This window comes from Malaclemys terrapin, chromosome 6, assembly GCF_027887155.1.
Source record: "Malaclemys terrapin pileata isolate rMalTer1 chromosome 6, rMalTer1.hap1, whole genome shotgun sequence".
Taxonomy (NCBI): domain Eukaryota; kingdom Metazoa; phylum Chordata; order Testudines; family Emydidae; genus Malaclemys; species Malaclemys terrapin.
The window spans coordinates 4,874,166-5,017,466 of record NC_071510.1 but is presented as its reverse complement, the minus strand read 5'-3'; the positions used below and the strand labels follow the sequence as shown (position 1 = coordinate 5,017,466).

General features: G+C 47.7%; 3 protein-coding genes and 1 long non-coding RNA gene across 4 annotated transcripts; 1 reads left to right on the top strand and 3 right to left on the bottom strand.

Moving 5' to 3' along the window:
- Window positions 1-44,437: 44,437 nt before the first annotated feature.
- On the top strand, window positions 44,438-103,754 carry LOC128839457 (uncharacterized). Its single transcript, XM_054032486.1, has 8 exons — window positions 44,438-44,509; window positions 46,029-46,154; window positions 63,236-63,351; window positions 76,417-76,522; window positions 96,032-96,175; window positions 98,556-98,689; window positions 101,504-101,674; window positions 102,054-103,754. Exons 2-8 carry the CDS (start codon window positions 46,046-46,048, stop codon window positions 102,177-102,179), a joined length of 906 nt encoding a protein of 301 aa, XP_053888461.1. The 5' UTR covers window positions 44,438-44,509; window positions 46,029-46,045; the 3' UTR covers window positions 102,180-103,754.
- LOC128839458 (uncharacterized) lies at window positions 72,532-76,581 on the bottom strand. Its single transcript, XR_008445434.1, has 2 exons — window positions 76,380-76,581; window positions 72,532-72,711 (listed from the first exon to the last, which is right to left on the bottom strand). It is a non-coding gene; the product is annotated as an uncharacterized LOC128839458 (long non-coding RNA).
- A 1,530-nt stretch (window positions 103,755-105,284) lies between the features above and the next one.
- ENAM (enamelin) lies at window positions 105,285-113,157 on the bottom strand. The gene is given in 8 exon segments (XM_054032148.1): window positions 105,285-105,692; window positions 105,921-105,950; window positions 105,952-106,586; window positions 106,589-106,648; window positions 107,189-107,282; window positions 107,284-107,439; window positions 107,441-107,482; window positions 113,068-113,157. Coding segments are annotated over 8 exon segments (1,515 nt in total).
- A 299-nt stretch (window positions 113,158-113,456) lies between these two features.
- AMBN (ameloblastin) lies at window positions 113,457-120,788 on the bottom strand. The gene is given in 3 exon segments (XM_054032147.1): window positions 113,457-113,748; window positions 113,996-114,191; window positions 120,666-120,788. Coding segments are annotated over 3 exon segments (384 nt in total). The 5' UTR covers window positions 120,742-120,788; the 3' UTR covers window positions 113,457-113,636.
- Window positions 120,789-143,301: the final 22,513 nt, after the last annotated feature.

The window sequence follows — 143,301 nt, the reverse complement described above, 5'->3', positions numbered from 1 at the left end:
CATCTTTCCAGTCCCCTCCTGACCATGGCCCTTCAGTGCATCCCCAGGACACAAGGCCCTGTCTAATTGGCCTTCCTGACAGAGCCTGCGTGGAGAGCGTGCGTAGGGGGGAGTTTGAGGGGCAGGTTTGGAAAGAGGGGTGTTTTCAGAGGGAGGGAAGCTGGGAGCCGCTGAGGTGCAGCTGGAAGGTTTCCTCCTCCCTCCTCAGCATCTGGGGTGCAGACAGGGGGAGGGGGTTGCTATTTTGCAGTTGGGAGTATCAGGGACCCCGCCCCCCTGTGCACTAAGCTGTCCCCTCCATCTCGGTTGCTGCTGGTGAGGTGGGGGTGTGCTGTTTTGCAGTGGGGGAGCGGGGGATCCCCCTGCCCAGGGCACTGACCTCTCCCCTTCCCGCCTCCCATCTCCACTGTCCGTGCTGGGAGCCACCCCCACCCTCCACTCTGCCCATTGCAGGCTGCGCTTGGTGTCCTCCCCAGCCACCTATCCCTCGCCAGGCTGGAGCATGACGCTGCAAGCGGGGACATCCTCAGCCTGTCCCAGGCAACCAGCTCGCTCAGCCGTTTTGCTGCCTGGGGGCTCCCTGCCAAACCCAGGGTTCCCCTGCACCATTCCCCCCAACTTGGGGTCCCACCCACACCCCAACTCCCCCCGGAACATGGTAACCCCTCCCCTTCCAAAACAACCTGAACTCTTCATACACCACAGCCCACCCCCGCCCCTCCCCATAAGCCACCTGGCAGCAGTGCCCTCCATCGGACCAAACTGCTCTCCATGTCGCCCTCCCACCCCCACCCCCACCCCTCATGGCCAGGCTGGCGCTCTCTGGGGCTGGACCCCGGCTGGGACTGGGGTTTCAGCACTCCTGCTTCACAGATGTATACAGAGCTCTGTATAACCAGAGTTGTCATAACTAGAAAGGGAAGGGTAACAGCTGTCCTGTGTACAGTACTATAAAATCCCTCCTGGCCAGAGACTCCAAAATCCTTTTCCCTGTAAAGGGTTAAGAAGCTCGGATAACCTGGCTGACACCTGACCCAAAGGACCAATAAGGGGACAAGATACTTTCAAATCTTGGTGGGGGGAAGGCTTTTGTTTGTGCTCTTTGTTTGGGAGTCATTTGCTCTTGGGACTGAGAGGGACCAGACATCAATCCAGGTTCTCCACATCTTTCTGAACAAGTCTCTCAGATTTCAAACTTGTAAGTAAACAGCCAGGCAAGGCATGTTAGTTTTTACTTTGTTTTCTCAACATGTAAATGTACCTTTTACTAGAGTGTTTACCTCTGTTTGCTGTACTTTGAATCTGATTTCTAACGCAGCGTTTTGCTCTGGCCTATTGCTCTTTAAGTTTGATTACCCTGTAAAGTTATTTTCCATCCTGATTTTACAGAGATGTTTTTTACCTTTTTTCTTTAATTAAAAGAGTTCTTTTTAAGAACCTGATTGATTTTCTCCTTGTTTTAAGATCCAAGAGGTTTGGAACTTGATCCACCAGGAGTTGGTGGGAGGAAGGAGGGGGATGGTTAATTTCTCCTTGTTTTTAGATCCAAGGGGGTTGGATCTGTATTCACCAGGGAATTGGTGAAAGGTTTCTCAAGGCTTCCCAGGGAAGGGAATCCACTTGGGAATGGTGGCAGCAGACCAGATCTAAGCTGGTACTTAAGCTTAGTAGTTTTCATGGAGGCCTCCACATTTGTACTCTAAAGTTCAGAGTGGGGAAGCAGCCTTGACAAGAGTCTAGTGACTCTCTCACCCTGGGCTCTCCCCAGTATAGACTCTTGTTCACACTAGTCAAATGATGTTCAAATGCTGAGAAGGAGCAGGGAAGAGGCACAGAAATGACTTGTGGCCTGGCCAGCACACCTTCGAGCAGGCAACCCGAGGGGCTGCAGCTAGTCAGCTTGACTAAGCAGTTCCGAGCTCTGTCATTAAGGTCTATAGTCACCCAGCAGGAGGAGGTAGCTGCATTTCAGGTTTTTGCTCTAGCAGACAAAGGTGTAAGGAGAGCTGGCAAAGCTGATGTTAGAAACATTGACATTGGAAATCCATGTAAGTGTAGAAGAGTGATGGAACCAATCGTGCGGGGACGTGGGAATTCACTCTCACCTGGCCTCTGGGGCTGGAGGCAGCACGTGGCTGGCACTTCTCGCTCCTGCCGTACGAGGGGCAGGTGCTGCTACCGACTGCTCCCCCTAACCCCCGCCCTGCTGCACTCTGGGGATGCTGCCCTGCTGTGGAGCTCTCAGGTGTCTTGAACTGGAATTTGTTTGGAGAGAAACTGCTAAGGAGCCTTATCAGCCCCGAGCAGAGAGTACCTGGGAACCTGCCTGGGTCGGGCGGGTCTGGTACAGCCTCCCCCAGATAAGGATCTTCCCTGGACCTGCCACCCATTGGAATCTGGAACGATTCCCTCCGAGGTAACACCCGGGGCAGCCAGGGCAGGGCAGGGCACGGCCTGCTCCCCTGGAGCGTTAGGGCTTTCAGGAGTGAGAGGTGTCAGCAGAGCAGGTTGTACATTAAAGCAGCGAAAGCAGTTGGGGGGCGGAGGAATTGGGAGCTTTGCCATTGCACTTGATCAGCTGTGACGATGCGGTTCTGGCGGAACCCAACTGAGAGTGCCAACGCAGGACAGATTGCTCGAATAGGGCAGTTACAGCCCCAGGCTGGGGTTTTTTCCACCTCTAAGGCAAACCAAACCAGCCAGACTAGGAGGACTTCGGTCTCACCCCCTGGCTAACCGCAAGTCTCACAAGCAATCTCCTTAGACACTCCAGTTTCCCAGTATTACCACCAGTGCCACTCGTTATGGGGACAAATGGTTATGAAAACCAATACCCCAGTAAAAGAAAAAGGTTCTCCTGATCCCAAAGGACCAAGCCCCAGACCCAGGTCAACATACAAATCAGATCTTACCCACAAATCACGCTGTTGCCAATCCTTTAGAATCTAAAATCTAAAGGTTTATTCATAAAAGGAAAAAGAGATGAGAGTTAGAATTGGTTAAATGGAATCAATTACATACAGTAATGGCAAAGTTCTTGGTTCAGGCTTGCAGCAGCGATGGAATAAACTCCAGGTTCAAATCAAGTCTCTGGAACATCCCCCGCTGGGATGGGTCCTCAGTCCTTTGTTCAAAGCTTCAGCTTGTAGCAAAGTTCCTCCAGAGGTATGAAGCAGGATTGAAGACCAGATGGAGATGAGGCATCAGCCTTATATAGTCTTTTCCAGGTAAAAACCTTTTCCAGAGGTAAAAACACCTCTTTGTTCTTACTGTGGAAAATTACAGCAACATGGAGCCTGGAGTCACATGGGCCAGTCCCTGCATACTTTGCTGAGTTACAAGGTGTATCTGCCTTCTCTCAATGGGTCAATTGTATAGCTGATGGTCCTTAATGGCCCATCAAGCAGGCTAGGCCCAGCTAGCACGATCTGGCTCATTTGGCCAGCTGGATCCATTCAAAGAAAACAAGTTTGAGCTGAGCCCAATGCAAAGTCCTATGCGTGGCAACAAGGCACGCCGGCCACACCTCCAGAATGGGGACGTGTATCCAGGAAAGCAGTGACTCTGAAAAGGATTTAGGGGCCAAAGTGGAGAAGCCACTCAACATGAGCTCCCAGTGTGATGCTGTGGTGAACAGGGCTAAAGCCATCATTAGACGTAGGAGCAGAGCCGTGAGTAGGATAGGGAGGTGACACAGCAGCAGTGAGACTGCTATTGGAATACTGCCTCCAGTGTTGGTGTCCTCCTTTGAAAAAGATGTTCCTAGAAATTGGAGCTGGGGCAGCAAAGAGCCACCAAATGTTCTGAGGGCTGGAGAAAAATGCCTTCTAGTGAGCTACTGAAAGAGCTCAACCTGTTTAGCTTATCAAAAGAAGATTGAAGGGGACTTCATTGAAGTGTTGAAGTGCCTTAATGGAGAGAAAATACTGGGTATTAAAGGGCTCTCTAGTCTAGCAGAGAAAGGCAGAACAAGACCCAATGGCTGGAAGGTGAAAAGAGACAAATTCCAATGACACATAAGGCACAAATATTGAACAGCGAGGATGATTGACCACAGGAAGAAGCTACCAAGGAAAGTGGTGGATTCTCCATCTCTTGATGTCATTAATAAAGACTAGATGCCTTTCCGGAATGTGTTTGCCCCAAAAGTAGCTATTGTGGTAGACAGGAGGCCTGTGATATGCAGGGGGTCAGATTAGATGCTCTAACTCTCTCTTCTGGCCATAAAGTCTACTCATTTCTGAGAAACTGATTGTAGCATTGGGAGCAGTTTGTGATGTTTTACTGTCTAGCCGGCTTGCTTCCTAGAATGAACACTCATTGAGTGGGGTGATCCACAGAGAGTAGCTCAAACCTCCAAAGGCTCTGCCTTGTGGCAGGACATTAGCACTGCAGGGGAGGGGTGGGTGTGGCAGTGACATCACAAAGGCATTTTGCGGGACCTCAGCCTATTGGCCAAAGGTGCAGGGGAGGTGGTGACCTCACAGAGAGATGCTGATATCAGCCAGGCAGGACAGGGGCGCAGGGCCAGGGAAACCTCAGAGACCCCTGTGGCTTTGCTTCAGCAAGTCTCCTTCTCAAGATCTCCCTTTGAGGTCTGAGAGAGTATGTGGGTTCATGTATGTGACCACCAGGAGGAACCTCTTTTGAGTTTTCTCCTTTCTTTTTCCTGATTTCACTAGAAAACAGACGTCCCTGTTTAGAAGGTAAGAGCCTCTGAGAGGTTTGGAACCTGTTCAGTCTGCTGCATCTGGCGCCAGCTGAATTTTAGGCATGGAAAACACTAGTTTAAGGTGGTCGAATTTTAATCCCCACCTGGGATTTTGTCCCTTAGAATCTCTGGGGACATTAAGGTTTGTCCTTTTTCTTTTACCTTTTCCTCCATCCCTCCCTCCTTTCTCTTCATCTCTTACTTCTTTTGTCCTTTCCCTGTTCCCCTTCCACCACCGGGAGAGGTGTGTGTGTGTCGTGGGGGGTGCTCTACAACTCCCATTGTGGGAGGTCCACCGAAAAATGTGGGGCTGAAATAGTGCTCAGACAGTGATCGCCAGCGGTGACCTGGGCCATCCTTTGGGCTCTCTGGTGAGAACCCTCATCCTCCCGCCCCTCAGTCTCTACCCTGATTGGCTGAGCAGGGGGTTATTGACAAGGAGGAGACTCAGGTCCCTGTTGTTTTCTTTTAAGACCAAGTAAATAGTCATAACCAGTCATATGTTTGACAAATTTTGCTGCGTCTCTGCAGTTCATTATTTTCTCTAACATTCCAGTTCTCCTAAAATACTTGCTGAATAATTACTATGAACTCTTGCTGGTCTGGAACTCACTTGAGAGCACTTTATTCAGGTCATTCAATGTCTGAAATTCAAGATCCGATGGTTAGTTTGAAAATCAGGGCTCTTGGGTCCTATTCCCAACTCTGCCACGGACTGGCTGTGTGACCTAAGACAAGTCAATTCTCCTTTCTCAGCCTCAGCTTCTCCCTCTTTCAAGTAGCGATAACAATCCGCCCCTACCTACCTCCCGGCAGGTGGAGGATGGGGATCTATTGGAGAGTGTCACTAGGAGCAGTGCATAAGATGAGGTGTCCTATCATGTTTACGCAGATCAGATTAGGACATAATAGAATGGCTGAAATAGTCTATTTTATTTGTATTTTATTATGTTGCAATTGTTAAAAGCAGCAACTATTTAGCTCAGACTGAAACATCTTATCTCATTTTTGAGATCTAAGTGTCTCCTCTTTGTGTAGCTCAAACCTCCAAAGTGTCTGCCCTGTGGCAGGACATTAACACTGCAGGGGAGGAGTGGGTGTGGCAGTGACATCACAAAGGCCTTTTGCAGGACCTCCGCCTATTGGTCAAAGGTGCTGGGGAGGTGGTGACCTCACAGAGAGATGCTGACATCAGCCAGGCAGGACAGGGGCGCAGGGCCAGGGAAACCTCAGAGTCCCCTGTAGCTTTGTCTCCTTCTCGAGGTCTCTCTTTGAGGACTGAGAGAGTATTTAGGTTCATGTACATGAGCGCAAGGAGGAACCTCTTTTGAGTTTTCTCCTTTCTTTTTCCTGATTTTACTAGAAAACAGACGTCCCTGTTTAGAAGGTAAGAGCCTCTGAGAGGTTTGGAACCTGTTCAGTCTGATGCATCTGGGGCCAGCTGAATTCCAGGCATGGAAAACACTAGCTTAAGGTGGTCGAATTTTATTCCCCACCTGGGATTTTGTCCCTTAGAATCACTGGGGACATTAGGGTTTGTCCTTTTTGTTTTACCTTTTCCTCCATCCCTCCCTCCTTTCTCTTCATCTCTTTCGTCTTCTGTCCTTTCCTCTGTTCCCCTCCCACCACCAGGAGGACTCTGTGTGTGTGGCGTGGGGGGTGCTCTGCAGTGGGAACAGGGACAATTCTCCAACTTTGGGCAGTCGAGAGCCTGGGTGAGATAAGGGGCGTTAAAGCCCTTTGTGAAGGAGAAAGGGGAGTTTCACGGTGTCGAGCACCAAGGAATTGTAAACTTTGCTAAAACATCTAGTCTGCAGAAACCAGAAATGGTCGGGGCCACATTGTAACCATTGTCTTTTTTAAGCCCATTGAGGGATGTGAATCCCACCCTTTTAGGTATCTGGGGTGCTGGGAGAAGAGAAGAGGTGCCTGTCTCCATTTTATGGCCTCAACAAACTAAGTGCTGTGCCCCAGTTCTCGTCAGAGATCCCTGAAAAAGAACGTCTTCCCATCCGTTAACATACCTGGAAAGATACTGGAACTCCTTATTAAACAATCAGTTTGTCAACCCCCACAGGACAATTTGGTTCTTAGGACTAGTGAGCATGGACTTGTCAAGAACAAATCATTCCAAACCAATCCTAGCTCCTTCTTTGGCAGGGTTACGGGCCTAGTGGAGGTGGGTAAACAGTAGATGTGATCCATCTTGGTGTTAATAAGGACATTCTCACAAACAAACTAGGGAGATGTGGTCTAGATGCAATTAATATAATATGTGTGCACAGATGGTTGCAAGCCCGTACTCCAACAGCCCAGAACCAAACACTCCTTCTCCTGGGCAGTGCGCTCCGACCTCTAATGGTCAGATGCTGCTTAGCACTGTCAGAGCAGCTTTTGCTGGGGGATTCTCCCAGCACTTTCCAATAGTGGGAAAGTATGAAATCCCCATTTGACTGCTGGGGACAGAGCCTAGAGCGGGGAGCAACTTACCCAAAGTCCCACAGGTCAATAGGAAACCAGCAATGGAACCCAGGAGTCCTGACTCCCAGTTCCCTGCTCCAATCACTCCAGCGGAGCACACTCCCTCTCAAAGCAGGGGGACCGGACCTGAGGGCCTGGTTGTAATTGCCAGCTGTGGGAGGGAGTGTGCAGCAGTGGTTAGTGAAGGGGCCTGGAAATAAGGACTGCTGGGTCCCATCCCTGGTTCTGACACTTGGTGTGACCCTGAGCCAGTAGCTTCCCCGCCCCAGGCCTGGTTCTCATCAGTGGGGTTGGGGTCGCACCCCTACAGCCCAGGGGGGTTGGGAGGCTCCAGGAAGGTGTGTAAAGTACCGGGATTTCAGGATCCCGGAGGCGCTGTCACCCCCGCACTAGGCCAGTGTTCTGCACCCCCGGCTGCTGGCCGAGTTTCTCTGTCCCTTGGCAATAAGACAGACTCTTGTTTTCACAGCCAGTCGATCGCCCAGTGCTATCACATTGCCTGCTGGCTGGGCAGGGTAACTCCTCAGGTCACCACCACCCTCTCCAGCCTGCCTTGGCTTTGGGGAGTGAGGAGAAGGGCGAGGGATGACACTGAACATCCTCCATCCATCGCTCCATCAGCAGAGCAAGTGAGTGGCATTAGGGTTCCCTGTTGGCGTCCCCTGTCTGTCTGGGGAGAGGCAGAAAGAGGGGGAAAGAATCTCTCCCAAAGGAGATTGGATTTGCAAACCACCCCCAGAAGCCCCTCGCTCTCAGACCGGGGAGGGGCTTCTCCAGAGCCGTCTCCAGTGTGTTCTGAAAGGTCCCAGCAATGGGGCTCCCAACCCTTCCCTTGTGGGAGACCGTTCCCCAGGCTGAGCGTCTCTGAGCTGGGCCAGACCCTGTGAGCTGCTGAGCATGGAAATCAATGGGAAAGGCAGGGGTCCTGGCCTTGCTCTGCCTCGGGACTTTGACGTGGGGAATGGTTTCCCAGAAGTCCAGACTCCTGGGTTCTGTTCCTTCTCTAGCCTGGGGGGGAGTGTGGCCTGGGACGGCAGGAGGGAGCTGCTTGTCCAAAGTGACTGAGCCCAGTGATGGAAAAGGAGGAGACTCCCCGGGCATTGCAGCCCCAGGGGTGACGAGGGGGAACGCTGGGAGCAGATCATGCAATGAACTCCTGCCAGTGCATGTAGATTGCATTATGTGCACCCCTGTGCGGGGAGGAGGAGCTGCTCTGGCTGGGGCAGGGATGGGGAGGGACCAAACAGGCTGGTTAGTGAGAGGCTGCCTTGACCCCAGACTCACGCCCGCTCCCCGCTCGGTTCCAGGATGGCCAGGCTCCTGAGGATGTTCAGGAAGAAGGCTCTGCAGGTGGCCCCAGAGCCTGAGGGAAGGAGCTGCCATCTTCCCCCGGAGCAGAGTGGCTCCTCCGTCCCCACTGGCGGGGAAGGAGCTCCCGGCCAGGCCAGGAGGTGGAAGTACCCAGCCTTCTGGCGGAGAAAACCCGCTCCCAGCGCAGGCGCCGAGGTGGGAGAGGCCAGGTCGAAATGGAGCTGGGCCAGGCTGCGGCTGGGCAGGCAGGACCCAGCGCAGGAGGGGAGCTGGACTGGGTGACTCTGGGGTTTGTTGTGTGGGAAACACAGGCCCCAGGAGCCCAGCCCTGATTCCCAGCAGGAGGCATCGCCCTGCCCGGTCACTGAGGACCTTCCAGCCTCCCCAGGGCAGGAGGTGGAGGATCCCTGTGCCACCACCAGCAGCTCGGCCCGCTCCCCATGGGACAGCAGCAGTGCCTGGGACTCGGGCAGCAGCGAGGCCGATGGGCGCCTCTGCTGTGTTCCAGGTGAGAAGTCAGGCTGGGCTCAGGGAGAGGTGAGGGTGGGGCCCGATCTGCCCTGGGTCCCTGTGGTGGGAAGGGGACACATTGCCCCACCGTGGCCCTGTCCTTCCCCCGAGTGGCAGCTGGCGTCACCCTGTCCCCTTCTCTCCCTGGTGCAGGGACTGCCAGGGACTCAGGGGACGAGGAGGAGGAATGGGTGGACGTGGCCACAGAGGAGGCTGCTCTCAATAACAGCCGAGAGCAGCTCCAAGGCGGAGAAAAGGTACAAACGTACCCCAGCTGTGCTGGAACCGAGACTGTCCTGCCCCTTCCCAGCACCTGACCCCCTGCAGAGGGTCTTGTCCATGATGATCCACCAGCCCTAATGGGGACCTTTCTCCTCCATGATCTGGGACCCCAGAGGTGGGGGTGTCTGTCACACCCCAGCCGGGTCTCCTCCCCCCACAGGCACTGTCCCAGTTCCTGACCCTGCTTGTGGTGGAGTGGTGGGTGATTTGGACAATGGGCGGGTCCCCACTATCCCCCATTCAGGCCTGAGTCCTGCAGCTGCTTTGTGGTGCAGGGAGGTCCCTGGCTAACTGGCTCTCTCTCCCCTAACCCCACTCCTGGTGGGTGCAGGAGGAGGCCCAGCAGCTCGTGTTCCTGCTCGCCATCCACCCCGCGTCTCGCTGCACAGCAGAGAGGGCAGGACACACTGGAGCCGCACTGCTGCAAGGCGGCTGTGCCGGAGAGGATTGTGGTGAGCGAGACACGGTGCCCAGCTGCTGGAGGAAAGACAGAGACATGGGAGGGGCAGGGGTCTCCCCAGGCCAATGGATGGGGGATTGTTGGTGCTGGAGGGGCAGCAGAGGGCAGGGATTGCTGGGGCTGAAGACTGGGGAGAAGAGACGGGAGAAATTCGGAGAGTGGTCACTATTGGGCAGGAATCGGAGGAGCGGGGGGCAGGTGGGGGGATCCTGCTGGCTGAGTGGGGCCCTGGCTGTGTAATCTCCTCACTGGGAAGTGTCAGTGAGGCCCGAATCTCACACGCTCCTTTGTCTCCTTTGGGTCTCACAGGAGCTCATTGAGGAGCTGCCTGATAACTCTCCACCCGGCGCCGTCCTCGCTAACTCCCTGATTGCTGTGGGCAACCTCAGGTACCGAGACCCTCCGGCCGGGTTCCCCTAACCCCAGTGCTGCTCAGGCCCAGGGCTGGGAGTCACTGCCCCTCCCACTCCCAGGTCACCGCCCAAGGGTGGCTCCTCTGGCAGAGGTGGGGGGAAGGTTCACTCTCTCCTGGCTGGGCTGTTCTTTTCACTCCAGTAACATTGCAACGGCTTTGGGGAGAGGCTCACACCCAGGATCAGATACAGGAGGGGCAGCAGGGTCCAGGGAACAGGGGCTATTCCTGCCCTGCCACTGTCTGTCTGAGAAACCTTGGCCTTGTCATTCCCTGGCTCGGTGCCTCAGTTTCCCTTCTTGCCAGCCTGTGCCTATTTCGCTGCAGTTTCACCTGCGTGTTGGTGCCAGTCCCATCCCCGCACTGCACAGTCTAATACCAGCTCCTCTCTCTTGCCAGCACCGTGACACCTGCCGTGGAGCCAGAGCTGGAGACCCACCTCCTCCGAGCTGCCCTGCATGCCATCTTCACCCTGGGCATGGAGAAGGACACCACCCAAGTGCAGGTAGATCAGCTAAAGTCATGGATAGAAGAGCCAGCTGTCATCCTGCCATGAATCCTGGCTAATTGCCTGCAGTGGGATGTGAATGAGAGAGGCCAGGATATGTGTTTGGGGGTCTCATCAGTACTTCCCAGAGACCCCACTTCCCATCCTGTGGCAGGTGTAGCCCCAGTTTCCCTAACTCTGACCCATAGCTCTCCCTTGCTTTCAGGATCTGCCTAGGGTCTTGCCAGACCTCCTGGACGCCATGCTGGGGAACCTGCTGGCAGAGTCCTCAGACACCGACAGGCTCCAGTACATCTTGGAGGTGAGCCCGATGAGAGAGGTGGGGACAATTTTACCTTCACTCTTAGATCCATTTTCCAGTCTGTCCTCCTAGCCGGGCCCCAAGTGGGCATCCTTGGTCAGGGCAGTCAGTGCAATGCCTCCTTTCCCCACAGCACATTAACTACTGGATCGTGTCCACGGTGCCGCGAGAGAGAGCCAGGGCCGTTAAGAGCAGCACGGCCCTGCTCAGATTCACCATCACCCTCCCTGAGTTTGACGTAAGTGACCTCTGACCCCAGCTTCCTGACTCCAGGCGTAGGTGATCTGGCTCCGACGGGCTGTAGGATCTGCTGCTGCAGGGGCTGTGGGCTAGGAGTGTTCCTCTTGGGGAGGCAGAGTCAGAGCAGAGAGTGAGCCTGGCTTGAGTCAAGTTCTTCTTGTCCTAGTTAAGTGGTGACTCTGGGCTTTTAAGGGGACTGTGCTCCAGGTTCATGCCTCCCTGTCATCCTGGAGCAGCTGGGGAAGCAAGTCCTCATGGAGGGCCCTGCCCACAGCCCTGTGCTCCAGGCTTCCTTGGGGGCAGAGGAAATTAAGGGTCTGGCTCTAGCTCCTATCCTCTAGCATCTCCTGCAGAGGGGCTGAGGGGAAGGAGAGTCCTGGCCCGGGGGGGACTGGGAGCTGACAGGAAAATGCTGATGGAGTCCCCTCTCCCTCTCCCGTCCATTAGAACTCAGCGGAATTCCCCAGGATGGGTCACCACATGGCACAGCTGGCTCTGTCCGTCAGTGACCCAGCCAAGGACATCAGCCGGCAGGCCAGGGAGGGGGTTTACCGGCTCTACCAGCTGCTGCTGCACCAGAGGGGTAAGGAACCCAGCTGGGAAATGGCACCCGCTAGAAGAGTGAGACTGGGACCCCAACCAATTTCTCTCAGACTGACCCCGGCTGGAGGATGAGTCTCTCTATGGGATTGGAAGGACACAAGCCCTGCAACCAGAAGGACAAATGTGTGTGTGTCTCTCTCCCTGTCACCTACTCCCTCCTGGGGGAATCCAGCAGCTGATGGGGGACAAGGTGAGCAGCTGCATTAGACTCAGGAGATTGGGGCGGGGCCCAGGCCTCATTCCCATCCTGTGGCCATTCGCTGGCCTGGCACAAGGAGCCTGGTGGGGAATGAAAGGGAGAGCAGGTGCTCCTGGGAAGGGAGATGAATTCACCTCCATGAGCAGGAGCGAACCAGCTTGTCCCCGGAGCAGCTCCACCCAGCTCTTTAGCCAGGCTAATTAATGACAAGCTTTGCCTCATCCCAGACTTATGTTCTTAGGACAGGGTGTTATCGCTCTTGGGAAGGGCAGGAGAGTCCCCCAAGTGCCCTCTGCGAGACTCTCCTGTCCCACAGGGCCGCACCCAATTCCTAGTGGTCTGGTGTCTGTGTCACCCGAGCCACCACCCAGAGTTGCTCCCATCACTGGCAGCCTGGGAGGCCAAAGACTGACGGGTGATGGCGTCTGACCAGGCAGGGCTGAGGCACATGGGCAGGGGACGCTTGTCCTGCTGCTGGCAAGGCTGGACCCGTTCTGGAGAGAACAGGAGGATTCAGTCAGCAGTAGGGTTACCATGTCTAATAAATAAAAGAAGAGGACCCTCCACGGGCCCTGGCCCCGCCCATTTCCCCACCCCTAGCCCCGCCCCAACTCCGCTCCTTCCCCGCCCTAACTCCGCCGCCTCCTCCCTCCCACTCCCAGCCATGGGGAAAGGGCTGCCCCAGTGCTACCGGCTTCACGATTTGCCGGGCAGCCCCCAGACCCTGCACCCCCGGCCGGCGCTTCCCCAGCGCAGCTGGAGCCCGGGAGGGGAAGCACCCAGCCGGGGGCGCAGGGTCTGGAGGCTGCCCGGCAAACCGTGAAGCCGGTAGCACTCTGGCTTTGGGCAGCCCCTATGCCTCCGGACCCTGTGCCCCCAGCCGGGCACTTCCCCTCCCGGGCTCCGGCAGTGCAGGGTCCGGAGGCACGGGGGCTGCCCGTAGCCGGTAGCGCTGGTTCGGGCAGCTCGGCTCTTAAAGTCTGAGAGGGGAGGAGCGGAACAGAGCAGCCGCGGGAGGGGAAGTGCCCGGCCGGCATTTTCCCGGACATGTTTGGCTTTTCGGCAATTCCCCCCGGATGGGGGTTTGATTGCCGAAAAGCAGGACATGTCCAGGAAAAAACGGACGTATGGTAACCCTAGTCAGCAGGGGCTGCCGATCCGTCCCATTCACCAGGGCTGCCATCCTGCGGCTTCAGCATTAGTGGCTGGGGTGACTTGGGGAGAGGTCTCAACCTCCCCACATCCCACTTCACTGCTGCCAGAATCCCTCCTGCCCCCCCGCTACAGTCCCCTCCCTACCCAACCTGGGTGGGGCTGGAGGAGAGGGGTCTGAGAACTTGAGCTGTGGATTGGAGGTGGAACAGCTGTCAGGGGCACTGAGAGGGAGGTGGCAGGAGCTCCCCGTACAAGGAAGGGGGTTGCCACTGGAGGTCACTAGGAAGGACAACAAGACTCCATCCTGGGGGTCAGGAGGGGAAATCCATCCCTCAGAGGTGGGCAGGGGCTGGGTGGAAATGCTGCTGGTTCCAGGGGCCATTAATCCCCCCTGATTCCTCAGAGGTGTCTGAGTCTCAGACAGGTTCTCGTTCCCTTGCAGCAGGAGGTCGTCACGGCCAATGTGATGCGCCAGCTCCGTATCATGCGGCACTTGCACCAGGTGCCCGAGGCGCTGCAGGGCTTGTGCCTCTGAGGCCACCAGCAACTCCCGCTCCGTGCTGCAGGTACTGCTCTGGCTCTCTGTAAATGGGGAGCTAGTGGAAGGGGAAATGGAGCCCCCTGGCACTCACAGAAACTCTCTCCCCTCTCTGTGGAGCAGGGTCCTTTCCTCTGCCCCCAAATTCCTTCATCTGGGACAGGAGCTCTTTCCCTCACACCCATTCCCCTCCCCTCTTTCCTTGATTTACCCCCATCCCATTCCCCCTGCGCCCAGGCAGAGCTCTGCCTGCCCCATATGGTGCAGAAAGGCCTGTGATATGCAGGGGGTCAGATTAGATGCTCTAACTGTCTCTTCTGCCCATAAAGTCTACTCATTTCTGAGAAACCGAGTGTAGCATTGGGAGCAGCCTCTGCTGTTTTACTGTCTAGCCGGCTTGCTTCCTAGAATGAACACTCATTGAGCGGGGTGATCCACAGGGAGTAGCTCAAACCTCCAAAGGGTCTGGCCTGCGGCAGGACATTAGCACTGCAGGGTAGGGGTGGGTGTGACAGTGACATCACAAAGGCCTTTTGCAGGACCTCAGCCTATTGGTCAAAGGTGCTGGGGAGGTGGTGACCTCACAGAGAGATGCTGACATCAGCCAGGCAGGACAGGGGCTCAGGGCCAGGGAAACCTCTGAGTCCCCTGTAGCTTTCTTTCAGCAAGTCTCATTCTCGAGGTCTCTCTTTGAGGACTGAGAGAGTATTAGGGGTCACGTACGTGAGCGCCAGGAGGAACCTCTTTTGAGTTTTCTCCTTTCTTTTTCCTGATTTTACTAGAAAACTGACGTCCCTGTTTAGAAGATAAGAGCCTCCGAGAGGTTTGGAACCTGTTCAGTCTGATCCATCTGTTCCACAAGTCCTTCAGTCCAATCCACTTCCCTAACTAATTTCCTTAATTTTTTAAAGTTAGCCCTTTTGAAAAAAAACCCTAGTCACAGATCTATTTTTTGTTTACCCTTCCATTTAGTTTAAACTGAATTAGCTCACGATCGCTCAAACCAAGGCTGTCCCCTACAACCATTTCTTCTAAGAGATCCTCACTACTCACCAAAACCAAATCTAAAATGGCATCCCCTCTTGTTGGTTCAGCAACTACTTGGTGAAGGAATCCATCAGCTATCACATCTAGGAAAATCTGAGCCCTATTATATTACTAGCACTTGTCCTCCAGTCTATATCTGGGAAGTTAAAGTCTCCCATGATCACACAATTCCCATTAGTATTTACTTCATTAAAAACATTGAAGAGGTCTCTATCCCTATCCAAATCAGACTCCTGTTCTAACAGACAGCAACCCCCCCACCCCCACCCCCAAAAGGCAGAGATAGAGCCCAGGAATCGAGATGGTATGGAAATTTCATTGAAACCGTTTCTGACCGAAAATCCTATTCAAACTAAACCAGTTTGTTTCTTGAAATCATAACAAGTGGCAATGAAAATTCTTTGTCAAAATGTGTTAAATTGTCTCGTCGCACTCAAAGAGGAGACACTTAGATCTCAAAAATTAGATAAGATGCTTCAGTCTGAGCTAAGTAGATGCTGATCTTAACAATTGCAAAATAATACAATACAAATAAAATAGACTATTTCAGCCATTCTATGATGTCCTAATCTGATCTGAGTAAACATGATAGGACACCTCATCTTATGCACTGCTCCTAGTGACACTCTCCAATAGACCCAGCAGTCCTTATTTCCAGGCCCCTTCACTAACCACTGCTGCACACTCCCTCCCACAGCTGGCAATTACAACCAGGCCCTCATGTCCGGTCCCCCTGCTTTGAGAGGGAGTGTGCTCCGCTGGAGTGATTGGAGCGGGGAACTGGGAGTCAGGACTCCTGGGTTCCATTGCTGGTTTCCTATTGACCTGTGGGACTTGGGGTAAGTTGCTGCCCCCTCTAGACTCTGTCCCCAGCAGTCAAATGGGGATTTCATACTTTCCCACTATTGGAAAGTGCTGGGAGAATCCCCCAGCAAAAGCTGCTCTGACAGTGCTAAGCAGCATCTGTTTGCTTGTGAGAATGTCCTATGGGACTGTGTCAAAAGCCTTATTAACACCAAGATAGATCACATCTACTGTTTACCCACCTCCACTAGGCCCCTAACCCTGCCAAAGAAGGAGCTAGGATTGGTCTGGAATGATTAGTTCTTGACAAGTCCATGCTCACTAGTCCTAAAAACCAAATTGTCCTGCAGGTGCTGACAAACTGATTGTTTAACAAGTAGAAGCTGCTCCCAATGCTACACTCGGTTTCTCAGAAATGAGTAGACTTTATGGGCAGCAGAGACCGTTAGAGCATCTAATCTGACCCCCTGCATATCACAGGCCTCCTGTCTACCACAATAGCTACTTTTGGGGCAAACACATTCCGGAAAGGCATCTAGTCTTTATTAAATGACATCAAGAAATGGAGAATCCACCACTTTCCATGGTAGCTTCTTCCTGAGGTCAATCATCCTCGCTGTTGAATATTTGTGCCTTATTTGTCATAGGAATTTGTCTCTTTTCACCTTCCAGCCATTGGGTCTTGCTCTGCCTTTCTCTGCTCGATTAAAGAGCCCTTTAATACCCAATATTTTCTCTCCATTAAGGCATTTCAACACTTCAGTGAAGTCACCTTTCAATCTTCTTTTGATAAGCTAAACAGGTTGAGCTCTTTCAATAGCTCACTAGAAGGCATTTTTCTACAGCCCTCAGAACATATGGTGGCTCTTTGCTACCCCAGCTCCAATTTCTAGGACCATCTTTTTCAAAGGAGGACACCAACACTGGAGGCAGTATTCCAATAGCAGTCTCACTGCTGCTGTGTCACCTCCCTATCCTACTCACGGCTCTGCTCCTACGTCACCACAGCATCACACTGGGAGCTCATGTTGAGTGGCTTCTCCACTCTGCACCCTAAATCCTTTTCAGAGTCACTGCTTTCCTGGATACATGTCCCCATTCTGGAGGTGTGGCCGGCGTGCCTTGTGGCTATGTATAGGACCTTGCATTGGGCTCTGCTCAAACTTGTTTTCTTTGAATGGGTCCAGCTGGCCGAATGAGCCAGATCGCTTTATATCACTCTCCCCATCAGGAATTACCACTCTGCCTGTATTTTGTCATCCCCCAATCTTATCCGCAGTGATTGTATGTTTTCTCCCAATTCATTGATAACAATTATTTTAAAAAATTAGTCCTTGAGAGCTTCTTCAGACCCTTAGTACTCAGGACCTGCTCCCCGCAGCACAGTGAGAAAGGCCGTCCAGCCCTGCTGGTACATATGGGATAAGCACAGAACAAACACACTTTAGGAGCTGTGTTGTCCATAGGTTCTGAACAACATGTGGGGGTCAGCAGATTACAAACGCACGACAGACCTGTAGTGTAGACAGGTCCCAACTGTGTCTCGGTTTCCCACCCTGCTCTAAGTTTAGTCACAGCCGCCATGTCTTTTCCGCCATGTCCCTTAACCCCACGTCACTGCAGAAGAGAGATTTTCTGGTAGCCAGCTGGCTCTCCTGAATGTGGATCTCGTTCCAAAAGACGTACTCTGGCTCAGTCCCATGCTATGGTTGGCTGAAGGAACCACTTGGTCACATTCTAGGCCCTGAGTTATACAGGAGGGGCGACTAGATGCATATAATGGTCCTTTCTGACCTGAATCTCTAGCAATCGCTACATTTTCAGCTGCTAGGAAGAGAACTCTGAACCTATTTTCTTTCATTCACTTTCAGTCAGAATAATTTCAATCCAGGCCAAAGGATTTCCTCTTCCTTTGTGTCTTCAGCACCTTTGGGAGCAACCAGTTACTGTTACCCACAGGTTTCCAGTTTCAACCTGTCCTCGGGTGAGACGGCCAGGAAAGGGGTTGGAGCTCAACTGCACCTGGCCCAGGTGATGCAGCTCCCAACGGCGAAGGGAATAAGGGTGGGGGTCACGTGACAAGACAGCCTGTGACTAGGACCCAGGCCTGCTGAGAGATAAAAGGGCAGCCTGTGCTCAGCCAGGAGAGAGACCCCAAGGGAAGCAGGCATGGGAGGGGCTTGGAGAGTCCTTTAAAGGTCAGGGACAAGCTAGGAAGGGGCCAGGCTGAGCACTAAGGACCAGGCCCTAGGAGGGAAAGACAAGGCAGTTTAGGAGATGGGGCAGATAGTCCAGTTGGTTTCGGCTCCCAGGACCAGACACCCAGAGGTGAAGGTGATTGTCGGGGCTTCTGTCCTTCTTCCCCAGTGTAGATTTGATAGTGGAGAAGACTGATGCCGTAAGGGGGAAGTGAGTTACCCCAAGGTCACCCAGTGAGTTTATATCACAAATGCATACTCGGAAGGATCCAATAGAAACATGGATTTTCCAGTCTCTTCTTTCTAGGAGGCCCCAGGGCTAAGGTAAAACCCCTGCGGCCCCTCCCCATTCTGCTCACCTCCAAGATGTGCTGGAGTTTGTCTGTGCTGGGGGGTGCTGTCAGCAGGATCGAGAGCTCGTCATCCATGTTCTCTGGGCAGGCCTTGCTCAGAGCCTGCCAGCGGAGGGAGACCAGGGGTCGGGATTATGGAACCTGGGGTGACACCTTCCAGGATGACAGCAGGCTCTGTAGTCCTTGCGCAGAGCAGCTCTCTGCAGAGTGCCTGGTGCACAACAGTGTAGGGAACAGCCAAGCTGCTAGGGATGGGAGCTGGGCTTCCTGGCAGAGTCCAGCACCCAAAGCCCAGCATCTGCAAGGAAGGGATTCCCCACAGAGGGGTAACATCATCTCCCACACACGGGGAGTCTCCCCCTGACACTTGATTCATCCTATGGCCTGTTCCCATCTCTGCCCACCACATTCCCAACTCAGTAGCTCCAGCTACCGAAGGGAGCACGAACCAGAGGCCTTCCTGCTCCTGGGACAGAGGAGTAGGTTGATGATCTACCAGGCTTGTAACAGAGTTCACTCACCGATAGGTGCCCCTTCCTTCAAGGCCTGGGGTCACAGATTTCTTGGGCTAGCACGCCCGCCAGCAGGTTTTTGGCTGGGAACTCAGCCCTTCGGCCAGGGGACCATCTTTTAGTCCACTCCTTCCTGGGACGCGCTCATCCCAAACGAAAAGTCAAAAAATGTCTTTAACTGAAACAAGATCCTCTGTCCCTTGGGGGCTTTTCCTCAGCCTGACTTTGGCTCGGCCTGCCCTTGCTGGCCTTGGTAGCCCTTTCTATGGCCCTGTACATCCCCTTCCTTAGAGACCGTGGGAGAACCAGTCCTACCCTGGATTCTAGGTTCTGCCCCAAGGCCCTGTACCGAACAGCTAGGCCTGCTCCGGTACCTTTGTTGCGGTTTCCCCTGGTTTCCCCTCAGCTGGAGCTCACTCTGTAATCCATTTGGCCTAGCTCCAGGCTTTATAGCCCACAGGCCAAGCCCCCCGTTATATACCCTCCTCCTTAGAACCTGGCCCACATGGGGGCAAGTTCTATTCTTCTCCAAGCTTCATCCCTCCTCATCTCATCGCTGTCACCGGCTGCGCGCTTGTACAGCCTGTGCGCAGTGTCTGCAGCTCCACTGCCAGCTCGCTCGGGGCAAACCTTCTCTTCTGCAGTATCCCGACGCTCTTCCTGCAGCCACTCAGTCTCATGAACAGCTGCTTGCAGAGCCTCTTCTGAAGCCTTTAGCGTCTTCTGTTGCCTTTTTGCTACTGCCGCTGCATATGTCAAAACCTTTTCGGTCAGGGTCTGAGAACCCACCATGGACTGCTCCACCCTTGTGTTTGTCCCTCCTCCAGTCTGCTTCATCTCTGGGCCGTGTCTTTTGATATGGCCTGCTTCTCTGCCCCCAAAACAAAGAACTCTTGCTCCTATCTTGGCATTAGGCCACGCTTGTACACTTTCTCATGCCCTTCTCCCTGGACTAACCTTCTCAGCACAGCCCAGGCATGCTCTCCTTCTCTGCTCTTTTTGTCCATGGGCGTAGCAGACCCTGGGTTGATTTCCCTTTGCAGGATCTCTCACAGGTATTGCTGCTGCTGCATCTGTAGCTCCACCTGCACTTCCTTCTGTGTCTGTTGGTTTTCTAGGAGCTGCTGGAGAAACCCCTAGATCTGCTTTGGCTGCTTAGCCAGTCCCTGGAACTGAAGTGGGAAATCCAGCGACCAGCTTGGTCCCTTGATACACCTGCTTGGGGAAGGGATAGCTCAGTGGTTTGAGCATTGGCCTGCTAAACCCGGGGTTGTGAGCTCAATCCTTGAGGGGGCCATTTAGGGATCAGGGCAAAAAACTGTCTGGGGATTGGTCCTGCTTTGAGCAGGGGTTGGACTAGATGACCTCCGGAGGTCCCTTCCAACCCTGATATTCTATGATTCCTTCAGCAATCAAGACTTCCCTCACGGATCACAGGGGGAACGCAACCCTGCCAACTATGCCAATCATAAATGAATCTACTCATCGTTAGGTGCCCCCCGGCGGCCAGGCATGGCATCACAGCCCTCTCGCTGGGCTAGCGTCCCCCATCCATGGTCGCTCCAGCACCACGGCAGTTTCTCTGCCTGGTAACTCCGGCCAGGTCACCACCTTTAGTCCACCCTTCTGGGGCCCGGCTTGCCTCACACTAAAAGTCCAAAGAGGTCTTTCCACAGACAGAAGTCCTTCTGCCATCGCTGGGGCACTTGCTCAGCCTGTAGCCCCCTTGTTGGGCTTGGGAACCCTCTCCAGGTGCGTGTACGCCGCCTCCTCTGGGGCCGGTAGGGGAACCCAGTCCCACCCTGACATTGATAGCAGCTCAGGGCCCTGGACCCAACAGCTAGGTCTGCACCTTTCTCTTTGCTGCCCTTTTCCAACCTCTCTTCTCAAGTTCCCCTCCAGGCTTTCCTTGCTGCTCTGAACTTCCTACCTCGTTCTCAATCCTGTTGCTACCCCAGCTGGGCTGTATCACCACTGAAGTCTGGCTCTTTAGGGGGGCGGATATGGTGCCTCTCAGTTCAGGCTCATTCTGTAATCAGCTTTCTGTGAGTGCCAGGGGGCTCCATTTCCCCTTCCACTAGCTCCCCATTTACAGAGAGCCAGAGCAGTACCTGCAGTACGGAGCGGGAGTTGCTGGTGGCCTCAGAGGCACAGGCCCTGCAGCGCCTCGGGCACCTGGTGCAAGTGCCGCATGATATGGAGCTGGCGCATCACATTGGCCGTACGTCCTCCTGCTGCAAGGGAATGAGAACCTGTCTGAGACTCAGACGCCTCCGAGGAATCGGGGGGGGGGGGGGGGGGTTAACGGTCCCTGGAACCAGCAGCATTTCCACCCAGCCCCTGCCCACCTCTGAGGGATGGATTTCCCCTCCTGACCCCCAGGATGGAGTCTTGTTGTCCTTCCTAGTGACCTCCAGTGGCAACCCCCCTCCTTGTACGGGGAGCTCCTGCCACCTCCCCCTCAGTGCCCCTGACAGCTGTTCCACCTCCAATCCACAGCTCAAGTTCTCAGACCCCTCTCCTCCAGCCCCACCCAGGTTGGGTAGGGAGGGGACTGTAGCGGGGGGGCAGGAGGGATTCTGGCAGCAGTGAAGTGGGATGTGGGGAGGTTGAGACCTTTCCCCAAGTCACCCCAGCCACTAATGCTGAAGCCGCAGGATGGCAGCCCTGGTGAATGGGACAGATCGGCAGCCCCTGTTGACTGAATCCTCCTGTTCTCTCCAGCAGGGCCGGCTTTAGGAAGGGTGGGGCCCAATTCGAACATTTTTGGCAGGGCCCCGGCAGGGATGACTAACAAAAAAAAAAATGTAAAAAAAAGCCTTTCATTTCGTCCATGTATTATTTACTTTCCATAACTATATAAATAATAAAATTATATATTATGTACATTGCATCATATATGCTGTTGATCGGTTATTAATGAGCTCCGTTTCACGTGTGTGGGTCCCCGCCACTCCCTGGGGGTGTGCTAGGGTGACCAGATGTCCTGATTTTATAGGGACAGTCCCGATTTTAGGGTCTTTTTCTTATAGGATCCTATTATCCCCCACCCCCTGTCCCGATTTTTCACACTTGCTGTCTGGTCACGCTAGTGGTGTGCACATGTGTGGGTCCCAGCTGCTCCCTGCCCCCCTCATTGAAGCAGGTGTGCAGGGTTACTGCCCTGGGAACTGCAGGGCACCAGTGGACATGGGGCTGGCTGGAGGCAGGGCAGGGGCTCACTGGAAGTAGGGTCTGGCTGCAGGCAGGGCAAGGGGTGTGGGGCTGGCTGGAGACGGGTGTGTGGGGCTGGCTGGCTTTGGGCACGGCCGCAGGGGGGTGCAGCGGGGCTTGCCTGGAGACAGGGCAGGGGGTGCGGCAGAGGCTGTCTGGGGGCAGGGGGTGCAGGGCTGGCTGCAGGCAGAACAGGGGGGGCGGGCTGGAAGTAGGGCAGGGGTGCAGCAGGGGCTGGTTGCGGACGGGGGGGGCAGGGCTGGCTGGAGACGGGGCTGGCTGCGGGCAGGGCAGGGGTGCGGGGCTGGTGCGGGGACGGGGTGCAGCAGAGGCAGCTTTAAACAGCCCCCGAGTCCCCCGCTATCCCAGGGCTCTGGGGGCTATTTAAAGAGCCCAGAGTTCCCCTGCTTCTACCGCCCCGGCCCTTTAAATAGCCGCGGGAGCCCTGGGGAAGCAGCGGGGCTCCAGTTGCCATTTAAAGGGCCGGGGCGGTAGAGGCAGCGGGAGGCCCAGACTTTTTAAATAGCCCCCAGAACCCAGCAGCCCTACCCCAGGGCTCCAGCAGTGGGGGTCTGGTAGCAATTTAAAGGGCCTGGGGCTCCGGCCCCTGCTGGGAGCCCTAGGTCCTTTAAATTGCCCCCTGGGGAAGCCGGGCCACCCTGGTACTGCACACCGGCTCTTGTCGGTACACCGTACCGGGGCTTGGGCACGGGGCCCGATTCAGGGGAATTGGTTGAATTGGCCTAAAGCCGGCCCTGGTGCGGGTATGGCCACAGAGCCGCAGGGAGGGGAACCCTGAGGTGTGGGGGCTGGGTGGGTACTGGGAGTTCCTACTGAAGGGACGGGGGTTGGCCAAGGTCACTCAGCCCCAGGGTCTGGGAGGGGGACTGGCTGAGGGCACTCAGAGCCCCAGGAAGTGGTGGGGGGCTGAGGGGAGGGACTGGCCAGGGGCACTCAGAGCTCGGGGGGGGCTTTCCGGGGGGGCACTCACAGCCCCAGGAGGTGAGTGGGGGAGGGGCACACAGGATTTCAGGAATTCCCTGGCAGTGAAGAGCTGCTGGCGGCAGGGAGGAGCCAGCCGTGACAATCCCCACTTGGGATCCCTGGCTGGGCTAGTGGCTATGGGGGCCCGTGGCCAAGCTGCAGCAGAAGGTGACCTGAAGGAAATGCCTCGGCCTCAGCTAGGAAGGGCCTGGGCCAGACAATGACCCACCGCGCAGTGTCCCAGCTCCTTGCCCCACACCTGCGGGGCACGGCCCCTCCTCTGTAGGGAGGTTGGCATGTACCTTAGTGCTGCTTCCTCCATCCCCAAAGGCTTCTCCCAGCCAGTCTCTGGCAACCCCTGCTGTTCAATACGCACATTACCCTGCTGTGACATACTCAGGTTGGGGGGGGAACCCCTCGGGGATGGGGGGGCTGTCACACAGCTGGGCAATTTAACCCGGCTGGGCCGGGGTGACTGTCTCCCTGGAGCTGGGGTCTCAGCCCAGGTGTCTCTCTGCCCTTCCCCCCAGTCGCCCCCGGGCGAGGTGGGAGTGCCCCACGTTGCGTTCCAGCCCCACATTCGCACCCACAAGTGCTGGTGGGTTCCAATCCCAGCTGAACACGCCCACCCGGCCCTAGTGCGGAGCAGAAGGGCCCAGCGCTGCCCCACAGACCCTCTGGCTCTCCGAGCCCGCTCTTACCCATCATCGCAGCACGTCTGGCTCAGGCTGAACGCTGCTGCTCTGTGCAGAGGGGCTGGCACTTCTCGCTCCTAACGTACGAGGGGCAGGTGCTGCTACCGACTGCTCCCCCTAACCCCCGCCCTGCTGCGCTCTGGGGATGCTGCCCTGCTGTGGAGCTCTCAGGTGTCTTGAACTGGAATTTGTTTGGAGAGAAACTGCTAAGGAGCCTTATCAGCCCCGAGCAGAGAGTACCTGGGAGCCTGCCTGGGTCGGGCGGGTCTGGTACAGCCTCCCCCAGATAAGGCTCTTCCCTGGACCTGCCACCCATTGGAATCTGGAACGATTCCCTCCGAGGTAACACCCGGGGCAGCCAGGGCAGGGCAGGGCACGGCCTGCTCTCCTGGAGCGTTAGGGCTTTCAGGAGTCAGAGGTGTCAGTGGAGCAGGTTGTGATTGTACGTTAAAGCAGCGAAGAAAGTTGGGGGGACAGAGGAATTGGGTGCTGTGGCCACCCCATGCCTGGGGCCTATTTGAAAGGCAGCTGTCACACTGTCCCCTTTATCGGGAGTGCCCACTACACCCATCTCATGTAGTCCTCGGCACGGGGAGGGGGAGCATGTTCCCAGCTGAACGGTGTTCGTCCAGGACTCACCGACCCCTATTCCAGGATGGGGGAGTGACCTGAGAGAGAGGTCACCATGTAGCCTGCAATTATCAGTGGCTTCTCGATTCCTCTGGGAAAGGGTTAACCAGGGGCTTAGTTTAGTCCACACTTGGCTTTCTCGGCAGTGCTGGACTCTGGTGGCAGGGAGGGGTCCAGCTCGCACCCTTTCACCTGGCAGGGAAAGTGCCCTAAAGGTTAGGATGTTCTCACAGGCTATCGTAGTTACTGGGACCTTGGCAGGGAGGATTGGTGGCTTGTGGGGCATCAGATACCTCCCCTCCTCCTAGAGCTGTGCAGTAACCAGAACATTACCCCCGCGAGGAGAGGGTTTCGGGGACCCTGGGATCTTGGGAGCCAGGGCTTCTCTCGGCAGCCTGGAAGCCCAGGCCCCCCATCAGCCTGTCAAGCAGGTGGGCAGGCGGGCGAGCTGGCAGGGAGCCAAGCAGCTTTCCGTGCGAAACCTGCCTGCTTTCTGTCTGAAGGTTTGTCCAAATCGACGTGTTCCCACGAAACGTTTGGATTTTGACAAGCTGGCAATTTCTGATGGAAAAACGGTTCCACTGGCAAATTCTGACCAGCGCCTCTCCTGACCGCACAGCTCCCTGCATCTTTGCTGAGCGTGGAATCCAAATGGACTTGACACAGGTGTTTGTGCCCTGGGATGCCATCTCAGCCCAGCTCCCCCAGTGCTCCGGCGCTCACATTCTCCTAGTGGTGATGTCTGACCCTGGGGAGATGAAAGGCCTCTGCAGGTTGTTTCCTGCAGTGTGAGCTTTGGCTGCAGGCTTCTGTCCCCAGCCATGGCACGAAGGAATCTGTCTAGCCAGGCTGGGCGTCCTCCCTCATCTGTGGTCAGAGGTCACACGGGCCCTTCCAGTGACAAGGTGGCAGCATCTGGCCCTGGGAAAACAGACATCTGCTGTGTGCTCACCCCAGAGATTTCTTTCTTTCTGCAAACTGAAGAGGCCTCTCTCCTGTAGCCTCAGCAGAGGCTGTGAGGAGGCCAGCAGGCCCGGTGGCCCCCCGCAGACTGGGGGAGGCCCTAACCAGTAGCTCTAAAGGCCAGAAGACCCCACAGGACAGGTGGGGAATGGGACTGTGACGTTACGTTGCTGTTCCATGGTTCCTTTCTCCTAAGGTTACCATATTTAAAAAATAAAAAAAGAGAACACTCCACGGGCCCTGGCCCCGCCCCTTTCCCACCCCCGGCCCCGCCCAACTCCACCCCTACTCCGCCCATTCCCCCAAAGTCCCCGCCCTAACTCCCCCTCCTCCCTCCCAGCCACGCGAAAAAGGCTGCCCAAGCACTACCGGCTTCACGGTTTGCCGGGCAGCCGCCAGACCCTGCGCCGCCGGCCGGCGCTTCCCCAGCACAGCTGGAGCCCGGGAGGGGAAGAGCCCAGCCGGGGGCGCAGGGTCTGGAGGCTGCCCGGCAAACCCGTGAAGCCGGTAGCGCTCGGGCTTTGGGCAGCCCCTATGCCTCCGGACCCTGCGCCCCCAGCCGGGCACTTCCCCTCCCGGGCTCCAGCTGCTCATCTCCTCCCCTGACTCTTTGGCTCTGTTTAAGAGCCAAGCTGCCCGAGCCAGCGCTACCGGCTTCGGGCAGCCCCTTGCCTCCAGACCCTGCGCCACCGGAGCAGAGCAGCTGGAGCCCGGGAAGGGAAGTGCCCGGCCTGCGGCTCGGGGTCCGGAGACACGGGGGCTCCCCGAAGCCCGTAGCGCTGGCTCGGGCAGCTTGGCTCTTAAACAGAGCCGAAGTCTGAGTCAGGGGAGGAGCAGAGGAGCTGCGGGAGAGGAAGTGCCCGTCCGGTATTTTTCCCGGACATGTTCGGCTTTTTGGCAATTCCCCCCGGACGGGGGTTTGATTGCGGAAAAACCGGACGTATCGGTAACTCTACGTGACTGGTGCCCGGGGCCGGGGGCGCAGCTCCAGCCCCAGGGGGACGCAAATCCAGACAGTGCCGGCTCCCTGCAACGTACTGGCGTCCACAACCCCCGGAGGGCGCCCCCCAGCCCTGCGATGGCTGCCGAGCGGTGCCCAGAGACACCCCCCACCCAAAGGACAGGGGCTCGCGCCCCCCTCCCCCGACGGCTTGCTGCCTCGCGGGGCAGGTTGGTCGCGTGGCAGGGGCCGCTGGGAGTTGTAGTTCTCGGCCGCTCCCCTCTCCCGGCTCTCCCTGGAGCGTGAGGCCCGGCCGGACTACAGCCCCCAGCATGCCCTGGGCAGGAGCCGAGTGTTGCACCGAGATGATGCCACAGCGGGCGACCCACACACACAGATTCGGAGACCCTAGCCTCCCTATTTCCCCGGACACGTCCGGCTTTTTGGCAATTCCCCCCGGACGGGGATTTGGGGACCAAAAAGCCAGACATGTCCGGGGAAATCCGGACGTATGGTAACCCTATAGTAAAGAGCTACAACAAGGTATATGCAGTTTGGGCAGTTGGATCGATAGAAAGTTCCAGAGTGGTATCGTTTTTGTTATTTGACTAAGGTCCTACAGAAAACTACATTCCAAGGGTTTCTTTGCAATGGGTTTCTTGCACCTAGGATATTCCTGCTCAAATTTAACTTTGCTTCATGGGTGTGCCCTACATTGGAGGAAGTGCTTGCTGCCTCCAAGGGTGTCGGAGCCTTCCCAAAAGTGGGGGGCGGCTAGGGGCCCCTGTGCCTCGTCTTCCCCCTGAGGCCCTGCCCCCAGCCAAGCCAGAGCAGGGCCGGAGACCCCTCCCCCCCCGACCCCTGCATGTGTCCCCACCCTGTGGCCCTCCTGCCCAGGACAGGTGGAGGGACCAAGGCTCACCACAGCTACCCGTGTGGCTCTCCCTGACCCAGCTCTAGGTGGGGTGGGGAGCGGGGGCTCAGAGCCACAGCCTGGCCATGATAAGAGCCATGCAGGCAGCTGTGGGGAGCCGCAGTGGACCCTCCACCAGGGGCGGCTCCAGGTACCAGCACAGCAAGCATGTGCCTGGGGCGGCAAGCCGTGGGGGGCGGTGTGTCGGTCGCTGTGAGGGCGGCAGTCAGGTGGCCTTTGGTGGCGTGCCTAAGGGAGGTCCGCCGGTCCCGTAGTTTCAACAGCAATTTGGCGGCAGGGACACTGAAGGCGCAGGACCAGCAGACCACCTGCAGAAACGCCGCCGAATCCGCGTGACCACAGACCGCCCGCAGGCATGCCGCCGAAGCCCTCCTGACTGCTATGTCAAAAAACATAGAGCCGCCCCTGCCCTCCACCTGCCTGCAGAGCAGGGGGCCAGCTGAGAAGAGCCCCCGGCTCATGTCCCCGCCCCTCAGGCCCCCCGCCAAGGGCAGGTAGAGGGTCCACGGCTCCCCACAGCTGCTTGTGGCCCCAGACCATCCATCCCCACCTGCCCTGGGCTGGGCTGGGCAGGGAGCCTGGGGGTGGGGACACAGGCCAGGGGCTGCTCTCAGCTTCCCCCCCCCCGCCCGCCCAATGAGCAGGTGGAGCGCCTCCTTTGGATAGATAGTCACAAATCTCTGAGAGCACTGCTCACCTAGTCTGCAGTATGATTGCCCTTCGGTTGCTGGCTGGGTTTGTTTAATGTTAACAGTGTGATATGTCAGATGTCTTGTTGCTGCTCTGTGATTTGTGAGGCCAAAAATTCTCATTGTCAGCACATCACAGAAGTAGCTAAACTTGAATGCATCAAGATGAGGAAGAAACTCTCTGGTCAGAGTCATTTGTATTCATAACAGGTAGAAAGAACATACTCTATTACTTCTTCTTAGTTCATCACATTAAGTCCCTGACTTAAAAAAAATGGGTTAGTTGCCACTTCACAGGATACAATTTCGAGGGGTGAAAGTAAGGCGGTACGGGCCGCGGCAGCATTTTAACATTGCTGCCTCTTTTGCACCTCCCATCGGCAGCCCTGCCAGATCCCCACCAGCAGGGCCGCCAATGGGGGCGGGCAGGGAGGGGAAAGGAGCAGCGGCCCTGTGGCCAGTGATTTTAAAGGCCCTGGGACTCTGGCCACTGGCACCGCTGCTGCTACCGCTTAGGGTTTAAATTGCCGCTGGAGCCCCGGGCAGCATGGGCCAGCCAGCGCGGATGGGCTGGCTGGGGGATGCTGACCTGCAGCCCCGCCCCTTCCCCCGAGGCCTCGCCCCTTTCAGGGGGGCCAGAGCCGGCCCCCGTATTGGTAAGAGTTCAATTTTACTTTCACCCCTATTTCACAAGCAAAGTATAAACAAATCAATTTTAAAATGTACAGTAGGGTGAACTTGCAGCTTTATATATTTACCAAAGTTAAGATCCCTTCTATTTAATATAACTGCTCCCAACTCCCAGCTTTGCTAGAGGGATCCGAACTTTGATCTCCCTATTATAAGGCCCCGATCCTGAAATCGGATCCATAATGTTTAGATGCCTGTTCAGCTTTGAAAGTGCTAGTCTTAGCTTATGCCCGATCATACATACATGCTGATTTTTCTATCTATAATTGGGTGTGTTTATTTAACAAGTGAGGCTCAACACTCTGTCCCCTTTGAGAGGAGGGGACAAGATGTCTTAAATACACAACTAAGTTCCTTATAAGCGGGGCGGCTCTATGTTTTTTGCCGCCCCAAGCCCGGCAGTCAGGCGGGCTTCGGCGGCATGCCTGCAGGCGGTCCGTGGTCCCGCAGATTCGGCAGTGTTTCTGCGGGTGGTCTGCCGGTCCCGCAGCTTTGGCGTACCCGCCGCCGAAACCGCGGGACCAGCAGACCTCCCGCAGGCACGCCGCCGAAGGTCGCCTGACTGCCGCCCTCACAGTGACCGACACGTCGTCCCCCACGGCTTGCCGCCCCAGGCACGCGCTTACTGCACTGGTGCCTGGAGCCGCCCCTGCTTATAAGGCACAAGCAAGTAAGCTGAGCGGAAGCGAAACTGCTACTGCCTAGTTTTAGTCCCAAAGACAGTTGCAGAAGATGAGATCAGCAGCGAGACACTGCCTGGTACAAGAGTGATTAGAACTCCAGGAGACTGCGCTGGAAACTCATAGAGGAAGGACTAGCCTATGCAGCAAACACTTAAATACATGCTTCAATCAGTGCTTTGCTGGATTTGGGCCTAAATTTTGAAGAGATTGTCATCCCTCTGCTGAAGCATGCTCTGATTTGTGATATTGGCTCAGTAACCTCTTGCTTTGCAAATCTTCCTGACACATTTAACTGTCCACCTAGCAATACTGGATTTAGACGGCAGGCCTACAGCGCCACTGTACAGCCTGATGCTGAATGATGCAAATGCAAGGAACAGCTTTAGAGCAGGTGTGTAGCGGAAAATTTCATTGACCTTCACCACCAGTTCCACCTCTTGTGAACTAATGTTCACCTTGCCCTTGTTGGCGTGCGAAAACCTGAGCTGCCTGATAGCAGAAGAGCCCAAACCAATGTTTCCATTTGCCTCAGGAGCAATAAAGCCTGGCATTGTGGACAGAGTGCAACCAGAGTCATCAGCTTGACAGTGTATAAGAGAAAAGAAGAGCAGGCATAGGCCATGAAAGGCAAGACAAGTAGTCATCCCCACCTCCCCCATCGCCAGGAAATGACTATCGTGGCAATGAGGGAGCTAATGTAGAGATGCCAAGAGGTGGGAGGGATGGCTGAAGCATCAAGGTTTTTTCCTCCCAAAGTCCCTGGGTTTTTACAAATTGGGTTTTACCAGTTTTTCACTCAAATTTTGCTTTCTTGAGATGGAGGAATTTTTTTGCAGAGGAAGCAGACAGGGCTGCGCTGAAGGGCTTATGGGGTGAGGAGGGGGCTCTGTCAGTCAGGGAGTCAGTGCACATGGGGTGCAGCCTTCCACTTCCCTCCTGACCCCGGCCGTGTTTCCCTGCACATTGGGGAAGCGAAAATGGCAGAGAGTTGGGTCCTGGGAGCCAAGACCACCTGAAGACTGCAAGGAGTGGAAGGCTTCCTCAATGCCATGCGGCGGATACCCGTCCGTCCCCAGGGGTACCAGAGAGCCCTCTCTGCTGGCCTGCTGCCCTTTGTTTTTGTTTTTTACCATGTGATCCCATTTTAAATTTTTTAAAGTAAAACCCAATACATTCCCAGGAAATAAAAAATAAAAGCTGAAAAGGAAGGGCTTTAGTGACTAAGAAAGGAGGGAGGGGAAAAGATCAAGAGCTCCATTTTGGCCATGTATGAAGTTAACTGGAACATTTCTTCCTAGAAATCCAGCCATCAAAGAGAGCCTGAGCTTCTGGTCCGGATGGAAGGAGACACAGCTGGAGCAGAGTCAGACTTGTGAGTCACCAGCATAGCGATGATGGTTAAAGCCATGTTTTTAATGAAGTAAAGACCACTCTGTATCTTGATCTTTGTGTAAACCTCCCCTTTGACAGCAGTAGTAGTTCTGCTGTGGATTGAGGGAAAGGAGTAGTGCTAACTGAAATGCGGCCGTCTTTAGATCTTGACACTCCTGAGCTACCACGTTCAACTCAGATGAGACATCAGATTTTCAGTGAGGGTCTGGATTCCTGAAGTTTTCCAAAGGGATTAATAGGATTAAAAGGGAGCATTGATTTAGCTGTGATAGAAATCAGGAACCTCCTTTGCACTAACCAAGTTATCACACAGCTTCATTTATCCAGGACTGTTATGCAGAGAAAAGGAACTCTCTTCACCGATCCATTTTTGCAAGTCTCGTTCAAACCCAACTTCTTCTTTATACCTTTTGAAATGCTGTCCTGTCCTTCCAGTCCCAGAGAAGACCTAAATTATAGGTCTATACAAGTCAAATTCTGATAAATAGGCCCACCCTTAATGTCTAATCCAACAGGTGCTGTGATCGTAAAGCTACATAGAAAAGTGAGTGGAACTATCCAGAAGAGGACAAATGGGCTGGTTTAAAACTTAAGAGTGTATTTCAAAATAAGTAATAGAGGGAGATTTTCCAAAGGCACAGCTGAGCATTAAATGCCCAACTCCCATTGAAAGCCAATGGGAACTACCCTCTGTGCCTTTAAAAGTCTCCTTCTAAAATATCTTCTGTAGAGTGCAGGAAAATGTGTTTTTGAAGAGCACAGTCTGATATTTTTCACATGATTCCCTAGCTAAACGCAGCAGGGGATATGTTTTAGAACAGCTTTTATTCTTTTCTTTCCTACCTTTCAGCACTGAGTCACCAGGAGGTAACAGCTTCACATCAACTAGGGGATAAATAAATGGCATCTGTAGCCCCAGCATAACAAAGAAAAGGTTAGAACAGCAGACGCCCTATGATATCCTTTCTGCAGCTCTATAAATAGTGTGGCTCTCTAGAAAGGCCAGCAGGACTCTAAGAGGTGCAAAAATACTGCCAGGTCCCGCTCAAGGCACCCAGAGCTCTAAGCCACTGTTTGAGAGCTTGCTGTTTGCTGAGCTCTGTGTCAGTTCCCTGATGCACCAGCCTGTCTGCCTTGCCAGCAAGCTCCTTGAGACTCTGTTACCTGCAAGGCAAGGTTTAGACTGGCAATCAGTGAACCCAAGTTCCTGAGTTCCCCAGAGACTTCTCTCTGCAGCGTCCACTCCCTCTCACCGGACGCTCACAGAAATTAGGTTCGCTGCCTCCAAAGAGATGGAGCCCACAGCAGCCTGTTAGGTTAGCTGAAGACTCACACGTCACTTTAATACATGGCACTGAGATGGTTTGGTAATAAAACAAGAATAAATTTATTAACCAAGAACAGAGATTTAAGTGATATTAAATAAGAAAGAAAGAGGCAGGTATGGATACAGACAAAACAAAACGTGCTTTCTAGTGACCCAAACTTAATCTTAGCAAGTTGCAATCTGACTAAGCAGTTTTCTTACTCACATCATATTACCGGCATCTCCAGCCCTCCACGCCAGTATCCAAGGGTCACAGAATCCAAGGCTGTTGTCCCCTTTGTTCCCTAAGAGATGGATAACTAAAATGGCTTTTTGCTCCCATTATATGACCCAAAGTCCATTCTGTTTGCCTCAGGAACCAGGAAGGATTCCTAGGGTGCAGACTCTGTCCCCCGGTGTGCTCACTAAGCTTGTTAGCTTGATGGCTTTGTTTACCATATATGTACATCTACTTTCATTATCCACTGCTAGGAATCAAGCCAGTCAGACAGGTAAATCCACATTCCTTTCTCTAGGGCAGGCTGGGTTCATGCACTGCCCCCCAAACACAGTCTCCGAACATATTTGTAGCACCCATCTATAATTTTTGTGCACGATCCCTCCATACATCATGCACTGATTTTCAGGATCAGCGTTCACCAGTTTACATCTGATACCTTACAATACACCTTTCAGATACATATTATGACATCAGTGTGTTGGGGGTAATGAGTGTGGCAGGTCTGATATGTGTTAGAGTATGGTGGCCCCTCTGCTAGTTGGCATTGAGGGACTCCTTGGCTTAACAGCCTTGCTTTTGTTTGACGAAGTCAGTGCCTCTTTCCCCAAGTAACATAAACTTTGAAGTGCTAATGGCAAAATAAAATGTTCAAAAATAAATGTTAGCCACGTCCACCAGGAAGTTCTCCTTGCTTTGCACTGTTCTGGAGACCCCAGACAACTATAAATGAGGCTTAGCTAGCTGGCTAAGTGCGGCTTGCAGCTGCTTTGCATTACTAGAGTGGTACGGCGTATAGCAGTGGATCTGGGCCTTTATTTTTAAGATGTGTATATGACATGTAACGACCAAGAGCAGACTGGAGATGGCTCACAACAGAGAAGATACTGAGCAATCTCAGTGCTGCTGACTGCATTATATATGTACATTTCTCTTATAAGTGTGAGAATTGAGTACACATGGTAATACAGGCACTCGTTAAGATGCTTTAAATTAACTAATTTCCTATATCAAATAAGGCTGTCCTCCCTAGAAATCTTCAGCAGAGGATTGCAGAGTACCCACATGGAAGTTTCATTGAGCTCTTTCCAGAGGTTTCATGAGACATCCCTGTGCACATAAGCAAACTGCCCTCTATTGCCACCCTGCTGTCCCTCTTGGTTGCACCACCACCTCGTCTAGCACGAGTCAATTAATGATAAGTCAAAAGATGTGTCCTACTACTTCGGGTGTGCCATCCCTGTAATTGAAAATTATACTGCACACTTACCCGCGGTCCTTCCCCTGCACTGGGTTCAGCCATGCTCAACTGGCGGGACTGTCAGGAGTGCAGTGGAGTCAAAAACTGGTCCTGGTTCACTGCAGCTGGATCCCCTGGTCACCTGTACCCTATACTCCTCCCCCTCACTATTCACGGCAGAGGCCAGTGACTCCGGCTCCTCAGAGGTATCCATGGTGCTGCTGGGGATGGTGGTGGGGTCTCTGCTGAGGATGGTATGCAGTTTTTTGTAAAAGTGGCAGGTCTGTGGTTCTGTACCAGATCGATTGTTGGCCTCCCTGGCCTTCTGGTATGCCTGCCACAGCTCTTTTTCTTTCACGTGGCACTGCCACTCGTCCCTCTCGGAGCGCTTCTCCTGCAACCCCCGAGCAATCTGCTTGTAGATGTTCAAGTTTCTGTGACTGTTTGGAGCTGTGCCTGCAAACCCTCTTTTCCACACAGGCTCAGGAGAGCCAACACCTCCTGTCTACTCCAGGCAGAAGTGCGTCTGTAGCATGTATCAGGCTGGTCAGCTACACTCAACAGTGGAGAGCTGCTAGGTACTCTGGCCAAGCCGGGCAATCAGGAAAAGGAATTTCAAAAATTCATGCGGCTTTATAAGGGAGAGGGGGGTTTCGGTCTAGGTGAGACCTGGGCAGCAGAGTTCACAATGGTGAGCAGAGTGGTCAGTGTGGGCCATTGTGGGACAGCTGCTGGAGGCCAGTAACAGTCGACATAAGTAACACAGTGTCTACACTCACACTGTGTCTACCTAAACACACCAACCTCGGCTCTACCCTGCTCGGGGAAGTGGTATTAGTAATTTGGCATAATGGGGCACTTATGTCTGCGGTAGCCCAGTTGAAGTGAAGAGACATGCATAACATGGTTGACGTAAGCTGCCTTGTGTCAACCTAACTTTGTGGTAGATATCAGGCCTTAGAATGTTCCTTGACACTGAGATCAGCTGCCTTCTTACTCAGACTTCCCATTGACTTCCACGGGAGCAGAGTTAGTCTAGTTTCAATATTCACTTCGCCCCATGGCAAACAATGCATCATCTAATTAACCATTATGTGGTGCTAATAACTGGTGACATCTGAAATATACAGGGAGCTATTGATAAAACATTAATTTGTCAATGTCCTTGCCAATGTCCATTAATCAATGTCCTTGTACAAATCTTTCCAGTTCTGCAGGTTTTTCAGTGCAATGATTTAAAATAAATAATTGGCTTGAAATAGATCTTTACTGTTTGTTAGAAAAGACCTTTACTGTCACAAGGGAAGAGAGGATGACCTGGTAAGAGTCTTTCCAGCATTAATTTTACTTTTCTGTGAAAAATTGTGTGCATGCGCACACGCACACAGATCTTGAGTTTTTCCTGCCTCTTCCCTAAGCAATATTTGTCTTTTGCATTCAAAAAAAAAAAAAAAAAAAAAAAAAAAAGGAAGTCCTGTACATGTACTTATTGTTAATTGTGGGTGGATTTGAAATGTTTTAGGGCAGTTTACCACTCCCTCTTCTTGCTTAGAAACCCTCCCCGACTGGCAGCAATCCTGAGCCACAATGTCCTAGTAGAGGCTGAGATTTTTAGAGTGACTGATAGCCATATAACTTCCAATGATTCCAAAGGGAGTCGTGTGGCCTTGGAATTTGGAAATATCCACAGGAGTGAATAAATAAATACTTTCTGTAGCTGTGGGGAGAAAGAGTATTGTGTCGCTGTACACAGAAACCCAATGCCAAAATGTTGGGAGTTGGGGCCCTAAAGTTAAGCACCTAAATCCAAGTTAGATACCTAACTAAAAGCAACCTGATCCTTAGAACTGCTGAGTACTTGCAGCTCCCCTTGACTTAATCGGGAACAGCAGGTGCTCGGCACTTCTAAAGATCAGGCCACTTGCATTTTGCTGTCTAACTTTAGGCCTCCAAGTCTATCTATTTTAGCCCAGGTTTCCACAGGAAGGGTGGGATTTTCCTGAGTGCTCCATGTTGGTCTGACTCAGTTTCCACGACAGTCCATGGTAAAACTCCCACTGACTTCCATAAGAGCAGGGTTAGGTAATGCTGAGCACTTTTTTGAAAATGCCACTCAAAATTTCTAGATTAAATTTAAAGAACATAATTACCTCAAAAATGTGTCAGGATTAATTGCCTCTCTGTTTACAGCTGTTGCCTTTCTAATCTCACTGATCAATGAAACCAAGATGTTCTTATGCATTTTAAACTGGAAAAGTTACTTTACTTTTGTGTCTCTGTCTCAGTGCTTGTTATCAAAGTTATCAAAACCACATGGTTAAAACTCTTTTCAGAGAGAGAGGCAGTGTGGTGCAATGGATGATGCACTGGGTTGGGAGTCGGGAGAACTTGGTTCTGCTCCCAGCTCTTTCGTTAACCTGTTGTGTGATCTTTGGCAAGTCACTTCCCCTCTCTGAACCTGTTCTCCTGTCCCGTCTGTATAGATTGTTAGCCCCTTGGGGCAGGGAATGTCACTTGCTGTGGCCTTGTCTACATGAGGACAGTTTGCCAGCACAGATAAACTGGAAAAGCACTCTGGTGTGAATGCAGATATAGTAGTGTAGGAGTGCTTATATCAGTACAGCCTTGTCTAGATTACAAAGGATTTACTGATCCAGTGATACTGGTATAACTGTACTGGTACACCCACCTTGTGGAGATACAGTTTATGCTGGCAGACATGTCCTTTTGCTGGTATAGCTTTTAGGGTTCCCTGAATAAAAGCACTCTTTTGCCGGGATCACTGTATCTAGCTGGCAGAACTATGTCAGTGAGGGTGTTGTGATTCTTTTATACTCCTAACGGACATAGCTCTGCCAGCAAAACTTTTAAGTGTAAACCGGGACTATAGTTTATGCTAATTCCCCCCAACTGGCATAAACTATACCTGTAGAAGCACAGTTATACTGGTATAACTGCATCTATACTAGGGCTCTTATTGGGGAAAATAAATCACACCCATAACCAGCATAGCTACTTCAGGAAAACTTTTAAGTGTAGACCAGATGTGTTTGTTCAGTGCCCAGCCCAGCCGGGGCTTGAGAGATGTCTGAGTGCTACTGTAATATACAGATTAATCAGAGAAAGTTTTACTAGAGTGCTTCAAATAAAGTGTCTTTAAGAGCAGACTGTGGATAGATGTAATCAATGGACAATGATGTAGATTGTTTTATTAAACTTTGAACATAAGGTCAGAAAATGTTACACATTGGATAGCCCCTCACCCGCTCAGTACCTGCAGCAAAATGAAGGCTGGAAAATATTCCAGGGAATCAGCCGGTCTTCAGTGCATGATGTCAGCCGGAGGAATCCTGCTGAGTGTATCTGCACACAGCAGGCAGCGGCACAAGCCTATTTGCTACCTGGAAATCATATTTTTGTGACCCAATATTCCTTTAAAGCAGCAGCAGTGACAGCAGGGTTCCTCCCTGACTCCGGTTAGAACATAATCACAAGCTTAGCTCAGCAACTTCTCCGTCAGCAGTGGGGGCAGCACAACGAAAAAACAGATTTGCTCCAACATCATCTAAAAAGACTTTTGCTTACCAATGTCATTGATTGGAGGAAAAATGGACTTGTATTAAAGGATTTACAAGCGAGTCCTAATCCTGCATGCTGCTCTTTAAATACTCAGGTTTCATTATTTCCCTCTTTGTCTAACAAGATGTTTAATCTCAAGAGACTTTAAAACAATAGTTCAGGAAAATAATCAGTTTGGCTGTTTTGTTTTCTGATACAGCCCAGCATTCCAAATTTTAATGGGATTCTAAAAACATTACTTCCCTTCCAAACACACAAATTGGGAGCAACATCTCTCTCATTGAAAGTGGGCAAATTGACTGAATGCTCTGCAGAATAGACAGAGATAGAATTTGTGATTGAAATAAGTAAAGACAGAGGAGCTACAAGGAGAAAACAAATGAGTGGGGAATGTGGGGAATCAAGTGACTGAAGTATTGCAGTGCTGAATGTTTCCAAGGCAGCTACTTGACATGCTCCAATGCTAGTAATTGTTCCTGAAAAGCAGTTACCTGATTAATAAAACCCCAAAGAATCCATTTGAAAAGGAAAAACATGAACAGTTGAAGTATGCGTCATCACTCAGTTATGTGAAGTCATTACAGATAGACATAGCAAGATCATTGTAAGCCCTGTTAATGTCTTGAAAATGAAATAATCAAGAGAAATTCACTTATGAGTAAAGAGTACTTCAGTGCCTCAAAGATTGGGTGACCATATTTTCCCAAAGGAAAAATGGGACACCCCAGAAGTGTAAGCAGAGTCAGGATGAGCTCTACCCTGACATCTGGTGGTGAATTATGGCGAGGGTGGAAAAGAACTCCAGGGGCTGATCTTGTTTGCATAGGCACACCCACTCGCCTGGCATGAAACCACAGCAACTCAAAGTGGTTACTTTGGCTGGTGTGGGATCCCCAGTTTCTCTGTTATTGGGGCAGGAAGAATAAAGTTTTGTTACCCTGATTCTGTGAATCAAGGCCAGTGGAACTGTTGTATGACAGAAGGACTGAGTGAGTCATTCACCATTACCTAAGTAGCATTTGCTTGTCAAGGGGCATGGGTTACAAAACCCAGTGAATTGAGAGAGGATGGGGACAGGTATTTGTACCTGATGGTGTGGCCCCCTCCCCGAGGGGGTTGAAACACCAATTGCACTATCTCCTCTCTCCACTGTTGAATGTCAGAGCTAACTTTGATTCCCTTAGGAGTCTAGTTACAGACTGCTGAGCTGAGTTCACTTTGGGCCAATAGTGCACCAGCACTGGGGCTCCCCTACTACTAGCTGAAATCGCTAAGAGCTGAAATCACAAAAGAGCTAAAGCTATTTAAGAGCTGAGATCACTGAGGCTGTGTTAACTAGTGGGGGAGCCTGAAGCTATATTGCTAAGCTAACTTAGCTGAGCGGAGCGGAGCGGCTGGAGGGGCAGTGAGCAGAGCAGAGCAGAGCCTTGTGGGAGCGGCCCAAGGGACAGGCAGAGCGGAGCGGTGCGGTGCAGCTCACAGGTCGGGGAGCGGAGCGGAGCGGCTCACAGGTCGGTGAGCGGAGCGGAGCGGAGTAGCTGCCAGAGCAGTTTGTGGGACTGCAGGTGGAGTGGAGCAGTTCGTGGTGAAGGCTGCAGTGGAACCCCATGGAGAAGCAGCCGGTTGGCCTCGGATCACGTAAGGTGCCCCTTAACACCCTGCTCACCCCCCCTTTGAACTCTGGGGCTGCACTGATCATGGACAGAGACTTTGGGGGGTTGTCGGACTTTTGGGACTTTTGTGATTCTTGGGTTGCTGGACCCAAGAGACTTTGGGATTGGTGGACTTTTGGGACTTTGGTGATTCTTGGGTCGCTGGACGGGAGAGGACACGGCCCAATTTGCTGGGGTGGGTCTTCGCTCATGGTTTGGTCTAAAAACTCTAGTTGTGGTGTTTTTTCCATTTAATGCTGATGTTGTTTACCTCATGTTATTAAACATTTTCTGTTACACTCAGACTCCGTGCTTGCGAGAGGGGAAGTATTGCCTCTTGGAGGTGCCCAGGGGGTGGTATGTAATTGTCCCAGGTCACTGGGTGGGGGCTCGAGCCAGTTTTGCATTGCGTTATTGAAACAGAACCCCTAGATACAGAACCCGGCCCTTGTTGCTGCCAACTTAGATGGGCAGAAGGGTTACAGAAGTCAGTCCAAGACGCCCCCCCAGCCCTCCCTGCTCCCCGCTAGGGTGACCCCCAGACCCCCTGAATCCTCTGGGCGGCCCTGGAACTTGACATTGCTCACAGCATTGACTTGGAGGAACTTGTTTCTAAATTTGCTAAACTTAAAGCGCGGAAACATACATTCTAAATTATAAAATGTTACTCTGTGATCGTGTATTGTGTATAATGTACATGATTTATTTGGGGAGGGGCGGAAGGTGGAAGTTTTGCCTAGGGTGCAAAATATCCTTGCACCGGCCCTGAGTTCTGCCAATATAAATGGGCCATTAGGCTGACTTAAACTGCCAGGAGAGGATTGCCTGGTGTTGGGATGCTCTAAGTTGCTCTGGGGGCCAAATTGCCCCCTCCTGACTGCCATGCTTGGGGGTGGCAAAAAACATAGAACCGCCCCTGCCCGTAGCCCAGACCTGGGTGGGGCCACAACAAGAGTAGTTGGCTTGTTTTTTGACATGAGCCAAACAGGGCACAGCTGGGAAAGCTTGGAACACACCAAAGCCTCTTGCTTGATATCAGGGCAGGGCAAATGGAGGAAATGCCAGGACATCAGAGGCCTGTTACTTCACATCAGCCCTCGTGGCAGAGCTGGGTAAACCTGGGACTTGACATAAGCCCTGTGGAACACATCCAGGAAAACCAGTGCATCAGAGGCCTGTTACTTAACAGCAGCCTGAAGGACAGAGGTCGGGAAGCCTGGGGAATTTTAAAGCCCAATGCCTTGACATCAGTCCTGCAGAGCAGAGGCAGGTAAGGCTAGAACATGACTGAGGCCTGTGGCTTGACATCCATTTCAGGGCAGAGCTAAGGAAGGCCAGGACCTCACAAAAAGCCTGTCTTGCTTGAATAAGCCCTGCAGGGCAGGACTGCTTAAGTCTGGGAGATCACAAAGGCCTGTGGCTTGATGTCAGGGGTTCAGGGAAAGCTGGATAAGGCCAGAACATCACAGAGACCTTTGGTTTGACATCAGCCATGCAGAATAGACCTGGTAAGTCCAGGACAACAGAAATGCCTGTGGTCTGAGATCAGCCTTACAGAGCACAGTGGGAAAGGCAGGGACATCACAAAGGCCTGTGGCTGGACATCCATCCTGCGGGCCACACATGGGGAAGGCCAGAGAATCAAAGCCCTGTTGCTTGACATGTGGCATGCAGACCAGTAGTGGGTAACCACAGGACATTCAAGGCTTGTTGCCTTATATCAGCCCCGTGGGGCAGAGCAGGAATCCCAAAGGCCTGGTTCCTGACATCAGCCATTGCATTAAAATACCTGTGGTTTGACATCCTTCCTGGAAGGCAGAGGAGGGTCAGGCCAGGACATCACGAATGCCTGTGTCTGATACTGGCCCTGCAAGGAAGAGGTGGGTAAGGACTAGGGCTATTGTTTGACATCAACTGTTCAGGGTGGATCTGGGTAAGACTGGGATATCAAAAGGCAGAGGGGTCTGAAGCCAGGACTACACTGTTGCTTTACTTTAGTCTTGTAGGGGAGAGTTGACTAAGGCTGGGACATAACAAAGGCCTGTGGTTTGACATCAGCTCTGAAGATCAAAAGTGGATAAAGTCAGGATATCGCAGAGGTCTGAGCCACCTCTCTGGCCGGTTCGCTGAAGCCCCTGCAGTCAGGTTCCCTGGGCCCTGGTGCACAATGCAGCCTTAGGGCTTAACCCCTTCCTGCCCATGCTGTAGCCGGGGGACAGGAGGTGGCTGGGTTATGTCGATGGCCAGCAGCAGACTGGAGATGTTAGCTGCCTTTCGACACTGTCCAGGCAGGACTGCTTCCAGCCACAGGGGAGCGGGGGGGGGGGGGGGAGGGGGGTTGAAAGGGGAGGGGGAGAGAGATGAGCTCCGCAAAGACATGGGCCAGGTCATCCCCCCCCCCCCCCCATCTCCCCTGCAGCCGGAAACAGCTCCCGTCCCTTCCCACCCGCACAGTGCCGAAAGGCTGCTGCTGGCCACATTCTGATGTGAAACCTGGCAGAAATCTGGGGGGCGTGGGGGGATATGACCCCATGCGCCCCTCCCACGTGTTGCCTCGGGAAGGTACCAGGAGAGGCAGGACTGTCCCAGGGGCCCAGCCAGTCATGGATATTGGACAGCTCCAGGCAGGGAGGGTCCGGTCAGTCGGTCACCCCCCATGTGTGAGAGAGGTGTATGGGAGTGTGTGTGTGTCATCCCGCCCCGTGTGAGCCCTAAAGCCTTAAAGATAAGAAGGTAAATAAAAAGAATCCAACTAGGCAGTATTTCTGTGTAACGGGGGCTCAGTCCACTTGATGTTAATGTTAACAGTTGTATTGCATAGTACTGACTGAGTGCCGTTGAACTCTCTTGAATACGAGTCATTTTACCAAGTGTCCCGTATTCAGCAGAGGGAAATATGGTCACCCTACATCAGGTATTCAGTAAGGGATATTTCTGGACAAGGTTAGCTCTAGGATCCCGGGCAGTTCTTGCAAAGCTTGTAATTTAGTTGGGTTTGTTATTCTATTGCAAACAATGGAGGCATTGGCACCAACCGCTGTCATAAAAGAAGAAACACTAATACCCTTGAGAGATTATTGGGACAGTGCAACCATGCCAAGATTCAAAAGGCTTTCCTATTACTGATGCCTCATCACATTCTGGCTGTGCTTATCATTGTAACACACAATGACTTCTTCCCTTAAGAGGAGTCACTAGGACAGAAATTCTTGCTAGAATTCTCTGGAACGCACAACAAAATAATGTCTTGGAGCGAGAGCCTAAGCAACGTCTGCACCCTTTGCAGGAGCATTACTATTTGTGTTGTGCATTACAACTGTTGGAATTGGGAGGTCGTTAAGAGACAGCCCCTCATCTGCCCTCAGCCTACAATCTGTCACTTGCTTGTTGGTGCGGGGAGCAGAAAGGAAATGAACAGTTATCCAAGTGCCCATTGACTTTACAGGGTTTGTGATACTGTCATGGTTGAAAAGGTCCAGTGGAAACAATATAAAGGAAAAAATAATGAAGGACAATAAAGCCAGGACCCAGAGCTGTGGCTAGTGTATTAACACAGCGATGTGCCGCAATGAAAGTTGAGCGAAATTTTTCAAATTAAAATTTTTTTCGCGGAAAAATGCAGATTTGGATTAATGGAACCATTTCCATGATTTTGTATGGAATTCACTGAATTGTTTCAATCAAAAACAATCCAATTATTTCATTTTGAAAAGAAACATTTTGAATTTATGATTCAGAACCATTTCAAAATTGACTTCAGTGTTATAAAAATTTAAAAAAAAATGTCAAAAAACAACCCACTCTAAAATAAAAACAGTCCATTTGGGGTCAAACGAACATTTTGTTTGATCTAAAACGAATGCTTTTTTTTTTTACTTTTGTCATTCATCGAAAAACTCATAAAATGTTCATTTGGTGTTGACCCGAAAATAGTTTTATTTCCCGCTTGTATGGCCAGAAAACAAAATCAGTTAATTTGCACAGCTTTAGCTTCAGTCAAAGACATACCAGGTACATTAAAAGAGCAGTCAAGAGATTAAGGGCCCAATTTTTCTCCCACTGAAGTTGAGTCAGTTGAGGTTGGCTTCAGTGGGAGTAAAATCGCGTTCTAAAGCAGATCTGCCGCTGGTACGAACTGGCAGAGTTCCACTGACTTCCACTGAGTTGTGCTCATTCACACCGGCTAAGGGGCTGGTCGAGAGGATTTAAGGCTGGGATTTTCAAAGGAGCCTATGGGATTTAAGTGCCCAAATTATATTGAAAAATCAATGGAATTTGGGCACCTAACCTCCTTAGGCTCCTTTGAATCCCAGCCAGAGTGTTTTCACTAATACATTGCAAGGACATGCTGCTCACACACTCTTTATATTATACACTTAAACAAATGAAAAGATAGCTTGCGACTCAGAGCTCTTTGCAATGGCTTGTAGCACAACGTGCTTGTCTGTTCTATGAATCACAGAACAATAAAAGGAAGACATCATCTGGTCAAGAGTGGAACTGCATACAGTTTGAAGCTGCTCTGTGTTGGTTAATTAACATCATTGATTAATGTAAATGATCGTTGACTTTGAGGCAGTGTATTATCCATCTATTGCCCAAATCCAATTGAAATCCATTACACAACCCTGTGTGGCATTAGAAAACCATTGAGATCAGTGGCAGCTGTGCTTTTAAAATGCTACCCAAGGATTGCTATGAGTGACTCTTCTTAGCAAAAATGGTGGGGATTGGCAGGGTCAGGCACCAGACAGCGTTCCCCTGGAGTACTTACTCTTCAGCTTGCTGTTGTGAGAAGCTTCCTGAACATTTGCCTTTCTTTAACATTCTTTTCATTTACTTTGCAGCAAACGTCTTCATGTTAATGTTGCCTCTCTAGTTGTTTTGCATCTTTTTCCCCGCCCAGGTCCCTTCCTGAGCGAGGTGGACTAGCAAGGTACCTGTATGGCCCTCTGTCAGCAGTCAATCTCACTCAGGTTAATTACTGCATCCTCACAACGCCCTATCGGTAGGAAAACGCTGATATCCCCATTTTAAAGAAGAGGGACTCAGGCACAGATTGATTAAGAGACTTGCCCATGGTCACGCAGGAAGTGCATGGCAGAATCAGAATTTCCAGCAAACTGAAAAAAATACATCACTTGGCCAGTTCTGGGCCAGTGGCTTCATCACAAGTCCCTCCTTCCTCTCCCATAGATTTCGGTGCCTGGGATCTCCCGAGTTCTGGTTCTGTCTCTTCAAGTTCGGGTCATTTATTTCGGCATCTAAGAGGTAGCTGAGCCTTTTTGCCAGTTTAGCGCCAACTGTGAGCGCTGAGCATTTATTTTTTGAGCAGATCTGGCCCCTAGATGACAAGCAGTTTGGGGCAGGACGACGTGCTGTTTCTCTGCTGTGTGAGGCGCCCAGCGTGCCTTTGCCTGTTGTGTACATACAAGAGAGCCTAGGCACTTACTCCGTGGGTGCTCCAGGGCACCAGCCACCTGCTGATCAGCTGTTCGGCGTCCCCCGCCCATCAGCTGTTTGGTAACGGGCGGGAGGTGCTGGGTGAGGGGGTGGACTGGGGGGGTGAAGAGGTGGAGAAAGGATGGGGCCTTGGGGAAAGGGGTGGAGAGGGGGTGTGGCCTCAGGGTGGAGCACCCACCCAGAAAAATGAAAGTCGGCGCCTGTGCAAGAGAGACACGGTGTGTGAGGTAATATCTTGTATTGGACCCACTTCTGTTGGTGAAAGAGACAAGCTTTCGGGGTGACCTGAAGAGCTCTGTGTCTGTGTCCCTCTAATGTCCTGGGACCAACATGGCTACAACAACACTGTATAGCATATGCAGTACAGTTCCTATTCAACCTCCCCCACCAGTGCTGGTGGCTGTGGGAGGAAAAAGGGAGAGCTCAGACAGCTTCTATTGGCCTGCTGATTTCTCTTTCCCTCCCACAGCCCTGTCCTAGACAGAGTAGAGTCTTGGCAACTTCAGTCCAATGGAGAAGCAGAGAGCTGTTTTTCCTGGATACCACACTCCAGGCCTGTCGCACAGACTCAAGACAGACACAGTGAGAGGAAGGTAAGAGCCTTATTGCCTTTCCTTCATCTTCTCATTTCCCTCGTTCACCAGTTTCGATTTCAGAGCCCGTGGCCTTTCTAAGCAAGGCTAGTTCTTTTCTTCCTGGGTGTTTTTTCAGCACTTGCTTAGTCCATTAACAGCAGGAGACATTTTCTAGAAGCCAAAGTGAGATGACTGTATTCTGGCTCCATGTCGTACCTTAGGGCTTGTGTCCACACACAAATTGCTAAATCAGTTTCTTAATTGGTTTAGTTAAATCCGTGTGCCCCCTTGTGTAACCTCATAAATCAGTGTCAGAGTGAGTGATCTTGATTTAGTTTAACTTGGTAACAAACTGAACTAAAGATTCTATATCCACACTAGGGGCTTGAAGGGACTTAACTAATCAGTTTAGAAATTGATTTACTTCAGTTGGTGCAATTTCAGCATGTAAACCGGGCCTCTGTCGCAAATCCAGACTAATTGCATCAACTTCACTGGTAGTTGCTCAGTGTTCAGCATTTCTGAAAATCAAGTCATTTATTTAGTCTCCCAAAGCCATATTTAGGTCTAACTTTGGGCAGCCATTTTTGAAAATCTTGGAGATACAATTTTTGTTAATTTGAAGAAGCTTTTTTCTTGTGCTTCTTCACTTTTCAGCCCCTGTAGTTAGAGCTATAAAGGTTAAAAAAAATCCAGTAAATTTTCTCTGACCAGTTTAAAATGCAATGGGAAAACTCCCCATGCAGTAGTAAATGAGCCCATGTATCATCATTACAGAATTAGCAACCGTAGTTCTGAAAAAGGTCAAACAAGGAAAACGACTTTAATCATCTCCTACAGTTAATTTGTGTTCCAAATAATGTTATTTCATCACTATCACCTGAATAATGTTTGAAATCAAAATAATTTCAACAGATTTTACAGGAAGAAAGATTCCTTTGATACTTTGCCTTCCTTTTGTTTTCCCCAGTTATAAATTCTTTCATCGGACCTGTATATAAAAAATGTTATATGTGATTTACACTGTATCTTTAAAGTTTCCTCTAATCTTTTTACCATTATGCAAGGCATTAATGATATAAGCAGGTGTTCCCTGTGCTAAGAATGGAAATATCACTCATTTTATTATTATTATTTAACATTTATACTAAATCAACATCTATCGGCCTTACACAGCTCAGGGCCACGTTTTGCTGGCTGCTATACACACACAGAATAAATTACAGTTCCTGCCCCAAAGATATTCCAGTTTAAAAGACTAGACTTAGTGGGTGATTGAAACAAAGCAGTGGATCAATTTTTCTTTGAAGCTATAAAAAACAAAATCAAACATTGCCATTTATTTTAGTATCTTCCCAACTCTATCTGGATGTGATTTCATTTCCAGAATTATTTTTGTAAAATCACTATATTTAAAGACAGGAAATCTTTAAATAAAGATTCAGTTTAAATCTTTTAAATCAATTTAAAGCAATTTTTCTTTTCAATAATCATGTCCCAGAATGAAACAGTCTTTTGTCTTCAAATGGTGTTTCAGGTCGCGAGGTTTGGACTATGGGTGTCTATGCAAGTTATTTCCACAAGAGCGAAGGACAAATGCTTATAGACCTGACAGATCCTTCTCAGGCAAACTGGATTACAACACACGCGGAGGCCTGCAAAAGTAAGCTGATTTTTTTTTAAGCTTGATTCTAAGGGCCTCCTGTGAGGTGCTGACCTTCCAGTGTCTTCTGCTCACAGTCCAAGTTTCACCCCCCCCAACATGACAGGTGTGACGGAGTAGGGAGTATTAACCTGGGAATGTGCATGGGAGTTTTACTAGTTTACTGGCATCTGCTAACACAGGGTGTGCCTTCGTTTCCCTGGGGTGCTGCACCAATACTAGATGGGGATGGGAAATAAGGGGGTGACTTCACTAAGAGATGATACCTGACGGCCAGCATTTAAGCGATGGCAGCTGCTCTTCGTAACCTGAGCCCAGGAGGGGGCTGGTGCCAGGTGATACCTTCTGCCCAGGAAACTGGACAAAGCCTGGAGGAGGGGCTAGGGATGTGGCTGGGGCAGGCAGCAGGAAGGGGTTTCAGTTTGGAGCTATGCTGGGGAAATGGGGAGAGGCCCAGAACCTGGGTCTGGGCTCCCCACCTCCAAGAGGGACCTGACTGAGGGGTCCTGTTTTCTGTTCCTACAAGCTCTGTTTTAGCCTGTGTTCCTGTCGTCTAATAAACCTTCTGTTTTACTGGCTGGCTGAGAGTCATGGTGAATTGCAGGAAGTGGGGGGTGCAGGGCCCTGACTCCCCCACACTCCATGACAACTGGTGGGTGAGGTGGGATGTACTGCACCCCGTGGATGGCGCTTCCTGCAGTAAGTGACTGGGGAGCAGTAAAATGAAGGAGGATTGACAAAGACCAGGAGTGCTGAAGGCTCAGAGAGGAGCAGTTTCAGGAGGCAGAGGAGCTACACTTAACCCCTGGGAGTGTGTGACCAGCGCGAAGGACTGTTGCAATAATGGGGTCCCCCTGGGGACTGCGGGGAGCGATTTCAGGGGTGGAGGAGCCTGCGGCTTGACCCTGGGAGAGAGGTGGTGACCTGGAGAAGGGCTGGCACAGTCGGGGCTCTTCCTGGAAACCATGGGGAGCTGACAACTTGGGAACAGCAACTTGGGAACAGCGGAAAAATGTATAACCATCTCCTTAAGAGGGGCCTTGTAGAGCTGTGCAAGGAGAGGGGGCTTCACAGAGAGAAGGGCACCAAAGCACAGTTGATTGCCCAGCTGGAGGAGGAGGATCACTCGGAGGAGCTGATCCCTGTCCCTGAGGGAAGCAGCCCGGCAGATGCAGCGCCGGCACCGGTGTCTGTCCCGGCTGGGAGGGGTCAGACTGCTGCCAAGGGCACTCCATGGCCCCTCCTGCGTATGGCTAGGGGAGGGCCTGAAAGCAGCCAGGTGAACCCCAGGGACACCATGACCCCCGCAGATAGCAGGGGATCCTCACGGCCAAGCTCCCCGTCACTGGAGCTGAGGCAGCTGGAATGGGAGAGGGAGATAAAACTGAAAGAGCTGGAGGGTCGGGAGAAACAGCGGCAGCATGAGCTGGAGTTGGCAAAGCTGAGGCTCAGAGAGCCCCCGGCTGCGGTGAGTGACGGGGGGACCCAGGACTACATGGAACTTCGATAAGTGCATCCTGTCCCAGCGTAAGGAAGGGGAGGACGTAGATGAATTCTTGATGGCCTTTGAGAAGGCCTGCGGGCTGCACAGAGTTGATCCTGCAGACAGGCTCCAGTTTCTCACCCCCTTACTGGACCCCAAAGCCGTAGGGATGTACAGCTGAATGGAACTGGTGGAGGCAGGGGACTATGAACTGTGCAAAAAGGCCCTGTTACGCAAGTTTGGGATGACTCCCGAGGCGTACCGGAAAAAGTTCCGGAGTCAGCGTAAAACCCCTGAGGACACATATCTGGAACTGATCCTCTGAATGGAGGGAAATGTCCACAAGTGGGCAGATGGGGCCCAGACTAAGGAGGACATGGTTAAACTGATTGTACTGGAGCACCTGTATGAACATTGCCCATCCAACCTGAGGATATGGTTGGTGGACAAAAAGCCAGAGGACCTGCCAGTCAGGGGATAGAACGGAGGAGTCCCAGAAGAATAAGCCCACCCTGGTGCAGAGAGAGAGTCACCCTGGGACCCCCGAAAGCAGGAATGTGGAGAATCCCCTCTCCAGGGGAACAACCGGCATCAGGACCAATCGACCCGCTCAAGGAGACCAAAGAGATATGAGCTGCTATTACTGTGGCCAGAGAGGCCACATACGGACCCAGTGCTCCAAGCTCAAGGACAGACTGAGACGACCAAACCCACCCAGGGTTAACTGGGTAGGGACCCAGCCGGAGGAGGGGCCGGCTTCCCAGGCAGGAGGGGCTGGCAGCTTTCCAACTGCTCAGGAGGGAGGAGTTTCCCAGACCAGCTCCTCTGGGGGGGGCTGGATGCTCCGGACTCAAGGTTCTCCGTTTACAGGGTGGGCATGGGACTGTCCCTGCAGAGCAAGTGCCTTGTTCCCCTGGAGGTGGATGGGAGGAAGGTCAATGGATACTGGGACATGGGCACGGAGGTGACGCTGGCCCGGCCCAAGGTGGTGGCCCCAGATCGGGTGGTGCCCGATACCTACCTGACCCCGACGGATGTGGGTGGGACCCCATTCAAGGTGCCCGTGGTGAGGGTACATCTGAAATGGGGGGCCAAGGAGGGCCCCAAGGACATGGGGGTGCACCATTTGCCCACTAAGTGTTAATGGGGGGGGCTGACCTAGAGGATTGGCCAAGCAATCCCCAGAATGCCCTGGTCATGACCTGTAGCCAGAGCCAGCGAGGGGCCCTACGCCCTGACATCAGGGAGGGTACCTCATCAGAGGCGCAGGACCCTACCCTGGTGAGGAGGGAATGCCCAGGGACAAGGCTCAGAGGGGCGGTGGCTTCAGACCCAGCCGGTGACAGGGAGCAGGTCCTCATCCCTTCCCCAGCCTCTGAGTTCCAGGACGAGTTGCAGAAAGATCCCTCCTTGCAGAAGCTAAGGGATCTGGCTGACCTCAGTGCGGCACAGACCATGGGGAGAGATTGCCAGGAGAGGTTCCTGTGGGAGAAGGGATTCCTGTACCGAGAATGGGCTCCTCCAGGGGAAGTGGAGTCGTGGGGGATCTGGAGGCAGCTGGTGGTCCCCCAGAAGTACCATCACAAGCTACTGTACTGGCCCATGACATCCCTCTCTCAGGACACCAGGGAATCCGGCGTACCAGACAGAGGCTGCTACAAAACTTTTACTGCCTGGAGTCTTTAGTACTGTCCAACAGTATTGCTGAACCTATGACCCCTGTCAAAGGGGGTTAGGGTTAGGCTACTAGCTCTACTTCTGAGAAATCAATTTTTGTTTGATTTGCTTTGTACATTGCCACGTTCATGTAAAACATGAGTATTATGGTCTCTTTCAATATTCTATGGGAATGTCATTATTTTAGTCACCACAGAGTTTCAGAACCATTGTGTCAGCATTTTACACTTTCTGCTCTTACAATATAAAGGCCATGCCTTTTCAGAAAGGTCAATATGTACTTCACTTCCATCAAACTAGCTCTTAAGGAAAGGTCAAGCCCTCCATGAAGAATATCTCAGAGTACTTTGTTATACAAATATCCCCATGCATATTTGTGTGGGACACCTTCATTAACAGGCAGGCTGTGCATTTGATTTAGCAGAAAATCCAATAAACCTGAGTAACTGTATTTTTAATTGTATTTACATTTTTCACAGGCTTGTATAAAGCCATTTTATGGGGCCAGAATGACCCACAGTCTGTTCTTCTAGTATTTTATATTATCCAGGGTTTACAGTACAGGGATATCTTCTTTGCCAGGCCCAGGAGGCAACTGTAGTGATGACACTCCCATGATGAACCATGTGGCTTGATTAGACAGAAGACTCTGTTGCATCCTGGAGACATAGTCTGGCCAGGGAGCCAGGCCTGCCCATAGGCAACAATGAGGGCATGAAGCACCCTGAAGCAACGCAACACCACAAGGAGATGCAATTTAACATCAAATTGATACAAAATGAAATATTTCATTTCAACTTTCCCAAAAGAAAATTGGACATTTTTAATTTTTGTGGAAACTGCATTTTCTGTTGAAAAATCATTTTTGATGGAAAATTATTGACCCGCTTTTCCTGGTATGGGATACCATTTCATAGAATCATAGAATATCAGGGTTGGAAGGGACCTCAGGAGGTCACCTAGTCCAACCCCCTGCTCAAAGCAGGACCAATCCCCAACTAAATCATCCCAGCCAGGGCTTTGTCAAGCCTGACCTTAAAAACTTCCAAGGAAGGAGATTCCACCACCTCCCTAGGTAACCCATTCCAGTGCTTCACCACCATCCTAATGAAAAATTTTTCCCTAATATCCAACCAAACCCTCCCCCACTGCAACTTGAGACCATTACGCCTTGTTCTGTCATCTGGTACCACTGAGAACAGTCTAGATCCATCTTCTTTGGAACCCCCTTTCAGGTAGTTGAAAGCAGCTATCAAATTCCCGCCTCATTCTTCTCTTCTGCAGACTAAACAAACCCAGTTCCCTCAGCCTCTCCTCATAAGTCATGTGCTCGAGGCCCCTAATCATTTTTGTTGCCCTCCACTGGACTCTTTCCAATTTTTCTACATCCTTCTTGTACTGTAGAACCCAAACTGGACACAGTACTCCAGATGAGGCCTCACCAATGTCGAATAGAGGGGAATGATCACGTCCCTCGATCTGCTGGCAATGCCCCTACTTATACTGTCCAAAATGCCATTAACCTTCTTAGCAACAAGGGCACACCATCGACTCATATCCAGCATCTCGTCCACTGTAACCCCTAGTTCCTTTTCTGCAGAACTGCTGCCTAGCCATTCGGTCCCTAGTCTGTAACAGTGAATGGGATTCTTCTGTCCTAAGTGCAGGACTCTGCACTTGTCCTTGTTGAACCTCATCAGATTTCTTTTGGACCAATCCTCTAATTTGTCTAGGTCCCTCTGTATGCTACCCCTACCCTCCAGCGTATCTACCACTCCTCCCAGTTTAGTGTCATCTGCAAACTTGCTGAGGATGCAGTCCACGTCATCCTCCAGATCATTAATGAAGATATTGAACAAAACCGGCCCCAGGATCAACCCTTGGGGCACTCCGCTTGATACCAGCTGCCAACTAGACATGGAGCCGTTGATCACTACCCATTGAGCCCGACGATCTAGCCAGCTTTCTATCCACCTTACAGTCCATCTATCCAGCCCATACTTCTTTAACTTTCTGGCAAGAATACTGCGGGAGACCGTATCAAAAGCTTTGCTAAAGTCAAGGAATAACACATCCACTGCTTTCCCCTCATCCACAGAGCCAGTTATCTCATCATAGAAGGCAATTAGGTTAGTCAGGTATGACTTCCCCTTGGTGAATCCATGCTGAATGTTCCTGATCACTTCCCTCTCCTCTAAGTGCTTCAGAATTGATTCCGTGAGGACCTGCTTCATGATTTTTTCAGGGACTGAGGTGAGGCTGACTGGCCTGTACTTCCCCGGATCCTCCTTCTTCCCCTTTTTAAAGATGGGCACTACATTAGCCTTTTTCCAGTCATCTGGAACCTCCCCCGATCGCCGTGAGTTTTCAAAGATAATGGCCAATGGCTCTGGAATCACATCCGCCAACTCCTTTAGCACCCTCGGATGCAGCGCATCCGGCCTCATGGACTTGTGCTCATCCAGCTTTTCTAAATAGTCCCAAACCACTTCTTTCTCCACAGAGGGCTGGTCACCTCCTCCCCATGCTGTGCTGCCCAGTGCAGTAGTCTGGGAGCTGACCTTGTTCGTGAAGACAGGCAAAAAAATCATTGAGTACATGAGCTTTTTCACATCCTCTGTGACTAGGTTGCGTCCCTCATTCAGTAAGGGGCCCACACTTTCCTTGATTTTCTTCTTGTTGCTAACATACCTGAAGAAACCCTTCTTGTTACTCTTAACATCTCTTGTTAGCTGCAACTCCAAGTGTGATTTGGCCTTCCTGATTTCACTCCTGCATGCCTGAGCAATATTTTTATACTCCTCCCTGGTCATTTGTCCAATCTTCCACTTCTTGTAAGCATCTTTTTTGTGTTTAAGATCAGCAAGGATTTCACTATTAAGCCAAGCTGGTCACCTCCCATATTTACTATTCTTTCTACATATCGGTATGGTTTGTTCCTGCAACCTCAATAAGGATTCTTTAAAATTCAGCCAGCTCTCCTGGACTCCTTTCCCCCACATGTTATTCTCCCATCAGTTCCCTGAGGGAGTCAAAGTCTGCTTTTCTGAAGTCCAGGGTCCATATTCTGCTACTCTCCTTTCTTCCTTGGGTCAGGATCCTGAACTCAACCATCTCATGGTCACTGCTGCCCAGGTTCCCATCCACTTTTGCTTCCCCTACTAATTTTTCCTGGTTTGTGAGCAGCAGGTCAAGAAGAGCTCTGCCCCTAGTTGGTTCCTCCAGCACTTGCACCAGGAAATTGTCCCCTGCACTTTCCAAAAACTTCCTGGATTGTCTGTGCACCGCTGTATTGCTCTCCCAGCAGATATCAGGGTGATTGAAGTCCCCCATGAGAACCAGGGCCTGTGATCTAATCACTTCTGTTAGTTGCCAGAAGAAAGCCTTGTCCACCTCATTTATCTCCTAACAGTGGATGTCCCAGTGAAATTGAACAGCATCTGTAAAGTTGAAGCTTTAGTTAAAAACCAAATATGCCTCTGGAAGAAGTCCATCCAAATGTGATCCAAGTGCCATTACATGGTATGTTAAGTCTATTGCAGCCAGACAGCTGGAAATGAAAGATATAGGAGGGGTGCATTTTACTCATGCATCTCAATGGGAGGCTTCTGAAATAGATGCGTAGCCTAGTGGTTCTCAATGTGAATTTAGCTTCATAGTGCCCCTGTGACGTAGCGTTGTTGTAGCTGGGTTGGTCCCAGGATATTAGAGAGACAAGATGGGTGAGGTGACATCATCTTCAGGTAAGAGAAGCTCTGCGTAGCTTGAAAGCTTGTCCCTTTTACCAGCAGAAGTTGGTCCAATAAAAGAGATTGCCTCACCCACCTTGTCTCTGTGAGGTAGGGAAGTATTGTTTCCATTTTACAGAAGGTGTCTGAGGCACAGCAAGATAATGTGATATACTCAAGGTGCCGCAAAACGTCTAAACTTCCTGAGAAGTGAACCCACTGATGGGCTCCTAAGTGACGTAGGTGTGTTTGAAAATCCCACCCCAGATCCCCAGAGTCTCTGTCCTGTGCTTTTAACAAGGCTAGACCTCCCCTCAAATGTTACTTGGTTAAATAAATTAATCTTTCTTGCAGTTTGCTGTGGAAGCCAGCATCTCAGTCTCAGGGTACGTCTATACTTACCTCCGGGTCCGGTGGTGTCGTGGTCAAAGACATCCACGCAGTGATTTTAGTTCAAAGACTTAAGCCTGAGGCCAGTTTATTGACATACATACCAGTGCACTGGGGTGCAGTCCGAAGACTGACACACCGAGGACCGCTCGCAGGCGGGTTTTTATTTCATTAAACCGCAAGCAAACTACAAACAATACGTCATGAGTTAAGAAATTGGGGTTGGGGTCAGCCCCCCTCCTCCACCCGGTACCCTCCTCATTATTTCCCAAGAGCTGGGTGTTTATTTGGGTAGGGGGCACTTGGTGGTTTTCCCCAGGGGTGGTACTTGGCACCAGTTTGGGTACAATTCTTGGCAAGGCACATGTTATTTTCTGGGGGGGTTCGGTTAAGGGTTAAGGGGGGTTACCATGGGACGCCTAAAGACGATCTATGATTTGATAATACTGCAGATAGCTGGAATTGGAAAGTTTGCAGATAGCTACAACTGCAAGAGTGATCAGCTCTTTGCAAAAGCAATTTCTTAATGTATTTCATAAACTTACGGTTATTATATTGCTAAAGCAGTTTGCATTGTTCCTTCCCCCTCCCTCCTCTGGCCATTACCCTTGACCGAGTTTGGCAGAAAACTGTGTTGTTCAGTCTTGCTCAGGCTTAGGCCTGTACTGCTTTGTGTAAGGGCAGTCAGCATAACAGATCTTTGTTGGAGGGTTTATTTCGGGGCCTTCAGATTCACAGCTCTGGCTATTAAAGAAAAGGCCCCCCTGTTCTATTTCCCCACAGCGGTAAGCAATCGATCTTCTGGGATCGATTTATCGCGTCTTGTCTAGATCCCGGATCGATCCCGGAAGTGCTCGCCGTCGACGCCAGTACTCCTGCTCGGCGAGAGGAGTACGCGGAGTCGACGGGGGAGCCTGCCTGCCGCGTGTGGACCCGCGGTAAGTTCAAACTAAGATACTTCGACTTCAGCTACGTTATTCACATAGCTGAAAAGTTGCGTATCTTAGTTCGAAGTGGGGGGTTAGTGTGGACCAGCCCTCAGGGTGGAGGGACTACATTGTATCTGTCTCCTGTGACGACTTTAGCTGTCTTAGGATCAGCAAAGATGGGCTCTAGCTGTTGCTGGTTCTAGGCCTGGTCATAGGGAGAAGTGGCCTTTGGGAAGGGAGGCCCTTAAGAGGGATAAGAGCAAATGGAAAGATAGGTTGTGTTGGGTGTGGATTATCACGGGTCCTAGAAGAGACTGCAGTGGTTTCCATGGAGACGAATAACTCCATGCCCGTGCACTCAGTTCAGGATGTGTTTTCCGTAATTAAGGAACTAACATTTTGTTTTGATGTGCATTTGTATTTATTTAGTAATCTTTATTCCTTAATAATACCCTTAATTTGCTTTCATTAGCAAAGCAATTTGCTACCCATTACTCAAATGGTGCTTGTCTGTTTCAGTTCCAAATGCACTTCCGCACCAAAGAACAGGCTGCCGTGCAAATCCCCAAAATGCCAAATGCTGGTGTGAACAGTGTGGCTTTGGAGAAAGGCTGACACATATGCCACTCCACAGTCCTGCTGCAGCTAGTTTCCTGGGGTGGGCTGAAACAGCGAGACACTTGATGTCCTTGGCAGGCAGTGAATTTGTCACTTCAGCAAAGCAATAAAAAAGAAACCTCCATGAAGAAAAGAATTTCAAAACAATATGCCTTGCGCAGCAGGGGCAAAATGTGCCACTGTCCTTTTCAATCATTCAGATGAGAGACTTACTTCAATTTACATAAGCCTCCTTCTCTTTGTCACTCAGAATCGCCTAGGGGAGAAACTGGCAAGCAGATCTACTGAGGGTTTTTTTTGTCCCAGAGGGACCTATGGTCCATCCCTAGAGCTTGAGAAGTTTCCCTGACTGACAGCACAGAGCATGCTCTCCTCTAGTCAGTGTCAGGCAGTTTCGTAACTGACAGCAGGGGAAATGGGAAAATGTAGCCTGCCTGGGTGGAGCAGCGGTCGCTGGGTAAGGAGGTGGGGGTGCGTTTGCAGAGGGCATTGTGGGAGGCAGGGCTCTGGGTGCAGAATGCAGATCTGAGAGCGGCAGGTTGCAGCTTACAGCACACTCTGGTTTCTGGGTGGTATGACGCTTGAATACAAATAATAGAATTGTTCAGTGCAAGCTCTCATTGCTTTAATGTGAAGAACTGCACACTAACTAAGCATACGTAGGAACTGGGATAGTGTGAGCATGTGGTGACTCCTGCAATGGGGTATAGTGCCCCTTTAAGAGTGGAGGGAGCTAGAGGGCCCCATTCCCGGGAGTCGGATTGAACACAGACTTAGGAAATGGCCAGGCAGTGGAAGAGAAGGAGCAGTCTCAGGGTAAAAGGAGAGGGATGAGGTGCACGTGGGAACCTTAGGACATTGTTCCTTTAAGGGCCCAGGATCAAGAACCCTGTAGGGTGGGGCGGGGCTCCTTTTCTTCCAGCCAATAAGGAGGAGCTCTGTGGAGGAGGGCAATATACAAACAGCCTTCTCCCTCAAGTCAGAAGCAGGGAGACACTGACAGGAGAAGGAAGCCAAGGGCAGTGGGCTGAGTCCCAACCAGAAAGGGCAGGGACTGGTGGCTTCAGGGGGAACTGAAAGGAAGAGTACTGCACGTGTGATGGGGCACTCTACTAACCACAGGTTGCCCTCCCTCTTGGCTGTTCTGGGGATTAGCTGTGTACAGCCAATGCCCCTTCCTGGGGTTGCATTCTACCACGCTCTGTCTCTTTCACCCTGTGGACCCCTCTCACTTCGGGAGCTGCAGCCTCCTCTTCGTGACTTGGCCCTCTGGAGAGGTCACTCCCCCTTCTGGGGTACCAGAGCCCTTCTGCAGGACCTGTCTCAGCCTGCTTTTCCAGCACTGCCCTGATGGTGCCACTTCCCCAGTGGCTGGTAGGGGAACCCAGGCCTGCGTCTACTCCAGGTTCCAGTCCAGGGATCCTGTATCTGGCAATTGTGGTCCACTTCTGCTCAGACCCTGTTGCTTCTTCTCTGGGCTTCATCTACAGCTGTTGGTCGCCCCCCACCCCATCCCCTCCCGGGGTGTCCCAACTCAAACTCCCTACTCCCAGCCTACTTCCATGCCGTCCCGCTCTACTGCCAGCTTCCTGGCTGTATAAGTCCAGACAGCTGCACCCGAAGCTGGACTGCATCAGTAAATAAGGCCTTAGCACACCCTGGCTTTCCTCCAGGTTCAGCCTATAAGTTAACTAGCCAAATTCACCCCTTCAGGCCTTTTGTGGGGTCGGCACCCCATCACAGTGTGGCCGGAGAACGAGGGCTGAGTGTGAACTTCAGTGTTCTCTTTACGGACTTATCTGGGGGACTCCCTGAGGCTTGTTTGAACCATTTTGTTATTACGGACTCTGAACCTTTTCTGTTATTAAACCCAGATGCCCGGCGAGGGTGCTGTTAGCCACAAGAGAGACCAGCCAAGAGGGGGCTAACAGGGGCAGCGTGCCTGCAAACAACCCCTGTCCAGGACGGGATGCTCTGTAAATGACCACCGCTGTACGCCATGTACGTAATGTGGAATTCCACTGATTTTCTTCCTAGAGTGAAATAAATAGCAAATCCGCCCAAGAGCATTCTCTAACAGCAGCTCGAATGTGAATTTCCGGCTCAGGAGAAACTACTGCAGATTAAAACACAAGTTCTCAGTAGCCTTATGACCACATAAAAGCCCGTTCTCTCTGAACGTGCAGGCTTAACTCTCGCTGCACCTGGGACGGGAGGGAAAACCAGGCCACATTCTTCTCCCACCTTTCTTTTAGGCCTGCCGCTCATGAAAACATACAGTGACGCTGGAATGTTCATAACTGGTGATGGAATCAGAGGTAATATCCCCACATCAACAAGGAAATGACTAAATGACTTTTTTCTCTAAAAAGCTTGCCATGAAGGCTTGAGATCTCAGGTTAATCTGGTTTTCTTGATTAAACGGTTTGGGGCAAATTCTTTTGAATTGACTGACAGGGAAGTAGGTACAGTAACCTGTCAGGGTCTGCTCCAGACTCACAGGCATAAAGTTAGGCATGTCCTTAAGTACCTCACTGAATGACGAGGGCCTCACAACTTGAGTTTTACAGAATCATGCTTCAGTTTAGAGCTTTACTCTGAAGTTCCCATTCCAGATTGATGAGTTTGGGGAATAACTTGCACGCCATAGACCATGGTGTTATAAGCATTAAATCCACCACAATATTGTTCTGCACAACACAGACATACATATGCACACATTTCAAACCACCAGTGAACAAAATAGCAAAGACGAAGCTCCAAAGAGGCAGAGAGGGGAAATCCTGAGCTGCTATTTTGCAAATAATGAAGATCACTTGTCTGAGTATTTTCTCCTTTCACCTCCCACTACCTTGCAATGAATGCTGTCAGGTAGTGATGAAACTGTGCGTGCAGCTTTAGACTTCGATGATTTATTAGATCAGGGGGACGAGCAATCCAGGTCTTGTCTATGTTATCCCCCGTTATACACAACTATGACATTAGGTAGACAAAATTATCTCTCTCCGTGAAATATTATAAAGATTTCCCATGTAACAAATACATTGTGAGCTTGTATTCAGGGGGTTTGTGTGTGTGTGTTTTGGGTTTTTTTTTTTTTTTCCTTTCTTTATCATATTTTTGCTTCTGATGGTGCAAGAAGTGAAAACACTTTTTATCTAAAAAGGACTTAACGATTGGAAGAAAAATTAGGCTTCTCAGCTACCTAATGGCATAAGTAGATGCATGACATCATCAAAGTCTGTTTCTGTTGCACCTCAGATATCAACCCACAAGCTACTTTCCCCCTCTTCCCCCTTCCCCCCCCCGCCCCGGTAATTCAAAGGGAAATTCCAGGGAGTCGCTCATGTCAAATAAAATCAAAGAAAGGTTCTAGATGGAATTCTGCAAACTGAACCTGCTCATTTTCCAACAGCTCTCTCAATGGAAACCCCAAACAAATGGAATCCTAGTCTGTGGGATCCTGAAATCAAATATTTCAGATGCTAGCATTCCTCGGTTTTGAGTGGAATGAGGAAGAATGTGATTCTGGTTCTAGGCCTGCTCATGGGGAGAAGTGGCCCTTGGGAAGGGGCACCCTTAAGAGGCATGAGAGCAAATGGAAGGATAGATTGTGCTGGATGCAGATTATCAGGGGTCCTAGAAGAGACTGCAGTGGTCTCCATGGAGACAGATAACACCACACCTGTGCACTCATTTCAGGATGTGTTTTCAGTAATTAAGGAACTAACATTTTGTTTTGATGTGCATTTGTATTTATTTAGCAATGTTTATCCCTTAATACCCTTAATTTGCTTTAGTTAGCAAAGCAATTTGCTACCCATTAGTCAAAGTCTGTTTCAGTTCCAAATACACTTCTGCACCAAAGAACAGGCTGCCGTGCAAATCCCCAAAATACCAAATGCTGCTGTGAACAGGTTGAAAATGTTTAAAAAGAACAGGAGTACTAGTGGCACCTTAGAGACTAACAACTAAGGTGCCACAAGTACTCCTGTTCTTTTTGAGGATACAGACTAACACGGCTGCTACCCTGAAACTTGAAAATGTTTGAAATTCAACCAAATTTTTCATAGACATTTCACAAATGTTGACAAAAGAAAGGATTAACATTTTAACAAGTTTTGACCAAGTTCTTAACTGTTTGGAATGTTTTAGCTGTTTGGAAAATGTGTTTTGTCCTTGTAAAAATGTTTACTAAACAAATATGTTTTTGTGTTCATTAACATTTTCCTTCAAACATTTTGGGTTTGTTTGTTTTTTTTTAAGATTTTTTTTCAGTTTTTGGCTAAAATTTTCTGATTTATAGTTGCCAAAAAACCAGAGGGCGGGAGTCAACTTTTGGATTCAATTATTCAATTTTTTCATGAAAACCTGAAAACAAATAAAAATGGACATTTTCTAATTTCTGAAATTCTTTTTCATCAAAAATGTCTGGAACAAAAAATTTCAACTTGCTGTACCCAGTGCATAAACACTAAGTAACCCACCCCTTCTTAAATCGATCTGCTCTGGAAAATTCTGTTTTTCTTGAAGGAAACAAGTTCCTTTTTAAAAGGAATGGAAGGTGATCCAGTGGAACTTACACAGCACAAAATCCCTGTAAGTATATGAGGCATTTTAGGGCATAAAGACAGCAGATGGTGTTCTCACACAATCCTGCTCATGAGAGGAGAGGAGAGGGATAGAGAAAGCAATCGCAGTTCATGTGGCTTGATGTAAATCAATGGTTTTATGTCTATGCCTCTGCTTTCTAGTGATGCACTTCACTGGAATCAAATTATAAGTATCTTGAACCAGTAAGCAGTGAAGGTTATAAAAGGTCTTGTATATGTCTGACCATAATGAAATGGCAAAGCCATGTCAGAGAGAAAGCCACCTCTGCAACAGATTTGTTTAATAAAAATATCATCAACAGTTCTTCAAGTGGCAAGAAATTTATCTTAATCGGTGCATCAAAAAATCTGCTCCTCTGCAGAATGTGAGTTGCGCTGCTAACAAGAGATGTGCCAGTGAAGCTGCTAATCAAACAGAATTGTATTTCTAGAACTCGTCACTGAAAAGGGCTCCAGTTTGGTTAAGAGTGACATTCCTGCCAACATGGCCCTAGAAAGCAAGCAAATACCAGGTTATATGAGGACTCATAACTTTGCCCTATAACACCCATGCAGCCCGTTTCCATGGCCAGTGATAGCCGCCACAATGTCATGAGGAAGTTACTGCTGCCATCCAGCAGACAGGAAAACATACTGCATGCATTGTCTTCACATACCTGGATGGATGAGCTATTGGTTTGGGTGTTAACCTATGATTTGACTTCCCTGCTTTGCCACTGACTCTCTGTGTGGTCTTGGGCAAGTCACTTAGCCTCTGTGTGCCTCAGTTCCCCACCTGTACGAGGGGATAATAGCACTTCCCTACTTCAGCAGGGGTGTTGTGAGGATAAATACATTAGAGATTGGGAGGTACTCAGAATCTGTGGTGATGGGGCCTGTACAATAGGGTTGCCAACTCTGACAGAAGCTATTTCGGGAGATTTTTTCCCCCCAATGTGATGTAATGTCATTTTCTTAAAATAGCCTATTAAAATCTCCTATTAAAATTAATTAATTAAAATTAATCCTATTAAAATTAAAATACTTTCAATAGTCACCGGGAGATTGATGCTGATTCCAGGAGACTCCAGGCCAATCCTGGAGGATTGGCAACCCTACTGTACAAGTTCCTAAGATAAGGTACACATATAATGCAAAACCGCAACTACAGCCCCAGCTGTGCAGGGTTGACCTGAGCACAGGTTCAGAGTGTGGTGTGTCAATGGGGGAAGCATCAGCTCACCATTCATGTTCTGTATTATGCTGTGAGTTCAGAAATGGGCCTGGACAGATCCCAACAATCTGAATTCTGGGGAGGTTTGGATCTGGTGCTGAATTTTGTTGCTAGAACCTTTTTCTACATTGGGCCCAAACAAGGACCCCCCCCTCCCAGTCTGACCTTCTGTCCCCAAATGCCATGGTTTAAATCCACTGCTAATGAATACAAGGTTGGAGTACACACAGGCCAGTGTGTAGAATACAGCAGTAATTGGTGTCACTGAATTATTAATTCCCAGTGCATGCAGGAAGGAATTATATGTGGCAAGGAGCCCGCTGAAGGTCCCACCCTGAAGGGATACCTATAGATCTTCCATGAAAAATCTGCTTTTAATATGGTCACAGATAGGGTTGTAACTGGAATTTGTTTCCCTTCTGTGAGCTGATGACAAAAAGTCTGTCTCCCTGTGTTCATAGGCTCTGTTTGAGCACTGCCAGCCCAATAAGGTAGCTCTCCAGATTCTAGGAGGTTCTTTTAGGGTGTCTCTCCTACAATGTTTGTGAAGATTTCAGCTTATGGGGAAATACTTGACCATTTTTATTATTGCTACTGTGGCTGCTACTGTTCTAGTGGTCATCAAAACAAGCAGCAATCCAATGTGCCACCAACATTTTAACAAAAGGGTCCCAAAAATTCCTCCCTTGAGCCTGTCATTCTAAGTGTATGCGCTACATGCCTGAGCTTGAAGAGAGGAGGGGTGAGCAACTGAGGACTTTCTCCATTCGTTTTCTCATTACAACCACAGTACTTTCTCATACCCCTGGACAAAGAGGAGGAACCATCATGTACTGAAAATCACATCAGGTGGACGTGGCTGGAAAGATTTATGCTTTGATCCTGGAGATATGTCCTGACTATGTAACATGGTGCTCAGCGTGTGCAATAAGAAATGCGGTTGAGATAAAGAGGTTGCGAGAGATCCTGGGATTGCCCTCCGCTGGGAGAATTCCCAAGATTCGGTTCAACCTGGAGCTCTTGGGAAGTATATTTATGAGCTGAAGGATGAATACTTGCTGCCACGGATGATTTAGCAGCATCTTCAGGGCAGGTGAACATCGTTAGCAAAGAAATCACCCCAGATCTTCTTCCATTTAGAGACATTTTAACAAGGTGTTAAAGCGTCATGGCTTTTGCACTGTGGGATGTTCCAGAAATGAAGGCCAAGGTTTTCAAAAGTGACTAGCCATTTAGTTTTTAGCTGCTCATCTTAAGACATCTTAGCAGAGGCTGATTTTCCCCAAGTGTTGACAACTTGCCCTCTGAAAGTCAGGCCTTATAATGTGTCTCAAGTCAGGCACCTCAACACTGAGGCACCTTGCTTTTGAAAATCTTGGCTTTGTCTTTTGGGGGAATCATGGTCGCTACAGGAAAGCGTGGTGTCCTGTCTAGGCTTTGGAGCCAGTTCAGGCAACACCTTCAACTCACTCATTTTTCTTTCCAAATGTTCGGAGACTCTGGAAGGTAAAGCTAGCTAGAAGGCAGCCTCGTCCTGGTGAGTGATTACCACATTGTGTTTTTTGCTTTCCAAGTATATTCAGTTTCACAGAGGAAGATTTTTAAGAGGCCTCCCAGGGTTGGAATTTCTGTCAGCACTTTTGACATACTGTTTTAGATGGGCAGCCTTCAGCAATAAAACTGGCAGTACGAATCCTGCGGGTGGCAGAGAAGTCAGCATCTGTCTTTCCTAGCTCGCTCTTTTCAATGCGGTTCTTCACAGGAGGTTTTTTTTCTTGGTTGGACTAGAAGGCTCTCAAGCAAATAATAGGTAAAGCTTCAGTGACTCAGAACTGCCTCTTTAAGCTGATTCTTGAACAAGTCATTTTCTTCTTACAGCTGAGTTGGAATTTTTCTGGCTTCGATAGTCTGACCAAAATGTCCATGGTGCTGACTTGTTAGAATTGTTGTTAAAAAAAAACTTTTACCATCCAAGCAGTTGCCGTGGAAACACTAATGTTGTCCTTTGACATTTATTAGTTTTCTTGTTGTGGGCTTTGCTCTTCTCCACAGCAGAGGTGGCGTGGTGGCAAATTGGATGGCGTCTTGTCATCCAGTCCTACCTCTAGGAGTCAGTATGTGGAATGGGGAGATTCTCCCAGAGCACTGAACATTGGCTTAACTCTGCACCCATCAAAATCACACTGACTCATCATACCAATTTCCCTGTTTTTATTAGTGTATGCACAAACAATCATGTTCCTCTTTGCCCAATCCTTATATGGTGTCTTGTTCCTCAGCAACTATTCTCTTCCCTCATTCTCTCAAAAGTCCTCCAATAAAAACATCAACACTGAAAGATGATGGCTTTGAGCTCCCAATGTAGCACCCCTCCTTTGGTTGCAGACCATTCTGAAACCTTGTATGTTCTCCTTCCTTCCTTCTGCCCAGTGACGGTCCCAGAGGTGCAGAGATGCTGGAGCCGATTCCTCATGCTGCGGCCGGATCAGAAGGGAAACGTGTCTCGAGCTCAGCTTGCCAGTGTGACAGATACATTTGGCCACAAGGTAAAATAACAACTGAGAACAAGCACCAAGTCCATCCCTCGCTCTTTGTGAAGCTGTCTCTGGTATGAGGCTGCCCAAACTCTAGTGTGAACTTTGGGACTTCACCCTACTCACTTAGCTGGCAAAGGATGTGCACAGTAGGGAGAAGACAAGAAAGCAGACCTTACATTAGTGTAGTTTCCATTCACCATGGGTTGTAGTACCAGCTGCCTTGCACTTTGCCCTTGAGCCAAATGGAGGAGGGTTCTATTCCTTATGCAAAGCCTTTGTACTTAGGTTTTGTACAGGGGACCAAGATTGGACTCTTAGGCCCCTGTTGTGCTTGAGGATCTGCTTAGCAGGACGCCTGTGTGGAGTCCTATTGACCTCCATACAAACTAGAGAGCCACATGACAGGATCCTGGGGTCGGTCTGGGGCCTTGGGCCCTGATTCAGCAAGGCACATAAGTACGGGTTTAACTTTAAGCACATATTGAAGTGCTTTGCTGAATCGAGGACTTAATGAATAACAGCAAGAAGAAGCAGACGTTGCTATTATTTGAACTACTGCTGCTCCAGCAGGATTCTTCTCTGCATGACCTTCTGAGGAGGACTTGTCCCATCTACTCACAGACAAGAAAGGAAGAGGCTTTAGGGTGGGATTTTCAAAAGTGTTAAAAAAATCATGTTTTGTCATTGACCAAGGGCTGGATGTTCTCAACCGTCGCTGCTCTAGAGAACGACAGGAGCTTCTGGGTACTGAGCCCTTCTGGAAATCTGGCCGTTTAATTGGGGAGTTGGGGGCTGGGCTTTTTTGAAAAATCAAGCCCCGGAAATCCAGTTAAACGGACCCAAACAAAAGCGGTGTGCAAAATTTGCTAGCTGGTTGGGAAGATAACATCTCCTGCTGGTTTGCATTGCTCCTTAGTGCTGATTCCTTTCAGCTAGATAGATTACAAGTGAAACAAAGCCTGAATCGCAACCACCATTTTGGAGTTTGCGGGTACTTTAATTTTACATTGTTAAAGAGAAAGATTTGCCTCTGTAACACTTACTCCTCATTGTTCTGCTGCTAATAAGGAGCAAGCTTTATATTTCACAACAATAAATTGAAATCCTTATCCCCCAGTGTGCCCTTAATAGTGTTTTGGAAACCAATCCAGTTTTTTATTGGAGTCTCAGGAATTCATAATTGCTTCCTTGTCAGTGGAGCCAAGCAGTTGTCTCTTTCTAGAGAGAAAGACCCATGATAGTGAGTGGCCTAGGGCTGCTGTGCAAAGAAGAAAATGGGTGGAGTTTCGCAGGCGCCACTTCCGATGAAGCAGTGAGATACTGCTCAGCTTCTGGGTCATCGCCAAGAGCAGCATTGCAGAGAAATGAATTGAATTTCTCGGGGATGAGCTCTTTGGAAAGGGTCAGATCTGTATTTTCATGGGATTTGTAACATGATGGCTGCCATCCAAGCATCCCCCTGTGGCCTGGGCTGCCTTTGCATTGTCCTACCCTTGCTCTCCCCTTCTTCCGGGTTCTTGAGACAATGCTCCACACTGTCTTGCTCACCACTTGCAAGCTGGTTTCTTTATTAACAGAAAGTTCCAAAAACGCAAACACAGAAAGAAATCTTCCACCCAGCCTGAAGCTTGGCACAGCCCTTCCTGCTATCCAGAGCCGGTGCTACCATTTAGGCAAACTAGGCGGTTGCCTAGGGCGCCAAGATTTGAGGGCGCCAAAAAGCGGTGACCCCAATTTTTTTTAAAGCATTCCTACGCCCCCTCCCCGAGCGCGGTCACTGCTCCACTTCTCCTGCCTCCCAGGCTTGCAGTGCCAATCAGCTGTTTGGCACCACAAGCCTGGGAGAGGAGGAGAATTAGAGCGGGGGCGGTGTGCTCGGGGAGGAGGTGGAGCAGAGGTGAGCTGGGGTGGGGAGCTGCCGCACGGCTCCCTGGGCCGGGGGGAGCTGCTGCGGGCGGGGGTGCCTCAGGGCGGGGGGGCGGGGAGCTGCCACAGGGCTTGGGAGGGGGAGCGCAAGGTGGAAGTTTCGCCTATCTGAGCAGTCATCTCTCCCTGCAGCTTCACTCTGAAGTTTCCCTTCCAGCTCTGCCCTGTGACCCTTTATAGCTCAGGAACAACCCTGCCCCCTTAACTGGCTCAACTGGGAACACCTGTTCTGGCACAGAGGCACTGCTGGGTCAGACCAAAGGTCCATCTAGCCCAGTGTCCTGTCTTCAGACAGTGGCCAATGCCAGGTGCCCCAGAGGGAATGAATAGAACAGGTGATCATCCAGTGATCCATCCCCTGTCGCCCATTCCCAGCTTCTGGCCAACAGAGGCTAAGGACACCATCCCTGCCCATCCTGGCTAATAGCCATTGATGGACCTATCTCCATGAATGTATCTAGTTCTTTTTTGAACCCTGTTATAGCCTTGGCCTTCACAACAGCCTCTGGCAGAGTTCCACAGGTTGACTGTGCGTTGTGTGTAGAAATACTTCCTTTTGTTTATTTTAAACCTGCTGTTATTAATTTCATTTGATGACTCCTAGTTCTTGTGTTATGAGAAGGACTAAATAACACTTCCTTATTTACTTTCTCCACACCTGTCATGATTTTATAGATCTCTATCATAACCCCACTTTAGTCGTCTCTTTTCCAAGCTGAAAAGTCCCAGTCTCATACAGAAGCCCTTCCATACCCCTAATCATTTTTGTTGCCCTTTTCAGAACCTTTTCCAATTCCAATATAACTTTTTTGAGATGGGGCAACCACATCTGCACACAGTATTCAAGATGTGGGCGTACCATGGATTTATATAGCGGCAATATGATATTTTCTGTCCTATTATCTATCCCTTTCTTAATGATTCCCAACGGTCTGTTCGCTTTTTTGACTGCCGCTGCACATTGAGTGGATGTTTTCAGAGAACTATCCACAATGACTCCAAGATCTTTCTTAAGTGGAAACAGCTAATTTAGATCCCAATGTTTTCCAGTGTGCATTACTTTGCATTTATCAACATTGAATTTCATCTGCCATTTTGTTGCCCAGTTTTGTGAGAACCTTTTGTAGCTCTTTGCAGTCTGTTTGGAATTTAACTATCTTGAGTAGTTTTGTATCATCTGCCATATTTGCCAACTATATTTGCCATATGTTGTTACAGTCAAGGCAGTGTTGCCTACTTCTCCTGAGCACTCCTTGGACTCAGGAGACCTCGGTTCTATTCTTGGCTCTGTCAAAGCCTGCTGGGTGACCTGAGGCAGTCTCCGCGTTGTGCCTCAGTTTCCCCATCTGTGAAATGGGGATGGTGATACTGCTCTCCTTTGTAAAGCACCTCCCCCCTCCTGCCCTAATCACATCCTCCATCCCCCTGGGCTTTTTCTGCACAGAGCACTAGAAATGCTCTCGGCCACCATTGCCAGGTGCAGTTAAGGTGCATGACTACAATCCTGAAAGTTGTGGGTGTGGCTTGATCTCACACTGAAAGGCCACTTCCAGTTCACCCAGCTGCAAACTGGGTACCTGACCCAGCAGCTTAGGGCAGTCAAAGGTGGTCAGGTGAGATGCTAGCCACTGCCCTGTGTGCCGTCGGCAATAAACGGCATCAGCCCAGTGAGCCATTGGCTCAGGGGGACTTTGACTATTACCAGGGGACAATCTCTGGTTGTAGCATCTTTGGAAGTGCTACTGCGGACCAGATGCCGTCATTTTAACTGCTGCCACTTGGCAAGAATGGGAAAGGGAATTTCTAGTATAGCCAAGACCTTAGCCACTGGTGGGGTAGTTTTCTCATCAGCCTAAACAGGGTGAATGCTGAGCCAGGAAAGGTGATGGTCAAATTGTTTGCTGAAATGCCTCTATCCCTAGGTGTCATAGCATGTCGTTTATTATCATTTATATGGCTACCCCAACAAAGATTGGCCTGTGTTGTACGTGTCAGTGTATAAACGTCTAGCGAAATAGTCTCTCTCCCAAAGAGCTTGAAACCTAAATGGACAAGATAAAGGATAGAAAGGGAAAAAGAAGTGGAGTAACTTGCACCAGCAAAGCAAGGAACAAGAATCCAGGTTTCCTGACTTCCAGTCTTGTGCCCTACCTAATACGCCACACTGCCTCCCTTAGCTTTTCTGTTAGGCTACACTAAATGAATGTAATTCACAAGTTGGGAACAAACCCTTCTTGCTGCCAGTGCCTAGGAAACAGAATTTGTTGGCTTATTTCAGTGCTAAAGTTGTGTTGAAATGTTGCTGTGCTCAATGCTGCCCTTGGAAGCAGGATGCAGGGGCATGAGTTAAATTTGGGTCTAAAAAAAGTGACCTCCTTATTAGGGAAGAAAAGGTCACACCAACATTTTTTAAAAAAATGGAGGCCTGAAGTTAGCTTATTTATGCACCTGTATAAAGTGCCTTGATTGTCATATCTGCTGAGCACCCAGCATCTAGCACTCATGTAAACGGGAGCAGGGGGGTCTGAGCACTTTGGAAAATCACTCCACTTATTTAGGTGCCCAAATGTGAACTTAGGGAAATCTTGGCCTCGTTACTCATATAGCACCGGGCGGGTACATATTGTTTCACAAACATGTAGGAAGACAACGTCCCTGATCCAAGGAACTAGAATGACTCAGAGACATTTGTATTTAACTTAATGGACTGCCTTTTATGAGTGCATTGCATTAGCCAAGTTGGAACATGGTACTGATTGAAATAGAACAAAATCCTCATTTAAAAAAAAAAAAGGAATAGCGTGTGTACCAGAATATGAACTGTGAGCAATCAAGCTAGACGCTTTGTTATAATTTAATACCCACTTCTTGGTGCTTCCCAGCGTTAGTTCACACATTTAACATGCTGCTTCTAAATTAGCTGCATGTTCACTCAGGAAGAGAGCAGTTGGTTTAAATTTGGTTCTAGTACCCCCTCCTGTGGCCAAAGGGACACGTGCATGTAAATATATAACATAACTATGACAACAACTGAAAACACTACTTCAAAGTTATTGTAACCAAGAGGATGTGTCAGTTATTGGTACTACTCACTGTAAATTTCAGTTTGTTAGGGAAAATCAAACAAGAGCTGGCTTCTGCCCAAATGGCTGTGGTGTTCTTACAAGAAAAATAAAGAGATTACTCTTATTCCATGCCTAAAGCTCCAGCCAAGTTACATTAAATACCTATGTTTGCCTCCCATAACTTTATATCTTCTCTTCTCGAGTCCAACTCTTGCTTTGTATCTCTGTAGTTTAATCACAACTTGTTGTGACCTCTTCCAACTTTCCATATAAGTACATCTGACTGGAAATGCAAGCTTTAAAGAAAATCTGTTGTAATTCAGCAGAATTGTTAGTTATTTTGCATATGTCGTTGGGTCCACATCCTCTCGTAGAAAGGAGGTAAGAACGAACAGAGATCTGCCTTATTATTGTTTGTACTGTGGGAGTGCCGGCAGGCCAGGCCAGGCCCCGTTGTGTGCTGAGTCACCCACTTACTTCTCAGCTTGCTTATGCCTGATGAGTCATCCCCGAGCCGGAGATTGTGATGAGCAGGGAGCCTAGTTTTCCATGATAAAAAAACACAAATTCTCAGATGAAAAAACACAACAAATCCATGTTTTTACACAATTAAAATGAAACACTGACCTTTAGTTTCTCTAACCGCACTACAGATAGCTATCAACTGAACACAATGTTTTAGTGAGATAGTTACAATTTTTATGCGGACACAGCCCGAGCCCTGCCCATTCTTCTGATTATCCAATCTGGCCCCGGTCCCAATGAGCTCGGATAATCGGGGTTCCACTGTGAATGTTTTTATTTTTTTGAAAAGTGTAAAAACTAAAGTGTCTCTGCAAAAAAGCAAATTCCATGTTTTTCCCTGGCAAATGCATTTCTAGGAGTCCTCAGAGGCAATTACCTGCTGGTCTTGTGATAGGCCCCATGTCATTCAGTTGGAGTTTTGTCAAGCCATAGGCAAGGACTCATCCAGGTGATCAAAAGGCAAATATTTAGGCTCCTAAGGGAGCAGCAGTCTCTCCAGGTGCTGGCTGGGTGGCCTGGCCTGCTTGGTCTGGCCTGGCCCGCCTGGCTGGCTGGCTAGACTTCGGGGGAGATGGACGGTATAATGGAGAATACTGAAAGTGGACGGAGATAGCAGAGGAGAAGCCTGGTCCACACGTTAGGAAAAAGGAAGAGGTGGATGTGCCAGAGCTGGAAGAAGAAACAATAGGCCAAAAGACAGAAAAGAGTAAAGAAAAAAAATCTAAAGGCAATCGTAAGAAAATCACTAGTTAAGGATGTGAAGATAGGGGATATAAACCCTCTGAAAGTGGCCAAGTGGATTAAAAAAGTGCTGGAGACCTAGAAAGAGCTAGAAAACTACAAGGAGGAGATCTATGAATTGAGTGTAACATTAAGGAACAAGTGGGGAAATGATAAAGATTTAATTGTTAGGAAAACTGAAAGTAAGCTGCCAACTGCCGAAGTATCCAACGGAGACAAAAGAAGTTGTATAGGGTGGTGACAATCCACATGACTAAAGATAAAGGCATAGGGGATGATGTGCTACTACTATGTGCCAAGCATAGGGGGGGAAACTATCAACAACTGTGCTAATTGCATTTAAGGGAGAAACCCTTCCAGATAGCGTAACAATAGTATACCACATCTTGTGAACAAAACCATATGTCCCATCCCCAGTGAGTTGCTAAGGATGCCAAAGGTTTAGACGTGTGGTGAATATAGGAAAAGGGAAAATCAGATGCTGTAAATGTAGAGGGGAGCACTCCTATGACCGTTGTTTGGCTGGGACACAACTGAAGTGTAGCAAGTGTGGAGGAACGCACAGTGCGCATATGGAGGTGGTAGAGCCGCAAAGCAAACACAGGAGAAACAAAAAACCAGTTAAAGCAGCTGATTATTACTGCTAACAGCCGAGATTCTTTTGCCTTTGCTTGGGGAAGGGGCACCAGACGAAGATGCCCTCCGTCCCCTTACCATTCAGCCTGGCACTTGAATTCTTTGCCACAAAGTCCCTCTTGAAAAGGGGTCAAGGCACCAATGTCTAGGCCATGGGGCATTTTGGTGAGGGCTGCAAGAGGAGTTTTACAAGGCCCTGGTGTTTCCTTTTATTTTTGAACTGTAACCTCAGCCCGTTCAAAGGTAGATGATGAAGATAGTCTCTGGGGCCAGGTTTTTTCTTCCATCAGCTCAATTGACAGACAATCTTCTCTAGTTTCCAGATAAGGCCAATGTTTTAAACTCCTGCACCTTGAAGAGCGCCCCTTGTTGGAGCCATTGTCAAAACCTCCCTGAGTTTCAAAGGTGGTGTCACAATATCATTTTGTTGGGAAGAAAGAGGGAGACGAAGGAACTTTAGGCACTTAGACCTTGTCTATGCTAGAAAATTAAGAGTTGCCTGTGCCTGCGGGGATCAGATCCCTGAAACCACCAGCCTCTGGCTGCACAAGCCCGCTGCAGGCCTCCCTTCCTCTGTACAGTAGCGACGGGCATACATCAACCCCCTAGTCCTCACCAGGGCTGCATGAAGGCATGGGCGTTAGGGGCTGCAGCAAAAATAAACCAGAGGCAGTGATCCCCGGGCTGCTAAAAGGGGTGCTCAGGCTACCTACCTGCCCTGGCCTCACGCCACTCCTGGAAGCGGCTGGCTGCTGGCACGTCCTGGCGGGGTGGGGAGGTGGTTCCGCACACTGCCCCCGCCCCCAGTACCGTCCCCGCAGCCCGGCCAATGGGAGCTGCAGGGGTGGCGCTTGCAGGTGCAGGCAGTGCACAGAGATATGCTGTCCCCACCCCTAGGGGCACGGAGAGACGTGCCAGCAGCCAGCTGCTTCCGGGAGCTGCGTGGGGCCACGGCATGCAGGCAGCCTGAGCCCGGCTGTGCTGCCGGCCGGGAGCCACCTGTGGTAAGCGCCTCCTGACCAGAGTCTGCACCTCGCACTCCCTCCTGCATCCCAACCCCCTGCCCCAGGTCAGAATCCCCTCCTGTACCCAAACTCTCTCCCAGACCCCACAGCCCTCCTGCACCCCAACCCCCTGCCCCAGGTCAGAATCCCTCCTGCACCCAAACTCTCTCCCAGACCCCACACTCCCTCCTGCACCCCAACCCCCTGCCCCAGGTCAGAATCCCCCTCCTGCACCCAAACTCCCTCCCAGACCCTGCACCCCTTCCTGCACCCCAACCCCTGTCATCCATTCATCGTTAATTTGTCCCTTGTTGATAGATTATGAGAAGGGGTGAATAGATGGTCCCTGTACCATACTGTTTATTATTTGTACCCTTGTAGCATGAGGCACATGGAGATGGTGCCCCCCCCTTTTTTTAAATAAACATTGTACTGTTCAAAAATTAAAGAGCTCACATTACAATTAGCCATAAATCAAACTAAGTCCCCAAATGTCATAGCTTTCAAAAATAATTCATGAAAGAGTTAAGAACATACGCCCAGCCATACAGGATCAGACCAAAGGTCCATCTAGCCCAGTATCCTGTCTTCTGACAGCGGCCAATGCTGGGTGCTTCAGAGGAAATGAACAGAACAGGTGATCCATCCCCTGTCGCCCATTCCCAGGTTACTGGCGTTGCTGAATGTCCCTGGGTATCCCTGATTCAGCAAGGTGCGTAAGCATGTACCTAACTCTAAGAACGTGAGTCATCCCTGATCTTGCTCCCACTGAAGTCAACGGGAGCATAATCAAAGACATATACTGTAGGCATTGCAAATGAGAAGACAACTTATGTCTCTGGCCCTTGTTCTCTGCTGTCCAGCTGTGTCTGTATCTGTCAGCACCACTTAGTTTGCCTGCCAGGTTACCATCTCCACTTTCCTGCTGCTCTGTGTGAGCTTGTAAATAACTATAGGTCTGGATTTTACATAGCCAGGTAGCCTGTGCTCATTTGGGGTAGCTCAGAGGATCACATTAATTATACTTGGGGAAAAAAACTATTTTCTGCATATGATTAGATCACTTCTAATAGAGTCTGTATTAGTTTGAAAATGAGGGAAATACCATGTTTGTGATTTATTAATGCTAGCAGATCAAGTGCGGCGGGAAAAGCAGACGAGTTTGTGGGCTAGGATCGTGATAAAGGTAAGAGCCTGATTCAGCGAGGTGCTTTACATTGGAAAGGTGCATTACCCTTTCAATGCAATGCAAAGGAGTCAAGTCTGGAAATGATTTAAATAACGTAAACCAATCACTCTTAGCACATATTATTATATTTATTCTATATAGCACCCGTGGTGTATTGACAATTTGTTCCACCTCCTTTAATGAGATTCTTTCTGAGGTGCTCTTTCTATACGGCATAGAATATGAAGCAAACATAGACTAGCAGCATGTCTTCATCGTGGTCACTGATAGATGTTGCATTTTACTGCAAAAAAAAAAAAAAGTGATTTTCAAACTTTAAAAACGTCCAATGCTTGTATGTTTAGAAAGCAAATAAATATAAAACCTAAAGTGAGACTCTTTCCTCTGCTGACAGTACAGCTTTGCTAGAACATTACAGAGAGAAAAAGTAAACATACAGTTACATTAGCGTTGGTCCTGCATCAGCATCATATATGGAACCCCTGCTTTCCTGGTGTGGCTCGTTGTCTGCCACACAAGGAATCCAGTTATCTAGAACTGGGTCTATGAGCTCACGCAATGGTGCTGTGCCTTTTGATGTAGAGATACGTGGTTCAACCCACACAGCAGCATCACATTACACACGGGACGTACTCTGCCTCTTCCACTGTGCAGATAGAAAGGTACTAAAGTCTCATTAAACATTCTGCCTGGTGATCAGAATCATATGGGGTGACAGAATATTATAAGCCTTTCTACACTAAAAACAGCTTATAAAACAAAGCTTTTTACCAATCCCTGAAAGCAATGGTTTTAGGAGAAAAGCACAATGTACAGTCACAATTTCACATTTTCACTACTCGGTGTTATTAATGGGTGTCATACAGCATCAGAGGAGTACTGTCCATATTAACACCCATGAAAACAAATTGCCAGATAATAGAAATCAATCCATTGACTTAATAGAGCTCTAGTGAATTACATCAGAATCTGGCCCTAGATTTTTTCTGAGGGGGCTTGGTTCTCTTTTCTTTGTAGCTATTGCAGCCACTTATTTCCTGTCTCCCACCCATCGGGTCGAAATCTTCCACACTCTGCTTGTGGGCTGCATAACCAGGGTTCTTCACTCTGCTCTTCCTCCTCACTTCATCATAATGACATAGCAAAGGCAAGAGGTGAAAAGCTGAAACTGTTTTCTTCGTCAGCAGGAAGCTCTGTTAAAGCAGCATGGAGCAGATCTGGTGAAGTGTCTGTCTTAGAGTCTGCACTTCGATGAAATACCATTGATGCTCAGAAAAATATGGAAGAAATAGGCAGACAAATTAGTGATCATAATTTAAGATTTTATTATTTGAATTGCTGTCATGCCTACAAGCTCCAGCCAAGACAAATAAAAATATTTCTGATCCCAGCTCTCAGGAAAGCTAATGAAAACAACACACAACACTCCAAGCTCCCTCTAAGCTGCGTAGCCGCGCAGCAGGCTATCAAGGGCCACGCAGCTGGGAAGAGGCACCTCTCCCCCAGCTCCAGCCTCGGAGCTGCTGCGGCCAGGGAGAGGTGCCTCTGCCCCAGCCCTGGGCTGCTGCAGTGAGAGAGGGCTGGGAGGAAGTCCTCTCTCCCTGCTGCAGCCCCAGGGCAGCCTATACCCCAAACCCCTCATCCCCAGCCCCACCCTAGAGCCTACAACTCCAGCCAGAGCCCTCTCCCCCCCGCACCCCACCCTCTGCCCCTGCCTTGAGCCCCCTCCCGCACCCCAATCCTCTCATCCGTGGCCCCACCCCAGAGCCTGCATCTCCAGCCAGAGCCCACCCCCTCACCCTCTGCACCCCAATCCTCTGCCCCAGCCCTGAGCCCCTTCCCACATGCTGAACCCCTCGGCCCCATCCCCACCACACAACTCCTCCATATTGGTCCACATAACAAAATTTCATTCCTCACCTGGATGTAAAAACTTAGAGGGAACATAGACTGTAATGCCCTGTGATGGGGTATATAGACGCTATGTTGCAACAGCCACCAAGGGGTTAATGGACAGAGCTGCTGCTTCCCCAGCTGTGGCTTGTTATTTGACCAGCAACAATTAGGGCATCTTGCTGGGATCCCTGAGGAGGACTTTTCATTGGCTGCAAACTGGGAGGAAGTGGTGTAAGGAGCTAGAAATGCCAAGCACTGGAAGGAGCTGGGGCCTGGAGGTAGATGAAGGTAGGAAGCGGCCTGGTGAAGTAGCAGGAAGTTGACCTTAGCTGCTTGATACAGGGTCCCCGGGGGAGGAGGATGGATGGGTCTGGGTTCCCTTACCTGCCTCCAAGGAAGGGAATGTAAAGCCCTCCTGATGCAAGAGGGTAGGGACAATTGAGCCCACCATGGGACTGAAGATGGGACATTGTTGGCCTCTATCACCCTGGGAGGGGTGGGACCATAGGCACCTGGCTGGAGGGCTGAGTGATGAGAAGGTGCAAACCACTGCAGGTTTGGAGTGGCTTCTGGGATGCCAGAGTCGCAAAGGCGGCTATATCATGCCTGGCTTTGAGGGGGTGCACTGGTTGGTGGGTGACCCCTCCCTGTGTCCTCTGTATAGCCCAACCCTTAAGAGTAACTTAGGATTGTAAAAATAAAGAGGGATAAAACTGGGCAGGACTTTCAGGGGTGCTGAGTACCCACAGCCCCCACTGACTTCTGTGCCCCTCTGAGGACCAGGCCTGGCTGTGATTCTCCATCTCAAACAAGATTTATGGCCCTATAGCCCTTGGAGATAATGGGTTTATTTTGGAAAATTGCAATAACTCTATAGTGCACCCATCAGCCACGGTTTATTCATGTGACCTGTAAGTGCTGCAGGCATTTAGCAGCAAGCAGTAGAGTTAAAAAGCACATTGTCTCCTTCACCTAGAGGTGATTGTAAGCTGGGGTACTTGCAGGCAGTTAGACTAAGCAGAGGCAACAAAGTTAGCAGAGGTAGTTTTGAAGCTCACCTGACACCTAAAATCAGGGGCAATCCCTTGTGCACAAAGCACAGGTGTACCCCTGTCACCTAGGAAGAGAGGCTTTGTTTTTGATTGTCCCTGACTTACTTCTAGGGAATGAGCATATGAACCAATTCAACCACTACTGACATTGACCCGTGTAGCTCTCCAAGAGCCTAGAGCAGCAGTTCTAGTCAACAGCTAAGGATGGGATTTTAAAAGTACCACGTTCATTTGGAAAGGTGGGCAATTTAGGTAGGCAGAATGTAGCTAGCCCTCCTTTTCTGGAGCAATGTCAGCTTGGCTAACATTCAGACTAGTGCTCCAATTACCACAGTATCGTTAATGACAAGTCCGGAGCGTTAGGGGTGCATGTAAAGAGCTGTTTGCAGTGCCCAGCAACTCTTATTGGTCCTACAAAACCTCTGAATAATGTTGCATATCCTTGAATGCCATCTACTGGCAAATCTTCTATTGGCATGCATACAGACATCTCTTTTGTACCGCAGTCTTGCCACAAGCAGCACCTCTATTTTATGCCTTACCTAAAATATGTCCCCTTCCACACAACAGTGCCCTGGTAGGGCACTGCTTTGCGGGAGCTTCTTAATTAACTACCACATTCTGGGTTTTTCTTACAGGTTTCCTAGCCAAGAGCTATCTGGACTCATGGCTGCTTTGTTTATAAAATCTGATAGAGGAGATGGCACTTTGGCTCCAGGTGCAGAGTGAAGTAAACACACAGAAATGCAGCCTTCTTTCCTGGCCCCCCTCCTGCCGGCTCCCCCCTAATGATATGTTTTTAAAGATTCAGGCAGTGAGTCTGACAGTTTAAGAGACCATCAGAAAATGCAGGCAAGCACTAGTCCCAGAAAAGCCTCTTGCAAATGGGAAGGATCCGTGAGGCCTAAGGAGAGAGATGAAAGGAAGAGGGGAAGGTTGGATTAGATTGGAAAAGGCAAGTTAGATTTGAGAGGGAAGCCTTGCCTCTCCTCAGTGTTCCTACCTGCAGCAAATTGGCTGGTGCTACTTCTTTATTTCAGTTGCTGGATCAAGTTCCTCTTACAGATGAAGACCGGATAACATTCCAAACCTATTGTAATGCTGTGTGCTGGCTGTCGAAGAGCCCTCTGGAAACCAGACTTAAAGGTAACACAAAGATGTTTTGGTTTCCTTCAATAACACATCTGCACCTAGTGTTATCTGACTTCACAGCACTGTAACTCCAATACCCTTGATAGAAACCTATGTTTCCTACCCACAGGTAGGAGCAATTTCGTATTCACGTCACATTATTATACTCGCTCGGCAGGTTTTCTGAAAAATTGGGCTGCACCCAATTCTCAGAATCCTCCTCCCCACCTCTGTTTTGGGTCAGATCCGCAACTGGTACAGATCAGCATAGCTCCATTGACGTTAACGGAGCTCTAGCAGTTGACATCAGCTGTGGGTCTGGCCCTATTCCTTTGTTTATAATTGATCTGGTCCCTGCTGCTTTATTCCTAACCCTATATCACACTCCGACGTGCATGACCTCATGGTTAGTTTAATAGCCACCAAGTATTTTTAAAGGGATTTTTTGTAGTTAAAAAAATATAAAGGGTGGATTGTTAGGTCAGATCCTCATGGGGGCGAGGGGGGATCCGCTTCAGTGACTTGACTCAGCTCCTTTGCTGGGGTAGGTTATTGTAACTCCAGACACTTATTTCAAAGAAGGATGGCTTTCTAAGACATTCCAGACAAAATGTCCAAAAACATGTTCCATCAGAAAAGTAACTTTTGTTCACAGTGGAGCGTCTTCCTGGTTGACTTTTACTGTTGCTTCAAGTGGGGCCTTGCAAAGTTTTGTTATGCTGCAGATCTGGCCCAACTGGCTCGCAGCAAGGGATCAGCACCTATTTAGGCACCCAGATGACATGGCAGACTTTCAAGAGTGCTGAGAAGCCAGCACTTCCCTTTGTTCTCAGTGGGGCTGAGGGAGTGGGGGGAGGATATTCTGCATTGTTCTAGATGGGAAGTGCGGGTGGCTGAGCACTCTGGAAAATCTGACCCCCCCGCTGCAGAGTCCTTTCTGCCGAGGGTGAGTCCCAGCATGCACTCTGCTCTGAAGGCCAGTTTACCAATTTGCCCTGCTATTGTCTCGGTGCAATTTGAATTCTGTCGGGGATGTCAGAACAGAGACTGGCATAATATGAATCCTGGGAAGGCCTGTCCCTGCCCTGTCCACTGCTGAAGGTGAAGCGTCTGGTGGGATAGGAGCTAGCACTGAGGGAGCACTAGCATGGCGGGGGTTACGTTGATGCCAGGCATGAGCAGTAGAAGACCCCAAGAGTTAAATTCTGGTAGCTAAGAGCTGGATGGAAACTTGCTCACAGGCTGAGGCTGTTATCCTTTCTGAGGGACTGCAATGCTGCTTCCCCCACCCACTGCTGCCAGCGAAGCACTAAAGAATCCTGCTGGGTGCACTTGCTGTTTAATGAGTCATGTGCTGAATTTACCGGTGGGGGTTGGGAGCCTGACATTTTTTTAAGAACAGCTTGAATTCCTTTTATGCTATGCATAATTTTATAATTATATAAGTGACGCAGCAAGGAAAGCAGTATGGCTTCCTGCCTGGTCCCCTCCAGTCCTGGGACAGGTAAGACTTTTCTGCACTGTGGGCCAAGTTTCGGCCATGTCTGTTTTTTATGGCTATCCTGGTGAGAATGGGTTTTTATTGCAATAAGGCCTAGCACTGCAGATCAAGTCAGTGAGGCCATAGGCACATTTAGCAAAGGTGAGGGCATGTTGCCTCAGCTGGGACTACAGCTTCCTGGTCCAGTGATAAGCATTGTGACAACCTGGAAAGGGGAATGGCAGGGTGACCCAAGTAAATCACTCCTCACACAGCTACTGTTGGGGATCAGTTCCTTTCCCATTAACTACTAAACAAAGGCCTTTGCCAGATGAGGTGTGCTGAGGATAAATCATGCCCTCCAGCATTACTGGGGACAGTGGAAGATAGACAGAAAATTCTGACTTTGTGTCTGTCCAGTTTCTGCCGCAGCGTCCCGTCAGAGCAGTGGTTCTCAACCCATGACCCAATCAGCACACAGCTGCGGCCCATGTCACATCCTCAGGTCCATACAGGTAGAATAAATATTGTGTGGCTGTGGCCCACATAACACATAGAGGGCTGCGTCTGCAACCCACAATGATAAATAGGTAGAGAATCACTGAGTCCGAGTTACAACCCTTGCAGAGGGTGCTGGCAAGGTGGATTAAAATAGGCCCCAGAGGGCGGAGGCCTACAGCATTCTTGGAAAGATCCAGTCAAAGACGGCAGACTTTGCCTCTGGACGTGAGTGGGGCGGCTAAGCTGGCATCAGAGCTATCCGGCAGTCGCACATGAGCAGGGCCCTGCAATACTGGAGCAGCAAGGGAGTCGGAGCCACCAGCAGCAGGGCTTGAGGCTCCACGCAAGATCATGCTGAGGTTCAACATCCCTTTGTACAGTGTCGCCCCCCTCTGGCTTAGCACGACAACACACTCGGTGGGTTATCTGCAACAAGGATTGAACCTGGAACTTTTACATGAGCTTCTGGCTAAGCAAAAATGACCCCGCGCCATTAGCCAAAGCTAAAGCTGGCCCAGGCACTGATAGAGGGGGACACAGCACCACATGGAGTCGGTTACAATGCCACAGACTCTGGTCCATGTCCACCTCCACCCTCCCTTATTTTTGGGTGGGAAGGGGAGATTCCCTTCAGGCTCATCAGCCCCACCCCTTCCATGGCCTGTGACAGCTTGTATGAGGCCTGTTTTCCTCCCCTGCTCCTGTACAGTTGTGGCCCTTAGTAAGAGGGTTAGAAGGACAGTGCCACCTTAGCCAAATAGTTGGTCTCGTTTGTCAAACAGGCCAACCTGGCGTTGAAGTTGACTAGGGGGTTGCCCCACCCTTAGGAGCTTAAAACCCCAGAAGGGAAATTTGCATTGTGAGTGGGGAACCTTCTTTCTAGCTGAGCTGTGGATGGAGATCCAATGATGGCCATGGGGCTGTGTGAGTCCTACAGCACTGATGTCATCTAAGAAGGAAGATATTCTCCAGAAACCTACATCATTATTTGAAGGGTATTGGAATCAGAAAAATAAAATATCAGCTATCATGGAGTCGAGGTGCGTACTGCATTGTGGATATTGCGAGACAGCTGGGTCATCAGGGATGTTAGCAAAATGCCATAAAGGAAACCAATCATAAAAGCTGCCTGGAGACTTGAAGCAGCTCTTACTATATTCCCAGCTGAGTACATCAAAATGGAAACTGAAGAGACCATGTAAACGCTGTCTGTTTTAAATGCCTGTCTTCTATTAGTCTGGGGGGGTTGGTTTGAACTAAGCTATTTGTCACAGTTCAAGGCATCTGCACTGGCATGGTTCCTTGAGGGCATCTACTCTGGGCTCCCAGCTCCTCAGAGGTCCTGGATATTTATTCTTAAAGAGACTTGCTGATAAGGGAAAGCATTAGGGAGAGAACTGGTTTTTGACAGTTCCTATGCGCATGCTAAAAAGCTTACTCAAGGTCCACTCTCAGTTGTGTGGGGGTCTAAATTCCTTCCACCACTAAGGCTTGAGGACCCCCTGGGACAGAAGGCTCTGGCAATTTGGTTGGTCAGAAAGAAGGCCCTGAGTCCATTTAAACTCAGGCTATTTATCCAAAAATCCTTTCTTTGTCTGGCGGTCTCCAGGGCATCCACTTTGAGCCAGTACATGCAAGCTACTCCAGGAGGGGTCATGTTTCTGAAGATGAAACAACTGAGTGAATTTGCCTATTCACCCTCTCTGCTCTTAGTTCCTGGCGGAACTGTGGCCACATACATGCAATCCCTGGCACCCACGAATACACAGTAAGATATTACAGGAAATGTTCCTGTCTGGCTGAATTTTTGAACGAGAAGGCTGGTGAAGTTCAATAACAGAAGGACTCTTGAATATAAGCAAGATTTACTTAGAGAGAGTAACTATAAAATAGCTGCTTAGCATTGTAGAAAACAAAATTGATCACGTTAACCTGTCGATTGTTGCCACATTTCTCTGTAACTCCTTTCTCTGGAGGTGTGACCCGCTCCATTCTTCCCAGTGAGCTCAGATGCTCCATGACAAGTTAAAAATGTCAACATTAACTATTTCACTGCTGATCCAAGCATGGAATAGTGATGGTCCGTATTACGAAGAACTGCACAGTGTACAGCGAACGGTGTCTCACTTTATCTCAAGTAGGTGGACACTCTTTGTGGACAGGGCTTGGCAGAGTACTCTCTTTTCCCTCTCTCTCCCCAATTCCATCTCCAGCGACAGGGGTATGGCACAGTCACTTCCAGCAGGAGTGACTTGACATTGGAGATGTCAGCTGGCAGCCGGGATTATGTAGCTAATTTAGGATGACCAAATATGGCTCATATTTGGCAAATATACCAGTGTCATGCAAGTTGCCTATCCCTATCAACAAATGTAATCACGTGAGGATCTATCACTAGGCCAAACTGAGCTCAGGCATAGGACGACACGACTCCCTTTGAAGACAGTGTCAGTTCTGCTCACTTACCCTTGTGCTAAATTTGCCCCACAGTGTCCACCAAAGCACTCCCAACCCTTGGAAAGGAGCAGCTCAATGTGGCTCACCAGGAGAACTCCTTTAAGCCCTGTGGAGTGACATGACTTTTCTTTAGCTTCTGCAGCTGCCGTTTTCTCCCTCTGCTCCGCAGCAGGCGATTGCGAAAAGGCCGGGAAGTGGAGTGCTAGAGCGGGCACTGCAGAAGACGTGTCTAGTTCTGACTGAGTTGCTCTGGTCACGCTGTCTGGAGTGGCTCACAGCAGTGAGTGGCAATCTCGGGCAGACTGTCAAGAAGCAGGGCAGAGACCCCAAAGGGGTTATGTGTTCTGTAATTAGATTTCACCGACCCAGTATCCATGTGTGAACTCCTAAAGCATTACAACAGTCTTACCATAAAATCACAGGCAGGCCCCTTGGGCATTCCAGTCTTTCTTGCCAGCCAGGCAAGCTGGACTTAGTGATAGATGGTCCCTTACACCAAAAATCACAACAATGTTCAGGTTACTCCCACTGCCAGAGGACCAGTCACTTACTTCGGGTCAATCCTGCCATGCGGGCAGGGGACTGGACTGGATGACCTCTCGAGGTCCCTTCCAGTCCTAGAATCTATGAATCTATGAATTTGCACCTTAGATCTCGCACCAAAGACAATGTTTTAAGTCAGTCCTATAGTAAACTATGTAAGGATTGATTAGCTAAGGAAAGAAATGTACATTATTACGAGGCTAAAGCAGGCAAGCATACAGGTACAAATGAGTTACAGTCAGTGGTTCCAAAAGGTGATAGAGTTCTAGTCATCTGTCAGCTCTGAATGTCTTTTAGGGCTAACCCAGGTTGACCCTGGAGATCTCTGCTTCTGTTTCCTAGCTCCAGCCCTATGAGCGAGCACACAGCAAAAGAAATAAAAATGTTCTTGTCGGTTATTTTTATTTTCTTCTCCCAGAACTCAAGCTGATGAGACCAGCCCTTTTGGATGTAGACTCTTCATGGGCTCAAGGAGGCAATTAACAAAGTCTTTGTATTGTGCTGTCCCACAGTGGTCCATTTAATTTTGATTAAGCGTTCTTGAGGGGCAGGAGACGATCTCTCCCGATTGGGTTCACAGTTTCAGAGCAAACTTTTTTTTTTTACAGTTACAAAGCAAATACTTAATATTGCCTTATAGCAAATGATAAAGAAATTATACATGTGATTAATGCATGCAGCAACTTACAAGCATTTCATAAAGTCTTAAACACATTATTATAATCCCAGTCCCCATCTGAACCATACTAACAGATTCGTTTCCAGCAATGAATTTGTCAGTGCTCAGCTGGCGCCTAACGCCAACATCACACCCTCACTACCCCTTAATGATACGTGTGTAGGCATGTTATTTCTACTTAGTCGTTTCTCAAATCAAATCACACATTTCTATATTCAGGTTGGTTCCGTAATTGGTAAACTATAAATCTTATTGGATTAGCTTGACTGAGAGATACAAGAAACATGTTAGATAACATTGTGCTGAGGCATCACTTAACTGTAGATATAAATCAATCGCCTACCTTACTTCACTGAAGTCAAAACAAAATTAGTGCTTAATTAGCAAGGACTGACGTAAAAAAGGCTTTGCTGAAATGCCTAGTAGGATTAACTGCCTGAAATGAGAAGTCTAACAATACCATTTTTGAAGTCTAGAGTTCATTTGATTAATTAAACAATTACAACACACAGTACATTTCCTGCACACTAATGACCAGATGGGGAAAGCTGATGGGCACAGGAAAAAAAAAATCCCAGCTGCTGAAATTACTATTGTTAGTAAACCTCTTTGTTTAAAAAATATTTTCTTTCCTGCATCATGTAATAAGAAAAATAGTCCCCATTTTTTATGAGTTTGTTGTTGCCTGGGATGTCTATTAAATAAAAGCTGCCAAGCACAATTCCTTTCTTGCTTTGCAATATTCTCTGGGAGGTTATTTCCCCCTCATTCCAATTAAAATTGTGAATGCTAATTTTCCCTCCATGAATAAGTTTCCCTCCCATGCTTTCTAGACTATGCAATAAAAGGAGAGTTGCAGGGTATGTAGAAGGTGAAGTAGAAGTCTGAATTATGTTGTAACACATGCTCTACAGCCTCAGGCGTGTATACTGTCCAGTTTAGCCACACAAGGCCTTAGGCCTGAAACAGGCTGCTGTGACTAGTTGACCAAAAGATAACCCTGTACCACTAAAGCTACATTTTACAGTAAAAGATGTAAGTGCTGCTGTTCCAATAGATTGCAGTATATTTTCCAATGTGCCAGTTAATACCGTAAAATGTCTAATAGCTTTTGATACTATCTCAGGTGACCTTCTCTTGAACAAGCGAGAGAAATATAGCCTAAAATGACCCTATTATAAGGTGGGTGCACAACTGGTTGGAAAAGGGTACTTGGAGAGGAGTTATAAATGGTTCACAATCAAGCTGGAAGGGCATCGAGTGGACTCCCACAGAGCCCAGTCCTGGGTCTGGTTCTATTCAATATCTTCATAAATGATTTGAATAATGGCAGAGGCATCCGCTTATCAATGTTGTGGATTATACGAAGCTGGAACGGGTTGCAAGCGCTTTGGAGGACAGGATTAGAATTCAAAATGCTTTGGGCATTCTAGTGGATCACAAGCTAAATATGAGTCAATAATATAATAATAATAAAAAAAAAAGCGAACATCATTCTGGGATGTATTAGCTGAAGTGTTGTAAGCAAGACACATGAAGTAATTCTTTCACTTTACTCAGCACTGATAAGGCCTCATCTGGAGTATTGCGTCCAGTTCTGGGCACCACATATTGAAAAAGATGTGGACAAATTGAAGAAAGTCCAGAGAAGAGCAACAAAAATGAAGATCTAGAGAAAATGCCCTATGAGGAAAGAATGAAAAAATTGGGTTAGTTTAGTCTGGAGAAGAAAAGATTGAGGAGTGGGGGTTGTTATAAAGAAGAGGGTGATAAATTGTTCTTCTTATGCACTGAGCATGGGACAAGAAGTAATGGGCTTAAATTGTAGCAAGGGAAATTTAGAGTAGACATTTGGAAAACCTTCCTCACTGAACGTGAACAAATTACTAGAACAAATTACCTAGGGAGACTGTGGGATCTCTGTCATTGGAGGTTTTTAAAAATACATTAGACAAACACCTGCCAGGGATGGTTTAGATTGACATAGCCTATAGAGTGGGTCATAGCTGTGAGTGCCTACCTCATGGCAGACTGTCAGCAAACAGGCAGACGCCCCCAGCTGACGGTGTGTTCTATTTCCCCAAGCCAGTAACAAATGTGAACTTCTGGATCAGTAGAAGTGTCTGACCATGGAGTCACGGACTGTCCCCTTAGACCCTCCAGTCTATCTTGCCACCCAGGCAAACTGGAGTTTGTGATAAAATGGTCACTTACACACAAAAAATCATACCACATTTAGGTTGCTTCCAGTCCCAAGAGACCAGTCACTTACCCCAGATCAATTGGTACCCTAGATCTTACACCAAAGACAATGCTGGCAGCCAATTCTATAGTAAACTAACAGAAGGTTTATTAGCTAAGAAAAGGACATGAAAATTATTGAGAGGTTACGGCAGATAAAATATATAGAGAGGTGAGTCACAGTTTGTAATTCCAAATGGTGGCAGTGATGCAATAAACTCCCAGTTTCCCCAAAGTTTTTTCAGGGTACCCAGTTTGTCTCTGGGAATCGCCACTTTGCATCTGGTACACTTCCCTGTAAGCGTTCAGACAGTCCAGAGATGAAGGATCTTTCCTTGAATCCATACTTATAGCTTCTTCTCACATAAAACAAGCTGACAGGGTCACGTCCACGTGGGTTTTTCCTTTGATGATAAAGCGTGAGGAAAGCATTTGGAACCTTTGACCGCCAATCATCACACACAATGACCACTTGCTTTTAAATTAGCACTTTTCTGATACTGTAGTTCTTCATTTGCATTCCACAACGCTTCTTTCTCCTTTGCCAGGTTATTTCGTTACCGGGGTATACACAATGTAAATGTTTACTACTATATTATAGTGGGATACAGATAAGTGAAAATGATGCAAGTAACATCCCACTAGTTCAGGGGCGGCTCCAGGCACCGGCGCAGTAAGCGCGTGCCTGGGGCGGCAAGCCGCGGGGGGTGACATGTCGGTCGCTCTAAGGGAGGCAGTCAGACGGCCTTCAGCGGTGTGCCTGCGGGAGTTCGGCAGCAATTCGGTGGCAAGTACGCCGAAGCCACAGGACTGGCAGACAACCTGCAGAAATGCCGCCGAATCCGTGTGACCGCTGACTGCCCGCAGGGATGCCGCCGAAGCCCGCCTGACTGCCGTGCTTGGGGGTGGCAAAAAACATAGAGCCACCCCTGCACTAGTTTTCCTGAAGTGTAAACACCTAATACACTCTTATACATGTAACAATCACTTTGATCTGTACTAATACACAAGTGAATTGGCCTGAGGCTTCAACATGAGTTGGCAGCTGGTCTGCCAGCATCACACAGATAATACTAAGGGCTTGTCTACAGTGGCAATGTTAAAGGGCTACTGTGGCAGCATGGCTTGTGTAGTCACGGCACAGCGCTGGGGGAGAGCTTTCCAGCGCTCTAAAAAAAAACCCACCTCCACAAGAGGTGTAGCTCCCAGTGCGGGTGCACTGTTGCTTTACAGTGCTGAAGCTTACTGCACTCAGGGAGTGTTGATGGGCTGTAAAATGCCAGTGTAGACAAGAATCATAGAAGATTAGGGTTGGAAGGGACCTCAGCAGGTCATCTAGTCCAACCCCTGCTCAAAGCAGGACCAATCCCCAGACAGATTTTTGCCCCAGTTCCCTAAATGGCCCCCTCAAGGACTGAACTCACAACCCTGGGTTTAACAGGCCAATGCTCAAACCACTGAGCTATCCCCCACCCCCAAATAATTTTTAAAAAATGTCACTGTTTCACAGCTTGCCCCTGTTTTTCCAGCTAGGCTCAGCCAGCACCATTTCTTCATCATTGATTCAAACATCATAAAAATCAAACCTCAACTGGTTTGTTCGAAAGCATTTACAAGTTTAGCATTGCAGGTTCATGAGAATAATGGAACAACAGCAATGGCAGCTAGAGTTAGGCAGTGGAACGCCCTTGCTCTTTCAATTCTGCCAATTTGTGCTTAAAAGCTTTGTGGACTTCATTCTAAAACAGCCTCCCCACTCTCATTTACATTGTAATCGAAACAGTCCTAGTACTTGGCTGGTTACAAGAACTGCATAGCACCACTTGCATGAAGAGATGCAGCAGTGACTGTAAGCCTTATCTTGAGCAAACTGTCTGGTCCCCAAAGCATAAATTAGCGGGCTAAAGGCTGACAACAACTTGAATTAGAGAGACAAGGTGGTTGAGGTCATATATTTTATTGGACCAATTTCTGTTAGTGAGAGAGAGAAGCTTTTGGGCTACACAGAACTCTTCAGGTCTAGCTCTTCAGGCAAACCCTTAGTCTTGCCTCATTGTAGGGGACTGGACATAGATGACCTATCGAGGTCCCTTCCAGTCCTACAGGTCTATGATTTCAGGGGATTTTGTAATATATTTAAGTTGCTATGGTAATTCATTGATGTAGCTCTGAATGGGAACTGGGGGGATAGCCAGTGAGAAATGGGAGTGTGGGATGTGGAAGTACAGATAAGAAAAAAGGGGTTGGAACACTTATGCATTTATATGAGCCTTAGTAGACATAAAGCATAACTCAGGATAGAAAGGTATTGGCTGGCCTGTGCGCTGGGGGTGGGGAGAACATAGGGACACAAGGGAAGATGCCAGGTTGACAACCATGGGTGGTGGTGGTGATGAGGAAGAGAATGACTGATCCTCCCGGTTCCCCCGGCAGGAGATGTGAGTGATGCCTGTCCTAGGACTAATTACTTTGCATGCTCTCTCTATTTGCTATTGTATTTTAGTGTTGGTGGGATTGTTTATCTGCTTAGTGGATTTGTTAATAAAGGGACTTAAGATAAATGACAATTATTTCCCAGGCACTTCTAGGGTCTCTCATTCTAATGATACTGATGATGATATTCCTGATGCTGTAGCCCACAGGACACTGAACCTTTATTGATCATGTCATAGGTTTCACACACACCCCACTCTGAACTTTAGGGTACAGATGTGGGGACCCTCATGAGAACCCCTACGCTTAATTACCAGCTTAGATCAGTATGCTGCTACCACCCAAATCGTTGAAAACAATTGTTTATGAGTCATTTGGGAAACTCTGTCTTCTCCCCCAATATCTCTCCCTCCCAAGTACTGTAACCCTTCCCTGGGTAACCTTGAGAGACTTCTCCACCAATTTCCTGGTGAACATCAATCCAAGCCCTTGGATCTTAAAACAAGGAGAAATTAATCATCTCCACCTTTCCTGGAAGAATTTGAGTTAATTTCCCTTTCCCCCACCAATTCCTGGTGAGTCCAGGTTCAACCCCCTTGGATCTTAAAACAAGGAAAAATCAATCAGGTTCTTAAAATAAGACTTTTAATTAAAGAAAAGGGGTAAAAGAAATACCTCCGTGAGATTAGCATACAAGCTACTCTCTCACAGACAACAGAGTCAAAACACAGAGGCCCACAATTTCCCTTCCCATAGCATTGTGATCCAATAGCTAACTCTTTAGTCTTTTATCTTTATTTTAAGCCCTAATAGTTGGGGTGAAAACCTTAAAAATGTGACACCCCCCCAAAAAAGAAATTGATGCACTACATCTGCTTGAGTCTGCAGACTGCCTGAAATCACAGCTCAGAGCGCTGGGAATTGCATTAATCTCAGAGGGTTGCTAAATCTGAAACTGAATTTCAGGGTAAGATTTTTAAACCATTGTGGTCTGATTCCCATTTACACTGTGACCCCTTTGCTCCACTCCGAAAGTGTAAATTGGGCAAATGAGACTCAAGCCTTCAGAGGCGGCGTAACCCTGCTGCCCCTGAGCCCTATGAGTGCTGTTAACGCCACTGGGCGCAGCTAAAGTCACACCATCATGCGGGCTAACGGCCCCAATTTCCCCCTGCCAAATCCTCCATTGGCGGTTTCTAATGACGCCATTTGGTGTGATCAGCAGAAAAATTAACAACAGAAAATGTGGTAACAGAATAAGTTGGCTTTACTAGCTGAATGACCTGCTGATTGCTTTACTCCTCTTCCATGAAAGGGCCACATATTCTCCAGCCTGATGTACAGGCTGGGGGCCTTGGCCAACCTTTAGGTCTGATTTGCTGCAGTGTACGGAGGGCCTTGCCTGGAATCCCTGGGCTAGATCACTCAACGCTGTGCTCATGGACGTTGATGGCAGCACTTAAAGTGCAACAGGAGTGGTGGGGACAATGCCCTGCCCTGCAGATGTACCTCCATCCTGTCACGGTGGGCCCACCTTGGGGGGTAGTTCAGTCCTTGCGCCCATTCTGTTTTTGGCGTCTCCGCCTTCCAATGAGGAGCCAAATAGTGATGCAGACATTTGTCTATAAGGAGGCTGTGGACAGAGCCTTAGACTGGGGCTCAGGAACCCTGGGTTCTATTCCCAGTCTATCACTGACCCGTTGGGTGACTCTGGGCACATCACTTTGCCTTGCCGGGCCTCAGTTTCCCCATCTGTACAACAGCAGGAATGATACTAACCTGGTTGGGAAGGTGCTTTGCGATCTGATAAAAAGGATTATCTACATATTATTAAGTATTAGATTGAAATCGCCAATATTTTACATAAATCACTGAACAAATCCATGGGATGGTGATGACTTTTCAATCGCTACCAGTTCTGGGCTGGACGTGAAGCTGTGTCTCAGCTGGGGAAGGCTTTGTATTCCACTACCATTATGTGATCCAGTCTCTACTTATCTGAGGCTCTTTGAAGTAATTGGTTTGTCACTCAGCCTTTCTATCCTCTGTTTAGATGGGGTTGTGTGTATTTAATAATTTATGCTTGAGTCTAGAATGTTATATCACGTCTTCCTGTTAGACAATATTGATCTGCAAAGTGTATATATTGTTTTCTTCCCTCTAATGCAGTACTAATGCAGGAGGTTTATCCTTTACCTTCAGATGCAGCAACCTGTGAATTTCCCTTAAACTATTCTTGTATTTGTCGCCTGTTCTTGTAATTGCCGCCTCCTTTCTTATGCATTTGGAATTTACTCTGCGATCCTGCAATTTTTGAGGTGTGAAGTGAAAGACAAACAATCCACAGCTATCCTGTTCCTCTCTAGATATGCTTGCTGAAAAGGGAAGGGGGCTACAGAAAGCACTACTCACTCCTTAGCAGAGGTTCCCTAAATAGAATGCTTTTAAAGATTTACCATGTCACCTCAACAGCTGGTTAAGCGTGTGTAACGTTGTGCAGGGAAAATGAAGTTAGTGCCCAATATGGCCAAATTGCAAAACAATGGCCATGCATTTTCCTGTTCCTTGTCTTGTGGACTGACATTAGTGAGGAGTAAGTGGGATATTAGGGTACGTCTTCACTACCCGCCGTATCAGCGGGTAGCAATCGATTTATATGGGATCGATATATCGCGTCTCATTAAGACGTGATATATCAATCCCCGAACGCGTCGACTCCGGAACTCCACCAGAGCGAGCGGTAGTAGCGCAGTTGACGGGGGAGCCGCAGCCATCGATCCCGCGCTGTCTGGACCCCAGGTAATTCGATCCAAGATACTTCGACTTCAGCTACGCTATTCACGTAGCTGAAGTTTCGTATCTTGGATCGATCCCCGCCCCCCCCCCCCAGTGTAGACCAGCCCTTAAATGGCATATGCCTCTCCAATACATAGAAAGACTGTAGCTTGGTCAATGCATTCAGCGCTGTATGTTTTGCTCAGTACACTGGTGCATTCATTTGAGCTCGCCTGCGGTTAGAAAAGACAATAAGGCTTTGAGAGGAGATCATTAAAGACACACAATCCAGCTCCCCTCCCCCCACCACCAAGTAAGTTTGGTAATGGGAAGAATGCTGCTCTCCCCCTCTGCTAAAGGACACTGGCCCACATGCTCAAAGGTCGGGAGGTGCCACTCTTCACAGAACAAAGGATGACCAGAAATGTCACAAAGACATGGATTTTTCCATGGCACTATTCTAAAAAAGCGATTAGTCCATGACTTCGATCAAACTGGTTGTAGTATGAAAAGGGAAATATGCTCCTTGTAATGGTCCCTCCAAGGCATGACTGGCCTTTTCAAAGGCGCCGAATGGAGTTGGTAGCACCCAGCTCTCACTTAAGTTCAGTGGCAGTTGCTCATCTCTAGACCTTAGGCTACTCTGCTTACACCTGTGTAAGGAAATACAGAGGAGGAGAAGTAGAAAAAGGGAGTGAAACGAGCATCCTTGCTCGGTGGGTTGCTCATTCCCGCTAATTCAGCAGATGCGACGCTGATGTCTATTCGGCATTTTGGAGGGAGCCTCCCAGGCTGTGTCGATAGACCTGGGTTAGCAGGACTAGCGCTGGTGCTCTAAAAATAGCTGTAACATTTTGACACTGTGCCTCAGGCTCTTAAGCCCACCCGCCTCCCTAGGCTTCAGAGCCCAAGCTTCAGTCCCAGTCACAACTTCAAAGCACTGTTTACACAGCTATTTTTAGAGCACTAGTGTGAGCCCTGCTAGCCTGCACCAGAATGCTGTGTAGACCTACCCTTAAGGCCCTGACGCAGGCTGGAGCAAAAGCAGCCAACTTTACCCATATGTGTAGTTCCATTGACTTCAGTTACTGTCTGTGCTTAGAGTTAGGCAGGGATTTAAGGGACAGATTTTCAAAAGTATTTAGGTGCCTGAAGATGCAGATAGGCACCAACTAGGATTTTCAAAAGTGCCTAAGCAGCTTAGGTGCCTAATTTGTGGAAGTTCTATTGCTTAGGTGCTTTTGAAAATCCCATTAGGCATCTGTCTTCATCTTCTGGGCCTAAATACCTTTGAAAACCTGGCCCTAAAGTGCTTTGCTGGAGTGGTGCCAGCATGCGCCGAACCTTTCAGGGTCAAGGCCCCTAGGTAGGATTAATTTTTTTTCCCTTAAAGACAGGACAAAAAAAAATCCTAGAAAAGTATATCCACTTTAGCAGATCAATATTTTTGCTCCCATCTAATTGTTCTAAAGCAAAATCCAATTACTGACAAGGTTTTAGCCACATCTGGCTGTTCAAACTGCTGATTTTTTAAAATCTATTTTAACACACAAGTACCCAGTCTTTCATTTTAAAAATCAATAAATTAGCCTCATTATGCTCCAATTTCCTGGCTGCATGCAAACAGTGCAATTACACTAAACAAACAGGGTGTAGCATCTGTGATTTCATCGAACGCCTCATAAAAATGATAATGTGGCACAGCTAAAGATTTACTGAATCCCAAATGTCTGATTATTTTTATGAGTGCTAATAATTGCAAATGCAAGAAGTGCTCAGGACTTTTGGATTGATTCCACGCCTAGAGGCTATATTCGCTTTGTGGAAGTGATAGTGTTTTAAATACTTAGCCTCTTTTGTAATTATACCATTACCCAACCTATTCCTGTCTTTCCTTAGAAAACAGTTTACCTTCCTTAAGACCCTGCCATAGTGACACCATGCTCGCTAAATGTCTTTTAACAAGCTCTTTTTCCAGTCATGTCTTCTAATTCTGGTTCCCTGCATACAGAATTTTCAGAGGGAACTAAGGAACCTTTGACATGGTAAGTGGCCTAGTGGATGGAAGGAAGCTGTAGACTTGATTTTCAGTAAGGCTTTTGACACAGTTTCACTTGACTGTTTCATAATGAATTACAAACCAAATAAGAGTCAACAGTGTAACCCTGTTGCAAAAAAAGCAAACATCACTCCGGAATGTATTAGCAGGAGTGTAGTAAGCAAGACATGAGAAGTAATTCTTCCGCTCTACTCCGCGCTGGTAAGGCCTCAACAGGAGAATTGTCTCCACTTCTGGGCACCACACATTGGGAAAAATGTAGACACACTGGAGAAAGTCCAGAGCAGAAAAGCAAAAATGATTAAAGGTCCAGAAAATGTGACTTATAAGGCTAGATTGGAAAAACTGGGTTTGTTTCTTCTGAAGAAGAGACGACTGGCTGGGGGGAGAGGGGGACGACAAGATAACAGTTTTCAAGTATGTAAAAGGTTGTTATAAAGGGAGGGGTGAATTGTTCTCCTAATCTGCTGAGGACAAGAAGTAATAAGCTTAAATTGCAGCAAGGGAGATTTACATTAGACATTCTGAAAAAAACTTCCTAATTGTGAGTATAGTTAAGCACCGAAACAATCTACCTAGGGAGGTGGTGGGATTTCCGTCACTGGAGGTTTCTAAGAATAAGCTGGACAAACAGCCATCAGGGATGGTCTAGCTAATACTTAGTTCTGTCACCCCAGAGGGGACGGGACTAGATGATCTCTCAAGGTCCCTACATCATTATGAGTCTATGTGGCCTGAGTCACGCTTTTAGCCCTCTGAACTGCCATATGACATAGTTAAGGAGGGTGAGGTTACAAAATAGAATCGATCTGGGTTCCTTAAACATTTATTACCATTATATAAAAATTTCTGAAAACAACCAAAGCCTTAGTCTGCTCTTCTGAGCCCTGTGCTTTCTGTTTGCTTCAGCCAGCAATGCTGTATTCTCTGCTGAGTCCAGCCGTTGGATATTTCTACTGAAGGGTTCCAGACGCTTCACTATAGGCGTATTTGGAGAACTCAGCTGAGTCTTTGTGCACTTTATACCAAACCGATGTGTTTAACACAACGAAGGGAAGATTTGCCAGTCAAACTGCTGGGGCCCAGCGGCAGCTACGTTTTTGTTTGCCGGGACGTTACACACAGAGGCCATCTCTCTCCCCAAATCAAACCCAGCAGCAGCAAGTCACTTCACTCCAGAGCCCACTTGGCTTGGACTGGCGTATCGCTCTGCCTCTAGAACTGTCTGACTGACCTACAGCCTGCAAGCTTTCATCTCCCCCTTACAAATCATCTCCAGCTGTGTCTGTAGCAGCAGCGTGTGAGTAGCTTCACTGAAACATTCTTTAAAGGCTGTGGGCTCAAACACATCAGAGCTGCCCTGTGCTGGCCGAAGAGTGATGGAAGGAGCTTTTGCATTGTGAATTGTTCAAAGCAGCTAACAGGGAAGGAAAGGTCTGGATAACAGAGCTGCCAAAACTCCCAGTGGCACATGGCTTAACTGTAAATGTGCTTCAGAGGGAACCCCTGCGCAGCTAGTTCTGAAATCCAGTCTCTTTCCTGCCTAACACCCAATAGCGTAGCTAAGGACAGTGTACTTGAACTCATAAAGAGAAAACATAAGATGCTGTCATAACTAGAAAGGGAAGGGTAACAGCTCTCCTGTGTACAGTACTATAAAATCCCTCCTGGCCAGAGACTCCAAAATCCTTTTACCTGTAAAGGGTTAAGAAGCTCGGATAACCTGGCTGACACCTGACCCAAAGGACCAATAAGGGGACAAGATACTTTCAAATCTTGGTGGGGGGAAGGCTTTTGTTTGTGCTCTTTGTTTTGGGGGTTGTTCGCTCTTGGGACTGACCCAGGCTCTCCAAATCTTTCTGAACAAGTCTCTCAGATTTCCAACTTGTAAGTAAACAGCCAGGCAAGGCATGTTAGTTTTTATCTTTGTTTTCTCAACTTGTAAATGTACCTTTTTGCTAGAGTGTTTATCTCTGTTTGCTGTAACTTTGAACCTAAGGCTAGAGGGGATTCCTCTGGGCTCTTCAAGTTTGATTACCCTGTAAAGTTAGTTTCCATCCTGATTTTACAGAGATGATTTTTACCTTTTTCTTTAATTAAAAGCCTTCTTTTTAAGAACCTGATTGATTTTTCCTTGTTTTTAGATCCAAGGGGGTTGGATCTTGATCCACCAGGAGTTGGTGGGAGGTAGGAGGGGGGGTGGTTAATTTCTCCTTGTTTTAAGATCCGAGAGGTTTGGATCTGTATTCACCAGGGAATTGGTGAAGAGTCTCTCAAGGCTACCCAGGGAAGGGAATTAACACATTTGGGAGTGGTGGCAATGGACCAGATCTAAGCTGTTAGTTAAGCTTAGAAGTTTTCATGCAGGCCCCCACATTTGTACCCTAAAGTTCAAAGTGGGGAAGCAGCCTTGACAGATGCTGATCAAATACATAGGGCATGGTGTCGTTTTTCAGAAAATGGCTAGTGATTGTGGGTGCTCTGTGTTTGCACGCTAAATATGAGACACCTTGATGGGGACCCAGTTTCAGAGGGCGTGGCTATTAAGTCAGGACCTTTAAATTCTCTTCAAGTTGGAGACACCAAAATTGAAGCACCTAAAATCGCTAACCGTTTTTTAAAATCCTGAGCTGTGTTTGGAGCTTGTTTTATGTTGGCAGTGCAACAGGGCTGGGAAATCTGGAATCGACCTCCAAGATTGGAGCAATGTGTCATCATTAGAAATTGGTCAGACAACTCGTTTCTGACGAACGAAGGATGGATGCATCTTGAGGCGCAATGCCAGGCATTAAGATGAGCACTGTTTACGACTCCTCACAAGTGACTTCAGACTTCACTCCAGATTCTAATTCTAATGGAGAAGAGAATACCCAGCCAGGCTGCAATTCTGTCTAGTTCTAATTCAGCAGCTAGGGTTTGAGTTCTAAATACAGGAGGTCCTTGTATCCGCACTATTAGTAGAAATGGAAGAATTGTCAGAAGACCTAATAGATGTATTGATGTGTTTCTGTGAGATAAATAAAAACAAGGGGAGGAATTTGGCATAGTACCATCTTGTGGACACACCAAATATCTATTTAATCTAATCTGACTAAGCCAGATGTAACTTCAGTGACTCTGCCACTGGGAGGGAAAAGCTGGTCTGTGAGATCAGTTTACTAATGGAGCCAAATTCAGTCTCTCATGCAAATCATTTGCCTGCCAGTGTTATAATTTATAAGCCTGGTACCTGACTTTAAGAAGGGAATTATGAGTGAGACAGTAATATTAGTGCCCTGCAGTGGTCTCCGTGTATTAGGAAAGATGCAGTTTATACTCACTGTGAGGCCATTCTGTACTAGTATATCAGTCGGACCTGTATTGGAAGACCTGTGGAGATGTGTCTGTACCTACCTGGGGAAAGGCCCTGCTTTGATGGGTTTACAATCTAAATGGATAGGACAAAGGGAAAAGAAATGATTTGCCTAAGCTCACACAGCCCGGCCAGGACTAGAGCCCAAGTCTCCTGAGTTGCAATGCAGGGCGCAAGCCAATGGACCACACTGCCTCTCATGTGTTCCTTTTTCAAAGCAAAAGATGGGGCTTAGTAAGTTATAACACCTGCAGACCAAGGCTTTGCCCGAGAGACTGCATTTGGCTCTATTAAACTGAACTTGGAGACCAGCTTTTCCCCCCAAAGATTTTGAGTCATTCACCAAATAATTCACCACAGATAATTTGCTTGTCCTGAGAGCTGGGTAAGTGCAAACATGCATTTATATAACAGACGTTTGTGGACCGTCTTAGCCCCAGCAGTCACTACTGAGAATGCTCTTATAGGGCTCTCTTCATTGCATCCCTTATTAAAATGCAGCCACCTCTGGAGGGGTTTTTTTATCAGCCATCATAACAGCACCATGGGTTTTAGGACAGGAAGAAAACACCATGGAAGCACAAGGTAATTTAGATAAGCAAAATGCAGTGACAAGATATTTAGCCAGGATTCCGGGGCTAACTTCCCTTGTTTTGGGAAGAGTGTAATGAGTTATGAATGGCAAGAAGCATGCTGTCTCTTCAGCTTGGCTGCTCAAAGGAGAGCTGGGTGCACTGGCACAGAGAGGGTACTATGAGACAATTTGGGGACATCAGAAGTATTTCTCAGAAATTAGAGAAACATGGATACTGGCCACTTTCCCGTGTCCTGTGTCTTCTGGTCAAACCATTTGGCACGAATGAGCCTCAACCCATCCCATGGCAGTTACAGAGGCAGAATCAATGGGACAAACCAACTTTACATAGCCCCCTGTCAAGAACTTGTTAATAGTTTAAGCCAATCAGAATGTAACAGACAGCTTTGTTCTGATCCTTCTTGTTCAGGATTATTTCAGACCATAACGTCTGGCACCATCGGCAAGGAACAGCTGCAGTCTCTGCTGCAGAACCTGTACCCCAGAGAAGACCCAAAGACCATTCAGGAACTTGGCACTCTTTACCTCAGTGAAGTGGATAAAAGCAATCAAGGTAATTTGGCAGCTGTTGAGTTAATTATTTGCCATGTATGGGTGGGACTACCTCATGATTATGAAGAACTAGCTGGTGCCAGTCACCACACTGACTCCCCCTGGTTCCCATTACTGACATCACCTTCTCACATGCAGGAGGCCTTTCTGAGAGTACAGTCATGCTTCAGAGACGAGCCAGAGTAGAAGGGAGTAGAGGATAGATGCCTGATTCCCCATTGCTCTTAACCTTGTGTGTTCACTTATCACTGTGAGAACTTGCATGATAAAGACACCGTTCTGATTGGAAGCATTTTACCCCCTCACTACCCTCATGCTGGTCAGGTATAAATGATTACCCATAGCACACAGCAGCAGGGAGTCAGGATCTCACACACTAATAGATGGAGAGTCAAGGATGTGTGAGTTGGACTCTGATAATGAGCTTTCGGAGCCAAATTCATAGTTGTCCTATGGCTTCTTTGTGCCATCTAGGGTGAGAGGTGTCATGGTGCCGGCATAAACCACCTAACAATCTACTCTGCCACCCCCCAGAGGCCCACTTTGCCACAGTTACCCTATGCCACAACTTAACTCTGCTCTCTCCACTCTCCATCCCCTCTCTATACACCACACTGTGATGCCAAACATTCACAGCTAATCTTTGTTCTGTGTTTGTACAGCACCTAGCACAATGGGCTTCTGGCCCGTTACTGCGGCTTCTAGGGGTACAGTAACACAAATAAATTGTAATATTGGGAGGGGGAAATTGGGTAGAGGGGTGTGCACAGAAGGGTCAGTTGAGAGGGCAGAGGTAAGGTTGCCATGCATGGTCTGTAATAATACTGCCACTGGGGGAATTCTGTGACAAAAAAATAAAAATTCTGTGCACAATATTTTAAAATTCTGCAAAATTCTGCATTTTTATTTATCAAAATAGCACAATATAATCAGCCAGTTTCAATTATTTTGGTAATTTATTTCAAAATACCTATCAGCAAGTATGTCTGTAACAATACAAACAAACAGATTCAGGTAATGTTTTTGATAAATAGATTCCTTAGTATGCATATTAATAGAGAACTTGGAGTAATTCATTTCAGCTACACTACAGAAACGTATCTTCTGCACCCCTCAGAAGCAATGCAAAGGCTTGGGGAAGTCAGGGTAACAGAGGAGCTGAGGGAGAGGGAATAAGCCTGGCGTGAACCTGGAGGGTTGGTTGTGGGTGGGAGAAGTATGGAAAATTTTTTGGGGGGTAGGGATTGTTAGGGAGTTGGGGACCCTGGGTGACTCCTAGTCACTCCCATTCAGTCAGGCACATCTGCCCCCATCCCCATGTGTCCCTGCACCCCCCACCCTCCTGTCCCCAAGTGACCCTGCAGCCCCCTCCCATTCAGCCCCTGGCTCAGTGCTGTCACCCTACTAGCTCCTCAGCCCATGTCCCAGTCTCCCCCAACACTAGCCCTTCTGAACCACAGTCTGTGACCCCCCCCCCAGCTCTGTCCTCCTGTGCCTCCTCACCTGGCCCCATTGTGAGGAATGCAGCATCTTCCCCATCTGCTCTCCATCTGCTGGCTGCACTCTCTTCTGGCACCACAGCAACCCCTGGTGGGTGAAAGGTGTAACTGCAACATCTCTCCAGCAGAATCTATATTCTGCAGAGAAAAAAAAATCTGCGCGGGACATGAATTCTTGCCGTGCACAGTGGCACAGAATCCCCTAGGCGTATACTACCTCGCTTTTATATAATGTAGAGTCACTGTGGTAGTGGTAAGGTATCTGTGGGTAGAGAACTGGATATGTACTATTAGATGGCTTGAGTTTCTTTATTTGCTTTTTGGTTTTGTATCAGTAGGTTGAGTGCTTAGCAGCTCTGACCAAAGATGTTTATAAACTGACAAGCTGAAATCAGTAGGGTATACAAAACAAACCAAGGTATACAGAACAAACCTTTGAAAGTGAGAGAATGAGAAAGCTGTACTGGGGTCACAATTACATTTATTATGTAAAGTAGGTACAACATTAACTATGGCTCTAAGTATATGATTCTTTAATAGCAGCAAAGCAGTGTCAAAACTTACTGATCTTTTTTTTTCTTACACTGTGATATTGTCATGTTTGAAACTGGAAAGATTGGCATGTGAATAGTTTTCCATGATATAGTCATATAGTCATATCACTTAAGATACTTACCAGGGAATGAAGGGAAATCCAAATACTGTAAAGTGCAGTGTAATTCCAAATTTTCTTGGCAAATAATTTTGACCACTGCTATTGAATAATGGCTTTAAAATTGCATGGTTTATCTCTGAAATTTGCGTACCTCCAGTTGGCGGCATACAGCTTTGAAGAAAAAACCTGTATATCTGTAGTCTTAGATTGTATTCATATCTAATTAGGTTATATTGATGAAGATCAGTTTGTTGCTTGGATGCAGACCCTTCCACAACATATGTTAACATCAGTGATGCATTTTCCAATAATACCATCAAACATCACTCTTCTTAAGGAATTACAGCCATCTTTTCCTACTGTAAGTAGATTTTTAATTTTTCAACACCCATGTGATAGGTCAGAGAAGGCAGCAAACAATTTCCACTCTACCTGGCACTGATGAGGACTCAGCTAAAGAGTTGTGTCCAGTTTTGGGTACATCACTTTAAGAAGGGTATGGACAAATAGGAGAAAATCCAGCTAAGAGTAACAAAAATAAGAGGTTTAAAAACCATAGCCTATGAGGAAAGGTTGAAAGAACCTGTTAGGAAGAGGACAGTAATCACTTATTCTCCATGTCCACTGAAGATAAGAGAAGAAGTAACGGGCTTAGTCTGTAGCAAGAAACAATTTTCTAACTATTAAGATAGTTTAGCTCTGGAACAGGCTTCCAAAGGAGGTTGTGGAATCCCCATCACTGGACATTTTAAAGAACAGGTTGGCCCAACACCTGGCTGGGATGCTCTAGGTTCACTTGGTCCTGCCTCAGGATGGGGGTTGAGCTCGATGACCTCTCGAGGTCCCTTTTCCAGCCATACAGTTCTAAAAACTCAAGATTTTTAATTCAAAAAGTTTCATTTTAAATAAAACGTTGACCCTTTGGCTCTGGGGAAAAAGCCCAACAGTAGCAGGCCAAGATTTTTAAAAGTGACTAGTGATTTCAGGCACCCAGCCTGAGGCACCAGATTCAGAGGGTTCAACACTTTCTGAAAAATCAGGGCCAGTTAAGATGTCGCAGGTTGCGCACTCAGAAATGGATGCCCCTGAATGACTAGCCGTGGTTGAACACCTTGGTGTCAGTTAATAACTGATGTGGGGTTTCAGCAAAGAAATTACAGTGAAACTATAAACGTCCATATAACACCCCACAAGAGGTGGCCTCTTGCGATTCACGGCTGGAGTAGCCTCTTTTTCATCAGAGATAGCAGCCCTTGCACAGGGCAGGCCCTGAACCCCAATAGCATCATGAGGGCATTAATCCTCCATCTCTGATTTATGGAGTGATTTCTGGGGGTGGGGTTTACTGAGAAAAATCGATCCTGCAAGGAGCCGACAGGAGTTAAGGCCCCAACTTACTTGATTCCCTTGGAAAATCCCATCTTTAATCCACAGTAGAGCTACCATGCTGTTTCTGTCACTGTCAAGGTTCCTTCCCCACTCTCAACTTCAGGGTACAGAGGTGGGGACCTGCATGAAAACCTCTAAGCTTAGCTACCAGCTTAGATTTGCTTTTGCTGCCACCCCCACAAATGATTCATGAGTTATTTGGGAAACTGTCTTCCCCCAAAAACCTTTCCATCCCTGAATAGCCTTGAGAGACTCTTCCACCAATTCCCTGGTGAACACCGATCCAAACCCCTTGGATCTTAAAACAAGGAGGAATTAATCATTCCCCCTCCCCTTTCCCCCCACCAATTCCTGGTGAGTCCAGATCCAATCCCCTTGGATCTTAAAACAAGGAAAAATCAATCAAGTTCTTAAAAAGAAGGCTTTGAATTAAAGAAAGAAAGGTAAAAATCATCTCTGTAAAATCAGGATGGAAAATAACTTTACAGGGTAATCAGATTCAAAGAGCCCAGAGGAACCCCCTCTAGCCTTAGGTTCAAAGTTACAGGAAACAGAGGTAAACTCTCTAGCAAAAGGAACATTTACAAGTTGAGAAAACAAAGATAAAACTAACACGCCTTGCCTGGCTGTTACGTACAAGTTTGAAATATGAGCGACTTGTTCAGAAGATTTGGAGAGCATGGATTGATGTCTGGTCCCTCTCAGTCCCAAGAGCGAACAAACCCCAAAACAAAAAGTACAAACAAAAGCCTTCCCCCCCCACCAAGATTTGAAAGTATCTTGTCCCCTTATTGGTCCTTTGGGTCAGGTGTCAGCCAGGTTACCTGAGCTTCTTAACCCTTTACAGGTAAAAGGATTTTGGAGTCTCTGGCCAGGAGGGATTTTATAGTACTGTACACAGGAGAGCTGTTACCCTTCCCTTTATAGTTATGACAGTCACTGTGAAATTAAAGAACGAGGGAAACATGCTTATCAGCTGTGACCCAAAAGGACCTACAACTGACTCTGTGGCATACTCCCCTCTTCCCCCCACTCTCACAGAGGCGTCCCTCCCCACCCATAAAACTGGCTCTCAGTGAGGAGACAGTTTTATGGCTGGGGAGGGAAGCCAGGCTACGGTGCCAGAGAATTTCTGCCAAATTCCTCTGCCCCACCAAATCCATGGGGCAAACCCAAGCAAGTTACAGAGACAGGAAAGAGTAACTCACATGTGCCCCTCTCCACATGAGCGTGGCCCTGTCAGAGGGCTTACAAGGGCATTAGCAATAGGGAAACCGTCTGCCTCCTGCAGAAGCAGTGCTAAGCGCTAGGTAGAACTATCCAGGGAGCAGCCGGGAGTTGACTGGAAAGAGGGTCTGTTACCAGATCACCTTATCCTGCTTGGTGCTCCATGCCCACTCTCCTCGTTCTGGACACTTCCATCTCCTGCTCATCCATAGACCAATTTCAGGGTCTCCAAATTATTTAGACCTCCAGCCAAATCATGAACTCAGTGCTGGGGTACATTATGGAACCCCTTGAGAAGCCAAGGTGAGTCTCAAAAGAATGACATGTGTGATCTTATAATAGCCCTCATTGCTGAACATTTGCCCATGCTCCCAGCAGGGATGGTACACATCAGACTAGGGATCTGATCCATAGTCCATTGACGTGCATCGGGAAAGAATCCCATTGACCTCAGTCGGTTTGGATGAGGCCCTAAGTGCATTGTAAGGTGTCTGCTAGCTTTAGGACAACCCCTTTCATTTAGTGAGAAGTTGCAACCTCTTTCCCACTGTTTTCGTAGGCAGCTGTGGATTTCAAGGACCGATCAGGGTTGGATGACAAGCAGCTCCTGAGGGTTGCAGTGGAGATGTCCCTTAAGCGCAGAGACTGGAAGCTCTTAGCAAACAACTTGGGCCTTGTGGAGAAGGACTGCTCCTGTCTGGAGCGGGAGCGTTTGGATGTGAAGACCCAGGTAAAAACCAAACCCCAGTGGAAAAAGCGAGTGCTTAACTTGGATCATTTCTGTTTTGAATTGCAAGGTCTTTGGGGCAGGGACGAAGTCCTCCTGGAAAGTGTGTGTAGAGTGACCAGGATAATGAAGCCCTGACCCTAACTGAGTATTGTTCCTACTGTAATTAATACTAGGATTACTACCTTCTCAAATAGCCTGCCCAGTGTGTAGAATCAGCATTGATTAGTAGAGGATCCTGGGGGTTGCTGTAATGAAATGTATGTGTTCGATCTGTTCAGGAGCTACTGTATGTGGACTTCTATGAGAAAAACATAACCGTGCTGTGACCATTAGACAGGGTCAAACAATAACCCTCGCCTCTCCTTTTATTTATCTGCAGATCCTGGCAATGTTGCAGATTTGGCTAAGGACCTGTCAGGAAGCCCCCCTTCCTCTCCTGCAAACTGCGCTGAGACTCAGCGGCAACACAGACATTTGCAATGAAGTGTTCTCCTTAAACTTCTGAAGCTCTCGTGTGGGCAGCGTGCAAATTAGAGACAAATGCACACGTTGCACTTCAAAGAGCCATTCTCCTTGGGAGAGCAAACATTGGTGCTCATTAATTGTAATGGGAAAGTGCATCTAAGGGTATGTCTTCACTACCGGCCGTATCGGCGGGTAGCAATCGATTTACCCGGGATCGATATATCGGGTCTCGTTAAGACGCGATATATCGATCCCCAAATGCGCTCACCGTCGACTCCGGAACTCCACCAGAGCGAGCGGCGGTAGCGCAGTCGACGGGGAGCCGCGGCCATTGATCCAGCACCGTCTGGACCCCAGGTAATTCGATCCAAGATACTTCGACTTCAGCTATGCTATTCGCATAGCTGAAGTTGCGTATCTTGGATCGATCCCCCCCCCCCCAGTGTAGACCAGCCCTAAATCTCTTAGCAACGGCTTTGAAAACTGAGCTGTAATTTTGCTATCTAGTGGACCGAGGCAGTGCCAGGCATACTCGCCCATTCAGATCCTGAGAGCCAGGTCATAGCATCTGTCCGTCATATCAGTAGCTGGAAATCCTAAATTGTTTTGATTTTTTTTGCAGTAGTTTTACTTTTCAACCTGTTGGATTGGGGGGAGGAAGCATGTTCCCTCAAAGACCTTATATCTTGGATCCTTCGCTATCTTTATGGCTTGTTTTGTGAAAGGCCCATTGCTGTGGGTATCTGGGCAGTTAGCATTTCTTTGGCATTCGTGTCAGAAAGAGTCGAGCGCCATCTGTTACCCCTCTGCTGCGAAGGACTAGATTACAGATCTCCTCAGTGGGTAAAGTGGCACCTTCCACTCCTGTTACAAACTTCTGTTACTTCTGTTGCATTTGCCCAGCTCTGCTCCTAATTAACTAATCGATCCTTTTCCTGCCCTTCCACGCTAGCTCCACTGAAGGAGAGAGGGTGAAATTCGCCCTGTGCAGTGGACCAGCACAAAGCTAACATAGGATTTAAGTGGTGCATAAGCTTGAGGGCTTTTAAGTGGGACTTAAAGGGGGTATAGTCCCATTCTGATCCTCTGCATATGAGTGAGTTTCACCCCGGATGTATAACAGTAGTGGTGTAAATTCATAGTAAAGCAAATGCCTTTTACAAACAGAAATAGGGAGTTTTATCTCCATCTTTCCAAACCATACTCGTTATTCTAGTATATATCTTTGTTATGGATTACTTGTTACAAGTGCATCAACTGCTCTCTTTCAAGAGAAAGTCTTTGTGTTGTATATCAATTGAAAAAACCACCAATGAAACTTTAACTGATTTTATTTCCAATTTGTTAGCTTCTGCAGCCACAGTGCCTATCCGTCAGGGCGCTAGAAAATCCATTCGTTTTCGAAAGCACCGATTGCACTGACGCACAGTATAACAAATGTAGCTGATATGCAAAGTTGCCAAATTTAACACGGGGTTAAGCATTGAATTGAAAAGGAATGCTGATTCCTAGCAGCAGACATACTTCTTAGCGTTTTTGTCTAAAAAACTGTTTGGGAATAGATAGTTCTGGCAGTAGGTTTATATAAATAAATCGCGTTGCAATATCTAGCTTATATAGTCAAACTCCAAATTCTGCTATGTTACTTTTCTAATTAAAAAAAATTCAACAATGCTGGCCTCAAACTCTGTAGAAACACTATTGGACGGTTCAGTGTTTGGGGATGTTACTGGAGTAGTTTTGACCTACTGTCTGGGTTGTTCTAAGGTAGAATTATTAGAAGGAGGTCAGTTGGCCATACAGATTTCCCCCCTAGACTGCCTGTTTCAAGCCAGCCCAGAGGTCTGCTCCCATGAATGCTTACCAAGCATTTCTATTCTGATCAGTGCCATGGTTTCAATAGTATCAGAAGGGTAGCCCTGTTAGTCTGGATCTGTAAAAAGCAACAGAGAGTCCTGTGGCACCTTTAAGACTAACAGATGTATTGGAGCATAAGCTTTCGTGGGTGAATTACATGCATCCGACGAAGTGGGCGTTCACCCACGAAAGCTCTTGCTCCAGTACATCTGTTAGTCTTAAAAGTGCCACAGGCCCCTCTGCTGGTTTCAATAGTACTGCTAGCTGTATTAAGCAATATTCTCAGTAGCAAGGGTCTGGCAGCTATCAGCATCTCATGTCTATTGGGTGGCTTATGTGAAAGTTATTCAATAGGTTTTAGGGGCCAGAAGGGACCACGGCAATTATCCTGCCTTCTGCACAACACCGACCTTGCTCTGTGGCCCTGATTAAGCAAACCATCTCCTCTCAGCCAAGCAGTCAAGCATATGAGTAACTTTAAACATGTGCATCAGTTCTATTGACTTTAAGGCAGTGCACTTACATGCGGTAAGTGCTTTGCTGAGTCAGGGTCTCTATTAGGGGATGCCATTGTGTAACACAATGAATGCTAAAGATTTGTTTCCAGGGAGACTGACAATATTTTATTTCTCTGCTCTCCTAAGGGTATTGTTCCCCTTTCAGATCCACACACTTCACCTCAGCACCGTTGGCATTTGGTGCAAGCACAGGAGGATCCGAGTCTCAGAGCTGAGAATTCACCCCATTTTGCTGAGAGGAGAATATGCTCATGTCAGATGGGTCTCTAAAGATAAAGAGTACATCCATTTCAAAGCCAGGGGCACCCTTGATGCAGAGCTGACATTGCTGTTGTTCCAAAAGCAATTGGTGAGAAGCACAAATCAGTTCTAAAGGGATAGGACATTATTAGATTTATACTAATGAAATTTTACACTTATTGAAAATTAGCAGACAAGAGCATGAATGAAAACTACACACACACACACACACTCTGCCCGTACATTTTAAAGGAGATTAAAGACAGTATCACTTTTATTGCAACATTAGCGCAAAGGTACATGCCAGTTTTATTTCTCTGATCTTAAAGGCCAATTTGCACTTGTTAGTTTTGCAATAGTGGACAGTCTGGTATCCTCGCCTCTGGATCATTTGTCACAGTTCCTGTTAGAGAACTGGAGGAAGAAGGATTGTCTTCTCCGCCTGAACTGATTTGCTCCGAAGAGTTGTGCAAGGACATTGGCTCCATCCCCGCTATTGCATTTCTAATTGGTGCTGCACCTGCTCCAGGCTAGGATCCGTGTCCTCTTGCTGCCCTAATGTGATTGCAGAGTAGAGCATATTCCTTTCCTGATCTGATGTTCCCTCTCCATTTTCTTGTGGAGTAGGTGCAGGCGGGGGAGGGTGAAGGAGGTTTTCCAAGCAGCAGGGAGCTGTTCCTGTGACTAATCTGAATACCAGCTGGGTATCAAACATGCCTGGCATGCTCTGAGTGACTACCTTCAGGATATTGTGCGCTTCCTCTTTATTCCCAAGAAGAGAATCTGATTGGGGGAAAGTCTAGCGGTGCTAACGGATATTCTTTTGGTGCTGGACAATTCCCCGTACAGCACAAATGGCCAGAGGAAGGATACGCTGCACTCCCTCTGTGATCTGCTAGGTTGCCATCTGGGACTGACACGGTGACGGGCTGGTGTCCCTGCTCCAGTGAATCAAACCCTCTCATCTGGACACCCCCGTACTTCGAGGCCACACCAGGCAGATGCTTTGGGTTCTCTCTCAACACGGCTGAGAAACTATTTCAGGACCCCAGGAATGTCTTTCCAAAGATCGCGATCTGCCTTGGTGAGAAAGAAGGCTCTGTAGCTGGGAATTATACGCCTAGACCCATGAATTGCCCAGGGATGTGCTCTCTCCTTCCAAATACATCACTTGAAAGAAATGGCATATTTCCTGTTTACTTTGGGAGGGAGGGACATGTCATCAGCTGGAAAATTCTCTTCAGGAGCCCAGGGGTTAATTTCATTATACGGTAAATCTCTCCCAAGGTTGGATCGATTGTCTGTAGGATAATGGAAATAGACCTGCTGCTCTGTTGGCTCATGCGGCATGTACTGTGGGTTTCCATGTTCGCCAGCTGGGCAGTCCTCAGGCAAGAGCTGCTCATGGCCCCATTTTCTTTGTCCAGGGTAAGACTCGTGCCCTAGCTGATCGAAGGGTTCGCTTTGATAATAGCGGCTTCCTTGCCTCTGACTTGAAGGAGAATCTGGCGGATACAAGGGGGTTCCCAGTTGCCCTCCTGGGCCGATGCCAGGAGAATTTTTTCTGTCATCCCAAAATCTGCCCCTAGAGTAAAGTGCATCTCCCCTTTGAGCATAGGAATAACGGTCAGGGTAGGAAATGCTCCTCCTGTGGCCCAACGAGGTACCTGATGGATACACGGAACCTTCGCACTGCCCCATTGTGCCTGCTTCAAAGACTGGGGCGTTTTGCTGGTGGTTCCACACCTCATCTTCTGGAGAGGGAAAACCTTCTCTTTCAGGATAGGACGGGTTAACTGCCTGTCTTTCCCAGTCACGGTGACTGGTTAACAGCTTCTTGTATCTAAAAAGACACCCTAAGGGGATGGCTGGCTTGTCAGCTGTTTCCCACAACCTGGAATTCAACCAGTACCTTCCCTTGGATAACAGAAGTTGTCAGTTTGCCCGAAGGTAGTAAAGCTGGGATCTGGAGAACTCCCTTCAGAAGGGAGGGTATTTGGCTTGTGACCGGTTTCGGTCTCACTGTAAGATGGTGCATTTCAGCACCAGGAAAAGGTATTTTCTCTCTCTGGTCAGAAGGCCTCTTTCCAGGCTGTTGGAAAACCTCTTCATGTCCCAATGGAGGTTAGTGATGGGTATCTCTAGAGGTTTCCTCTTCTACTGGTTGGATGTAGGAATTGTCTTCATACCCTGGAGCTTTCCGGTATACTGAGTTTTCTGGGGGACCCTGAGGAGTGAACGTGTTTGTTCCTGGCACCTCCTTGTTCTGGGGGATTCTCTATCTCTGAGAATACTATCTGTGACGGGATGGATCATGCCCAGAATTTGTTTCCTGCCTGAAGGAAAGCCCTGAACAACCCTTAGGACTGGGACCTGCTCGGTTAGGCCCACTCTGTGGTGTTCTGTCCCATTCTGGCTGCCTGTGCCCTAAGACTCTCAGTGGTTGGATTGCTCTTGGGATTCTGGGAATTGATCCCATTCCCTGTTGTACTGATGCCAATGTGGGTGACATTCCCGCCCTGATCCCCATCCTTGGCTTAGAGCGTTGGCGGTGGTTGAGTTAATGGCAGGCCTGGTGGAATTAGCAGATGGATTGGTTGCAGGGCTCTCTGCTTTGGGCGATTCTTTCTCTGTTTTGGGTGGATTATATTCTCATTTGCATATGTCTTTGGAGTAATATGGGGTATCTGTTGCTGAGCCCCTGAGAAAAGTGTCTGAAATAAGGGTTCTTGGGGAAGAAAAGGACAATTAATCATTGTATTGCGCCGGTGCCTGGAGCCGCCCCTGGAACTCCCACCAGTTGCTTTAGAGGCACGCCAGGGGAGGGGCCATAGATCTGCATTCACATAGCCGCTGTATCGATAGTGTGTGGTTTGTACAAACAGCGCCGGAGGCTGTAGCTATTAATCTAGGCTGTAGGGGCAGGTAAGGAGGGGCTGTGTCAGCCTGAACCCGGATTCTGGATGGGAGGAGGGGTTGAGCTGCAGCTACCCACACCCCAACACATCTGGGTACGTCTTCACTACCTGCCGTATCGGCGGGTAGTGATCGATTTATCGGGGATCGATATATCGCGTCTCGTTAAGACGCGATATGTCGATACCCGAACGCGCTCCCCGTCAACTCCAGAACTCCACCAGAGTGAGCGGCGGTAGCGGAGTCGACGGGGGATCCGCGGCCGTCAATCCTGCGCCATGTGGACCCCAGGTAAGTCTATCTAAGATACTTCGACTTCAGCTACGCTATTCACGTAGCTGAAGTTGCGTATCTTAGATCGATCCCACCCTCCCCCCAGTGTAGACCAGCCCACAGAGTCTGTACTGTCCAGCTTTATAGGTGGGAGCAATTGGCTTATAGGATGGAGCACACATCACACACAACAGATAGGGTGTGCAAACGGGGCTGCAGTCCCTTGCTTGCTTTCGTATTTCCTGCCTTACATTTATTTTAACAGTGCAGCCGTCCTCTTCCACTAACACACTTGTGTGCCGTTTCTATGAATGACTGAGCCACGTTGCTGAACCTTCAAACCTCTGCACTGACTTCAGTGGGAGTCCTCCCCACCAGATCCCATTGAAGGATCCAAGAGATAGGCCCTGATCACACAGAGAATGGGCAACGGGATTGGAATGGGCGACAGGGGATAGATCACTTGATGATTGCCTATTCTGGTCATTCCCTCCTGGGCACCTGGCATTGGCCACTGTCGGAAGGCAGGACACTGGGCTAGATGGACCTTTGGTCTGACCCAGTGTGTCCGTTCTCATGTTCAGAGGCAGAGGGCTAGGCACAGTTTGCCTCCTGCCGTGGTCAATAGCAGGACTGGGGCTGTATAGTTTGCACAGGGCCCCTTTGGAAGGTGGGAGCTCAGCATAAGACACTGTTATTTTTAGTTTGGGCAGTGCTTGTTGATCAGATGTGCATGATGATATAGTGACCTAGAAGTTTTTTCCCTCCTTCAGATCTTCGGCTTTATCACTGGCCCAGTTCTAGTCTCCCCTTTTCCCAAGCTGACAAAATGTATAGAGGCACTGTTTTGCTGTTGGGTTTTTCCAGCTCATTCCTACAGGATTGGGGTAAACGTAACAAGCCAACAGAATCGCTCCGTTTTAAAATGCAGTGAAACATAGGCCAGGGGAGTTGCCGAGCCTGCCCAGAATAGCCGTATTAGCTTTAAGAGGCAGCGCCATTAGTTTAGGTGCTAAAGGTTGCTTCAGTGACAGAGGGTTTAGTGTGCCTGGTTACCCTTTTAAAGAAAAATACCTGAGAAAACATCATGGCTTGAAAGGATAGTTACTGTTCCCCATCCTTCACACCAGTCCCATTCTGATCCCTCTTTTTCGTCTTCTGCCTTTCCCTCGGTCCGTTCTCCTCATTTCCTGCTCTTCCCTTCACTAGCGCATGCAATGAGAGTAGTGTTGTGCCACCTCTTGTGATTTTTATCAGGAGTCTCGTAATATTTCTTTTTTTTTCCTGAAAGCCCCAGCTCCTGGAGTCAGGTGACTACATGAGTCTGTCAGGTTTCAGTTAAAATAAAATTGTGTTCCCAGCCCTCACGGTTGGATAGAAAAGCTAGAACCAAAGTACATTAAAAAGAACCACATAGGTGTAACAAGAGCCAATGGCTGGAAACTGAAGCGAGACAAATTCAGACTGGAAATCAGGTGCAGATTTTTAACAGGGAGGGTAATTAACCATTTACCAGGATTGCGGTGGATTGTCCGTCTCCAGCAATTTATAAATTAGATCAGATGTTTTTCTAAAAGCTATTCTTGTTGGAAGTAGAGCATGAATTCAGGGGAGTTCTGTGGCTTTTGTTTTGCAGATCAGAATAAACTATCGTAATTGTTCCCTGTGACTTTATAATCTATGGATGCTAAAATGACTCTTTCACTTATTTAATAGGGAAGAATAATTCTCACGAATGCAGGAATGGCTTGATGAGATTCTGTCCTGTGTTTATTCAAGAGGTCGGACTAGATTGGCACAGTGGCTAGTAAATGTATGCCTTCTTTCAAGCTGAAAGGAATGCAAATTTAGGCATTTTTCATATATTTTATTTAGGCAAATTCTTCATACAGCCTACGTGCCATTGGGCCAACTATGTGGCAAGAGCAGTGGTAGTGCAGTATTATTCCATTTGTGCAACTGTTCAGGGCACTTCTGGTGACACACGGTACACTCGGCAGTATATGCAGCTTTATACATTGGGTATGTAGCTAATCCACAAAGTAACCCTGTGCCTGTGCCCCTGCCCCACTCAGTTCCCTTTGTGTTTCTCCGGTGGGCTGGAGACAGGGGCGGTTCTATGTTTTTTGCCGCCCCAAGCAGGGCAGTCAAGCGGGCTCCGGCGGCATGCCTGCGGGCGGTCCACCGTCACGCGGATTCGTCGGCGTTTCTGCAGGTGGACCCAGCCCTGAGCTCCCTCCCACACACCAAACCCCTCGGCCCCACACCCAGCACACATCATGTCCATAATTCATTCCACACATGGAAATAAAAAATTAGAGGGAACACTACGGGGAGCCCCATATTTAGAATCATAGAATCATTAGGACTGGAGGAACCTCGAGAGGTCATCTAGTCCAGCTCCCTGCCCTCATGGCAGGTTTAAGTATTATCTAGCTAGACCATCCCTGACAGGGGTTTGTCTAACCTACTCTCAAAAAATCTCCACTGATGGAGATTCCACAACCTCCCTAGGCAATTTATTCAAGTGCTTAACCACACTGAGAGTTAGGAAGTTTCCCCTAATGTCCAACCTAAACCTTCCTTGCTGCAATTTAAGCCCATTGCTTCTTATCCTGTCCTCAGAGGTTAAGAACAACAATTTTTCTCCCTCCTCCTTGTAACAACCTTTTACGTACTTTAAAACGGTTATCATGTCCCCTCTCAGTCTTCTCTTTTCCAGACTAAACAAACACAATTTTTTTTCAATCTTCCCTGTAGGTCATGTTTTCTACACCTTTAATTATTTTTGTTGCTCTTCTCTGGACTCGTTCCAATTTGTCAATGTCCTTTCAGGACTGGACAAAATACTCCAGTTGAGGCCTAATCAGCAGAGTAGAGCAGAAGAATTACTTCTCATGTCTTGCCTACAACACTCCTGCTAATACATCCCAGAATGATGTTTGTTTGTTTTTCAACTTTTTTTTTGCTTTTTTATTGACTCATATTTAGCTTGTGGTCCACTATGACCCCTTTCAGCATACTCCTTCCTAGGCAGTCATTTCAATTTTGTATGAGTGCAAGTGATTGTTCCTTCCTAAGTAGAGTACTTTTAATTTGTCCTTCTTGAATGTCATCCTATTTGCTTCAGACTATTTCTCCAGTTTCTCCAGATCATTTTTAATTTTAATCCTATCCTCCAAAGCACTTATAATCCCTCCTAGCTTGGTATCGTACGCAAACTTTATAAGTGCACGCTAGGTCCTGTCTAAATTATTGAGGAAGATATTGAACAGAATTGGACCCTGATCCCTGCAGGACCCCACTCATTACGTCCTTCCAGCATGACTGATAAATACTCTGTGGGAATGGTAGTACAACCAGTTATGTATCCATCTTATAGTAGCTGCATTTAGGTTGCATTTCCCTAATTTGTTTATGAGATGGTCATGCGAGACAGTATCAAAAGCCTTATTAAAGTCAAGATATACCACGTCTTCCACTTTCCCCCATCCGCAAGGCTTGTTACCCTGTCAAAGAAAACCATGCTGACTGTTACTTATCACCTTAGTATCTTCTAGATGTTTGCAAATTGGTTGCTTACTTTCTTTCTGGGTAGCCCTAAAAGACTTTTGTGAAACTGCAAGATTTCTACATCTCTACTACGTTTTGAAATTATAGACTGACTCGACTGAACATATATTTTTATTTGCTTTAACGTCTCAATATCTCTCATTCCTTTTTCCTAGCTAATAAACCTTTAGCTAGATTACTATAGAATTGGCTACCAGCATTGTCTTCACATTGAAGAAGAGGGTGGATTTAAATAAGTACATAAGAACATATGAATGGCCCCACTGGATCAGATCAACGGTCCATCTAGCCCAGTATCCTGTCTCCCAACAGTGACCAGTGCCAGGTGCCCCAGAGGGAATGAACAGAACAGGTAATCATCAAGTGATCCATCTCCTGTCGCTCATTCCCAGCTTCTGGCAAAAATTTTATGAGCTTATGCAATGCAGATTTTTCTATACAGTGCAAGAAAGTATTAGTTGGGGTTTATCTTCCAAAAGGGGTGTCACGTGAGTGCTGCGGGGATCCGCTCACAGAGAGCTGACTTTGCTTTGTGTCTGCAGCGGGCTGTGGCCCTACATACGTTTGCGCTGCAAGAGGCAGGCGAGCATAATTCAGCAGGAGCAGCTCAGTGACATCCCAGTACATTAGGTGGCATCCCAGAAGGGGGTGGTCTAAACGATAACAAAGTAGACTTGGGTCTTGCAAATTTGTGTCTATTTTGTCCGACTGTCTCAGTTGAAGGCAAAAAGGAAATTGGAAATGCCGAAACGGTTCATTTCAATATTTCTGAAGCAAAACATCTAGAATGCTTCATTTGACCCAAAGTGAATTTTTTTTCTGACTTCTCAGTTTGCCAGAAATACTGAAAAAATTCATTTTTAAGTTGACCCAAAAGGACCGTTTTTCAGCACAGCCAGCGAATTAAAAAAAACCCAGTACTTTTGTGCACCTCTAATCCAAAACACTTATCTTGCTGACCTTCCCCATGCCTGTGCCTAATGGAATGATCATGGGGGACAGAAATTGGTTTCTCTTTGAGAAAGGGGAGCGTGGCAGCAATAAAAATATGCCTCTCAGAAGGTGCCCTAGAATGCTAGGGCTGACTTTGTGTCCTAGCCGTTTCAGCCCTTTCTGAGGCTGGGCTGAGCTGGATAGCGTTCACTCCGGCATGGGTAGAAAGTCTGAGGGGTTTGGGTGGGAGTGGGGAAGGACAAATGACTTTTTAGGGGGCTTGGATGGATTTGGTGGAATCTGAGGGGTAGGGAAAGCGCATTAATATATCACATGTATGTATCGCTGACTGAGGCAGACCAGTTTGCAGCAAGTCTTTTGTTCAAAATGTGAGAGTGCATCCCCGAGGGAACTGCTCTCAGATTGAAGCTCTCTTTTGATCTAATCGGGAGAGGGGCACCTTTTACTGTTGAAAGCATCAGTTCTACATTTTGGATTTACCTGAGCGCCCCCCAACCCCATGTTCCTTTTTCTACAATGAGGGCTGGCATCTCCTTCTCCTCAGGATTGTATCCATGTTCTCTCCCACTGCCCTGTACCCATTGCGCTTGTCTTTACCCTTTTTGTCTCACTGTCATCATCCTCCTGCATTTGCTTGTCTTGTCGCTTTACCAACCTAGGCACAGCCACCATGTGCCGGGGCATCATGGGGCGAGACAGTCACTGCTGGAGATGCTCCGTGCAATGAGCATGCTGATTAGGTGGGCACAGATCACTGCCTCTGGGAACTTTATTTGAATGGCTAAGCTGTGTAATGATTCTGTTGGCACGGTGCTGTCCCCCAGTACAATATCCAGCCATGGGGTAGGTAACAGCTGTCAATATGTAAATACCAGTAGAGCTGGGGCCCAGACAATGGTTACCCCCCACACACACACATTGTTTGACTCGGATGTCAGAAAGGTTTTGACTCTCCAGTTCTTGACACAGCCTGCCCTCAAGAGGTGCTGGCAGCCGGGGGTGAGGGATTAAAGTTCAAACTGGGGACATCCCTGGAGTCATTTTACAATTTCTTTGATTAGCCTATTTAATACTCTGTTGCTCACTCCATAGTAGATGTTTTTGCCAGTGCATCAGGCATAGCAAATACTTGAACAATAATGGAGTGGTGTGTTTCTTCAATACACTCAGGGCTCTTGGAAATGCCAGGCATCTTGCATGAACTGTGGCTGTTTGGCCTTGTTCCCTGCCTTGCACAGATATTGGGCATCAGGGGGCATGGTTGGATTCACAGCAGCTCTCACCACCAAAGGGCATGAAGCTATCAATGAGAGCTTGAGTTATTTCAGGGGCGGCAGCAGGGAAGAGCCTCTGCTCTGAGAGGCAGGTTCATCACCCGGGCTTGGCAAATTATTGTTGCCTTCTAGGCCCACTGGAGTCTTCTCTGGAAGGGGATTCCAGCAATTCCAGGACCTGATGGATTAATTCCGGGAAGAGACTCCAGGAAGGAACTCCAGGGGAGCCTGCTTGGGGAACAAAGATCAACCCTCCTTGGGCTGCTGGCTAATCATCCTCAACAGTAAAATCTCCCTGAAGGGCTGGGTTTTGCTGCAATCCCCTGAATCCAGTGTCCATGCCTACAAAACGAGGAGCCTCTCTGTATAGCCCATGTTGTTCCACCACATCAGGGTTAGTCCGACTTGCTCCAGCGGTGCGGAAAGCAGCTCTGTTTGGACAAAAGCCTCACTATCTGTGTGGATTTCATGCAAGTAGTGAAATCTGCTGGCTTGACAGCCCTCTAGTTACAGAGCAGGCAGAAGCAATAGAACCTTTCTCACGCAGTAACATGGATACCTATCGGTCTCTCGTCTCGCGCCTAATTCTTGTTAATAAAAGAAAACGTTTGGTATGGGAAAGTAGCATTTTCCATCTTCCTATACTTCTAGTCAGATCTGTTTATAGATTTTTGCTCCATTTTCCTTTAAAAACAAACCAACACCAAAATACTACTTTTGCTCTTGAAGGATATTAAACTTCTAGTCAGGGTTTTCAGGGCATCATATCTGTTTTGTCCAAGGGTGAAAGTAACTTTAGCGACTCACCGGCATGCAGGGCCGGGGTCATGAGGATGAGGCAGGGCCTCAGCCGGAAGAGACAGGGCCTTTAAACCCCTGGGATCTTTAATACGAGACCCATGGTCGCGATGGCTGCGGCGGCCTTTTAAAATGCTGCTGGAGCCCTGCGGCTCCCGGCCGTTGCCGCTACCCCGAGGCTCCAGCAGCGGAGCTCTGGCGGCAATTTAATGGGCCGGGGTTCCAGCCACTGCCAGGGCCCTTTTAAATTGCCAGCCTGGGGAAGATGCCAGACTGGCTTACTTTCACCTCCGGTTTTGTCATTGATCAGACACCAGCGTCCAGATCGTCAATGGTGCTTAAATTCCCTTTGAAATCAATGGGAAATCAACCTTTGAGGATCTGGGCCTTAAAACCTACATTTACTTTAAGGCCCCTTTATACTGCTCAGGTGTGTAAAGTGGCTGTAAATGACATATAAATTGTAATAATTTAAGTTGTGTAAAGTAAGCGAGACTTACTCTGGCAGTGCAAGCTTTTTGGCACAAGGATTTTAGAGCTTTTGCTTAATACTGGATTAAAAAGACAGGTGGGAAAATGTGTACCTATTGCCCCGAAATACACATCAATACATCTTCAAAATCCCAGATCATTTGCGAGACGTGTGGTGTTCAATCTGTTAAGCGATCATAAGCTATAATAGTTATGGAGATGAGCTCTGTATTAAAAGATTAGGAGGAAGACTGTGGTGTCTGTTAGTGGTCATAGATTTATCAATGCAAACCCGTTTTTATCATGGAGCCAATCCATGAAATGACCTACTACCTGCATTTCTTCTGAGCTTCCTAAGTGGGGGACCCTACAGGAAACACATCAAAGCATGGCTCAGTCTACACCAGTGCACATAGTACGCTGCTGTTTTTAAAACAGCTCAGCTCTTCAAAAGCGGCATAAGGGCGCTGAATGCCCAGTTGCCATTAAATATTAGGGGGAATTGGGGATCGAGATCACTTTAATGGCTTTGAAATGTGTTTCAACTGTAGTACTTCCATTAATATTTTTCTCGAATTGGGGAAAAAAGAGAGACTTACTCCTTGTTTTGCTCTATAGGGCACATAATACAACCCAGGGTAAAGCTAGGCATAAAAGGAAGCAATCGTTTAAAAATAGTATTGTACTTTATGAAAAAAACGTTAAAATCAGACAGATCTACAAGAGCATAGAATGAATTGTGGGGTGGAAATGGGAAGAAACTTCCTGGTGGTTGTTCCATTGGGTCTTGCTGAGCTTCTTGATGTACAATTGGGTACATCTTTACCAAAAGAAAAAAGGCAAACAATATCGCAGTGCAACACAAGACAAAATGGTAGATAACACAATTGCTCTGATAAATGCAAGAAAGCTACACAAAGAATGACAAACGTCTCGTAGATATCTTAGTAACAAACAAACATTCAAACTCGTCTAGCAAAACAGAAGGGAATGTATGTCCTTCATTGAAAATGGTATTTTGCACACGCTCGTTTGAATGTATGTTTTGCTGTTAGAGATATAGGACAGAAAGAGGCAGCTCTTCGCTGGTCATAGCTCCCAAACGGCAGTATGGCAATTTAAACCAGTTAAGGCTCTGCCTCTACATAGATAATTGGTTCAGAGATAATCATGTTCTGGTTAACAGGAAATATATAAAATAAAAATCTATACTTACGGCCTGAACCGGTTGCTAGGAATACTCTAGTGCTGGTAATTGCACTAGAATAGTACAAAAATTGCACAGACCTTAAATGCAAAGATTTAATAAGGACTGAACTAAGGTGACAAAGGCAATGAAGAAAGGTTTCACTATACAATACACCAGCCAAATAAGTTTGGCCTGGCTAGAGAACCTCTGCCTATAGAGATAGGAGTTTTGCCTCCTGACCTTCCTCCACACTCTGAGCGTCTGTTATCTTGTATTCCTTTATTCCCTGAAATAACAGCATTTCCAGAATTATATCCTTGGAAGGGATCAGACTGTGCTGTGACGTAATTATCACAAGTACTGCCCTCTGGAGGCAAAAACCTCTGACTTTTGGAGAAACAGGCATTTCAGTCTGGCCCTTCTCCAATTTACAGGCTGCCACCTGAGCCGGTGTAAATCAGCATGATCTGCAAAAGTCAATGGCGCCACACTGAAGTACAGTGGCTGAGAATCTGGCCATGTTACATTCATAGACACACGTTTCTCCCCAAAGTTGAATGACTGTAAAATGTGTTAATTGGGCTATGTAGACGAGCAATTCAAGTCTTTGGCCAGCGAAGAACGGGACTGGCACCTTTGTATGAGGTCACGCCCATGGATTCCTCCTGTATGTGCATTTACCCCTCATGCCCAACCTGCCTACTTCATCTCTCCCAACATAGGCACATAACTAGTAGCCTGATTTTCAGTGGTACTCAGTCTCCAACTGCTCCCTGTACAGTAGGAAATAAATATTGACTGGTTTCATTTTATGTAGGTACATCCTGTGACGTTGCCCGCAATATGTTTATGGAAATAGGCTTATGAGTGTGAATATAATGTTACTGGGATATGCTTTATGCAAAAGGTTTCTTGTAAGGTTTCATGATAAAGCCTATAATTTACTGAGTGTGCTCATCCTATTTGTAAAATGTATCAGTCTTGTATCTAAAGCTAGAAATATAAAGTATTACTCTGAAGTCCTATTGTAATTATGCAACGTGTGGGCCATTAATGATGGCTTGGAATCTTGATGGCTCTCATTGACCAAGACAATTGGTTGTAAATGGCTCTGTTTACATGTAAGACTTCCTGTGTTCCTGTAAGTCAGGCCGGGAAGAATGGAGGCTTGGTGGAATCTCACAGGACATGTGACCATGTCAACTGGTACTGGAATCCAGCTTAAACCTGGTGCTTTTCCATTTAGAAGGAGGAATGGGGACCCAGAGAGACAAAAGATTCCCGCCTTGTGCCAAAGCTGTAAAAAGGGGTGGAACAGAACAAAGGGGGCTGCAGTCATGAGAAAACCCCTAATTACCACCTGAACTGGAACTAACAAGGTCTGTACCAGGGTAAAAGACTGTGCCCAGACTAAGGAGGAGTATAGGCTGTGAAAGAAGCTTATTGGATCATCTCTGATGGTGAGATTTACCTGTATACAGTTTCTTAATATAGTAGGCTTAGACTTGCGTGTTTTGTTTTATTTTGATTCGTAACTTACTTTCTTCTGTTATTACTTAAAATCACTTTAATCCTACTTGCTATACTTAATGAAATCACTTTTATTTATTAATAAACCCAGAATAAGTGATTAATACCTGGGGGAGCAAACAGACATATATATCGCTATCAGTTTAAGAGAGGCTGGATAATTTATTAGTTTACCCTATATAAGCTTTATACAGAGTGAAACAAATTTATTTGGGGTTTGAATCCCATTGGAAATCGGGTGTCTTGATTCTGAAGATAGGTCACCTGCTGAGTAGTTTTTAATTAAAGTCTGCAGCTCTGGGGGCGTGGACCAGACCTGGGTCTGTGTTGCAGCAGGCTAGCCTGTCTGGCTCAACAAGGCAGGGTTCTGGAGTCCCAAGCTGGCAGGGAAAACTGGCTCAGAAGTAATTTCAGCACATCAGGTGACAGTCCCAAGGGGAATCTTACTGAACCCATCTCTCCTCTCCCTCCCTGTTGCTTCTGGATTCCCCACCTTCGTGTTGATTACTGGGGTCCCAAGCTGTCAGTGGAAAATGGGCTCAGAGGTAATTCCACCACGTTAGGTGACAGGCTCAAGGGGGGGGTCTCTGTGACCGAACCCGGCACACATCCAAATTATTAAATACCTTACCCAAAGCCTACTGAGGTCAATGGGAAGACTCCAGTTGAATTCAATGGGCTTTGGATCAGACATAGATGCATATGAAAATAGCGTATTGTTGTCTGCAAGCAAGAACCAGCTGGCAGTTCGCCTTGTTGCAGTGATGGCTGTCCCTGCTGGACCTGTTTGCTGCACTTCATTACGCGGCCTTGCCTTGCAGGCATCTGAGTTGGTTGTGGGAAAGGATATTGAAGTTGTTTCAGTTGAAGAGCCATCTTCTGTAATAGCGGAGGTGAAGGGTGCACAGGCCAGGCCGATTCATAGTATTGCAGAGAGACAGAAGGAGGCGTAGCCATGTTGGGAGGAACGAGGTGGTGTTAATAAATGTTGTCACAGATGGAGCATTCTTCTAAATCAAGAGCATATGAAAAAATGAGAGATCAGCAATGCTGCCTGGAGTCATGTTAAGAAGTCTCTCAAGGTCGTTGATTGCATTTCTCCATGTTTATAGCAGTGGTCCTCAGCTTTTCCATACTGTGCTCCTTTATTACAGCAGAATAAAACGTTGGGACGCTCTTGCCATAGATTTCAGGATCCCACTCTCATCTAGCCATGGAGAAAAGGTATGGTCACATGCCCATAAATGAACAACCTATGGTTTATAACATTGAATTGTCCTACACTTAATCTGTATTAATTACTCCAATCCCTACTCCGATGCATCATTACAATGCAGACTTTAAAGATTTGGTCCTGTGTCAGCACAGGGGGTTAGACTAGATGGCCTGTCAAGCTCCCTTCCAGAGTCTATGTGATAACACACTGTCAAATAATGTGACAGAATGTAATCGCGGTTTCCTACAATCTTAGATTCACATTTATATATGAGTAGGGTTGGAAGGATTAGACTTTTGTCAGTAAATGTCGATTTCACTTCAGACAGGATAAAATAAATATTTCCATAGATGATAATTGGTATTTACAGATAGGCAAAGTAAGAAAAATGCTGCTTGGGAACTTATAGTTTGATTTAAGTACACTTACTTTGTATATGTTGATGTGATGTTGGCAATTTATGTTTTAATGGTTATAAAGCTTTAACTTTTTGAGTCTCACATCTACAGTTATTAAATAATTATCTGAGCCCCCATTGTCTCCCCCCCACACACAATTTCCCACAACTGTTCAAATTTAAATTGCTAAAAATTGAAAAAATACTTAAAATAAACATAGATATCATGCATCAAAATGATTTTAAAAAAATCGAATTCGGCCAAGCCTATATATAAGATAAACTGTGAACACATAATAGCAGAGTCAGAACTGTGTGTTCAGGCTTCAATTTCCCATTTCCTGATTTGGACTGTTTAATTCTGCCTCCTTAACACTGAGTTCACATATTATCATGTTTTACAATTAAACTGAAAAGAAAAATCCTTGTTTCTCTATAAAAAGCCTTATTCATTTGAGGTATTTCTGTGCCTCCCGATCATCATAGTATGTGAGCACCTCATAATCTTTAATATATTTAGCCTCACACCTCCCCGCTGAGGCAGGGCAATGCTATTATCCCCATTGTACAGATGGGAAACTGAGGCACAGAGCAGCTAAGTGACTTGGCGAAGGGTCTACAGGGAATTGACCCTGAGTGCCCTGAGTCCGAGACTAGGGACTGGACTAACCACTAACTCTAGCTACTGGCCATTCCTTCCCCTCCAATATCTTCTGGGTCTTTCGAAGGTGCTCAGAGAAGTTTTGTGTCCAGTTCAACGGGATTTAGTCACCTATGCTTATCAAACTGCGCCTTCGTAGTCTGTTTCCGCTGGGTGAATTAGTGACATTCATTGGAACACAGGGCACTTTTAGTCCCTTACATTCGTCCAGGAGTGACTCATTTTCGATGCTTGAAAGTAAGGCACAAACCCATAATGTACCTAACCTTCCTGAGCCCTAGTTGAGTCACTGAGTGCAGTTTCTGAAAGACGTGTTCTTGGACAGCTGGAGAATCTGGCAGTGAAAAGCATTTTTGTGGACGTAAATTAGAATAGTCACATGCAAGGGTCTTTAGTACAATAATGGGAAAGCATATCTCTCAAGGTTTAAACTAACCGTTCCAGCCTACTGAGAGTACAGCTACGAACAAACAGAAGAGCGCTATTAAAGCCTTCCTGCATAGATTATGTGTTTCTCACCTAGGTTTGGGAAGGCATTAGACACACACAAATAGATTAGGGAGGAGTCCAATTTATTTTGCAGTTAGGAGTAATCCTATGAATTTATATAGTGGCAAGATTGTTTGTTTGATATCTTATGGTAATGAACAACTTCTAGTTTGATAGACAGCTATGACTTACTGGCAGAGCAAAACCTGTGTCTAGGTAGCATAAAATCAGCATCCAGTCATTCATATGTCAGAGATCTCTCTGGAACAGAAATATTTTGGGAGAATTGCCGATTAGTTTTATCTCCTGGAAATTAAAAACGTTTGTGTCGTGGAAGGTACAGATTAATCCAATGATTTTCTCCTTACTGTGAAAACCTGTAGCTAGCTAAATAAACCAGAGTTCTATCTACACTCATGGTACTCATTTTCCTAACGATGTACCTTTAAAAACGAAGGATCTGATTTTTTTTACTTTAGCTGGTGAATAGTAGACATGCAGTCACACAAATTTTAATATCCCCAAAGGACGGGTAATCACTGATATTCAGGCCCAAGCTGAGGAAAATTTTGCTACCAGCAGAAGCTGGTTTGGGCTAGCTTAGTACCCTAATGACCGAACATCCAAACGTGTCTGTACTAGTTCAATAAAATGAATGTTAACATCACTGATGCATGTTACCTGAATTGCTCTTCCTGATTCTGGTGATGGAAGTAGAGAAATCTTCACGAGATAAAGATTTCGGTTTTTGTGGCAGAACACAGGGGTTTTCAACTAAATTGAAAGGCAGTTAATGTAAAGCAGATGAAAAGCAATACTTCATTGCACTACCTAACTAGCCTGTGGAACTCTCGGCCATAAGAGAGCACTGACGTTTAGAAGGATTCTTTTATAAAATATTAAACATTTCTAAGGCTAATGAGACTATCCCAAGTTGTGAGGATGCCAGTTGTTTTTAGAAGGGAGACAAACCCTTATGCATGCAATCTCTAAAGTCTAGAAAGAAATTGCCCTTGTGGTTATTCCATTATTGTCCACTGTGTAGCTTCTTGCAGCTCTCTCGAGCAGCTCATGCTGGTGACTGTCAGAGACAAGATGCCATGTCATCCAGTCCGACCCTGTTCATACGTTTTCTTATCAGCACATATTATCAAATGATTACTTGCTGTGTCCTCAGAGCCCAGCACAGCTCCTCAGAACCCAAACAAGTAACACAAAACCAGAGTTAGGAAAAATTGGGATAAAGGCATTAACATTTTCGTTTCACATTTAAAATCTGAACAGTTCCACTAAGTGAGATGCAATGTATTCTTCCTTTTTACTTTATGGACCAGAAAGACATTCAGAATTAAAATCGGGACCTTAGAGTGGACTAGGAGTACATTAGCAAAATTGCACTAGTTTAACTAAAATCAATTTGAAATTGATCTTGTTAAACCGATGAATCTCCCTAGTGCTGCTGCACTGAAACTGATTTACTCACTTTAACTTAATTCTGTAACTTTCCTTCGAATGTGATATAAATTAAAAGAGATGAAATCAGTTTAATGGCATCTACATTAGGGGTTTGTACTGGTCTAACGTGATTGACTTTGAAATCAATATCGCTAAATGGGTGCAATTTTTCTATCAGATAAGCCCTTATTGGCATCAAAAGATTTAGTTGACCCTGAATTGTCTCTTCTCAGTAGCCAGGGAACTAAGGAACTTACTGGTATTATCCAAATCAGACCAAATCTAAGGCGTCTTTAGGAGAAAGCGGGACCTCTGCAGTATTTCGTATTTACCCGAAAGCTGGGCAAGAGGCCAGAAAAGTGATCTACTAATTGCAATTTCTTAGCTGATCTCTGACTTGATCCTTTCATGCTCCTCTTGCTTTGCCTAGCTACATACATCTGCATGAAGCGGGTTTTGTCCGTACAAACACTTGGATTGGCTGATGATTGTGAAAAAACATGTATTCTCATGCAAACAAGGTTATCTGATGAATATGGGTGTTCACTGGGCACTCTGCCAGAAGTGCTGGGCGTGGTGTGTGCTCACACCCACACAGCTCAGAGATTGTTGTGACCTGAATGTCACAGGAAAGATCATTTGACCTTTGTCCTAGAAATGATGCTACTTTGCCCGTTCTCGGAATGCCTGTTCCTTAGATGGAAACTTTCAAGTGTACGTTGTAAGGAACTAGAAATGATGCTTAATTTCAATACTCAATTTCAATAGCACAACCAACTGGAAACCCTGCTGAATAACAAGGATATTTTATAGTATAGGACAGAAAGCATCCTCCTTACCTGTGGCCCCCATTTGTGCCACTATAATTGGAGAGACAGACTGGGGAAACAAAGCACTTCACCTTCATTTAGCCACATGGATGCAATGTATTTGACTAAGGAATATGAAAAGTATTTCATTGACTTAATAAAAACATTTGAACATATGTGGACTTTTGGGCCATCACAATATTTTGATTATATAAAAACAATGCTATTAGTAGAGGAAAAACAGGTGGCTGAAATTTTGCTATCTCTCCGTCTCTCTCTCTCAGTATTCTTACCCTACCACCAAAAATCATTGTGGGGAGACAAGGAAACAGAATCCCTTGATTTTTAAAGTACTAGTTAGTGCCAAGTTCATAATTTTAATTTTGGTTTTGGTTTTTTTCCAGGGCGAAACCTATAAAAAAACCTCTCAAAAAATGATTTTTTTTTCTGAATCAAAAGAACAATTTTTTGTCAGTGTTTCATTGTATCAGAGCAGGGGGAGAGAGAAGTGTTTGCCTTTTGTATATAAATATAATTCAATTTCAAAACAAAGCATCATTTCAAAATGAAAAGTCAAACTGGCTGAATTTGTTCTGAATTTGCAAATAGTTTTAGTGGCCCAAAAAATTCATTGACCAGTGTATTTACTATTTGCTGGGGGGGGGGGGGAAATTGCCCAGCTCTAGAGTTGCCAACTTTCTAATTGCACAAAATCGAACACCCTAGCCGCGTCCCTTCCCAAAGGCCTCGCCCCACACTCAGTACATTCCCTCTCACTCGGTGGCTCACTTTCACTGGGCTAGGGTGCAGGAGAGGGTGAGGGTTTTAAGTGGGGGGTGCCAGCTCTGGGGTGGGGCCAGGGGTGAGGGGTTTGCAGTGCAGGACGGGGGCTCCAGGCTGGGGGATGGGGCTGAGGGATTCGGAGTGTGGGAAGGGGCTGCAGGTTGAGGTAGGGGATTGGTGTGCGGAGGGAGGGGTCAGGGCTCTGGGCTGGGGTTGCGGGCTCTGTGGTGCGACCAGGGACGAGGAGTTTGGGGTGCAGGAGGGGGCTCAGGGCTAGGGCAGGGGATCAGGGTTGGGCCAATGGGAGTGTGGAGCTGGTGCGTGGGGCTGGGGCAGCGCATAAGGCCCGTGGGTACACTGCCCCCCGCCTAGGAGCCGGACCTTCTGGCCGCTTCCTAGGTGCAGTGCTAGGACAGGTAGGGACTAGCCTGCTTTAGACCCGCAGCACCACCCACCGCATTTTTAACGGCTGACCGGAGCCGCCAGGGTGCGACCCAGTCAAAAAATGCATGCCTGGCAACCCTACCCCGCTCTCGTGCCAGGTGGATTTTTCACTGCAACACTTAGCTCATGCATGCCTAGGAGACTCATCAGGCCAGGCTAGCAGCCTGTGGCTGGCTGTTCTCAAGATCTTCTGTACACAACCAGCAGCCAGAAGGGCTGTTAGCACAGTCTGACTGTGATTACAGACCTGAGCGCGAGTAATACACAGACTTCCTGCCGCATCGGCAGGTAGCAATCGATTTATCGGGGATATATCGATCCCCGAACGCGCTCCCCATCGACTCTACCTAGATAGAGTAACATCACTCTAAGCATTCCCCCCTCACACACTGGGGGGGGAATCGATCTAAGATATGCAACTTCAGCTCTGTGAATAGCGTAGCTGAAGTTGAAGTATCTTAGATTGATTTATCTTGGGTCCTCACGGGGCAGGATTGATGGCCGCGGCTCCCCCGTCGACTCCGCTACCGCCGCTCGCTCCCGTGATGTTCCGGAGTCGATGGGGAGTGCATTCGGGGATCGATATAGCGCATCTTAACGAGACGCGCTATATAGAGCCCCGATAAATCGATCGCTACCCACCGATATGGCCGGAAGTCTGGACGTACCCCTCCTGTGTGCACACTCGACTGGGAGTCAAGAAACCTGAGTTCTACCTCTGCCACTGGCCTGCTGTGACCTTGAGCAAATCACTTTGCTGCTCTGTGCCTCAGTTTTCCTCATCTGTAAATGAAGTCATGATACCAACCTCCTTTGCTAAGCACTTGGAGATCTAGGGAGGTCAAGTGCTATATAAGAGCTGGGTATTATTGTAACTTCCACACGTGACAAGTCCTATTGAGTTCAGAGTTAAGCGAATGCTTACATGTTTCCAGATGAAATCTCAAGGGCCCAAGATTTTTGTGCCACTGTTGCTATCTCCTACTCACTGCCGGTTAGGCTACAAAAATATGTCCGCTTTACTTAAAATATTTATTTTGTTTCATTGCTCTGCTGTGCAGAAATTCAGTGTAATTTTGCAGTTTAAATTATACACAATCGGGAATTGTCTTTGAATGTAAGCGTCTGTCATAAAAACAGCTCCAATAATGATACACCTGAGCAGAAAACTCATTGAACTTTGAAAATAACCGCCTACCTAAAACGAGAGCACTGGTTCAAGGGGGTTGTTTCTTTAAATTTTTGAGGAGTAGTTAGCGAATGTTTCATAAAGCAAAATTAACTGAAAAGCTCATCTACAATTCCTAGCTGCTGCAACTAGCTTTGTTTTGCATTGGAGTTTAATTGGACATAGACAATTAGCTTCTTGTGCTCAGCACACGAGAGGAGCCGTTAGTCAACAGCACTATGAGAGAACAAGCCGCATCCGCCATCTGTGTATACTAGTTTTGTGCCACGATAATAGAGAGAAAATCGGTCTCCATGTCATATTTCCTTCTACAGTTCTGTTAGCTTATATTATGGCAGCCCCAGAGGCCCCAGCTGAGATCAGGACCCTATTGTGCTAAGTGCCCCCCCACACACACACACAGGTTCCTGACCCAAAGGGCTTACATGAAACACAGATATAATGTAGGAGAAAGGAAATACCATAAAATCCCATTTGACAGAAAAGGAACGGAGTACTGCTGGAATAAAATTGTATTTTATTTTCAATGAAAAACAAAAGACGTTCCAAAATTTCTCGACTATTTCAGGGTTTTGACAAATATCTGAAAATTTTCAGCAAGACCAGCAATGTTTGGAAACCAAATTGAGAGCGACAAGGTAGGTGAGGTAATATCTTTTCTTGGTCCAACTTCTGTCGGAGAGAGGGAAAAGCTTTCAAGCTCCATGCCAGGTCTGATGAAGTTTGTCTCTTTCATGGACAGAAGTTTGTCCAGTAAAAGATAATACCTCACCCACTTTCTCTGTTTCCTATCCAAGGACAAAAACAGCTACAACAAAACTGCAAAAAAACAGACCAGCTCTATAACTGAGACACAGAGCGGTTAGATGATTTGACCAAAATTGCACATCAAGCCTATGAAAGCTCCTGGGAATTGGACCCCCTAAAACCTATGCTTTACTTCAGTGGTTTAACAACAATCCCCTGTACTTACTGATACCTAGTGAAGTTTTCATCTGTGGATCACAAACCTCTTAACAAAGGTCATGTCATTATCTCTGTTTTACTGACGAGGAAGCTGGGGCCCTGGGTGGGGCACAGAGGAAGATGATTGGCGCAGGGTTGCCCAGCAGGCCAACGTCATGCTGAGAATGGAACCGAAGTGTCCTGAGTCGCAGTCTATCCACTACACGACACTGTCATCTCCCTCCCCAGCCCTGAGGCCACCCTTCCTCAGCTACAGGCCAGGTGGACGTCTCTCAATATAACGTTTATTCGAAATATCGGTAGCTGCACACTAATGAAATGTGTCTTTAATTACTGCTTGTGGACTTAGGGACTCGTGATTTGTGGGGGGCACCAGCTTAATTCTAGGAAGAACGCACGTAATATAAAAATTCAAAGATGGGCTTTTTTCCCTGCTTCCAAGTCAATTTTTTTATTTTAATGTTTACTCATTTACTGCCAAAGGTTCAGTTAATAGCAGAGACGCTGCTCCGGTTCCAGTGCATGATGCGCAAGACAAAGTTACAATTATGTGACGTTCGGCAAGTAAAAGAGTTCGTCAAAAGGGTAACAGTAACGTGACTTGTCTTTCAGATTGCAAGCATCTCAATGGTTTCCTGGCAGGGGTGAATGAGATAACCTGTTTTTTCCACCTGTAATTTCTGGGTCTGGGATTAAAACTCTAGGAACCCGGTTGGATTTTTATCTGGCATTTAAACATACTTCTAGTTTGTGTAGCCTGTGTTTCTTCACTTCTGCATGAGGCTGCTTCTCTTTTCCCATCCCGTATCTTATGGCTGCAACAGGAATGCTGCCAGTGCCCGGCACTGCCGATAGCAGGGATGGAGGGAATGTGCACCAGCAGCTAGTGCCACAATAATCAGTAAATTCAGTCAAAATTTACTTGACACCTTCCCGAAGGCATCTCTGAGCTCCACCAAGCTGTCTGGCCTGTCGACAGAAACAAATCCCCTGTAGCAGAACGTGGCTTAATTGAACTTCATTTGCATGTAGTTGGTTAATTCCAATCTTATGTTCAAAGGATTAGATGGCTAGCTAAAATATTTGCTCTAGTTCAGGAACAAGTATTGGTCTTGATGTAGAAATTACTGGGTGTGGTTCTATGTGGTGTGTTATTCTAAAGCTTACTTGCTGTTGCTGAGTAGCGATGAGTTGCCTAATCAGTCTACATAACCACTGTGATCTCCTTTGGCTCTGTATCTAGTGTCTCCAATAGACAGCATCACTTCTGTAGTTCAGCTAGGAACAGTATTTGCTACATATGTCAGCTAAGCTATCAGGTTCAGTAGCCTCCTTCTAGAAGTTAACAGAGAATCCAGATCTATGTTCCAGTCCATTATTCTATCCACTTCGCCGCTCTGCAAGTTGGCAGCTGTCTGACACATTGCTGAATCACAGCGCCTATGGAGGGTAGAGGCCTATGAGCATACCATCTCTCTGCACAGGTACGATTCTCCTACAGTACTACTGGGCTCCATGTGCCAAGTTCCAAGGCCCATACCTCTTCCCTGGGGAGATTATTTCAAAACCTAACACATCAGAGTTGGGGAGATTTACAAAAATCAACTTAAATTTTGCTTTGCTTATCAAGCAAGCTGATTAACATGGTTAACTTTTTAAGAAGAGTAAACACACTTACCGGTGTTAAGAATTGCTACCTGTGCCAAGAAAACCGTGTTACTCGTTCTCTTGTTTGATTTCTGAAGACCATAGCCTATTATTATGTGTAATGTGATCGCTGCCTTGGCAAAGTAACTTACTTCGACCAATGAACAGGTTCACCAGGCGCCATGATTTCTGATGCGCTTCTCTCAATATCCCTGGTCCTTTGAGATTCCCATGTCAATTTAAACTCTGTTCTTTGAGAAACCAGTTAGAAGACAGGCACCCACAGGAAGTTATTTGGGTTTCATTCATTGCCAAAATCTTCATTAGTTGTTGTGTTAGCCGCAGACACCATTATGCCCCATAGCACCACATAGAACAGTATTTAGGAAAATGTCTTCTGAGTAAAACAGACCAAAAAAAAATCATGACCCAGCACTGACAAGATAGAATGTGAATGACCAGCCTCACCCCACACTTACACTAGAGCTGGTCACAAAGTTTTGCAAGACCAATTTTTCACTGTTCGAATACATGGGTTACGCAGAATTGAATCCTGCAGTGGGAAAATGTTTGGTTTTGATTAGAGTAGTCAATTTTCAGATTGGGAGTGACATCTGTATTTATTGCTTAGTCTTTGGCATGATCTCACATAAATTGTAGTCTCCATATATATGTATACGACATTTTTCTTTTGAAATGGCATTTTAACAGGCTGTGTTGTTTTCTTTCAGTCAAAACTGTCACATTTCTGTTTTGTACATTTCCAGTTTGAATTTTTTCAGAATTACTTGTTTCGTGAAAAAAAAAATCTGTGACTTTTTGTTCCTTTTTGGTGTAGAAAGTCATTTCTGTAGTATCTGGCCATGTTTTGAGCAGGGCCAATTTACAACAGTCCTATCCAGAATGTGACCCAGGGGGCCAGTCCTCATAGTCAAACTATGACACACCCTGATTGAAAAGGAGCTGAGAAATACAGAGATCAATAGAAACATTTCTAATATTAGAAGGTAGATTCTGCTCCCCTTATTCAAACGGAATTGGACCACTCGAGATCTCTTGGACCAGTATCCTTCATGAGTTGTCCCTTTCTCAGATAGTGCTCATGAAAGAAGCTGGCCTAACTCACCTTAAAAATTAAAGGCGGAGCTATTTTAACTTTGTGCTGATGCTCCTCCAGCCCTCTGCAGGCCACACCTAGGCTCAGTGTTCTCTCTGTTGATCATGCTGCAATAAACAAGTGAGATTTTTAGGCGAGTGAGACATTTGTCAGACAAAATCCACAAGAGTCTGGAATGATTTAACCAGCTGTCATAGTATAACTAGCTGTCTGCAGCACAAGAACATCCAAGAGACTAAAACAAAATGCACAGCATTAGCAAAGCTGCAAACTCACTTAATTAGTTTGTAATGACTCAGAGGAGGGTTTGACTGTTTGTGTCTAACTATTAACTACCCCCTGCAATTTTGTCATACTATCTGGGAGCAAAGAAACCAGAGTCGTGGCTTACCGGGTGTCATGGGTATGTCCTGTAGACATAAATGATAAGGGCACATAACATTCACATGATACTCCGTAAGAAAGGGCAAGAACCACTAAACATTTTGATTCAGGTGAGACTCTATCTTACATGCTCCTCCTAAAAGAGCCCTGGCCTGGAACGCTTATGAGTGGTACCATGCAGTGAGAAATTAGAAGTTCTGGTTGAACCCAGTTCAACTCACGTATTCAGGTCAGCCTCCCAGAATAAGTTTGAGATGTCAGTGGGGTAGTGAAGGACGTTTTGCATTGCTAGTGCCTATGCAACACAAAGAGCCTGTTGAAGTCAATGGACCTCTGGATCACTGGCAGTTCTACAGATGGAAGCCTTCTTTTAGGGCCTCATCCAAGGGCCAGTCTGAGAGTATGTCTACACTACGAAATTAGGTTGAATTTATAGAAGTCGGTTTTATAGAAATCGGTTTTAAACAGTCGATTGTGTGTGTCCCCACATAAAATGCTCTAAGTGCATTAAGTCGGCGGACCGTGTCCACAGTACCGAGGCTAGCGTCGACTTCCGGAGCGTTGCACTATGGGTAGCTATCCCACAGTTCCCACAGTCTCCGCCGCCCATTGGAATTCTGGGTTGAGATCCCAATGCCTGATAATGCAAAACAGTGTCGCGGGGGGTTCTGGGTACATGTCGTCAGGCGCCTCCCCCTCCGTCAGAGCAACAGCAGACAATCGATTCGCGCGTTTTTACCTGGGTTACCTGTGCAGACAACATACCACGGCAAGCATGGAGCCCGCTCAGCTCAGCTCAGCTCAGCTCAGCTCACCATATGTCATCTGGGTGCCAGCAGACATGGTACGGCATTGCTACACAGCAGGAGCTAATTGCCTTTTGGCAGTGGATGGTGTATTACGATTGGTATCCATCATCATCGTATTCCAGTTTGATCAGAGGCACCTGTGGAGACATGCTTTGTCTCCTGGAGACTCAGTCCTGCCGGCAATCCTATTGAACCGTCTTGACAATGATGGCTAGCAGTTGTAGTACTGTATCTTCTGCCAAGCACCCAGAAGATGCCGATGGCTATCAGTCATGCTGCACCGTCTGCTGCCAGCTTCAGATGTAAAAAATAGATGGACCAGATTTTTTCTGTATTCATTTGCTTCCCCCTCCCTCCGTGAAATCAACGGCCTGCTAAACTCAGGGTTTTGAGTTCAATCTTTGGGGGGCCATTCTGTGTGACAGTTGTTTGCGTTTCTCCCTGATGCACAGCCACCTTTGTTGATTTTAATTCCCTGTACCTGTACACCATGGTGTCACTTGCCCCTCCCTCCTTCCATCAGTTTTGCGCCTTTTTTCAGACCAGACGCCATAGCACTGGGATCATGGAGCCCGCTCAGATCACCGCGACAATTATGAGCCCTATGAACACTATGCGCATTCTCCTGGAGTATATGCAGAGCAAAATCAGGACCAGCCGAGGAGGCGATTGCAGCACGGAGACGAGAGTGATGAGGAAATTGACATGGACATAGACTTCTCACAAAGTGCAGGCCCCAGCAATGTGCAAATCAGGGTGTTACTGGGGCAGGTTCATGCCGTGGAACGCCAATTCTGGGCCCGGGAAACAAGCACAGACTGGTGGGACCGCATCGTGCTGCAGGTGTGGGACGATACCCAGTGGCTGCGAAACTTTCGCATGCGTAAGGGCACTTTCATGGAACTTTGTGACTTGCTTTCCCCTGCCCTGAAGCGTCAGAATACCAGGATGAGAGCAGCCCTCACAGTTGAGAAGCGAGTGGCGATAGTCCTGTGGAAGCTTGCAACGCCAGACAGCTACCAGTCAGTCGAGAATCAATTTGGAGAGGGCAAATCTACTGTGGGGGCTGCTGTGATCCAAGTTGCCAGGGCAATCAAAGACCTGGTGATATCAAGGGTAGTGACTCTGGGAAACGTGCAGGTCATAGTGGATGGCTTTGCTGCAATGGGATTCCCAAACTGTGGTGGGGTGATAGACGGAACCCATATCCCTATCTTGGCACCAGAGCACCAAGCCACCAAGTACATAAACCGCAAGGGGTACTTTTCAATGCTGCAAGCCCTGGTGGATCACAAGGGATGTTTCACCAACATCAACGTGGGATGGCCGGGAAAGGTACATGATGCTCGCGTCTTCAGGCACTCTGGTCTGTTTCGAAAGCTGGAGGAAGGGACTTTCTTCCCGGACCAGAAAATAACCATTGGGGATGTTGAAATGCCTATCGTTATCCTTGGGGAACCAGCCTACCCCTTAATGCCATGGCTCATGAAGCCGTACACAGGCAGCCTGGACAGTAGTCAGGACCTGTTCAACTATAGGCTGAGCAAGTGCCGAATGGTAGTGGAATATGCATTTGGACATTTAAAAGCACGCTGGCGTAGCTTACTGACTCGGATAGACCTCAGCGAAACCAATATCCCCATTGTTATTGCTGCTTGCTGTGCGCTCCACAATATCTGTGAGAGTAAGGGGGAGACATTTATGGCAGGGTGGGAGGTTGAGGCAAATTGCCTGGCTGCTGATTATGCGCAGCCAGACACCAGGGCGGTTAGAAGAGTATAGCAGGGCATGGTGCACATCAGAGAAGCTTTGAAAACCAGTTTTGTGACTGGCCAGGCTACGGTGTGAAACTTCTGTTTGTTTCTCCTTGATGAACCCTCCGTGCCCCCCCCCCGCCCCGGTTCACTCTACTTACCTGTAAACTAACCACCCTCCTCCCCCCCTTCGAGCACCGCTTGCAGAAGCAATAAAGTCATTGTTCTCATTCTCATTCATGCATTCTTTATTAATTCATCATGCAACTAGGGGGATAATTGCCAAGGTAGCCCGGGATGGGTGGGGGAGGAGGGAAGGAAAAGGACACACTGCAGTTTAAAACTTTAAAACTTTAACACTTATTGAAGGCCAGCCTTCCAATGCTCGGGCAATCATCTGGGGTGTAGTGGCTGGGTGGCCGGAGGCCTCCACACTGTGTTCTTGGGCATCTGGGTGAGGAGGCAATGGAACTTGGGGAGGAGGGCTGTTGGTTACACAGGGGCTGTAGCGGCGGTCTCTGCTCCGGCTGCCTTTCCTGCAGCTCAACCATACACTGGAGCATATCAGTTTGATGCTCCAGCAGCTGGAGCATCGACTCTTGCTTTCTGTCTGCAAGCTGACGCCACCTATTCTCTTCAGCCCGCCACTTGCTCTGTTCATCCCGCGATTCAGCCTGCCACCTCTCCTCTTGTTCATACTGTGCTTTTTTGCACTCTGACATTGACTGCCTCCACGCATTCTGCTGTGCTCTGTCAGCGTGGGAGGACATCTGGAGCTCCGTGAACATATCATCCCGAGTCCGCCGTTTTCTCCTTCTAATCTTCGCTAGCCTCTGCGAAGGAGAAACATTTGCAGCTGGTGGGGGAGAAGGGAGAGGTGGTTAAAAAAGACACATTTTAGAGAACAATGGGTACACTTTTTCACGTTAAATTTTGCTGTTCACATTACACAGCACATGTGCTTTCGTTACAAGGTCGCATTTTTCCTCTTATATTGAGGGCCTGCCGGTTTGGTGTGAGAGATCACTCAAGCAGTGCCAGGCAACAGAATTCGGCTTGCAGGCAGCCATGGTAAGCCACAGTCTTTTGGCTTTTTTAACTTTCATAACATGTGGGAATGGTTTCAAACAGCAGCGCCCTCATTTCCCATACCAACGACCCATTGGGTTGGCCATTTAAAATGGGTTTGCAATGTAAAAGGAGGGGCTGGGGTTTCCGGGTTAACATGCAGCACAAACCCAACTACCCCCCCCCACACACACACACCCAATTCTCTGGGATGATCAATTCACCCTTCCCCCCTCTTTTGCGATCCTGGGACTCCATCATGGTTACCTGTGCTGATGAGCTCTGCATGGTCGCCTGTGCTCTCCACGCTGGGCAAACAGGAAATGAAATTCAAAAGTTCGCGGGGCTTTTCCTGTCTACCTGGCCAGTGAATCTGAATTGAGAGTGCTGTCCAGAGCGGTCACAATGAAGCACTGTGGGATAGGTCCCGAAGGCCAATAACGTCGAATTCCGTCCACACTATCCCAAATCTGACCTGCAAAGGCCGATTTTAGCGCTAATCCCCTTGTCGGAGGTGGAGTAAAGAAACCAGTTTAAAGGGCCCTTTAAGTCGAAAGAAAGGGCTTCGTCGTGTGGACGTGTCCAGGCTTAATTCGATTTAACGCTGCTAAATTCGACCTAAACTCGTAGTGTAGACCAGGCCTGATACCTTGTCATACAGGGTAGGCCTAGAGGCAGATAACATGAGAATGTGTTGCTGAGAGTCTGGAGTGATATAGGGCGATGGAGCTAGTGAGTTGGTAAGTAGCCTGGGAGAACAGAAGCCGTCTGTAAAGATGCAGTGCTCTACTGCCCTCTGTAGCAAAAAAAAAGGGGGACGGTGAAGACAACTCTCGTCAATTTAAAATGCTTCCTAACCGCTTTAATGTTGTGTCTTGCCGCCTAAATTATTGTTTGAAATGTCAGATCCATAAATGTTTCCATTATGAACGTTGTGGGATCCAAAAATAAGTGACATTTCAAAATAAACCGACTTTTAAATTCTTCCTTCTTTAAAAAACAGGGCTGGCTGCAATCGAAGACTGAGCTAGAAAAATTCAGCGTGGAAGTGGTATTATTTGGGGAAAAATTTGTGTTTAAGGGAATGTGCCCCCTTTTTTAAATGGAAAATGGAATGGAAGCTTTACTGTGAGGCCACGAAACTACCTTCTTGTCCTACAAATTAGACTCTCAGACGTGCTGAAGGAGTTAATCACACGACTCCCAGTGGCAGTTAAAGGGAGTTAGAAATCTTGCTGTAGTGAGGACTTTTGAGAATTCTGTGAGGCAGGCAGACCAGGTGCCAGCTCATGCCAAGGCCCCCTAGGCCTCACTGAATACCAAGAAATGCATAGCAGGGAACCAGGCTGGCTCAGCTGTGAGTTACCATGGTTAAAATAGATTACGTTGATAAGAATGTTGAAAGGATGCCGCATGTATTGATCTCATTGATACCATCAGTAGCCCGTGTAGCGCGCACACCGAGTGTTGTAAAAACACCCCCCCCACAAGGGGAGTAGCTCCCAGCGCTGTCTACACAGCCAGTTTATAGCGCTGATCTTGCATTGCTCGGGGGGGGGGGGGGGGGGGGGGCTGTTTTTTCACATCCCTGAGCAAGAAAGTTTCAGCGCTGAAGAGGACACAGCTGCCAATATTGTCCCATCAGTTCCAACTCTGGGGAAGGGGAATAAAAATCCCTGACCAGAAGGAACTGTCTGTTGTCAATGTTGCTGCGATTTTTTTTTAATGTAAAGGACTATCTAGCACAAAGGCCTGGGTGGTAAGAGAGACCAGAGTACCCAGGGGATTGTCTGTGACTCCCTGTTAAATCAGTTACAGGACGTAAGGAGTTCTCACTTGATTGAAGAAATCCAAGTATAGAACTCACAACCTGTTTGTGCCCTGGTTTGTAACAAACGCCAATCTTCATTGAGCGTGGCACTCACAGTAGTGATCCACTCCAGACATCTTGAAAAATTCTATCCCAAATAAACAAGTGCTAGGTTATTTGACAGAAAAATCTCAGACGACTGAGACGGTCCCTGCAGGAAAGCATTCAGGAACTTGGCTGCACATCCAAATGATCTGAATTAGCTGAAAGTTTCAAATGCACTCAATATTAGCACAACTCTTCGCCCACTGAGGTAAGAGTTTTACCATTGAGTTCAGTGAGAGCAGAGTTAGACCACCTTTGAAAATCCCACCCAGATTTTCTATCTTTTTGGCAACTAGCTCTAAAATAGTTGAAACTGTTTCACTCAAGACTCGTTTTATAGGAGACATTTTTCTTTCACTTCCCTTTGTTCATCTGGATAGTTATAATTGCCTTTACACTCAGCATAAAGAGCCCTGGAAATCTTGGTCACGGCTTTTGTCTGTTTTGCAAAATGTGATCAGTTGTCCTGTTTTCTGTTCTAGAGTGGTGTATCTCCTATCTGCAAGATCTCTTTTATCATGTGTGTTTTATTACACTGTGATTGCAGAACTGTAATGTCCAACTTCTCATTCTTTTTTGTGAATAGAACTGATGGTAATTTTTGTGTTAAAAATTGCCTTTTAAAAATAATCAAAACTAAAAATGAAAAAGTGTTAAAATGTATAATCAGTTTTTAGTAAAATAGTTATCAGTGTTTTTTGTTTTTACTTAAAACTGGTTTTCTCTCTGGGGCATAACAGGAGTGTTGTATGTAAGACATGGAAGGTGATTGTCCTGTACTAATTGCCTCAGTTGGAGTACTGTGTCCAGTTCTGGACACTACACTTTAAGTAAAACGTGGATAAATTGGAGCGAGTCCAGAGGAGCACAACAAAAATAACTGGTTTAGAAAATCTGATCTATGAGGAAAGGTTAAAAAACTGGGCATGATAAGTCTTGAGGCAAGAAGACTGAGGTGGGACCTGATAGTCTTCAAATATATTAAGGGCTGTTAGAAAGAGGATGGTGATCAATTTTTCTCCATGTCCACTGAGGTTAGCTATTAGGAAAAACTTTCTAACTGTAAGCACAGTTAACTCTGGAATAGCTTTCAAGGGAGGTTGTGGAATCCTCATCATCATTGAAGACTTTTGTCAGGGATGGTCTAGATTTATTTGGTCCAGCCTCAGTGCACAGGGCTGGACTGGATAACCACTTGAGGTCCCGTCCAGCCCTACATTTCAGTAAATGCCAATGTTTGTGAAGAATTTAGCCCAAAATGATTTTTTACTAAAATGAGATTTTGGATTGGGTTACATGTAAATCCTTATCTGAAGAAATCATTTAAAGATTAGACTGGACAATACTTTGGGAAATATACCATAGGGAACAATGCAGCATTTTTCGGGGTAGATAATAGATGGGTGCAATAGAAATACGTACACAGATAGCTAACTCAGTGCATCTTTCCATATCTAATAACTTCACTTCACCCCTTTATTCTTGATTATGCCCAAAAAGATTGATTGAATGCAATTTAAACTGCTCTGATATTTTTTTTTCAGAAAAGGTTCACAAGCAGAAAAGCAAGTGCTATTTAATGACATCTGTTGCCAACATTACTACTCAGATGAGCGTAATTCATTTGATTTAGTGGCGTTGCACCTGAAGAGAGTATGGGCCTGTCATAACTAGAAAGGGAAGGGTAACAGCTCTCCTGTGGACAATACTATAAAATCCCTCCTGGCCAGAGACTCCAAAATCCTTTTACCTGTAAAGGGTTAAGAAGCTCAGGTAACCTGGCTGACACCTGACCCAAAGGACCAATAAGGGGACAAGAAACTTTCAAATCTTGGTGTGGGGAAGGCTTTTGTTTGTGCTCTTTGTTTTGGGGGGAGTTTGCTCTTGGGACTGAGAGGGACCAGACATCAATCCATGCTCTCCAAATCTTTCTGAACAAGTCTCTCATATTTCAAACTTGTAAGTAAACAGCCAGGCAAGGCATGTTAGTTTTTATCTTTGTTTTCTCAACTTGTAAATGTACCTTTTTACTAGGGTGTTTACCTCTGTTTGCTGTAACTTTGAACCTAAGGCTAGAGGAGGGTCCTCTGGGCTCTTTAAGTTTGATTACCCTGTAAAGTTATTTTCCATCCTGATTTTACAGAGAGGATTTTGACCTTTTTCTTTAATTAAAAGCCTTTTTAAATAACCTAATTGATTTTTCCTTGTTTTTAGATCCAAGGGGATTGGATCTGGATCCACCAGGAGTTGGTGGGAGAAAGGAGGGGGGATGGTTAATTTCTCCTTGTTTTAAGATCCAAGGGGTTGGATCTGTGTTCACCAGGGAGTTGGTGGAAGAGTCTCTCAAGGCTACCCAGGGAAGGGAGTTAGCCCATTGGGAGTGGTGGCAGCGGACCAGATCTAAGCTGGTAGTTAAGCTTAGAAGTTTTCATGCAGGCCCCCACATCTGTACCCTAAAGTTCAGAGTGGGGAAGGAGTCTTGACAGGCCATGTTTTTGGACGCATTTTGTCGTGTTGCTGAAGTCATCTGTCTCCTCTGCAAAAATCCAAGTGAAATAGTAATTAAGGGGGAAATGTATTATTTTTTCATGTACACTTTGACACTCAGGGTCAGGCTTGCAAAAGTGTTCTGCACTAGAACAGGATTAAATATTTCTGAAACTTTTTTGCTTAAATATATACTCATCAACAACAAAATGTTCCTCAAATTTGAGTTGGCTTTGTCAAGTGTTCATGTCGGGGGAGGAGAGTAGAGCGAAATCTCAGAGCATTGTTTACTTCCAGTGCGCTTTGCATTACATTTATCTTAAAACCCTCATTATCCTCAGAACAATTGCCTCATTATTGGTCATATTGTGGGTTATCATCTTCTCTTCGTTCTCCAATACTGCCACCTTGTCCTCCACTACCAGCTGCTCAATCTAGAAAATGCTGGCAACCTCGAATAAATATGGGTACTGGCACCAGAACAGGACACCTCTTCCTGTGTCCATAGGACAGTGCAAATAAAACAGGTTACACATTTTATCCATCATGTTCTTAGTTATCCTAAAACAGTGTTTCAATTAACCAGCATAACAATCGCTTTTCATTCAGTGTGACAACTAGTATTAAAAATGGAGGGAGGAGGAACTGGTCTACGCTATGAAGAAGCGGCGGTTTATGAGTAGATAAGATCTTACGAGCCCTGGGCCTTCCTATTCCAACCTTCTCATCACTGGATTAACAGGTGTCTGTGCTACATAACGGGAGATGGTTATCACTAGGCGATTATCTGAATTTCTGCAGCTTTTTATTCCTCCCCATTTATCTTTTCAGTAGTAAGAAGCACAAGTTGTGGTGGATAGAGAGACGAGTGGGTATTTGTTTCCCAGTACAAAGTTGTTTACTTCCTGCTATAATAGACCTGTAAACAGACTTTTCTAATGGTGTCTTTTGTTTGTCTCCTATGGTTAAAATTGAAGCAATAGTCATGAACACTAACACAAGAGGCCCCTGGCAGTTTCTAGCTCTGCGCTCGCCTTGGTAAAGCAGGATTAGGCATGTCTCCTGGAAGTGGAATCTGTCTCGTTTGCTGGCAACACTGAAACAGTTATGTTGTACGTTCAGAAAGTTTTCAAGAAAGTTTAAGTCCTCAGCATATAAAGTTTTCAGTACTGCGAGATTCTTTACGGCCCCTTGCCTCATCTGTTATATGGAGGCCAGATCTGGGACTTCCCATGCCACTGGGTCCTAGAACTGAGGCCAGAAGTCTACACAGCAGTGAAACAGCCCTGCAACCCGAGTCCTGAGCCAAAGCGGCTGGCATTGGCCAGCTGCGGGTTTTTTTGCTTGTAGACACACCCTGTAGGATATCACTTTCTCCTGGCTCTTCGCAAGCTAGAGGAGACGAAGCATTTAGTCATGTGTGTCCTGCTAGCTTTGCTGTGTCTATTTGTCCAGCATCACCGTAGCAGTCCAGAGAGCCCCAGTCAAGCTCACAGACACAGGCATTATCCTTGCCTTAAGAAGATGCTTATCTACGAATTCAGAGTCAGGTTTTACTTGCATCATCTCTCCAGGGACACAAACCTGTTAGTTAAGGCAACGTCTACATGTACAGTGCTGCACTGGCGCAACCGCACCGGTGCAGCGCGTGTGGGGAAGACGCTGTATGCTGACAGGAGACAGCTCATAATAAAACCATTTCTGCGTGTGTCAGAAGCTATGTCGGTGGGAGAAGCTTTCTAACTTCTGTCGCTCAGAGGGGTTGTTTATTCACATCCTTGGGCAACATAAATTATCCTGGCATAAGCTGTCTTGTAGCTATAGCCTTAGAGCTAACAGGAGGTGCGTCCTGTTGTCATTAAGTAATAACAAGGTAGAGCATGAATGGGTAGCGTGTAAAGGCCAAGACTTTTTCCTGAGAATAGAAGCAGGATTATTATTATTGCTGTGATTGTACTGCTATTCTTCCCCTCCCCCCCACCATTACACGCTGTCAGTAAATAAACAGTGAGTCACGCTTGCTTGGCCCATCCGTTGCCTGCAATGGGTGCAGGGCTACCTGCACTTGAGACCCTTCTCTGATCGCTGAGTGCACCTCTGTCAGGCATTCGGTCAAATAATTAGATACTTAAGTGTAAGCAGAGTCAGGATGAGCTCTACCCTGACATCTGGTGGTGAATTATGGCGAGGGTGGAAAAGAACTCCAGGGGCTGATCTTGTTTGCATAGGCACACCCACCCGCCTAGCCTGGGACAACAACAACTGAAAGTGGTCACTTTGGCTGGTGTGGGATCCCCAGTTTCTCTGTTATTGGGGCAGGAAGAATGAAGTGTTGTTACCCTGATTCTGTGAAGCAAGGCCAGTGGAACTGTTGTGAGGGACTCACCAGTAACTAAGTAGCACTCGCTAGGCAAGGGGCATGGGTTACAAATTGAGAGAGGTTGGGGACAGGTATGTGTACCTGATGGTATGGGCCCTTTTTGAGGGCCTGGAACACCAATTGCATTACCCCCTGTCTCTACTGTTGAATAGCTGAGCTAAGTTTGCTGCTATTAGGAGTCTAGCTAGAAGTTGCTGAACTGAATTCACTTTGGGCTAATGGTGCATCGGCACTGGGGTTCCCCTACTACAAGTTGAAATCGCTAAAATTGCTGAGCTGAGATCACTGAGTGCTGTGTTAACCAGTGGGGGAGCCTGAAGAAATGTTGCTAAGCAGCTGGCAGAGCCGAGCAGTTTGTGGGATGGTTGGAGCGGCCCATGGAACAGTAAGCGGAGTGGTACAGAGCGGAGCTGAGCCGTTTGCGGGGCAGCTGGAGCAGTTCATGGGACGGCTGGTGCCGTGGAGCGGCTGGCAGAGCTGAGCAGTTTGTAGGACGGTTGGTAGAGCGGAGCCATTTGTGGTAAAGGCTGCAGCAGAACTCCACGGAGAGGTGGGGCAGTCGGCCTCGGACCACGTAAGGTGCCCCTTAACACCCTGTGTGCCCCCTGCCTTTCCGCCCAGGCTGGGGGGGTAAAACTCTGCAGATAAACTTTTGAACTCTGGGGCAGCACTGACCAGGGACAGAGACTTTTGGGTTGTTGGACTTTGGGGTGATTGGACTTAAGACCCTGAGAGGAAAAGGACACTGCCAAACTTACTTGGAGGTGGGTCTTTTGCTCATGGTTTGTGTTATGAATCCTGTTTGTGGTGTTTCCCCAACATAATGCCGCATTGTTTCCCTCCTTTATTAAAAGGCTTTTGCTACACTCAGACTCTGTGCTTGCGAGAGGGGAAGTATTGCCTCCTAGAGGTGCCCGGGGGTGGTATGTAATTGTCCCAGGTCACTGGGTGGGGGCTCGAGCCGGTTTTGCATTGCGTTATTGAAACAGAACCCCTAGATACTGAACCTGGCCCTTGTAGCTGCCAACTCAGAGGGGCAGAAGGGTTACATAAGTATGAATTTAGGGGCCTAACTTTAATTTCACGCTCCTCAAAATCTTGGCCCAAGCCTACAAGCACCAAGAAGAGCTTTTTTTAAGCAGTGGGCATTGGATTTCACAGGTGGTGGCAGTGTATCTCCAAGCAAGAGTGTAGTAGAACCCTTAATGACCTCTTAATGCTCACAGCACTTACCGGGGAAGAGAATGGGATAATGAAAATCAGTGACAATGGCAGCCTGGGCCTCATCTGGGGCAAATATTTCTGTGGGGAAAATCAATATAGCTGTGGTGTATAAACACTGCTGGGCTGCTTGGCTTTAAATTATTTTTATTACAAAGAAGACTACTTGGGAAGAAAGAGGAGGTGGGAGGAACATACCGCAGCCATATACTTATTATTTGTGTTACAATAGCGCTTAGAGACCCCAGTCGAGATCAGGGTCCCAGTGAAGGTACTGAGCCCTTTTGAAAAATCTGGCTATTATTAATTTGTTTTCCAGAAAAGGTTGGTTTGTCAGAACTGAAACATTTAGTGAGAACATACCGGTTTTGAGGAAATGTTTGGAAAGGTTCTGCAAAAGCCCAGCCTTCTGACGCTACATCTGCCACTCCGCCCTGGGGAGGGAACTATTGTCTGCTGTTCCCGGAGTCTGAAGATCAAAGGCCTCGTCTGTCTAAAGTTCAGAACAAGCATGGGGGTGCTTGTTCTGAACTTGTAGGGCCAGAAAACCCCTTTGGTGGGGTTTGAAGGACTGACTCCTACCTGAGCCCTTGTTGGAGCTGGGGTGAACTCTGGTAAGCTTTATTAACGTGTGTGGGTTCTTTAATTGTTTTTAATATGTGTTCTCTGTAATGCTTCAGAGTAAGTGTGCTCGCTTGCAAGCGCTGTGTGGTAATTCATAACTGTTGGCAAAAACGCTGTTCATAGCCTCTAGGCAGTCTGGCTTGCTGGGGATATCACAGTGTAGGCAGGGGATTGTGCAGCCCGAAAAAATCCCCAGTCAGGATGGAGAGAGAGACATGGGTGTCTACCCAAGAGAAGAGAATACTGAAGAGTCGGAGGGGGAATTCATGTGCAGTTGCCCTGAACAATGACATACACCTCCAAGCTGCAGTGTAGACATGCCCAACACTGTCCTCTTCCAGTGACGGCTGAAGATTACTCACTATTGGATCCTGGGAAGGACATCTCAGCCCTTTTTAATGATTCCACTTTGGTTTGTCTTTTTCAAACATTTCCCCTGTGTTTTATCCTGTGTTTTCATCAAGCATTGATTTGCGTGTCCCAGTTAATTCTCGGTACGACTCCGTGAGTGCCTGGAGCCCTATTTTGGGAATGTAGTTAGGAATGGGACAGCTCATGTGCTTCATGTTACACATGTTAATTCTCTCACAGAATTAGGGCCTTGCTGAGTAAAGATGCTTCATAAATACAAGTATGGTTCTACTAGAGTTTCAACGGTATCAGAATAGCTTGTAAGGGAGCAGCGCTGATCTGAAACGTCGAGGAGCCTTGGTCTATACTGGGCAGTCGGAGTGAGAGATGTAGGACATAAAACTGCTTAAGCATCAGGCCATATCTGAGTAAAATATTGATCCTATTTATTAGAAAGGACAGTGGCTTCCATGGGAACTTCAGCACTGCTGAAAATTTATAAAAGAAAATAAATTATAAAATTCAGGTGCCTAACTTTAGGAAAGCATGTTCGAGAAAGTTGGCTCACTTTCTTGTTCTCTCTCGCTGTGATGTTTTAGCTCAAATTGGAAGATTGTTCTGCCACAAATACATTTTATATGTTCAGAAACTTACTGGGATTAGCTGAAAAGTAGTTGGTTTTGGTTGGGAGCAAAGCCTTACCCCCCTCGAATCAGTAATTCTCTTCTTGTGTAATCTTCATTAATCACATTATTGGCACATTGGGAAGCAATATTTTATCTTTGGTCTGTACATAATGGACTGGGATTATTATTTTTTCTTGCTTTACTTACAGGTGAAACAATTGTATTTTTGGCCAACGGCATTGATCCCATGATGGTGCCATGGCTTTTCCATTGAAAAGTGATGAGAAACTGTATGTTCTTTAACAGATCTGTTCTTTTTGTTATGGAAAAAAGTTGCTCAGCAACACCATTAGCAGGATTGTCTCTGAGAGGAAATCCCACTGTGAACCAGCTGCCAGTGCCTACAAGCAAACTGTGCATAAGCAGTGGAGGCTGCTCTCTCAGTCTCAACATTGCATTAGTTCTAGCTTTATAATTAATTTCTTAGATCGCTTAAGGAGAGGGAGGAAGGGCTAGGAAAAACTCTAGGTATTCTGCTTGTGAAGTCACAGCGCTTCAACGGACCTGGTTCACGTCACGTGGTAAGTTTAGGATCGTCAAAAACACGCAGCATTGGCCAACTCTGTTCCTATTGAAGACAATGGGAGCTTTGCTGTTGATTTTCATGGGAGACACGGTTTGTGTCTTGGCAGTAAAACTGAAATTATCTGCTCTCCCTTTCGTAACCTGCTCTGATCTTGGCATTTCCAGTCAGCGCTGCCCTAGCCACACCAGATC

Coding starts and splice junctions, on each gene's coding strand:
- LOC128839457 (XM_054032486.1), top strand. CDS start 46,046: ATGGGTGTCTATGCAAGTTATTTCCACAAGAGCGAAGGACAAATGCTT. Junction 63,352..76,416: donor CAGATACATTTGGCCACAAG/GTAAAATAACAA, acceptor TCTTTATTTCAG/TTGCTGGATCAAGTTCCTCT. Junction 76,523..96,031: donor TCTGGAAACCAGACTTAAAG/GTAACACAAAGA, acceptor CTTCTTGTTCAG/GATTATTTCAGACCATAACG.